This window comes from Staurois parvus, unplaced genomic scaffold (assembly GCF_062004578.1).
Source record: "Staurois parvus isolate SC_StPar_1 unplaced genomic scaffold, SC_StPar_1.0 ptg000283l, whole genome shotgun sequence".
NCBI classification, from domain to species: Eukaryota; Metazoa; Chordata; class Amphibia; order Anura; family Ranidae; genus Staurois; species Staurois parvus.
The window spans coordinates 6574091-6699688 of record NW_028318079.1 but is presented as its reverse complement, the minus strand read 5'-3'; the positions used below and the strand labels follow the sequence as shown (position 1 = coordinate 6699688).

The 125598-nt window shown below is 42.9% G+C and overlaps 1 protein-coding gene and 1 pseudogene across 2 annotated transcripts; both read left to right on the top strand.

The window, feature by feature from the left end:
• Nucleotides 1-3826: 3826 nt before the first annotated feature.
• Nucleotides 3827-47293, top strand: LOC149458578 (uncharacterized; annotated as a pseudogene). Its single transcript, XR_016313409.1, has 10 exons — nt 3827-3857; nt 8551-8724; nt 10409-10582; nt 14984-15157; nt 19671-19844; nt 24362-24535; nt 31992-32165; nt 35852-36025; nt 38314-38481; nt 47033-47293. The product of XR_016313409.1 is annotated as an uncharacterized LOC149458578 (transcript).
• A 3727-nt stretch (nt 47294-51020) lies between these two features.
• On the top strand, nt 51021-113351 carry LOC149458577 (uncharacterized). Its single transcript, XM_089682058.1, has 13 exons — nt 51021-51103; nt 56126-56296; nt 57449-57616; nt 72882-73055; nt 78388-78555; nt 80906-81079; nt 84350-84523; nt 91072-91245; nt 101723-101896; nt 103357-103530; nt 105301-105474; nt 106645-106818; nt 113070-113351. Coding segments are annotated over exons 1-13 (1974 nt in total). The 5' UTR covers nt 51021-51030; the 3' UTR covers nt 113072-113351.
• The last annotated feature ends 12247 nt before the right edge of the window (nt 113352-125598 follow it).

Here is a 125598-nt window from a genome sequence, read left to right as displayed (position 1 = left end):
ATGAATTAAATGCTACAAGGCTCTGTGGGTCACCAAAACCTGCTGTCCTTTACCCATTAAGATGCAGGAGTCCCCTGCCTGAGATAGGCCTGCTACTTGAAATGGCAATCTCCCTTCTTTGGCTCAACCACTTTCACAACATCATCCTCCTGGTCCTCCAAGTTCCGCAAGCAAAACTGGATTATTTTGTATTATAACATACAAGGTTTCAGTAGGCATATTAGGGACCTAAGCATAAGCAGTAGTGTCCCATTCGTTATGTGACTCCATGCCAGGGTATTTTCTTTCTTCCTTCTCAGATATATGGCAAACTAAATTAAACATTTAGTCCCTTTAACTAGAGATTGCAATGGAAAAACAGAATGGTTGGCCACACAAACAGCAATGTGGTGGATGGAGCTCCTGTCTTGGAGCTGTCATGTTCTTATCATATTGCATGTAAAGGATTCCAATAAACGATTTCATCCACCACATTGCTGTTTGTGCAGGCAACTATTCTGTTTTTCCATTGCATCTGTGATCACGGATCAGGCCAGCACCAGCACCTGCGTGTCTGTGGAGGGATTATGCAGATTCGGCACTCACCTCGAGCGGATCTTTTGCTCTTTCAACTAGAGATTGCAGTTTATGTCCTGTGATGTTTAAAGTTTCTGATATGATGGTATCTTTTATCATCTGCTAGCAATGGTGGGGGCCCATAACTATTAGTGAATACTGATAATTTAATAAAATTAAACAGACTGTGGTATTGCTCACAGCAAAGATTCCCTGGTACTGAGGTGTAAAGGTGTCTACATGCAGTGTCTCTAGAAAGATGACAGAGGTTGGGTATCTGTCTGCTCACCAATCCTATAGACAGCATGGCCTCCAAGGAACAGAGTTCTTGTTCAGGGTCTTGGATGGTTGCAGGAGTGTGCAGTACTATCGCCTGATGGTTTGTCAGCGCAGCAAGCAGAGAAGTCTGTGTGAAGACTGCACAATGACAGTCCCGATGCAGAGAACCTGGTGCGATGTTATACAGTATAAAGGGGAATTTCCAGGATGTAGGCACATAGAACTAGGCTGCATGACATTTTACACACAGGAGCTGCTTTATTTCACCCTGACAAATAACAGAGACTATTTGGCAAGTATTTCTATGTTCTAATAGTTTAACTACAGCCTCCCATAGCTTCTTGAGTGTGTATCTAAATCCTTGTAACAGACTTATCTTTGTCCTATTGTTTTTATCTCACATGCCCAGTGGCAGATAGCTAGGTCTGTTATCACGTACCTGGTGATGGAGGCCAATGGAGAGAGGGCTTCCCTTGCGGCTAAGTTCCGGACTCCCCTGAGAGTGGGACAGCGGGAGTCAGGCCCAAAGTTGCACAGGTCGCCTGTAGGAGTGCTGGTTGGTGGTTCACTCAGAAGCACAGCTGGTGCATGGAGATAGGTCTGCAGATAGGGGGCGACTGTGTGTGGTATGCAATCCCTTCCGGGATTTGGATGTTTACTAGATAGTCGGTTCAAGCCAAGGTCAGGTACCAGGTGGGAATCAGAGCGATCGTAGTCAGATGGGATAGCCGAGGTCATTCACAGAGGAGCGAGAGAGAGAGAGAGAGAGAGAGAGAGAGAGAGAGTATCCATAAGCCAATCCGAGGTCAGATCAGGGGTAAATCAGAGTAGACAGGTCCAGGAGCAAGCCGAGTCGGTAACAGGAAATCACAAGTCAGAATCACAGGAACCAGGAACAGGGCACGGGGAGTGATGAGCCTCCTTATAAAGGTCGTCTGGCACCAGACTGAGGCTGATGTGTACTTCTGCGGCCATGTAGAGTACTGGCAGAAATGCCAGATCTTCCAGAACTCCTGCTGTGGACAGGACCCTGACATCTGTGCTGCTGTATGTGTGTAGTGGTCACCTTGCAGTGTATTGCCAGGCTAGGCATTCGATGGCTACTTTTGGTAGTTAGTTAGAGGTCCAGTTGCATTACAGATTAGAAGCTACTAGGGACTAAAACGTTGTCCAGCTGGTTTGGTAGGTGTTAAAGCCATTCATTCCAACATGGTCAGTTTATATCGTTGAGCTGCAGTGAAATGCATTTTCAAAATTCCTGCATTCTGTAGGGATGATTTAGCTGGAGTGCAAAATCTGGTACAGCTCTGCATTGTAGCCAATCAGCTTCTAACTTTAGCTTGTTCAATTAAGCTGTCACAAAAAAAACCTGGATGCTGATTGGTTTCTATGCAGATCTGTGTCGGATTTTGCTCACTCCATTTGTAGCAAATCAAACCCTGTTTTTTGTGCATTTGCAACCATTCAAAAGTACAATACATCTTGCATCTTTTAATGCATGATAAGGCGGTTGGGCTCCTATGGGGGTACGGGGGGGGGGGGCGGTCTGCACCCAGGTGACACTTGCCAGAGGGTTGCCATCAGGGATTTTTCTCGGCTGGATGTCCCTGGACCCGCTGCTCACTGCTGTCACTTTCAGGTGATAGCGCTCTTCTACTATGTAGAGTTTGCATTTTTAGTGCAACATCTGCTTCAAGGATGTCAGTCATTTTGGGTTGGAGGCTGTATGCAGGGTCAAATGACAAGAATGTGTAATCACACTGTGTAATCACACTGAAAACAACTTTACAGAGAATATTGATAAAATACGTAACATATTAAGCCCTGTCAAGCATTGTAAACTGTTCTATGTCCTGTTTGTTTAACTTGGTATGAAATTAGAAACAGGCACTGAAGACCTCAGCAGCATTGCAGTCCAACAGACAAGATGAACAGGTACTTCGAGTTTGCACTGCTCCTGTGCTGTGCATGCAGTCTGTCCTATGCAACCAATGCAAGTGAGTATTACAATGATTACGATGTTAAAATTTGTATTTAAAATGTTTGTAAGGGCGGGTTCAATCAGATACGAGCTCCACTCGTTTATAAGACAGAATGGAGTACGAAATGGTTAAAAACCCTTGTGTCAGGTTTTATTTATGCTATCTGGGTCACACTCAAGACATTTTCTTTTACTTCCAGTTGTGACCAGAACAGTTGTCCCCTTTGGAAGATTTCTCCTCCATTCCTGTTTTGGTGACTCATAGTTTTGGGATTTAAATTACTTTCAGTTTGGGTGACAATGGGAATGTATCCTATATATATGCTTGTCCTGACACCACACTAGGCAGCAAAGCAATGGTGGGATGCTAAGCAGCTGAAAGCCAAAACTCTAAATGGCCTGTATATGCATAGTTGACAGCATGGAAAAGCTTAGTCCAAACCAACCTGAGCAATCCTGCCAGAAATCATTTCATGTTCAGAACAAGTGCTCCTGAATTCATCTCTATAGCTTTAGCTACAAACCACTAAAAGAAAGTGATTTGTAGTGTAACATCCTCCTAGCGTAGGGTGCTGGGCAAATTTTGTTTTTTGCTCCCCCTGTAGTCACGATAGCAGTAATTCTTTGTTCTGGTCTGTTCAGAGTTTCACAGGCTGGAAGTTTGATTGTTTACCTCTGGTAGAAGCTTCCAGGACATAGCGAGGGAGAGTCAAATGACCAGCCTGAAAATTTAGTATGCCCTGGCCAATCCCTGGAGAAGAATGTCCAGAAGGTGTCTGGGAAGGTAATACATAGTCTGAAGCCCTGGGGCGATTGTTCTTTCCTCGGTAAGGAGGGTTCTGAAGCCTCTAGGGCCGCTACCCTAGGAGACAGCCTGTGGATTTAGTTGCTGTTCTTTGAGGTCTCAGCAGTGACAGAGCTGGAAACCTGAAGTCATTTTCTGAGGAGCTGAATGTAGAAATTTACCACAAAGGAACTGGTCTGCAGACATATTGCCTTCCTTACTGGACCATGTCTGGAGGTGCAGCTATCCTGGGGACTTGTGAGTATTGACCATGAATTAATTCCTAATGACTGTGTGTTCTTTTGGGATATAAAGGCCAGAGGTAGCCTGGATTGAAACTGCTCTCAAAGGGTCTCAGAGTACTGGCCATTCCCCTGTCCTCAGCAGAATCCTGGAGTGTAAGCCTACATAAAAGTGTCTTCCTGTTACTGCGCACACATTTTGGAGTATCCCATGGCCTAACCCTCTCCTTTTTAATGTCAAGCAATAAATATAAAGAAAAAACATTCCCTAGACAGAGGTATTGGAGCTGGTGTGTACGGACTTGTGCTTGTGGGTATGGGCAGCCTCTGTACTACTTGGAAAGAACCAGCTATTACCAGCAGCTCCTATGAGGGGTAGCACTACAGTATCAATGCACACCAACTCAATGCTTTAGAACTTATTAATCACATATCCTAGAAGGCTGCAGGAGTAGGGGCACATAGTGGCCAGTGGGTGAAGTTGGTGCATGTCATCAGAGGCTGACTGACCAAACCCAGAAGAGAAAGCTGACTGAGGAGGGCCAAGATGGCAATGTGAGTCCAAGGCTGCTACACCTGATTAGCGGATCACTGCAGAACAATGCTGGATCCCCTTGGCAGGTGAGTATGCTGTATAACAGTTAAGTGGGAATAAAATAATCAGAGAAGTTAAATTTCTCTGTAAGAGGGAAAGAGCTGCCTCTAGGTAAACCTGCTTTTAGTTTGTGCATTGCTATACATGTCCCATTGCTGGCAACTCGGACCTTTGTAGGATACATATATTGTATGTAAAATATATACGTATATACAGTATATATATATATAAATAAATTATATGCATATATGTTTCTGAATGGACGTGAATAAACAGGTATCAGTCCTTTGTACACATTAAAAGGGAGAGCTTCAGGTCTAGTGGGAATAAAACTTGCTGTAGTAGTTTGTATACGGCAGGCAGGTTCAAGGCATTTCCCAGGTATGTTATTTAAAGTAATTTTGCATTTTAATGTTGCCCTTTATGCATTATTAAACTTGCTGCTCCCCAACAAACAGAATTTAACTTTTTCTTTTTTTTTTTGCTTTGATTCATGTTCCCATATTGCAGTGTCCAGTCAAGCCATTTGTTTAACACTCCTTTTCCTATTAGCCTAGAAAATGGCCAGTACTGTTTCTTAAGATTCAGCTCCCATTGACTTTGATGGGGTTGATTTGGCACCTGAACTTCAGTAAAGTTTGATGAACCTCCTACAAACCAAACCCAAGGACATGTGACTCAACACTATTCACAAATTACTGTTCATACGTTTTGTGATTGTATCTAGCTGCCCTGGATGCTGGCTGTCCTCTTCCTCATTTCCCTTTATCTTTTCCTAGCATAATTTTGTTTTTCAGTGAATTAGTTCTTCTTCTAATATGTCCAGAATAAGTCACCCTCAGTTTAGTCATTTTGGCTTCTAGTGAATGTTTGGGCCGGATTTGCTGAAGAGTCCTTTGTAAAGTTTATTGGTCCTGTTCTGCAAAAAAGCGAGACTTGTGCAGTGTCACCTTTAGCAACCTCCTATCCCTTAAGGCTAGCATGTCTAACAGTACTTGCATGGCCTTCAGAACCTGAGGTGTAATGCTATATTTGCAGGACCATGATGCTCCCCAGCAACCGTCAGAAGGATAGAGAGTTCACATACCATGTCAGATGGCTTCACAATGGTTCAAGGCAGGTATCGTATGCAGGAATAACCGAGTCTATTAACTGGCTGTATGCCAAGTGAGCAGTGGTCAGGCAGAGGTAGAATCCATTATCCAAACAAGGGTCTGGACAGGAGATAACCAATATAATATTCATTATCCAGGCTTTCAGGTCAGGTGGAAATCAGTATAATAGTCCATATCCTACTACGAGTAGTAGGTTTGTCTCTTTGCAGCTTTGCACATCTAGACAGTGAAATTTTAGTATATGGCCTGTAGCTGACCAACGCTAAGGCGAGGGCCAGCATGACTGGGGCTTGCAGAAAGAGGTGGAGATGTATGGTGGGGTGTTTAATTATGAATAAAAGAGGGTGGTTTACCTGATTGGAAGCTTAAGGAAAAGAGGGGTGGTCTCCAGGATGATGAGAGTAGGCTGGGCTTGTCAGGCTTCCGTTGGAGCTTGTGACAGCACTGGTGAGGTTTCTTGCACCCTCCCTCCCTGGATTTGTTAGTTTCTTTGTTTGTGTTGTACTTGGTTCTGTTCTTTGTGTTTGTCTTACCTTGTTTGTGTTTGTCGGGTTTTTGGGCTTTGAGTTTTTGCATTTTATGTTATGGCAGCCGGCAGGGATTGCTTGGTCTTTGAAGGCGGTGCTGGAGTAACATTTTGGAGGATTATGGGTTGGATCCATTGTAGGTATGGGTGTCACTTCCCAACAATAAGGTTATGTTGGTAATTTTGTATTTAGCGGGCTGTATCTGGGAATACATAGCTGTATCCTTGTCCCCGAGGCGGTGTAGAAGCGGCGGGGGGCCTTCTCACTGGGTGGCAGATACAGCCAAATTCTTTGCTGTGATTATCAGTGCCTTCGAAGTCCTTGGACCTGGTTAGTATCATTACTGTTCGGTTAATACATTCATTGTACTTGATGTATTGCTTATATATTAGTTGTATCTTAATTTCGTTATGTTAAATAAATGGGCTACTATGGCCATTTTGACATCATAAAAGTGGAGAGTTGTGTGGTTATTTCAGGTACTGGAATGCTGGGGGGGGGGGGGTTGTTTCCTTTATTTAGATGGGGGGACTAGGTCAGTGGTTAGATATTTTGCAGGTCCCTCAGTCATACCCATTCTTCTTTGCAAAATAGCTCAAACTCTGTCAGATTGGATGGAGAGCATCTATGAACAGCAATTGTTAAGTCTTGCCACAGATTCTCAATTGATTTAGGTCTGGACTTTGACTGCGCCATTCAGACACATGTATATGCTTTGATCTAAACCATTCCATTGTAGCTCTGGCTGTATGTTTAGGGTCGTTGTCCTGTTGGAACGTGAACCTCTGTCTCAAGTCTTTTGCAGATTCCAATAGGTTTTCTTCTAAGATTGCCCTGTATTTGGCTCCATCCATCTTCCCATCAACTCTGACCAGCTTCCCTGTCCCTGCTGAAGTAAAGCATCCTTACTGCTTAATGCTGCCACCACCATGTTTCATGGTCGGGATGGTGTGTTCAGGGTGATGTGCAGTGTTAGTATTCCACCACACACAGCATTTTGCTTTTAGGCCAAAAAGTAAAATTTTGGTCTCTTCTGACCAGAGCACCTTCTTCCACATGTTTGCTGTGCCCCTCCACATGGCTGCTCGCAAACTGCAAACAGGACGTCTTATGGCTTTCTTTCAACAATGGCTTTCTTCTTGCCACTCTTCCATAAAGGCCAGATTTGTTGAGTTCACAACTAATAGTTGTCCTGTGGACAGATTCTCCCTCCTGAGCTGTAGATCTCTGCAGATCTCTGCAGCTCCTCCAGAGTTACCATAGGCCTCTTCTCTTGGTAGGTTTGCAGTTGTGCCATACTCTTTCCATTTTCAGATGATGGATTGAACAATGCTCCATGAGATGTTCAAAGCTTGCTTTAAACTTCTCCACAACTTTATCCCTGGCCTGTCTGGTGTGTTCCTTGACCTCCATGGTGCTGTTTGATCACTAATGTTCTCTAACAAACCTCTGAGGGCTTCACAGAACAGCTGTATTTATACTGAGATTAAATTTCACACAGGTGGACTAATTAGGTGACTTCTGAAGGCACATTGTTCCACTAGATCACGGATGTCAAACAGGCGGCCCTCCAGCTGTTTCCAAACTACAAGTCCCATGAGGCATTGCAAGATTGACAGTTACAAGCATGACTCCCAAAGGCAGAGGCATGATGGGACTTGTAGTTTCGCAATATCTGGAGCGCCACCAGTTTGACACCCCTGCACTAGATTATAGTTAGGGGTATCAGAGTAAAGGGGGCTAAATAAAAATGCACTCCACACTTTTTAGATATTTATTTGTAAAACATTTTGAAAACTATTTATCATTTTCCTTTCTTTTCACAATTATGTGCCACTTTGTGTTGGTCTATTACATAAAATCCCAATAAAATACATTTCAGTTTTTGGTTGTAACATGACAAAATGTGAAAATTTCAAGTGGTATGAATACTTTTTCAAGTCACTGTATACTGTAAATGGTGAGCCCTATGTCCTCCTATTCAAGTATACCTTCAAGTGGTAATCAAACTGTACCAGTGATGGACTCTAAATATATGAAGAAAAATCATATATTTGCAAAATTTTATAACAAAAACTAAGCAAAAAATGATTTTTTTTCTAAATTTTCAGCGGTGATCAAATACCACCAAAAGAAAGCGCTATCTGTTTCAAAAAAAGATTAAAACTTCATGCGTACAGTGTTGCATGACTGAGTAATTGTCACTCAAAGTGTGATAGTGCTGAAAGCTGAAAATTGGCCTGGGCTAGAAGGGGGTGAAAGTGTCTGGACTTGAAGTGGTTAATATGTGATTCTTCACATTATTACTCTTTTTTCTCTTTCTTGATAAATGTTTGTATCCATTATTTGTATAGAGAAGGACTTCTGTATATTATTTTCTCTTGCTAGGTAACTCTGTTATTTCATAGAGATCTACAGTGCATTGAAAAAGTATTCATACCCCTTGAAATGTTCTTTTACTTTTTTCAACAGTGATCTATGCTGTAGGTGGAAATGCTAATGGTCAGCCCTGTGTCTTCCCATTTAACTATAAGTCCAAGTGGTATTCAGACTGTACCAGTGATGATGGCTCTGAAGGACGTCTCTGGTGCTCTATAACAGCGGATTATGATGAGGATAAGAAGTGGGGATACTGTACACCTAATTGTAAGTGTTGTGTTTGGTCTTGCTGATGATATGCTGTGAGTTTTCTAAAAGTAATGCATGAATTACTTCAGGTGTGACTTGCATAGACATTTGTCTTGCAAGCAGCAGAGGTCTTGCAAGTCGCACCTCAAGTCAGAATGACATCTGACTTTGAAGTCGTTTGACTTCACTGGAAGTTGCATGATTTCAAAGTAAAATTGTAAAACAGTGCAGCGCTATAAATACCCTATCCACATAACTTAATACAGGAAAATATAAACAACATGTGGTGCTGTGAGTCCTCCCAGTATATAGATCCTTCTTAATATGTGAAAAACACACACAACAATCTTCATGCAGGTGCTCCCAATTATAATGTGAATCCACAGTGAAAGGGGTGCCCCCTCACCTTCCTGCCCAGGCCCCACAGGACCACTGAGCCAGACAATTGCCTCTTTGTTATCCTCCCACAACACCTTGGGGGCCTCCTCAGCAGTAGTGGTGGTACTTCCTCCTCTGATGGGTAATATTTCCACTAGGTACCTCCAGATATTAGTGCGCACTCATTTCCATAAACATCCCACATAAGACAAAAAAGATCCACATAGTGTAAAACCGCATAGACCTTTTATTAAAAAGCCACACTACTAGTACTACTCACATTTGTGTGGTTAAACATGTACATTTGCACCACACCATGGGTGTACTGGCTTGTGTGGATCCTCACGAGAAGGTGGACCAAGATGGCACCGACGCCGGATATGACGTCACCGCACGGTCCGTTAGGCTCCTCTCACTGGCGTATCTACGCGTTACGTCACGGTTGGGGGGCGGTGTTTATAGCGCTGCACTGTTTTACAATTTTACTTTCCTACTGTGTTTGGTGCCAGGGTTGTGTCACCTTAGTGCTGGCAGCTTACTACTACTATATTTTATATATTTAATAGCGCAGGAGTAACATCTATATGCATAATTTCAAAGTCGGATCGGTGTGACTGGGGTGTTAAAGCAGAAATAAATACTTATTCTTCAAAAGGACCGATGCCAGTGAGGTCCCTTGCCAACACCAGCATCTTCTCTCCAGCTTCTTGCCTGTCTTCAGGCATCTTGATTGGCCAGTGCAGGATGACGTCACTCCTGCACCATGCATGGGAGTCATTCATCCCGGCACACTGTGCAAAAAATTTAAATAGAGCTGTACTTATGCAGCTCTAAGTACATTCATCAGGGGATATTATTTTATATGTTTAGTTCTGCTTTAAGGGTTCTGGCCTAAGGCCCTCTGAGGTTGGTAAGTTGGACACCTATCCTTTAGGAGATTAAACTTTCTTAACCAATATTGCGAATTTTGCAATTTTAGGTGCTCACAGTCTATGTTAATTTATGTTGGTTCATTAAATATTTTGTTTAATAAATATGCTGTTTTAACCCAAAAAAAGCTGTGGCTTTGCCCTTCCAATACACATGTTCTTGTGTATTACTTGGGAATTCTTTACATTTTATAAATAATTGGGTTACGGTCAACTAAGCCCATAGTCCTTCGCAGTCATGATTCTTCTATGCTGAAAAAAGTCTAATAGCTACTATGGGATTTCTCACAGTATCACTCTTCCTTGATACATTTTTATTTGTATTATGTTTATAGAGAATGATTTCTGTATAATATTTTCCTTTGGGAGGTAACTGTATTACTTTTTATTTACAGTGATCAATACTAAAGATGGAAATGCTAATGGTGAACTCTGTGTCTTCCCATTTAACTATAACTCCAATTGGTATTCAGACTGTACCAGTGATGGAACCTCTGATGGGCGTCTCTGGTGCGCTACAACAGCAGACTATGCTAAGGATGGCAAGTGGGGATATTGTATACATAATTGTAAGTGTTGTGTTTGGTCTCGCTGATGATATACTGTGGGTTGAGCCAGGGGCGGACTGATAACTCATGGGGCCCCCCAGGCAATAGGGGATCATGGGGCTCCTGTGTCCTTGCCCAAACTCAAAAAAGCCTATGAAAAAGGTACCAGGGGCATCTCATGGGGCCCCCTACTGACCCCGTGCCTTCGGGCAGTGCCCGTGTTTCCAAATGGTCAGTCCGCCCCTGGGTTGAGCAAAGTTCCATATTTATCTTTACATTGTAGGTCTTATGCATGAAGGAGCCACTTGATGTGCCAGGTCTTCTGTTCTTGTGCCCACGATTCTGCTCTGTACTCTCTAACACACCTGGTTGGGCTGAGGATATAGATGTAGACACCTGTGTGTATAATTACCCCAAACACAGCAACACATATGCACCAGAAAATTACACAGTCATGTATATTGCAAATGGTGTTAAGAGGTTATACTGGGGTATATTTGGAATGAAAGGTACTAAAATGGGTTTACCATCAAACATTAGCAAACAGTAATATTGTAGCGATTAACTGATATTGCAAGTTGCAAACAATGAACAGTTATTCTTTCATTTCTTTCCTTAACCTTCATGGGATGGCTTAGGTAAGGGGATGGAGAGGACCTATAGGTGGTTACTGTATCAACGGTCAGTAGTCCCCATGTGCTACACCTACTGCTGGTCAGCTCATTGGGGCCCAAAACATTGTACTGGAGAGCTCTAGGTAGTGTCCCTTTAAGAGTTGGTGCATCCAAAAGTCAAGTGTTCTTAGCCAATAAGTCTGCCCATCTGTAAGGTTTCAGTGTATGGTTGGCCAGAGGCCGCTTACCAGTCCTGTATAGGCAGATGCTTTCTGTTCCAGCACCAGGTACAAAGGGTTTCCCTCTTTCTCTCTGGTGGTATCCTCAGCATGTTGCTCTTTACAGGCTCCCCACAGTGCAGAAATAGATCCAAGCCTCAAGGATAGTATCTGCTCTGGTTCCCCTGCTTTCAGATAAGGATGTTCCACTCACTGCTCTCAGTGCACACAGGTGGATTATGGTCCATATAAGCACTGGTTTCCCTGCAGAAATAGAGCATTCTTCTTCCTTCAACCTGGGAAAATCACTCCTGTCCTTCCTCTTTAATGTCTCTCTCTTGTAATTGCAGTTTTCCAGCCAGCCTGTGGTAATCTCAGTCTCTACACTTCCCAAAAAACCCTCCATGGTTTTCCCGAGTATCTCTTGTAATCCATGTTCACCCTCTAGTGCAGGGGTCTCCAAACTTTTTAAACAATGGGCCAGTTGACTGTCCTTAAGGCTTTAGGGGGCCAACCTGTGGCCAGTGTGAGTAGAAAATGTCCCGGCATCAGTGGGAGTAAACACTGCTCCACCATTGGTTTTAACAGGAGGAATAGTGCCCTGTTCTTGGCTTTAGCTGGAGGAATAGTGAACCATGGTTGGTATCAATTGGAGGCATAGTGCCCCATTGATGGTGTCAGTAGGAGAAATAGTGCCCCATCATTGGTCTTAGCAGGAAGAATAGTGCCCCATTAATGGTATCAGTGGGAAGAAGAGTGTCCCATTAATGGTGAAAGTCGGATGAATGGTGCTTCATCATTGGTGTCAGTTGGAACAATAGTATCCCAAGGGCCGGATAGAGGCAAGCAAAGGGCCACATCTGGCCCCCGAGCCACAGTTTGGAGACCATTGCTCTAGTGGATGGAGGCAGAAATAACACTGGCTGTATCTGTGTAGAAGTCTTTTGTACATACATAGAGCAGTAACAGCCAGTGTGAAACTGCGTCTGCCCCTTTCCTGCCAGTTAAAGTGGAGCTCCACCCAAAAGGGGAAGTTCCACTTTAAGGACTGCTCCCCCGCTCCGCATTAAGGATTGGCACCTTTGGGGAGTGGGTACCCAAATTTCACAGGTACCCGCTCCCACTTCCAGTCCGATCGCCTAGGAGATCGGAAACGGAAGGTGTCCTCCCTCCCTCTCTCCCTGTAGTCTTTTGGGACACGTGACAGGTCCCAGATGAATACAGGACCATTCATGAAGCGCAGTGCTACTCGCGCATGCGCAGTGGGTACCTGGCTGGGAAGCCACAAGCTATCACAGCCGGGTGACCACACTGAAGATGCTGGCCTCCTGGAATACAGGATGGCCAGTGAAATGAGCTGTGGGGGACACACCGTGGGACCGAGGGACAGGTAAGTGGCTGTTTTTTCAAAGTCAGCAGCTACAGTTTTTTTTGATAGGTCGAGTGGAACTCTGCTTTAAATATCAGGCTACAACAGAACAGTTTTGTTGTATATGCTCTATATTTTCTGTTGTTCTGTTTAAAGGACAGGTATATGATTGCAACCATTAGCTCCTATAAATATCCCTGAACATAAAAATGTCTGTAAATATAGCTTTGCATATTTTATTTCTCCCTTGAAAGATTAAATGGTGTTCCCATTTTTTCTGTTACCTCACATTTTCCTATATCGCCTGATTAAAGGATAATCCTATCAATAGGGAAGAATCCCAGAAACCCTGTAGATGACCATGCTTCTAGGCATGGTTAGCAAATGCAGCCAGTAGAGGAATAGTTATGCCAGGAAAATTCACACAACCCCAGAAGTACAAGCTGTCTGTCCTGTCCCCTCCTTCCCAAAGGATACCATTTTGTTTAACCACTTCAAGACCAGACTTTTTATCTTCTTTCTGTCCAGGCCTTTTTCAGCTCTGTCACCCTTTGAATGGCAATTACTCAGTCAATTACAAGTACACATTGTAGAGGGACATGCTTTGTTCATATTTCATATCTGAGGTCTACAACCACTTTAAAATTTGCAGATGATACCACGATAGTTGGTATAATAAGTGATGGCGACGAGGCTGCATATTGACAGGATATAGAAAACTAGTGGATTGGTCACAATAATTTACAGCTAAATGTGGATACGACAAAGGAAACAACTGTAGAGAGACGAGAAGTGAGCCAGTTGTGATTCATGGGAAGGTCGAGAGGGTATGGGAGTTTCATTTTTTGGGAACAATAATTAGGGAGGATCTGCCAGGGACAGGACAGATATCCCATCTGGTGGGCAAAGCTCATCAGAGATTGTACTTCTTGAGGAAGCTGTGGGGGCCAGGCTTTTCAGAGTGGGTCCTCTTCAGCTTCTATAAGACAGCTATTGAGAGAGTGCTGGTTTATCACATCTCTCTGTGGGAAGGGATGTGCATGGTCAGCGACAGAAATGCATTACAGAGGGTTGTAAAAACAGCACAGAAGGTTATTAAAGGGACATATTGATCGAGTATTGAAGGACTGGAGGAGGGGAGGTGCCTTCGGAGAGCTATTAGTATCCCAAAGGATAACTCCCATTCTGCCAATGCCTTGTCCACAGTGTGAAAACCCCCGTACCAAATTACTATATAAGCTGCCAACCCGTAGTGACCAATACCAATCACCAACTAAGTGTATTCTCAATTATATGGACATGTTGTACTTTTATGGAAATTTTGTTCTCTTTTATGGACATCTTGCTCTTTTTTCAATCTCTGCTTTCTATAGCATATATCATTTTGATTCACCTTTATATGTTGGCATATTTGCACAGAACTATATGAGTTGTGCATAATAGTTGCATATATTTATATTGTAATTTGAGTGCTTTGTAATATCGCCCCCCCATTGGTAATAGCGCCCCCCCCCATTGAGAATACACTAGTCCACAGTGTTGCTTTCTGGCAGGTGATTTAGGAGTATTTCCTCTCATCCCACCAGCCTACAAAACAGATTCTTTCCACGATCCATACAGTTTTTGAATGCTAGAGGTTTTTTAAGAGTTAAATTAAATGTGCAATGAGATGTATACGTTGCTTTTTATGAAGAAAGCTTTTTATGTGAGGTATGTGATCTTTTATTGAGAGAGGGATGCATTGGCATTTCATTTTATGATTTTTATTGTAAGATGCTAATAAATTTTTCTGATTCTGATTCTGAAAATCAGTACCTCTTCTGCAGCCTTGCATGTAAACTGTCTTTTTGTCAAGTCCACTAGTGAAGCAATGTAAATAGTAAACTGACAATCAGGTCCCTGATGTTACTGCCAGGTGTGCAGACTGGGTTACACTAATAAAGCTTTGGTTTTTCACTTCCAATGCAAACTGTCTTGTGTATTACTTGGGCCGGGTTCACATTTCTATATGTATTTGGGTTGCGGTCAACTAAACCTATAGTTCTCAGTAGTCATGTTTGTCCTACACTATAAAAGGTCTGATGGTTAATATGGGATTCCTCACATTATTACTCTTTTTACTCTCTCTGATAAATTGTTGTACCCATTATGTTTATAGAAATGGACTTCTGTATATTTTTTTCCCTTGCTAGGTAACTCTCTTATATTTTTTTTCCCACAGCGATCTATGCTATAGGTGGAAATGCTAATGGTGTTCCCTGTGTCTTCCCATTTAAGTATAAGTCCAAGTAGTATTCTGACTGTACCAGTGATGACGGCTCTGAAGGACGTCTCTGGTGCGCTACAACATCGGATTATGATAAGGATGAGAAGTGGGGATACTGTACACGTAATTGTAAGTATTGTGTTTGGTCTTGCTGATCATACACTGTGGGTTTAGCGAAGTTCCATACTTATCTCATTAACAGAACAGTGGTGATGTATAGGTCCCAGAAGCGAATGCACATTATCAGTTGTTTCAGTTAAAGCATAGTTATATGTTACCTTATAAATATTATCCATGGTTCTGTTTAGGGGATAGGTACATATAGTACTTGCCACCATTAGATCCTATAATTTCCTATTTTGTTTCTACGTTGTCCAGCTTTCACATCCTTAGAGAGTGACAAATATACCATAACCCCAACAATTCAGATATTTGTACTTATAGACACATCAGTACTGTGGAAGATCTTTTCATCCTTGCTGTTGGCAGTGTGTGTGGTTTTCTTGGCTGATGGATCCTTTTTGTTAACAACTGACCCAAGAAAGCAGAAACTGTCTACTATTCCACCAGTCTCAACATCTCTAAAGTCATCTGTCTTCCTTGTTGTCATACACTTAGTTTTCATAATATTTTTTCTTTACAAAGTTTTCTTTACATTTTCAGCGTATGTGTGTCATTAGTGTATCCAAGATTGTTAAAGATTTCTTCCTTCATTACCCACACAGAAAATAACAGGATAGTTGAAAACTAAGTATTGTAAAGGAAATTTTGCTTATTTGTTTTCCATTGGCTGTCATGATAAATCTAATGGATAGTCTTAGTTTAAAAGAATGCAGAGGGACTTTTCTATACATCTGCAAATACATCCACTATTCTGTAATATAGTTTATCTGCAAGAGCTCTAAACCCTTAGCCAGCTTTAATTTATATTGAATGCAATGACTGACTACCTATGTGCAATTATTGCACATAATGTTGGCATTTAAAGTTATACAAGCCAAAAGCCAGTTAATATCACATTACTCTTGAAAAACAATCATCACTAATGTAATTTGAAAAGTAATTTTCAATATATTTAAATCTACAGATCTCATTAAAGTGGTATTAAACCCTCCAAATAAATAAATAAATAAATGTAGTCACTTCATGTCTATAACACATTCGGTAACTCACACAATGGTGGAATGCTCACTTCCAATTTGCAGTATGACGTCCAGAGGAACCGGTGACATCGTGCCACAAACTGGAAGTGAATATTCCACCAAGATAGGCACAGGCTGATGGTGGCTACTGCAGCTATTAGCTTGTGATTAATCTTTCACTCTTTGGATGTATGTAGTACGTACAAAGAGCTAAAGTGGTTAAAGGGATCCAGCCAAAAGCCCTCCGAGCGTTGGTTAGTGAAGACAGATTTCCAGCCAATGTGATAAGTATAATTGTTTTGGGTACTCACAGACTGTATCAAATTATGTTGGTTTATTAAAGATGTTTGCTAAAAAAAATGCTGTTTTATTCCAAAAAAAGCTGTGGTTTTGCCCTTCCATTGCAAATTGTCTTGTATATTAACTGAGGTGGACTCAAAATGTTATGTAATTGAGTTACGGACAGCTAGGCCCATAGTTCTCAGCAGTCATGGTTCTTCTACACTCAAAAAAGGTCTGATGGTTAATATGGGATTCCTCACATTATTATTATTATACAGTATTTATAAAGCACCAACAGTTCACTCAGCGCTGTACATTACAATGGGGGACAGAACATGTGACAGTACATAACAATACAATGCAAAACATGAGGGGTTCGAGGGCCCTGCTCTTTCAAGCTTACAATCTAGGAGGGAGGGGATGGTGGCACAGGAGGAGATAGCTGTGGGGGATGGAGTGGTAGGAAGAGTGAAGGAGTTCGGAAATTAGCAGGGGGTGGGGTAGGCTTCTCTGAAGAGGTGGGTTTTCAGGGTGGGCCTAAAGAAGAGGAGAGTAGTTGATAGTATGATGGGTTGGTTCAGGGAGTTCCAGAGGATGGGTGACACCCTGGAGAAATCCTGGAGGCGGGCATGGGAGTAGGAGACCAGGGAACTAGAGAGAAGGGGGTCTTGTAAGGAGCGGAGTGTGCGTTTTGGGTGGTACTTGGATATTAGGTCGGTGATGTAATTTGGGGCAGTATGGTGGACAGCTTTGTACATCAGTGTTAGGATTTTTAATTTGATCCGTTGTGCAAACGGAAGCCAGTGGAGGGAGGTGGCGTAAACGGAGCGGTTGGTAAGGTGAATGAGTCTGGCTGCCGTATTCAGGATCGACTGAAGCGGGGATAGCCTGTGGCGAGGCAGGCCAGTGAGGAGGGTGTTGCAGTAGTCGAGTCGTGATATGATGAGGGGGTGGATGAGCTGTTTAGTGGTTTCTGGGGTTAGGAACGTACGGATTTTGGTGATGTTGCGGAGGTGGAGTCTGCATGAGTTTGTTAATGATCGGACTTGGGGCTGGAAAGATAGGTTAGAGTCCAGAATGACACCAAGTACTCTGGCCTGCGGGGCGGGCCTGATAGTGTCATTGTTGGACGTGATGGAGGTTTGTGATTCGGGCGGAGACTGAGGGGGTGAGGTGGGGGGTTGAGAGATAGATTTGTGTGTTGTCAGCATAGAGGTGATAGTTGAAGCCGTGAGTGTATGAGTTGGACTCGGGAGGAGGTGTAGATGGAGAAGAGAAGTGGCCTGAGGACGGAGCCTTGAGGGACCCCAACAGAGAAGGGGAGTGAGGGGGAGGTGGTAGCATTATAAGTAACGCTGAAAGAGCATTGTGACAGGTAGGATGAGAGCCAGGAGAGAGCAAAGTCTCGGAGGCCGAGGGAGTGTAGTTTTTTGAGGAGGAAGGGGTGGTCGACTGTGTTGTAGGCTGCGGAGAGGTCAAGGAGTAGGAGCACTGAGTAGTGCCCATTAGCCTTGGCGGTTAGAAGGTCATTGGAGAGTTTGAGTAAGGCGGTTTTGGTGGAATGTAGGGGACGGAAGCCAGACTGTAGGGGATCGAGGAGGTTGTTGTCGTTGATGTGAGAGCTTAGGCGAGTGTAGACTAAGCACTCGAGGAGTTTGGATGTGAATAGGAGCAGGGAGATGGGTCTGAGGTTGTTCAGGTCATTGGGGTCCAGGGAGGGCTTTTTAAGTATGGGGGTGATGTGTGCATGCTTCAGAGGGGAGGGGAATGTGCAGGAAGAGAGGGAGAGATTAAAGATGTGGATGAGGGAGCGTAGGATGGAGGGGGAGGGAGGTCGTAGGAGTTGTGAGGGGACAGGGTCGAGGGGGCAGGTGGTGAGGCGGGCATCAGAGAAGACCATGGAGACCTCCTTAGTGGTAGTAAGGTCAAAGGTGTGTAGTGTTGAGGGGGCTTCAGTGTGAGGAATGTTGGGTGGGGTGGAGGTCAGAGCAGTGGTGAGGCCGAGGGAGAGGAGTGATGAGGGGGTAGCTGTGTGAGTGGGAACGGGGTTGGAGGGAGTCTGAGCAGCGACGAAGTCTCTGCGGATTGTGTCGAGGGAGAGAGGTGATGAGGGGGTAGTTGTGTGAGAGGGGCGGGTCTGGAGGGAGTGTGAGCTGATGTCCTTGCGAATTGTGTCAATCTTGTTTTTGAAGTGATTGGCAATCTCAAGGGCGGTGAGTGAGGTGCTGGGTGGAGGTGGGGGCGGAGAGAGTAGAGACTTAAAGGTGGAGAAGAGTCGGCGAGGATTGGAGGAGAGGGTCTTGATGAGGGTCAGGAAGTAGGCTTGTTTGGCGGCGTGGAGGGAGGAGGTGTAAGTGTGGAAGGCAGATTTATAGCGGGTGAAGGCTGGTTGGGATCTGGTTTTGCACCATAGTTGCTCCAGGGCATGACTGTGTCATTTGAGAGTATTGGTGTGATCAGTCTGCCAGGGCTGGAGCGGTTGAGGTCTGATGTTTCGTGTGGTTAAAGGCACTAGTGAGTCAAGGGCTGTTGACAGCGCGTTGTTATAGGCAGTCATAGCCAAGTCGGGGCAGGACAGGGGGAGGATGCTGTCATAGAGTTGATCAGCTGCAGAGTGGAGGGGGGCAGGGTTCAGGTTGCGGAGGTTACGGCTGGTAGTAGTATGACATTTGGAGGGGTAGGCATTAGAGGATGAGGAGATAGAGAAGGTAATCAGGTTGTGGTCAGAGAGAGGGAAGGGGGTGTTTGTGAGGTTGTGGGGAGCGCAGCGGTTGGAGAAGATAAAGTCCAGGATATTTCCGTCGGAATGAGTGGTGGATTGTATGCACTGTGCAAGTGCAAAGGAGGAGGTTAAGTGGAGCAGTTGGGATGTGGCCGGGTTGTCAATGTTGACAGGGATGTTGAAGTCCCCAAGGATGATGGTGGGTAGCTCGGAGGAGAGAAAAAAGGGTAACCAGGAGGAAAAGTCATCAAGGAAGCGGGATACGTGTCCAGGAGGTCGGTAGATTACGGCAATTTTCAGGGGGGTTGGGGAGAATAGTCGGATGCAGTGGGCTTCGAAGGAGGAGAAGCATAGGGAGGGGGGGTTAGGGAGGGCTCGGAAGGTGCTCTGTGGTGCCGTTATTATTATTCCTACACTTCCTTGATCATTTTTTGTATCTAATTATATTGATAGAGAAGGACTTTGCTAGGTAACTCTGTTATACTTTTTTCCACAGTGATCTATGCTGTTGATGAAAACACTAAAGGTCAGCCCTGTGTCTTCCCATTTAAGTATAAGTCCAAGTGGTATTTGGACTGTACCAGTGATGGAACCTCAGATGGGCGTCTTTGGTGCGCTACAACAGCCGATTATGATAAGGATCAGAAGTGGGGATCTTGTTCATGTAATTGTAAGTGTTGTGTTTTGTCTTGCTGGTAATATGCTGTGAGTTTAGCAAAACTCCATGTTCATCTTTCATAAGCAGAACAGTTGTGATGTATAGGTCCCAGAAGAGTACACATATTATCTGTTGTTCCAGTTAAAGAATAGTTATATGTTTGCCAACATTAGACCAAAATAAAGAAACAAAATAATAGGGAATTTTATAGATAATTACTAGGAAAATATAGATTAGACATTCTTCTCAAAGTTATATATAAAATCATTAATAATGCATTATTACAGATGTTTAAAAGTCTGTTTTTGATATAATAAAATCATTGGAGATGCAAATTCTGACCAAACACATACTAATTAAGATGCTAGTCTATGCATTTTGTGGATATTCACAAAAAAAAGTAAATCCATCTGAAACGGACCGCAGGCACCCACGACTGGGTTTTCTCCGTCAAGAAGCTGCTTCTCAGGCTCTGAAACATGAGACCAGTGACTCTGGCTATTGTTACCCCAAGATCCAGGCGACACTCGATTTGAAGTAAGCCAGAAGGTAGACTACTTTATTTGAACATGAATACAATATATATACACTCAGGGGACAGTCCCCCCTCCCTGCATAATGACACAGGGTGGGGCAATCTACATTTAGTAACAAGAGACACACAGGTATTCAAACTTCACACCAGCAGACAGTCCCGTCAGGAGGGAGGGCTGCTGGAGACACTCCCCCCCCCACTAAACTAATACACATAAACACATACATCCCATAATATTTTGCTCCCAAGCCAGACACACAATAGAACAATGGGATGCAACCACATAACAGCAAACAATCAACAACCCCCACGCCACCTATCTCCTAAACATGTCTACATAGTCTGAGACAAAGTCCACACAATATTAGGACAGATCACCCTGTACCCCTAACAGGCACAGGGTGACTTACACATAAGAGGGATATGGGGAGCTAAGACAGGGATCTCCCCACTTCTCCAAAGTGAGCTGGGTTCCATGGGCCCCCCACTTAAAGTGACTCCCGTCACACCATCTACAAGAAGGACAAAACTATAAAATTACATGTCAATAAACAAAGTAATCAATATAGTCAACAAACAACAAAATAAAAATCGAATGATACATCCATAAATGAGCATCAAGAGAAGATATACATAACTTTCCACCATAACGGAAAAAAAAACACTTTTATAACATTTATGTATAATAACATAAGCATACATTACATAAAGTATGTAGCCCCGCCTCTTCCCTCTGCTCTGCTCTGCACTGGTCTCTTCTGCTCTCTGCCTCTCCACCACCTTCCCTCTATCTTTCTCTTTTATTTTTTTTTATCCCCTCGTCCTCCGGGCCATGGATGGCTAATGGGAACAATAAAAAATTTAAAGGAGATTGCTCCCCTTGTTCTCCATCACGAGTTCTCCACATCCGTAAGATTCCAAATGAGGTCACAGAGTCTGAAATCATCTCATTAGGTCTGCCATTTGGAAAAGTAACTAATCTTTTGATGCTGAAAGGAAAAAGCCAGGGGAGTGCTTTAAACCCGCAGACCCACCATCCCAGGATGGGCTACCACCCCTTAAGGATATCTGAGGCGATGCATGACCACCCCCATAAGGAATAAGGGATACCCTGATACCTGAATTACGGTGCCCACATTTGATGACCCACTCCTTGGAGGGAAGACCATTCATCTCCAGGACTCATCAGATGACACCAGGATTTATACATAAAAGGCGCAATTAATATGCGCATTACCTACACCACTGTCTGCACCTTTTTTCTGACGGATCAGGATTCACCACAGTCACTTGATTGGAACTCTATATGTTTATTTTATCATCTGTATATATATTGAGATATATGTGAGGAGACACATCATCTTCTCGAACTCTATAATTATAATCTTCTCCTTAGCGCTGCACTATTTGATTTTATACATTACATAAAACCCATACACTGTGTGGGTGAACCATCTATGCCATCCTAGGCTGTGGGGAAGCATCAGGGGACCAGGAGGGTGAGAACGAATCCCCTGCCCCCTCCCCCCTATAAGTAGTTTATATTTTTTCTAAAAATATAGGTCATAGAACAAGATGGAGCAGCACTTTTCCAGTACATATACAAGGCTCAAAGTGTTAACATGCCCAATAAAAGTCTTCAGTGAACCAATAATATTATTATCTATTCTAATAAATCTCAAACGCAATTAACAATAAAAAGTGCGTATGTAACAAAATGAGTTAGGTGCTCCAAACAGTTCCATCACACAAATATTGCAATTAGTCCATAAAGGGACTGGTGCCAACACACAACTGTCGCAAAATAGTCCTTAAAGTGACTGGTGCTGAGTGTGTCCTCCAAGGTAACCTTCAGTATTTTCTTGTTCAATCTTTTTATTGTAAAATAGGAAAAATATAGAATATCCATATAGTATATTGCATATAGTATACATCTGCAATAGGTTAGCCACATATTAGTTACATAATAAAGCAGGCTAGCAGAACATTTTAAGTGACACAGAACTAATGAAAAGTCAGTAGCCTGGTACATTCGCAGGTAACCTTCAGTATTTTATATCTTGTCTTGTTATATTTTATGGTATAGCTCAGTGGTCACTAAATGGTGGACCGCGGTCTTGAACCGGACCGAGAAACAGTCCTGTCCGGACCGCAGCCATGCCACGGCTGGGTATCCTCTTCTGGGCCTCTCACTCAGCCACCAATGTCATCCTCACAGTGGGTGGGGTGTGAGGAGCTACAGATCAGGACTGAGGGACGTGAGCTGGTGATTACCCAGCTTGCTATGGAGGCACTCAGCGGGAAAGGGGGGGGGACCAGGAGAACAGGTGGGAGAGCTGAGAAGAGGAGGATCGAGGCTGCTCTGCGCAAATCCATTACACAGGGCATGTGAGTATAACATGTTTGTTATTTTAATTTAAAGTGTTACTAAACCCACAACAGTAAAATCAGTCTGTATATGCAGTAAAGCATGCTTGTTATACTAACTGTGGAACCTAAGGGGTTAATCATCTGCATTGTGTAAAAAGGCTTTTTGATCCTGACTTCTCTGATCCTTCCCTTCTTCCAGTGCCCCCCTTTTATCTCCTGATAAGACATATCATGTGGAGTCACTCTGCACATGCTCAGTTTAGTGTGTATTGCTAGAGAGGTTTTTTTTCTTTTCTTGGGAGAGTGCATGTGATCGGTACAGGGCCAATCAGCGCTGTCCAGACAGAGGTCAGGGGTTCTGCATCCTCCTACAGCAGAATGAAAACTCCTCCTACAAGATTAACCAGTGCTCGCTGGACACTGATAGAAGTCACAAGACTGCTTTAACTGCTGATGAGAAAAGGTATTTAGCAGTTTATATTTTGTAAAATAATTGCATTTGTACTGTGGGAGACCAGATAGAGTGGATGCAGGGTCCAGGGAGACCTGATATAGTGAATGCAGGGTCCGGGGAGAGCGGATATAGTGAATGCAGGGTCCGGGGAGACCAGATATAGTGAATGCGGGGTCCGGGGAGAGCAGATATAGTGAATGCAGGGACCAGGGAGACCAGATATAGTGAATGCAGGGTCCGGGGAGAGCAGATATAGTGGATGCAAGGACCGGGGAGACCAGATAGAGTGAATGCAGGGTCCGGGGGGACCAGATATAGTGGATGCAGGGTATTGAATCTACATTCTAATTTGAATGTATTCTATTCAAAATTTGCATTTCAGAAGACATTTATATTCTATTCTAATTTTTGTTTTCTATTTCAATCTATTCTCTATTCTTTAATTTTCTATTTTTTTTCTATTCTATTCAAATTTGAATTTATTCTATGCAAAATTTGCATTTTGGAAGACAGCTATATTATTTAAATATTATCATAACCTATTCTATTTTTTTTTTTCTTTTCTATTATTTTCTATTCTATTCTATTCAAATTATTCTATTTGAAATTTGATTTTCGGAAGATGGTTATATACTTTCTATTTTTATTCTATTCTACAGTTATAGTATTTAAATTGTATCATAATTGTTTTTGTTCTATTGTTTTTTCCTATTCTATTTTCTATTCAAATTTATTTTCTTTGAAATTCAATTTCAGAAGATGGTTATATACTTTCTATTTTTATACTATTCTATTGTTTTTTTTATTCTGTTCTATTCTTTTCTATTGTATTCTCTTCTATTTTTTTGAGTCTATTTTGTTCTATTCTTGTTTTTGAATTTGATTTCAAATTCATTTTCAAATTTGATTCAAATTCAATACGAATTCGAATTTTGTTATTTCAGATTCATTTAAATTTGTTACTATTGTAATTTGGAAATTCAGATACATACGAATGTCCGAATAATGAAAAATTCTGCTAAATTTTGATTTGGAATAAAACGAACTGCACATGTCTGTTACTCTTTTTACTCTTCCTTGATAAATTATTGTATTCATTATGTTTATAGAGAAGGACGTCTGTATATTATTTTCCTTTGCTAGGTAACTCTGTTATACTTTTTTCCACAGTGATCTATACTGTAGGTGGAAATGCTAATGGCCAGCCCTGTGCCTTGACATTTAAGTACAAGTCCAAGTGGTATTCAGGCTGTACTAGTGAGGGAACATCTGATGGTTGTCTCTGGTGTGCTACAACATCGGATTATGATGTGGACCAGAAATGGGGATATTGTTCATGTAATTGTAAGTGTTGCATTTGGTCTTGTTGAATATATGCTGTGGGTTCAGCAACGCTCTATACAGTGATACCTCGATTCAGGAACGCTTCTGTTCATGAACAACTTGGTTTGCGAACAGAAGCGTTCGCAAAAATTTGCTTCGGTTTGTGAACTCCGCTTTGGTTGACATGTGGTCGTGACTTCCTGTAGGCGAGATCGCGGTACGGACAGACACTGATAATGTATTGGGAAGACACTTACGATACTGCAAAGCTTTTTAGCACATACTGTACATCCCTGTGCACACTTGCTGTAAAGCTTTTTTGTGTGCTTTTTAGCACATACTGTACCGGACATCCAGTATGGCTCCAAAGAAAATTCATTACAAACATGGTGGTAAGAAGAAAGTGCGGAGCGTGTAATGAAGGTGACAAGAATGTGCAAGAGATTGTGTCCATGGGCAAGAGTATGGGTCTGGACGTCGATGGTGCAGACATAGAGGAGCTTGTTGAGGAACATAAGAAGGAGCTGACCATGGAAAAATCTTCTGAACTCCACAGTGAGCAGCAGAAGGCGCTTATTGAGGAGCATTCCACTGAGGATGAGGAAGACAGGGAAGAGGTTAGCAGTGACGCCATAAAATCCATTATGGAAAAATGGAATGAGTACCATGATTTGTTTGAGAAGCACCACCCCAACATAACTGTAACCAACAGAGTGTTGAATCTGATGAATGATGACGTGGTCTCTCATTTCTGGAGGGTTATGCAGGTCAGAAAAAGACAAATGACATTGGACAGATTTTTCACCAAAACTGAGCCTGCAGCTAAGAGAAAAAGAAGAGAGGAAACCCTCTCCAATATCCTTATGGAGGGGGATTCTCCCTCCAAACAATAACTGCCTCCCACCCGCCTTCCTGTCCTCCACACCAGAAGTCATCTCAAGCAAGGTTAGTGTACTCTCCCTTCATACTGTACTGTACTTTGTTTCATATTTTTCTGAAAAGTTCAGAACGAATTAACCTTACTTATATTGAACCTTATGAGAAAATTTGATGTGGTTGGTGACCAAATTCGGTTCAAGACCACGTTTGCAGGGGTCAGAACGGATTAACCTGATTTACATTGAACCCTATGAGAAACTTTGCCTCGGTTCGTGACCAATTCAGTTTGCGACCAGAGTCTTGGAGCGAATTAAGTTCGTGAACCGAGGTATCACTGTACTTATCTTTTCATAACCAGAACAGTTGTGATGCATAGTTTCCAGAAGCTTACACATATTATCTGTTGTTCTGTTTAAAGATTGAATATATGCTTGCCAGCATTAGCTCCTTTCAACACCCCAGAACAAAAAACACATCTGTAAATATAACTTTTCACATTTTTTCTATTTTGAGCAATTTATTGATATTGTCATTTATTCTGCCACCTCAAGAATCCAGGCCCCACTGAATCAGCCCTCATGATCAGTTCCTCACAAGGTTCAGTTCCAGGGCTCAGACTCTCATCAGTTCTCCCTTGCTGTAGGCACACACATGGCAACAGGTCCCTCCAGCTCAGGTCTCAGCAAGCAAAAGACCATTCAGTGACTCTGCCATCAGGCTCTCTTTTGTGGGCACAGACATCCCAGTGACAGGCCTGCACTCTCTGCTCCCCGCAATGCAAAAGCCCTGATCTGTAGCCCAAGGCCTTGGGAAAAGTCTGTTCCTCTTCTCCTCAGTACAAGGCTTTCTGGGTAACATATTCTGCAGCCCCCATTCACTGACTTGTATAGTGATCCTTGGGAATTCAATGCAGATGCATGCGCAAATCCCCTCCCCCATACGCACTGCTGCTGCACATTCTGCTCCAATCACAATGCAGTGATCAGAGGGGGGAGAAAAATGGGGGATGAAGGAGAGCACGCACAGGAACATACATGCAGCCCACTCCTCCAGCTGGCAGAGCACCCCACTACATTGGGTATGGGTGTAAGATAGCCTGGCCAGTTCAGTGGGCCTGTGGAACCTGTTGATACATGCTCAAGGAACTATTAAGTATCTGAGACCAGGGGCGGACTGACCAATTGGAAACTCGGGCACTGCCCGAGGGCCCGGGGTCAGTAGGGGGCCCCATGAGCTGCCCCTGGTACCTTTTTCATAAGCTTTTTTGAGTTTGGGCAAGGGCACAAGGGCCCCATGATCCCCTATTGCCCGGGGGCCCCATGAGTTGTCAGTCTGCCCCTGTCTGAGACACTTCTATTTTTTATCCTCCTTCCCACCCAAGCAGTCACCCACTACATCTGCATATATAGGATCAGTGGCAGCTTGTTCCCCTGGAACTTATGCTCTTTTCTTCAGTATCTAATGCCTTAAAGGCTTCCTCCCTGTAGGGTAGATCCTTCCTTCTTTCCATGGCTAGTCCCAAGGCCTAAGGCAGAAGAAACTTCTAAGATGGCATTCTTACAAGGCTTTGGGAGGATGCCAATTATGAAGTCCAGTCTCCCCTAAGCTTTTGGACTAGCCAGTGTACTGTACAAGGACTGGAAGAAACTGATACCAAGACAGATTTAGGTAGCCATACTGCTTGCTTTCCAAATAGTAAATTTTTTTTGCTTCAAAGCTGCCTTCTGTAAACTAGAAATATCACCCCCATTATCATTATGTAATAATGATGAATAGAGGAAGACCTATTCTATGTCTTAATCAGGAAAAGAGTTTTGGTGACAATCCATACATACAGTGGAGGAGTGAGTGTAGCCACCCTATAATGAGAACTGTGTTAGGCTCCATGTACACTGCAGCTGATAAACTCACGTTTAGGATCTGTTCAGCGTTTTTTTCAGCAGCCCCTGAACTCTCCCTAATGTATCCCTATGTGTCCATGTACACATCGTTGTTTACAGTCATTTACAGGCAGTTGAGTTTACAGTCGTTTTTTGTAACGCACCAAACTTGCGTTCAGGAGTAGATTTTATCAGCGTTTCAAACGCCAAATGCTTGTAAATGCGTGTGAATGCGGCTAACCACGTTTATAAGCATTTGCGTTTGGAATTTTTTTTTAACTCTTCCATTTCCAGATGCTGTCCAGAGTCTTTTTTTGATCATGAAAAATACGTGCAAAGCGTTTTCCCGGTACTCAAATGGACCCGGTACACCATACTTTGAGGTTTTGCATGAAAGAAAATATGTTAGACACTGCCGCAATAATTTCTGCACAGAAATGAGGTGGTACACATCCAAACACCACAAAAAAAAAAAAAAAAGACAGCTAATCTCAACACATAATACTACTCTCTCTGCTTCTGCTCTCTCTATTTCTCTCAAAATGTCTAAAATAGTAAGTTTTTTACTGTTTTTCAGTGCATTCTGGGCATTTTGGAAGGTCTCCTGAGGTTATCTTTAAAAAACGCTTCTAAACGCAAATGCTCCTAAACGCGCATAAACACGGTTTGCAAACGCAGCTAAACAGATGGTTTTTTACTAGGGGCGGACTGACAACTCATGGGGCCTCTGGGCAATAGGGGATCATGGGGCCCCTGTGTCCTTGCCCAAACTCAAAAAAGCCTATGAAGAAGGTACCAGGGGATTCTCATGGGGCCCCCTACTGACCCCGGGTTCTAGGGCAGTGCTTGAGTTTCCAATTGGTCAGTCCGCCCCTGTTTTTTACCTATGTTTTCCAGCAGTCAGTCAGTTTCCATTGTTCAGAAGTGTTTTCCAAACGTCCCGTGTACATGGAGCCTTACTGGCAGACTCGCCAGGTGAAAATAAAGGAAAGAAAGTCTGAAAAAGAAAATGAGTGCAGCCACCACATTTAAGGACTGATAACTGATAAAATATTACATTTTTGGTTTGGGTTTGAGACGTGCTGTAAGATATTAATGCACTCTTATACATTTGGACTAACAAATGAAGAGGCAGAATAAAATTTATTGAATTTAAAAGAAACACAGTTTATTTTCATTTTTAAAGGTGAAGTCTGGGCACAAAAGCTTTTATTTAAATACTGTATATTTCTCAACAATTGCAAATGATATAAAACCACTTTGTGTATACCAAATATGTTTACATGCCCAGATATTACCTTATAAATGTAGCAGTGACATTCCGACTAGACTGTGAGTAAAGCTTAGGGAAGGGCCCAGCAGATCACGCCTGCTACAGGCTTCCTGCAGAAAACTACAGGAAGGGGCGGAGACAAGACCAGTCACCCTGCACAAGGAGAGAGAGCTGCAGTGAGCGGTCTTTATTACAGGAAGCTCCTGCACAGAGATACAGTGTCACACTGGATTACTGCACAGATCTGGAAGAAACACTCCCCAAAACTCAAGTAAGAATGTATTATAATATTTTCTTAATCTGAAGTTCAGTTTAAAAGCCTCACTTCAGAATTAATGGTTTGGGATTGGCCCATTTCTGGACAGGGGAAGAGTTGGGGGGCACCTTAAAGTGTCTGGGGAGTGGGACAGCCTGACAAGTAATCAAGAACATCCACACCTGAGATTGTACACCCTCTTGGTCTATTGGTGTTTTTTCCATACCGGCTTTAATAGGTTTTGGTCTTAAGCCCTCACAGAGTTGTTTAGCTGGACATCTGTCCTTGTGGTGAAGACAAGTTTCTAACCAACTTTATGAATATAACAATTTTGGATGCTTACAGTCTATGTCAGTTTACGTTGGTTTATTGAAGATGTTCATCAATAAATATGTTGTTTTAACCTAATAAATCTGCAACCTTGTCCTTCCAATGCAAATCATCCTATGTAATAATTGAGCATTTCCCGAAAGGCACTGTAGGCATGTGCCTACAGGCACCCTTCCTAGAGAGCACCTATTTTTTTTTTTGTTTTGTTTTGTCAGCCGTCCCAACAAGTCCTGGAAATGAAGGTCTGGCACAGACAGCTGAGCTGCTTGCAGTGAACTTAGTGTAGATGGCGCCAAAACAGATGCTGCTGGGCAGGGCAAGTAACAGACATTACTTTTGGCACACAGATCCCTCCCTTTCTCCGGCTCCTGGTCCCCAGTAGATAATCAAGCGGCTTTGCTGGAGAATTAAGGCTTGCAGTGATTGGGTGGACTCGAGGGGGTGGGGACGCCTTGGAGGTGATCGCGCCGGCTCACCGTCTGGTACAAGTGTGACAGGCTCTGTGAATGGACCCACGCCTTTTCTAGTAGGTACAGGGGGAGGGAAGTGAGCGGAGGATCTCTAGGCGGATTGGAGAGGGCACAGGCAGTGAGTCCCCGCCAGTGATCAGAATGGAGGAGTCTCTTCACAGCTGCCCTGCACACAGAAGGGAGGGGGGTGGATAACACTGAACAGGTCACTGTGTACACAATTCAACATCACTCCCTTCATAGAGATGTGAGAGGGTTATGGCCACCAGAGCCCTCCTCCCCCCCCCCCACAGTGCAAGGGGATCTCTGCGGATCCTGATGTACAGTAAAGGGTGAACTCTGATGTAAGAGGGAACACTGCGGACTCTGATGTAAAGGGGAAGGCTGCTGATTGTGATATAAAGGGGTGGGGGGCTTTGGTGGCCAGAAACCACCTTACATTAGAGTTCCCCTTTACATCAGGGTCCACAGAGGTCCCCTTACACTGTCAGGGGGAACCCTGCAGATTCTGATGTAAAGGAGAACTCTTGGGACTCTTCTGTAAGGGGGGCTCTGGTAAACGACCCCTTTACACCACAGTCTGCAGTGTTCCCCTTTACATCACAGTCCACAGTGTTCCCCTTTACATCACAGTCTGCAATATTCCCCTTTACATCACAGTCCGCAGTGTTCCCCTTTACATCACAGTCCACAGTGTTCCCTTTTACATCACAGTCCGCAGTGTTCCCCTTTACATCACAGTCCACAGTGTTCCCTTTTACATCACAGTCCGCAGTGTTCCCTTTTACATCACAGTCCACAGTGTTCCCCTTTACATCACAGTCCACAGTGTTCCCCTTTACATCACAGTCTGCAATATTCCCCTTTATATCACAGTCTGCAGTGTTCCCCTTTTCATCACAGTCCACAGTGTTCCCCTTTACATCACAGTCCACAGTGTTCCCCTTTACATCACAGTCAGCAATATTCCCCTTTACATCACAGTCCACAGTGTTCCCCTTTACATCAGAGTCCGCAATATTCCCCTTTACATCACAGTCTGCAGTGTTCCCTTTTACATCACAGTCCGCAGTGTTCCCTTTTACATCACAGTCCACAGTGTTCCCCTTTACATCACAGTCCACAGTGTTCCCCTTTACATCACAGTCTGCAATATTCCTCTTTACATCACAGTCCGCAGTGTTCTCCTTTACATCACAGTCCGCAGTGTTCCCTTTTACATCACAGTCCACAGTGTTCCCCTTTACATCACAGTCCACAGTGTTCCCCTTTACATCACAGTCTGCAATATTCCTCTTTACATCACAGTCCGTAGTGTTCCCCTTTACATCATATCATAGTCCGCACTGTTCCCCTGTACATCACAGTCCACAGTGTTCCCCTTTTCATCACAGTCCACAGTGTTCCCCTTTACATCACAGTCCACAGTGTTCCCCTTTACATCACAGTCAGCAATATTCCCCTTTACATCACAGTCCCCAGTGTTCCCCTTTAAATCACAGTCCGCAATATTCCCCTTTACATCACAGTCTGCAGTGTTCCCCTTTACATCAGTCTGCAGTGTTCCCCTTTACATCACAGTCCACAGTGTTCCCCTTTACATCACAGTCCACAGTGTTCCCCTTTACATCACAGTCCACAGTGTTCCCCTTTACATCACAGTCCGCAATATTCCCCTTTACATCACAGTCTGCAGTGTTCCCCTTTACATCAAAGTCCACAGTGTTCCCCTTTACATCACAGTCTGCAATATTCCCCTTTACATCACATTCCGCAGTGTTCCCCTGTACATCACAGTCCACAGTGTTCCCCTTTACATCACAGTCTGCAATATTACCCTTTACATCACAGTCCGCAGTGTTCCCCTTTACATCACAGTCCACAGTGTTCCCCTTTACATCACAGTCCACAGTGTTCCCCTTTACATCACAGTCTGCAATATTACCCTTTACATCACAGTCCGCAGTCTTCCCCTTTACATCACAGTCCACAGTGTTCCCCTTTACATCACAGTCCACAATATTCCCCTTTGCATCAAAGTGTGCAGCACTTCTCTATACACACATACTGTAAAATATGTGTACCAAAATATTTTAACAAGAAAAAAAAAGTCTGTCTTACTGTTTTTTGAGGGGGGGCACTTCAGAATTCTCCGCCTATAGGCTCCTGAGATGAAAATCCAGCCCTCGGCAGCGTTTCTATATGTAATTGGGTTATGGTCTATAGTTCTCGGTAAGCCTATAGTTCTCAGTAGTCATGATTTCTCACATTATTACTTTTTTTTTTTTACTCTTCTTTCATAATTTTTTGTATCTATTATGTTCATAGAGAAGGACTTCTGTATATTGTTTTCCCTTGATAGGTAACTCTGTTATACTTTTTTTCACAGTGATGTATGCTATCGGTGGAAACGCTAATGGTGAGCCCTGTGTCTTCCCATTTATGTATAATTCCAAGTCATATTCGGACTGTACCAGCGATGACACCTCTGAAGGACGTCTTTGGTGCGCTATAACAGCGGACTACGATAAGGATCAGAAGTGGGGATACTGTACACGTAAATGTAAGTGTTGTGTTGGGTCTTACTGATGATATGATGTGGATTTAGCAAAGCTCCATACTTATCTCTACATTAATTTGAGGACCATAGGATTACCGTCATCAACTGGAACGCCAAAAGAAGCAATTGGTTTTTTTTAAAGTTCGTACACTTCAGTTGCTGTAACTAAGCCATTTCATGAAATAACTGGCAATTTGTTGATAAGAACTAATATTTTGACTCAAACCCAAAAAAAAAAGTATTTTAAGTTCTTGATCAGATGATACAGGCAATTAAAAACATGGGACAAATACGTCCCTTGGTCCTCAAAGGGTTAACAGAACAATTGTGGTGTACAGGTCCCATTATCTGTGGTTCTTGTGAAGGGACAGGTACAGCGTATGCTTGCCATCATTAACTCCTATCTTTTCCTATATTGCTTTTCATTGTTTAACTTTCACATCCTTAGGCCTCTTTCACACGGATGTTCCACAAAACGGGCAGGCGGACCCGAGCAGAACCTCCATTCTCCTCTGTGGAGCGGTTCCATAAACTTCAATGGGAACGCTGCAGAAAAGCATGTATTGTGTTTTTGTTGCATTTTTGCCGTGTTTTTGCGTTTAAAATCTGCCTAGCAACGAGAAAAGTGCAAAAACGCAAAATGCAACGCAGTAGAGCATCAAACGCAACCTACACAGGTGTTAACCTAGGGTCAGGGAGATTCACCCTCTCTATATGTCCTGTTTATTATTAATTTTGAAAGTGAAAGTAAAAGAAAATCCCAAATTTAGGGTTCTCCTCAGAAACGTAGAAGAGGGGAAAATCTTCCAATAGGGACACCGGTTCTGGTGACCTAGGGGGCTCCAAGGAATTCCCTTAATTTGCAGAGATTTTCTCTCACTTCCTGTTTTGGCGATGGGACAGGAAGTGAAGGGAAATCTCCCCAATGGGACACAAATGGGAATAAAAAACAAAAAAAACTGACGGGGTTATGACCCTCCCTTGCTCTATCCAAATTGGAAAAAAAAAGCTTTGACTATAGTTCTTCTTTAATTCTTTCACTGCAAGGTCCGTGCGGCATACAAACCTACAGCACTCCACCTCCAATTTTGTTTAATTAAACATTCCCCCCCACTCTGTTGTCCCCCCCCCCCAGCACCGATTCCTCTCTCATGATCTAGTCACCCCACTGGCAAACCCTGCAGCCACCATCTTCCCTCCTCTGTCTCTCCTGCCAGCTTGCTGCAGGGGCTTTGAAGCATAAAAAATGTCCCCACCCCCCGCCACTTCGACCCCCTCCTCGCCACTCTGCTCCCCTGCTGCTGGCCTGCTGCTCACCAATACCCTGCTGCTAGCGGGTGTTCCCTCCTCTCCCTCCCGCTGCCTGCAGCTGTTGCTCCGGCTCTAAGCTGCCAGGATGGAGAGCAGGGGGGCTTGTTAAATATGTCTTTACCAGCCCCCCCCCATCTATCAGTGGATACAGTTAGCGATCACTAATGGTTGCTCCTATATCCATTGATAACTGAGCATAGTAAACTGTGTTTGCTATGTCACTTCATGATTGAAAAGGAGTCTCTATGCACACTCATTTATTCATGTAATGTGCAGCTTAGTCTGCAGAGAAAGGGACAGTCTTTAGTTCCTTTCTCTGTCTCAAAAAAGAGACATCTGCAGTCAGTTTTGACCCCTGATATCTCACCAAAGCCCACCCCACCCAGAAAACCCCAGCAAAATATTTAAAAATAAAATTGTAAAAATAAATAAATAAAAATTAAATAAATAAAAAAATAATTAAAAACATGGTAAGTAGGGATGCACCAATACCAGGGGCGGACTGACAACTCATGGGGCCCCCGGGCAATAGGGGATCATGGGGCCCCTGTGTCCTTGCCCAAACTCAAAAAAGCCTATGAAAAAGGTACCAGGGGCATCTCATGGGGCCCCCTACTGACCCCAGGCCCTCGGGCAGTGCCCGAGTTTCCAAATGGTCAGTCCCCCCCTGACCAATACCCTTTTTTTTTTCAAATACGAGTACTGATACTTTGCCATTATCGAGTACTGATACTTTGCGTCGTGATTTGCGTCCATGCAAAATTAATGGGCACAAATCACACTGTAAAGAATGGCATGCAATTTGAAGAGAAATGCGATGTGATTTCTGACCAAATCGCATGTAGTTTCCCCACCACTCCTGTGGGAACCAAGGCTTGTCATAGTGAGTTCAGCCTGAGTTCACACAGGAATCACATGCGATTCAGATAGGAATCGCACCGTATTTCTCTTCCAATCACATGCCATTCTTTGCAGTGCAATTTGCGCCCAGTTATTTTGTATGGATGCAAATGGCCCCACAAAAAGTTTCGATTTCAGGTATCAGAAGCCTTTTCATGAGTATGAGTACTGGCAGCGAAAGAGTTAAACCACAGACTTGAGCGCTGCAGGCTGAGGATAGCGTTTTAGTTCAATGCAGTCAAATACATTTTACTGGTATGCACAGAGAAATGGTTAATCCCTTATGGAAATGAAAGGATTAATTAACATTACTCACTAGCCAGTAACGCAAGGGGTTAATGCAAGTGGTCTTTGCTGCATTCGTGTCCAGTGGCAATGCTTAATAACCATTTGCATTATTGGCAAATGGCAATGTTAATAAATCCCCTTACTCCTCAATGGGTTAGTCTTTTCTCTGTACATAGCTGCATTGGTGTCAATTGGCATTACATGGTTGGTTCTTCTACACCAGGGGTGTCAAACTGGCAGCCCTCCAGCTGTTGCAAAACTACAAGTCCCATCACAGGTAAAATTGCCTAAAGTCAACCTTAACCTAATGAATCATGATCTCTCCCGCATATCTTCTGTTAAATGTAATTAACTTCTTGTTTTTTATGTCTATCCTATTATGCCTAGATGAATATTTGATACCCATTATAACCTCTACAACTGTTTTGGATGTGTAGGCCAATTAAGATCTTTGCTCACCCTGTGAGCTTTCACATCCAGGGTGAGCCATTGAGACCCATATATATATATATCTGATTAAATGCTTTGTATTGGATATAATAACGTTGTTTGGTACTTGTATAATTTTTTTTTATATACCTTTAGACTGCCTCGGCGGTTGAAATCTCTTCAAAAATCTCCCCTGAAGAAGCCTGTGAGGGCGAAACATGTAGGGAGTAACTACAATTATATAATCAAGTTTGAATCTCAGTTCCACTGTTAGTACTGAAATTGTTTTTATGTTTCTGTATTTTTTCCTTTTTTTTTGTTTTTAAAAAATACGAAATAAAAATGATATAACTTTTTAATATGTTTGGTATTCATGTTCATGCACCCTGAAAGTCCCATCTTCTCTATTGAATATTTGCAATTTTAAGGGATGTGGTGCAATAATCATATCTGGTCGCTTGCTCTCCACTTCACTGTTACTACAAGTCCCATCATGCCTCTGCCTTTGGGAGTCATGCTTGTAACGGTCAATCTTGCAATGCCTCATGGGACTTGTAGTTTTGCAACAGCTGGAGGGCCATGAGTTTGACACCCGTGTTCTACACTATGGAAGGTCTGATAGTAAATATGGGATTCCCCACATCATTATTCTTTTTACTCTTCCTTGATACATTTTTGTACTCATTATTTTTATAGAGAAGGACTTCTGTATATTATTTTACCTTGCTAGGTAACTCTGTTATACTTTTTTTTTTTCACAGTGATGTATGCTGTAGGTGGAAACGCTAATGGTCAGCCCTGTGTCTTCCCATTTAATTATATGTCTAAGTCATATACGGACTGTACCAGCGATGACGGCTCTGAAGGACGCCTCTGGTGCGCTACAACAGCAGATTACGATAAGGATCAGAAGTGGGGATACTGTACACGTAATTGTAAGTGTTGTGTTTGGTCTTGCTTGGTCTTGGTCTTCATTGATTTATATTGAATGCAATCATTGACTACCTATTTTACAATGTAGCATTACAAAAGTCATGTTCATTTCTAAAATCTCTCTTCATTTAATCCGTGGCATGCGCTCTGAAAGAACGGCATACCCGTGCTGTTCATTCAGAGCTGTGCGGCACGGGGGTGACGTCATCGCGCCCCGGTCTGTCTGGCCAGAGCTCGCAAACCCAGAAAGAAGACAGGTTAAGATGGAAACCTCTACAGCAGTGACACCGTGCTGCTGGTGGGATTTATTTCAACCTCTTGGCGCAGGTCGAACGCAAATGTGCGGCCTCCCGGCCTCTGAGCCTAGATGCCGAGCGGCCGCACATTTTCACTCTATTAACAAAAACCATATGTGTTGAGAGTGTGTGCCCTGTGCGCTCCCAGCACACACATTCATACTCATGGAAAGGTCCTGATCTCCTCTTTCGATCGGGACCTTTCCCGATCATGTGACCGCCGTGACAGCGAATCACGACTGTCACATGACCCTAAAACCCCACCCCGCCTCCGGGCTTCTGGAACACTTAAAGGGCCGGGAGGCACCGGCGCCAAGGGGTTAAGGTAAGTTTTACATAATGCGCTAGTATGCAATGCATACATGAGACTTGTAGAACTCAGTGCTAACAACTGTCCAGTCCAGGTCCTATACAGACACAGGTGCACTAGGGGTTGCCCATGCGCAGCAGGGGATTCTATCTTTATAAAATCTGGCACTGTTAGCTTTGGGTGCTCACAGTCAATGTTTATTTATGTTGGTTTATTTACGATGTTGGCTAATAAATATGCTGTTCTGATCCAATAAAACTGTGGCTTGGGCCTTCCATTGTGAATTGACTTGCGTATTAATTCGAAAGGACTCCCAATGGTATATTGTGAAGTGAAGCAAAAAGAAAGGTGCACCAACCTTGCGCATTACCTCAGTAAACTATGAATTTATTAAATAAAATATACTGTATATATACTCACAAGCAAGGAAGTATAACGAGCATAAACAGATCCTCAAAGGAAAAATGAAGCTGACACGTTTCGAAGAGGGAACCCTTCTTCATCAGAGCTTCCATTGGGTCCCCCTTCGAAACGCGTCAGAGTCACTTTGAGAGTCTACCCTCATGATGTGACTCACACTGGCTCTACACTTCAATTTCCTTTCAGGATCTGTTTATGTTTGTTATACTTCCTTGCTTGTGAGTATATATATTTTTTATTAAACCAGTTGCCGACCGCAGGTAGCCGAATGACGGCTGCACTGTGGTCGGCCAGTTCTGGGAGGCCGTCATATGATGTCCTCCCAAAACTTGCTCTCCTGAGCACCCCTGGGGGTGCGCTCCCGGCAATCTCTGTGATCGCTGTCTCCTACGTACACAGCTGATCACTTGATGTGGTAAAAGGCCAATCACAGCGGTCTTTTACCACATGATCAGCCCTTTCCAATTCTCTTGTGACAAATCTATATAGTACACACTAATGTCTCCCTCTAATGGGAGAAAAAAATAGTGCAACCAAATGTATTTATGCTTTAGTGGTTCAACACACACTGTGAAGGAATCTATTATACCGTGCATATAATTAAAAATTCCAATATACAAAAAAAAAGTGAATAAATTAGTGAATAAAAAATTATATAGTATATCAATTATCCACATGAAGTAGTGCCTAATTCACACACACTTTATATACATCATAAGTGAAAAAAGAAAAATGTCCATGCATGTGACTCTGCTTTTTTTGAAAAACACACGTGATCTCCACTTCTAGGTGCAAATTAAATCCTCCAAATGGCAGCAATGCCTGCTCACCTCCTCTCCTTGACCCACACAGGGCCCCAAAGCAGTTTCCACCTCAGTGGTATATCTCCTCTGGCAGACTCCTTATTCCTTCTCCTCTCTTAATTCTCCACTCCAGACTCATAGAAAAACATAGAACTTTCCATAGTGTAGTATATTTATTTAGAAAGGGTAAAACACCATAAAATATTATACTCACATTATCCTCTTGGTTAACAGGCTTTTTTACCACAACCTATGGGTAAATCTGCATGCACTGGGGAATCCAATATGGCCGCGACGTCTGGACACCGAAAATGACGAACCGACGCATTGCGTCACGTGCGTCGTGACTTCATCAGGGTTCTTCCTTGATAAGTGTTTGTTTCAGTTGTGTTTATAAAGAAGGACTTCTGTATATTTTTCACTCTTGCAAAGTAACTCTGTTATACTTTTTTTTCCCGCAGTGATCTCTGCTGTAGGTGGAAATTCGAATGGTCAGCCCTGTGTCTTCCCATTTAAGTATAACTCCAAGTGGTATACAGACTGTACCGGGGATGGAGCCTCTGATAGTCGCTTCTGGTGCGCTACAACAGCGGATTATGCAAAGGATCAGAAGTGGGGATACTGTTGATGTAACTGTTGTGTTTGCTCTTGCTGATGATAGCTGATTTCCAGTTAAGGGTGGAGGTATGCATGTACACCTCCAACCAGAACTGAAATCCAGGGCACCTCAGCATCTCCGTATGGTCACAGTTTGCTACTCCCCAGATCGTTTGATGTAAGAAGGACATTGCTGAGTTCCACCCAATCAAAATATGAGCTTCACAGCAGACTCCTCTTCGGGGTTATTCTCACTACTGAGTTCTCAAGGGCTTGCCTGATTAGCAGTTATAGGAGGAGGTAGGGAGTGTCACGACCCGCGGCCACTGTCACCAACAGGCGACAATTGCACAGCCGCAACCAACAGTAATACGTCACGCCCACGGCGTCAGACCCCAGACCTTCTCACCAAACTCGTGACCGAAAGACCGGCCGATCCAAAACTGCGGTGTGACGCGCGTAACAAGGCCCCACCCAGCTGCACCCTACACAGCGATTGCCCAGCTAATGGACTACAATCGGTGCCTGCAGCCTGAATGCGCTTGTTACTGGGTCGGGTTAGTTATGCAACTAACCCTCTACTGCCACCACCACTTTTGTCGGAGACTGGGAAACTCCCGTTATCAAATATACACTATAATGATTGAAATATTGATCTATATAACACGGCCCGCGGACCTTGCTATACAGAGATATACAAACAGTAGCGTCTCTTCAAAGGCAGGGATTCGTGAATTGCAAGTAAGCGCTTAGAAACAGTTTAACACTTTCAGAAAGAAAGATTTATTTCTAACAGGGTCAAACAGATGCAAATAAATAGTTACAAAGATGTCACAAGAATATATATATATGTATATAAAGACACAGCAAACATAGAATAGCGAGGAAATTACAGGGTAAGTTACTTGCCTTGCCTGGTTTTAGCAAATTCAAGATGCATAGCAGAAAGGTTCTTTGATCTCCTCTGTTACAATGTTACCTCAGAGATCTTTTTGTGTGTCTCACTAACTCACTTAACTCTCTTAAAGGTCCCTCTCAGGGGAAGGGAGGGGGGCTCTGACTTGGGAGTGGTCATTGGGAAACTCTACGCTAAATTACCAGCTTCATATCCTGTGATATGAACCATACAGTTGACCTGAGGACTGTGCACTTATTCTGGTCAGTTTGATAATGAGTGGGCTTACATAGTTTTGGGTGATAAAAGTGACACCTCCACAGACTGGCTGGCTCCACTTCTCATGTCTTCCTGGTTGTTCCACACCATTTGCCAGGAGATAAAGTTTGCCTCTCAGGAAGGGAGGAGGGTAGGAATGAGGCTGAGGAATGCCTCAACTAAACAGACAGACACGAAAAAGAGGGTTGAGGGGGAACTCCGCTCCAATTCTGATGAGTTCTCTCCTGATGCAACCGACCTCTGTCCACAGGTTCCTTTTGGGACGTCCTGGTACCGCTGTACGGCGGGAGAACCGAATTCCGTCTGAACAGGAAGCCGTTCTCTCCAGCAGCACTGCTGGGCCGACCAAGTGAGTGGTCACGGGTGGGCACCAGTCAGCTGTGGCTATCCGAATCCCGTGCAACCGCCGGGGTGCCCACCTGTTCACAAAACACTTCGGCTCAGGGGTGTCCTTTGCTAACATATTAATATGTAGCTTCTTGTTGAGGTAGAGAAGAAGATTTCCCTCTCCTACCTTCTTCCTGAGGCTTAGGACTACATCTGGCCTGAAGGTAGTAGCGTCCGTGTGCACTGGAAACGGACAGGCGAATTCTGGGCCTTGCCTCTCAGTGGTGTCCACATGTACCTTCATCCAAGATGGATAGTCTTCGTTGCCTGCTAGCATCCAGGACACCAGTTCCTCCAGTTTCCTGTCTGCTAGGCCAGTCACAGGCCCAGCTGAGCCATGATCATCGCATCCAGGCGTCTTACCGTAGCCAGCTGTATCCGCGACTGACATAACCTGCTTTTTGGCCTGGGGAGCAGACCAGGCCTCAACTGCCTCAGTCTCCCCACGCCCAGACCTCTGGGGGTCTCTTTTTACTGATGGGTTCCTAAACTGAACCACTGACATGCCCCTCTGACAGTTACCCTTCTTGGCTGTCGGACTGGGCACAGGCGGTTTGTTCCAGCCTAGTGACAGGGGCCCAAGTGGCTCTTCCCAGACAGGGCCGAGCACCGCGAGGCCCCTATAGTGGACAACTGCAACCAGGTCCACTGCGCATTGCGGGCCACTCCTGACCGCGGGAGTGGCGGTCAGTGCCTCCTCAACCCCAACTAGCTTTCCCGTGGATTCAGGCAAGCCACATGGGGTAGTGAAGGCTGCCTCGTCTGGAGCTTGCTGGGTTAAAGATGGTGGTCCATGCTCCTTGCTCAAGTCCATGATGGCAAAACAGTAGGCACCTTCCGGATGCTCCATTGCCTCATGGCTCCTGGGCATGGGGTAGGCCACAAACCCAGGGCTAGTGTTCAGTTTCCCAAGGTTCTCAGAAAGCCTGGTCATCGTATCCTGCTGGAGGACCGCGACCACTAGGACTGCCCAGACTCTAGCTGATCCCTGGATTCCTGACTGTGCCATTCCCTTTGCCTCTGTGGCCCAATCAGCCGGCACCTTCTGAATCCAGACACCATCTATCAGAGGCCTGGGCAGCCGCTCTGGACCCCGAGTGCTAGGGAAGGGTGATTGGGTCTGGGCCCAGAGGCCCTCTCTCTGTAACCCAAGCATCAACCTTCCTTTCACTCGTAATCCAGGCCTGCTGCCTCTGACCTCTGTCTGTCTGCCTGTGAACACACCTTGACAAGTGAGATTAACTGTCAGGATTTCAGGCTCCCAGCCCCCAGTGACTATGCCAGTCTTTCTAGCCTCCTTGCTCTTTTGTTTACTCTCCCCAGCAGGGGGGCTCACACCTATCCCTGGAATAAAATTTCCATCTGAATGGCTTTCCAGAGCAGTCTTCCCTGTGGGACTACAAAGCTCAGTTAGCTTATCTCTGAAGGTCCTTTGAGACTCACTTTTCAGGGCTGCCTGAAGTGTGGAACTACAAGTATCAGCCAGCTTACCTCTGAAGGTCCTCTGGGACTCACTTTCCAGGGCTGCCTGAAGTGTGAAACTGCAAGTCCCAGCCAGCTTACCTCTGAAGGTCCTTTGGGACTCACTTTTCAGGGCTGCCTGAAGTGGGGAACTACAAGTCCCAGCCAGCTGTGGTGTGCCTTCCTTAGCAGGGCAACTCACAGTTAGCGGGCCTCTGAAGCTCCTTTGGGAAACACTTTTCAGTGCTGCCTGAGGCGTGAAACTACAAGTCCCAGCCAGCTGCCTAGTCCTATGCAAGGTCAACGGCTGGGCACTTATCAAGGCACAATCTTCTGAGCCTGGGCAAGGGACAGGCCTATCCAAGTCATCCCCTTGCTCAGCCCCCAGAGACTGTACCTCAGCCCCCAACACTGAAAAGGCATCCTTTGTTTCATCACAAATCTCATTGTTAGCATTACCAACATTGCCGTCAACAATACAAACATTATCAATGACATTACCATCAATGCTACTGATCTGATCCATGACATTCCTATCAATGCTACTGATATTATTACTGACATTCTGGACTGTATTCCCAATGTTACTAACATTAGTAAGATCACCCTCAGTGTCACCACAACGATCCTCAACAGTCATGTTCATAATATCAGTGACACATGAGTTCAATACCTCCCCAGGCAGGGGGATTTCTTCTTGTTCTCCAGCTAATGGAGACTCCTGCAGCCCCACACCATTCCCAGCCCCCTCCCTCTGTCCATCCACCGGTGGCCCAGACATTACCCCAATATCTGTCCACAGTACCTTGGCTGGTCCAGAGAGTTCCAGAGGGCCCTTCCGGGTCTTCTCGGCAGGAGCATAATACGAAAGAAAAGCGCCTAGGTCAGCACCCAACAAAACAGGGGTGGGCAGTTCATCCGAGACCCCCACCTCTCTCATCCCCCTCCTCGCACCCCAATCTAGGAATACCTTTGCACAGGGTATGCGTGAACGGGTCCCCCCAACTCCTGTGAGGGTCAGGAACTTTCCTGGGATGAGGTTCTGTGGCTCAGTCAGCTCTGGCCAGATCAAGGTGACTTCTGCCCCAGTGTCCCGGAAACCAGTTGCAGACCGGTTGCCCACGGTAACGGGCTGCAAGTTGTCGGGGGTTACCCGCATCTTCCTGCGAATGAACAGCACAGAGGAAGAGTTGCTGGCCGGCTGGCCAGGTGATGTCGTCTGCTTCTGCTCAGGACACTGCGTCCTGAGATGTCCGGCTTTCCCACAGGCGAAACATCTGCGGGTGTCAGGCAGGAATGCCTTGGCTCCAAGCGCTGCAGGGCTGGGCAGAGGTGAAGCTTGACTCACCGAAGTAGGAGAGGTTGCTAGGGACGATTTCCCCCCTTTCCAGCTGTTTGGAGGAGCCTTGCGAGGTTCAGGCACTCGCGTGTGGACAAAGGTATCTGCCAGGTCTGCTGCAGCTGTAGTAGATGCTGGCTCCCTCTCCAAGACGAACTGCCTGACGTCTGCTGGACAAATGTGCAAGAGTTGATCTCTGATCATGAGATCCTCCAAAGATTCAGAAGAATCAACTTTCAGTCCTTTAGTCCACTGTCGGAATGTGGTACGTAAGCGACTTGCCACATCCATGTAAGAGTCCCCAGGTCCTTTCTGCATGGACCTGAACCGCTTGCGGTACACTTCCGGGGTCATCTGGTACTTCCGGATAATGGCATCTTTTAAACGTTCATAGTCATCATCTTGCCCCTCTGGCAATTCAACAAACGCTTCCAGGGCCTTGCCTTGTAGCCCTGGTGTCAGGTACCGAACCCATTGAGCTTGGGGCACATGGTACTGACGGCACGTTTTTTCAAAGGACAGTAAGTATGTGTCAATGTCACTGTCCTTTTCCATCACTGGAAACTTGGCTGCGCCCATGGAAAGAGTGGCGTCCCTGTGATCTAAGGACCCGAGGTTCTGACTCGGTCGCTGCTGGAGCCTTGCCATCTCCATCTCGTGCCGACGATCAGCTTCCCTCTGCACCGCCTCTCTCTCAGCCGCCCTTTCAGCTTGGCGTTCCGCAGCTTCTCTGTTAGCCTGGCGTTCAAGGAACTGCAAGTATGCCATAGGATCCATATCCATAACACGTTTCAGGGCTTCCTGCATCTGAGGAGAGTCTCTGCTGGTTCCAGGCACCACGGTGTTAGCGCACTCAGGCGGTGGTGTGATGTTAACCTTTGGTGATCCTCCAGTGTCAGTCTCTGTATGCCCATCCTGTGAGGCCGTCTCTGAGCCACTGGCAATGTGGGTACCGGGAACCCCTCCATGTTCAAGTTCCCCCGAGTTCTGATTTGCTCGGATATCATACTCCACTAGATCACTAATCAAATCTTCACGAGTTTTGCGACCGACGTCCAATCCTCGTGAGGCACATTCAACTTTCAAATCACCTTTGCTCATTTTCTCGTAATCTGCTTCACCAGGCATAATTGCAAGCAAAGATAGAAGAGAAAAGTAGGAAAAGAAGGAGCTGTTGCTATGTGTCTCTCTATACACACATATATATAAAATAAAATATGCACCACTTGTTTCTAAGGACTGCTTCCACAAAGGTTACAATCCTTCAGTGCAGAGCCAACTTTTAACACTGCACTGAAGCTCTTACTGCAATTATCCCACGTACGCTGCCAACAATATGTCACGACCCGCGGCCGCCGCCACCAACAGGCGACAATCGCACAGCCACGACTAACAGTATTACGTCACGCCCACGGCGTCAGACCCCAGACCTTCTCACCAAACTCGTGACCGAAGGACCGGCCGATCCAAAACCGCGGTGTGACGCACGTAACAAGGCCCCACCCAGCTGCACCCTACACAGCGATTGCCCAGCTAATGGACTACAATCGGTGCCTGCAGCCTGAATGCGCTTGTTACTGGGTCGGGTTAGTTACGCAACTAACCCTCTACTGCCACCACCACTTTTGTCGGAGACTGGGAAACTCCCGTTATCAAATATACACTATAATGATTGAAATATTGATCTATATAACACGGCCCGCGGACCTTGCTATACAGAGATATACAAACAGTAGCGTCTCTTCAAAGGCAGGGATTCGTGAATTGCAAGTAAGCGCTTAGAAACAGTTTAACACTTTCAGAAAGAAAGATTTATTTCTAACAGGGTCAAACAGATGCAAATAAATAGTTACAAAGATGTCACAAGAATATATATATATATGTATATAAAGACACAGCAAACATAGAATAGCGAGGAAATTACAGGGTAAGTTACTTGCCTTGCCTGGTTTTAGCAAATTCAAGATGCATAGCAGAAAGGTTCTTTGATCTCCTCTGTTACGATGTTACCTCGGAGATCTTTTTGTGTGTCTCACTAACTCACTTAACTCTCTTAAAGGTCCCTCTCAGGGGAAGGGAGGGGGGCTCTGACTTGGGAGTGGTCATTGGGAAACTCTATGCTAAATTACCAGCTTCATATCCCGTGATATGAACCATACTGTACAGTTGACCTGAGGACTGTGCACTTATTCTGGTCGGTTTGATAATGAGTGGGCTTACATAGTTTTGGGTGATAAAAGTGACACCTCCACAGACTGGCTGGCTCCACTTCTCATGTCTTCCTGGTTGTTCCACACCATTTGCCAGGAGATAAAGTTTGCCTCTCAGGAAGGGAGGAGGGTAGGAATGAGGCTGAGGAATGCCTCAACTAAACAGACAGACACGAAAAAGAGGGTTGAGGGGGAACTCCGCTCCAATTCTGATGAGCAAGTTTGCCACAGGGAGCTCTGTTCACAGTATGTGTGCCCCGATGTGTCATCATTCTGCACTTGAGCCCCACACAATCAGTTGCTAGGGGAGGGGGGGGGATTTCTGTCTCCTCTGTGCCTCGATGCGAAACACACTGTCATTGCAGGCTGCGGCACACGCTGGTACTGTGGATTTCTGGGACGCAGCCTGGGACCGGGTCAATTGGGGACAGTGTTTAAAAATCCATGAGTGTCCCCGGGCATTTCGGGACTGTTGGCAACTGCAATGTACATGTGCTTCTACTATGGAGGCTCTCACAATTTATAGAGTTAGGACTGCAGATAATACCGGGGCTGGCCCAATCCCCAGTGTGTTGGAATGATGGCCTCCTGCACATGTGCAGTAGTGACGTCATCCCGCGCAGGCCATTGAAAATGGCCAAAAGCCGGCACACAGGAGAAGATGTTGAAACAGACTTAGAAGAAAGGTGAGTATAAAAGCTCCCTTTAGTTCCACTTTAACACAAAGCATCAGAGATGTTCAGGACGGGAACATTTGTTTAGTTTAGTATACGTTTGTTACGTTAATATTTTAGTTTCATCATATTCATTTTGTTAGAATGATTCATTTTCAGAATTTGTTTTGTACATTCAGTTTCGTTTCATATATTCGTTATTTTAGAATTGAATTCAAAAATTAATTTGAATTTGAAATTTTGAAGTTAATGTGAAATGGAAATTTATTTATCACAGGTACTTATATAGCGCCATCACTTTACGCAGTGCTTTACATATATATTGTACATTCACATCAGTCCCTAACCCTCAAGGGGCGTACAATCTAAAGTCCCTAACTTACATTCATACATACACATACTAGGGACAATTTAGACTGGAACCTACCAGCATGTCTTTGGAGTGTGGGAGAAACCAGAGTACTCGGAGGAAACCCACGCAGGCGCAGGGAGAACATGCAAACTCCAAGCAGGTGGTGCTGTGGTTGGGATTCGATCCAAAAACCCTAGTACTGCCATGCAGAAGTGCCAACCATTTAGCCACTGTGCTGCCCATATTGCCAAAAAATACAGCAAGTGAAATAAGATGATGATACCTATTTATGCTTCTTTAAAGAATTGAATATAATAGAATAGAATATAAAGCACTATAATAGAAAATAAAGGAATAGAATAGAATGGAATAGACTAGAAAAAAATAGAATAGAATATATTCAATTCTATTTTATTCTTTTGTATTCTACTCTCTATTCTTTTCTATTCTGTTTCTTCTATTCTGTTCTTTTCTTTTCTATTCTGTTCCATGTTATTCTATTTAAATTCTATCATATTCTTTTATTTTCTATTCCATTCTGTTCAATCTTTTAATTTTCTATTCTATTCTGTTCTATTTTATTCTCTTCTATTCTGTTTTACTCTATTCTATTAAGCAGCCTAAGTAGGAATGATCTTATTTCACTTTTATACCGTACTGTATTTATTGCAATATGTTTACATTTCGAATTCAAATTCATTTTCAAAATTTAAACATTTGTTTGATTATAAAATATTTTTTAAATTCATTACTATTGTGATTTGTAAATTTGGATATATCAGAATCTCCAAATATTGAAAAAAAGGTGTGGTCATGATGGCTTCCTTATCTCCTAAGCGCTTTGAGTTCCCAGTTATTAGAAATACTAATTACATTAATTAAACATAAAATGTGCAGCTCAGGATCCTTTAATTACAAGAAATATTTCTTCATTGTAATAATGGCCATGTGCAACAGAAATTACAAGTTCATCTTTATCAATATAGAGGCCGCCTGGACTACAGTAACCTGTAAACTCGACCACGAGGAGAAGACTGCTTGAGGACCAAATGAAAGTGCCAGCTGACAAACCTTTTCCTGAAACCACAGGCCATGATTTGCTACATACAGTGACAGATGACCAAAACCAAAAGCATATTTACTTTTGTCATTGTTTGTTATTTTCATGTTGTGTATACTGCTTTTTGTTGCTTTACCTATATTTGCTGTGTAATGTTACCAGTGGTAAATACATTATTGAAAAATTACTTTGCTTTAAGTAAGTCAATACACAGCACAGAAATTGTCACTGCCATACCAGCGCTTCAATGACTGCCATACCAGCGTCCCAATCACTGCCATACCAGCGTCCCAATCACCGCAATACTAGCATCCCAATCGCTGCCATACCAGCGCTCCAATCACTGCCATACCAGCGTCCCAATCACTGACATACCAGCGTCCCAATCACTGCCATACCAGCGTCCCAATCACTGCCATACCAGTGCTCCAATCACCGCCATACCAGCGTCCCAATCACTGCCATACCAGTGCTCCAATCACCGCCATACCAGCGTCCCAATCACCGCCATACCAGCATCCCAATCACTGCCATACCAGCGTCCCAATCACCGCCATACCAGCGTACCAATCACCGCCATACCAGCGCCCCAATCACTGCCATACCAGCGTCCCAATCACTGCCATACCAGCGTCCCAATCACTGCCATATCAGCGTCCAAATCACTGCCATACCAGGGTCTCAATCACCGCCATACTAGCATCCCAATCACTGCCATACCAGTGCTCCAATCACCGCCATACCAGCGTCCCAATCACCGCCATACCAGCGTCCCAATCACTGCCATACCAGCGTCCCAATCACTGCCATACCAGTGCTCCAATCACCGCCATACCAGCGTCCCAATCACTGCCATACCAGTGCTCCAATCACCGCCATACCAGCGTCCCAATCACCGCCATACCAGCATCCCAATCACTGCCATACCAGCGTCCCAATCACCGCCATACCAGCGTACCAATCGCCGCCATACCAGCGCCCCAATCACTGCCATACCAGCGTCCTAATCACTGCCATACCAGCGTCCCAATCACTGCCATATCAGCGTCCAAATCACTGCCATACCAGGGTCTCAATCACCGCCATACTAGCATCCCAATCACTGCCATACCAGTGCTCCAATCACCGCCATACCAGCGTCCCAATCACCGCCATACCAGCGTCCCAATCACTGCCATACCAGCATCCAAATCACTGCCATACCAGTGTCCCAATCACCGCCATACTAGCGTCCCAATCACTGCCATACAGTGCTCCAATCACCACCATACCAGCGTCCCAATCACTGCCATACCAGCGTCCCAATCACTGCCATACCAGCGTCCCAATCACCACCATACCAGCGTCCCAATCACCGCCATACCAGTGTCCCAATCACTGCAATACTAGCATCCCAATCACTGCCATACCAGTGCTCCAATCACCACCATACCAGCGTCCCAATCACTGCCATACCAGTGTCCCAATCACTGCAATACTAGCATCCCAATCACCGCCATACCAGTGCTTTAATCACCACCATACCAGCGTCCCAATCACCACCATACCAGCGTCCCAATCACTGCCATACCAGCGTCCCAATCACCGCAATACTAGCATCCCAATCACTGCCATACCAGTGCTCCAATCACCACCATACCAACGTCCCAATCACCACCATACCAGCGTTCCAATCACCGCAATACTAGCATCCCAATCACTGCCATAACAATGCTCCAATCACCACCATACCAGCATCCCAATGACCGCCATACTAGCATCCCAAACATTGCCATACCAGTGCTCCAATCACTGCCATACCAGCGTTCCAATCACTGCCATACCAGGGTCCCAATCACCGTCATACTAGCATCCCAATCACCATAATACTAGCATCCCAATCATTGCCATACCAATGCTCCAATCACCACCATACCAGGGTCCCAATCACCGCCATACTAGCATCCCAATCATTGCCATACCAGTGCTCCAATCACCACCATACCAGTGTCCCAATCACCGCCATACCAGCGTCCTAATCACTGCCATACCAGCATCCCTGGATCACCTGAAAGTGATCAGGGCGCTGGTATAGTGTATGGCGGCGATCAGGGTGCTGGTATGGTGTATGGCGGTGAACACCATGGGGGGAGGAGAGCTTGAGCTGCAATAAGGGAGACATCCAACAATACAAAGTCAGTAAAGCAGACAAGCAATGTGGGGGATCTGGATGGCATTGGAACTGACCTGGTTTGTTGAAATCTGGATCTTGACAGGGTGACCGCCGCTCCGCATGAGTGTGACACTGTGGGTTCCACCATTCTGGCAATTGAATGCAGCAGGATGGATGACCTGCATCAGCGTCCATCGATGTCACAGCCAGATCTGCCTGTTAGAGGAGTACCCACAGGGAAGACGCTGGGTGGGGTGCCGGCAATCCCAGCCAGCAACACACCTGGATGGATGGTCCTCCCTCCCAGCACCCTCCACATCACACAGCTTAGTCTCAGCTGCTCCCAGCCCAGGAGGGGAGGATGAACGATTCTTCAATTGTGCTGCCACGCTGCCTGGAGAGTTGTTTGTGCTGTCACTTCTAAATGCAGAAGCCGGGCTTCTGTATTTTCAGAAGTCACAGCACAGCAGCCAGTGAGAGGAGAGGAGAAAACAAAGAGCTATTGCCAAAGGTGGCAGAACTCTGTTTTGCTACTTTCCAGCTGAAAAAAAGCCCTGCAGGCCATAGCCACCCTCTGGATGGTGTCACCTGGGTGCAGTGCAAATCCCCAGCGACACCACTGCTGACAAAACATCACTACCATTTCAGACTGTTTCAGAGAAATACAGAGAGTAGAAGCAGAGACAGCAGTATGTGTGGAGATTAGTGTTTCATGTACAGGAATGCAGACAACACAAGATGCTGGTGTGAGGAATCATGTTGTACAACAGAACTACATCCAGGTCAGCATAGAACAGGAAACAGGAAGTATAAGGCAATGCAATATTACCATATGCAAGTAGGGTCACAGTATTTGCATAATAACTCTATAACAATTAGCTTAGGTGTGAGTTGCTCATTAACAATTCTTTTGTTTCCAAGGGTGGGAAAGGTGTCTGGTGGAGGGAGTCATTAAGGCCACCTGGCAGGGGGTCTTCATGAGGAATTTAAGGTGTGTATGGTCATTAACATATGTTTTGTTTCCAAGTGTGGGAGAGGTCTGAGGTGTGAATAGGTCATTACAATGTGTGTCAAGCTTGGTAGGAACATCCTGTGTTCAGTGTTTTGTCCATTTGAGTACCTTGAAAATGCTTTGCAAGCATTTTTCATGTTGAAAAAAGGCTCTGGATGGCATCGGGAACTGGAAGAGTTAAACAAATTCAAATGCGAACGCGATTTGCCGCGTTTGCAAGCGTTTACAAGCGTTTTGCGTTTGAAACACTGATAAAATCGACTGCTGAACGCAAGTTTTCTGCATTCAAAAAAAACCGACTGTAAACTCAAATGCCTGTAAATGACTGGACACCTAGGAAAACATTAGAGTGAGTTCAGGGGCTGCTGAAAAAAAACTCAGAACAGCTCCTAATCGTGAGTTTATCAGCTGCAGTGTACATGAGCCCTAATGCAGTATTTTTTTTTCACTTAATTTCTTAAAATGTAATGCAGTAATTTGCCCTTAGCAAGGGGGCCCATGGGAAATATGCAGAGCTTGTCTTTTTTAGTGCAATATCTTCTTCTTTTTTGGGGTTGGAGGTTGCAGGTTGGAGGTTGTATGAAGGGCTAAATGACAAGAATGTGTAATTACAGAGAATACAGATAAAATATGTAACTTATTAAGCCTATCAAGTATTGCTAAATGCTTGGCGTCCTACTTCCAGAGAAATGTTTATTTGATTAGGTAGGATTATATAAGCAGACACTGAAGACCTCCTTGGCATTGCAAACCAATAGACATGATGAACAGGTACTTTGGGCTTGCACTGCTCCTGTGCTATGGATGGAGTCTATCCCATGCAGACAACACAAGTGAGTATTACAACAATTACATGTTATTATTTGTATTATTAATGTTTTGTAGGGTCAGGGTCAATCAGATATGACTTCTATTCATTTATAGGACAGAATGGAGTAAGGAATGGGTAAAATACTTGTCAGTTTTTTTTCTCCATCTACGTCCCATTCAAGCAATTTGCACAACAGGTGTGCCCTTTGGAAGATTTCTATTCCTGTTTTTGTAACTCATAATGTTGGGTTTCTCATTACTTTCAAGTGAAAATGGGAATGTGTCCATTAGTTAAGTTAAAATTTAAACCCAGACAGTGATAGGGCATGTTTACTCTAACCCAACTCTACACAGCAACGGGACACCAAGAAGTTTAAGTGGCCTGACTATGCATAATTGAAGGAGAGTCCAGATCCCGGTCTGAACCCACCTGAGCGATTCCATCAGGAAGCTGTCACTGCATTTGACAAATCATAAGTGTCCGATGCTTTCTCTGTCAAACAGTTGAATGCATACATACAACTTGTATACGTGTAGCTCTGGGGAGCGAAAAGACATGCCTGGAGCTTTGAAAGAAGAGAATAAGCAGAGGGCATACATGACAGGGTGGAAGTAAAACCTGATAGGATAGGGTTAAGGTGCGGTTATGATATGAAATCCAAGTTCACTTACCGGATTGGTGGAGTGGACGGCGTGATGGGAGGAGCTGACAAGAGAACAATAGGTGGAGTGGAGTGAAGGGCGTCACTTGCAAGCTGGAACGTCCCTCCCTCTCGCCCTGGTGATTGGGTTGGTTTGGTTTGTAGGAGGTGGGGTGCGGTTGGGGTCCTTGACGGGGGTCTAGAACGTGGTATGTTGGTAAATGGTGGGACTCATCTCAGGTATGGAGTCCTCCGGATGGTCTGGTTCAGTTTAGACTGACCGGGGAGGTAAGGTTGGTTGGGTGTCTGTGGGGAGTTAGGATAGTCCCCAAGGCGGTGTTTAGCGGCTGGGAATAAAACCTAGCTTAATGGTACCACGAACTCCAAAATGGTGTGAGGAGATCATTGTCAAGGATCCACAACTGTTCTTGGAGCTGGATCGCTTTAACGGAGAATGTTTGTTTTGTTTGTTATTTAGGGTTTTGTTTAATAAAGGGACGATTCGGCCATTTAATCCATTTTGGGTGCTGGTGCCGTTATTTAAGGAAACAAGGGGGTGGAAATGGGGGGCGGCTTAGAGTGGGCAGAGGCAACAGGTGTATCTGAACTACCCTAGTCATGCCTCGGCCATTTATAATTAGCAAAATACACACGACAGCTTCTTGGTGGGATATCTCAGGTGGGTTCGAACTAGGAAACGCAATTTGTAGCTCAGTCACTAAGCAAATCAGTTTGAGCAGATCACTGTAGAGGGGCATGACAGATAGAGAAAAACAAAACAGAGGGCTTACCGGTCTTGTGCATTACCTTTAAAAGTATGTTTAGTAAATTTAAAAGAAGGTATTCTACTCACAAAAGTACATGAATATAAGCACATCATATGAGACCGCTGTCCAATTAACACTGCGTTTCTGAATGGTGATGAGAATGATGGATGTCCAAAATGGCCGACACGTTTCGAGGACTAGCCTCTTCTTCGGGGCTGATTAGAGAGCATGTGCAGGTGGATCATGTACAGGTGCTGAGAATGCTCAAACTGTTTGTCCCCTCTTATTTGTGAACACAATATACTTCAGTGCAATTACTCCGGTAAAGGGATCCCTCCTCCAAAATTTCACTGCTGCTGACACTATATGCGTTCCCACATATACAGATTAAAAACTTTATCAATCAGTGCCACGCAATACTCATGTGCTATAAACCGTGCTAAAGAGACAAAAATGAGACAAAGATAAATAATTTCCGAACTTTTTCACCTTTAATGTGACCTATAAACTGTACAACTCAATTGAAACACAAACTGAAATCTTTTTTTTTTGGGGGGGGGGGGGTTAAACATAAAAAAACTAAAATAATGTGGTTGCATAAGTTTGCACACCCTCTTATAACTGGGGATGGAGCTGTGTTCAGAATTAAGCAATCACATTCAAAATCATGTTAAATAGGAGTCAGTACACACCTGCCGTCATATAAGGGACCTCTGATTAACCCCAAATAAAGTTCAGCTGTTCTAGTGGGGTTTTCCTGACATTTTCTTAGTCACATCCTACAGCAAAAGCCATGGTCCACAGAGAGCTTCCAAAGCATCAGAGGGATCTCATTGTTAAAAGGTATCAGTCAGGAGAAGGGTACAAAAGAATTTCCAAGGCATTAGATATACCATGGTACTCAAATGGACCCGGTACACCATACTTTGACGTTTCGCATGAAAGAAAATATGTTAGACACTGCTGCAATAATTTCTGCACAGAAATGAGCCGGAACACATCCAAACACCACAAAAAAAAAAGAGCTAATCTCAACACATACTGCTCTCTCTGCTTCTGCTTCTCTCTATTTCTCTCAAAATGTCTGAAATAGTTAATTTTTTACTGTTTTTCAGTGCATTCTGGGCATTTTGGAAGGTCTCATGAGGTTATCTTAAAAAACGCTTCTAAACGCAAACGCTCATAAATGCGCATAAAACGCAGTATGCAAACGCAGCTAACCGTTTTCCAGCAGTCAGTTTCCATCGTTCAGAAGTGTCCCGTGTACATGGAGCCTAAACTCTACGCTCCACTATTTCTGGAACAAATATTCAGGTTGGGCTGAGTGCTGCTCAGCAAGTCACAGGAAACTCTGAATGAGTACAAGCCTTCTTTTGATTGGCTGAGACAAAGAGGCAGGTGGATGACGTCACAATCAGTTTCCATCATTCAGGAGTGTCCCGTGTACATGGAGCCTAAATATCTCAATTACAGTGGTGGTCAGTGTATATCTTCTCATTACATTGGGGCTTGGTGTAGAATCCTTTCATTCACACTAGTGGTCAGTGTAAATGTCCTCCTTAGACCTTTTGAAGAGTGAGAGCCACTTAAGTAATTTGGTAACCGGTTGTAGGCCACAATGAAATGAAATAGTTATTAGAATATTCAAGCTACATTCGTTGCTATGTTATTTTGGATGCTTCAAACATTAACAAAACTATTGCATCTTGTCATCCGAATGAAACAAATGAATGCGAATAAATTATTATTTTTTACTATTATTTATTCCAGATTAGTTGTAATTTTCTATTACTAATGTGATTCGGATACATACAAATTTCCGAATAATGAAAATTTTCATCCTAATTTCACTATATTTTATTTCAGATTTGTTGACATTCGTTACTATTGTGATTCAGAAATTTTGGATGTATCCAAAATAGAAATAGAAATGTGGCTACAGTTGAATCTCCAAATCAGAAAATGTTATCTCAATTTTGATTTGATATTTCCTTTACTAGGTGATACTTTTTTTTTTGAGACCTATACTGTAAATGGTGAGCCTTGTGTATTCCCATTCAGGCATAACTCCAAGTGGTATTTGAGCTGTGCCAATGATGGACTCCCTGATGGACTCTCTGATGGGCGTCTCTGGTGTGCTACAACAGCTCTTCCTATATGTAATTGAGTGATGGTCAACTAAGCCTGTAGTTCACCGCAATCATGGTTCTTCTTCACTCTAACAGGTCTGATGGTTAAAGTGGTTTTAAAGTCAAAAGGTTTTTCACCTTAATTCATTCTATGCATTAGGTAAAAAACCTTCCAGTTGAAGTTCCTCTTCTCTGCCTATATACCTACCTGAGTCTTACATCAATCCAGCGCTGTGCAGGCCTTCTCTCCCCTCTCACAGGCTCTCACAAGCTTGGCAAAGATCAGTGGGGGCCAATAGCTCCTGCTGCTGTCAGTCAAATCCTGGGAGGAGGGAGTGGGGGTGGGGCCAAGCCATGCTGTGCATGTCTATGGACACCCTCACAAACTTGGCAAAGAGCAGTGGGGGCCATTGCCTCCTGCTGCTGTCAATCAAATCCTGGGTGGAGGGTGTGGGTGTGGGGCCAAGCCATGCTGTGCGTGTCTATGGACACCCACAGTCTTGCTTAGGAGCACACCTGCACGTGTTCTACCATAGGAAGTGCCTGGAGAAGAGGCAGAGGAGAGAGTGGCAGTGGGGGACTCAGAAGAGGAGGAAAAAGGTTGTTTTGTGCATACTCCTTTGTCATGTCATGCTCCATTGCACAGATCATGTAAGCATAACATCTTTCTTATGTTAGTGAAAAAATTGCCTTTAGAGCCTTTTTAATATGGGATTCCTCACATTATCACTCTTTTTACTCTTCCTTGATACATTTGTATATCCATACCAGGGGCGGACTGACCATTTGGAAACTCGGGCACTGCCCAAGGGCCCGGGGTCAGTAGGGGGCCCCATGAGATGCCCCTGGTACCTTTTTCATAGGCTCTTTTGAGTTTGGGCAAGGACACAGGGGCCCCATGATCCCCTACTGCCCGGGGGCCCCATGAGTTGTCAGTCCACCCCTGATCCATACCAGCTATGGACTCTCTGCTGGGAATCTCTGTTACACTACAACAGCTATTTCTATATGTAATTGGTTTATGGTAAGCTGTGTCTACAGTTCTCAGCAGTCAAGATTCTTCTACACCAGTGGTCTCAAACTGCAGTCTGGGGGCTGGATATGGTGCTTTGCTCACCTTTATCTGGCCATTGGGGTGCTATTCCTCCTACTGACACCAATAATTGGACACCATTCCTCTCCTTGACACTATCAGTGGTGCACTATTCCTCCTACTGATTCCAGTTTGGGACACTATTCCTTCATTAAAATGATGGGGTATTGATGGCTCCCACTGACCACAGCCCAGCTGGCCCAAAACATGAAGGATCGTAAACTGGCCTGTTGCTTAGAAGGATCTGAGACCCCTGTTTTACACTATAAAAGGTCTGATGGTTAATATGTGATCCCTCACATTATTACTCTCTTTACTCTTCCTTGATACACCTGTGTAGCCATTATATTTTTAGAGGACTTCTGTATATTATTTTCCCTTGCTATCTAACTCTGTTATACTTTTTTTTCTACAGAGGTCTATGCTGTAAGTGGAAATGATTATAAGCCTTGCGTCTTCCCATTTATGTATAAGTCCAAGTGGTATTCAGACTGTATCACTGATGGCAGCTCTGTAGGACGTCTTTGGTGCTCTACAACAGGAGATTTTGATAAGGATCAGAAGTGGGGATATTGTGCACGGAACTGTAAGTGTTGTGTTGGGTCTTGCTGATGATATGCTGTAGGGTTAGCAAAGCTCCATACTTATCTCTACATAAGCAGTTGTGTTGTATAGGCCCCAAAAGCTTACAGATATTATCCGGAGTTCTGTTTAACAACTTCAAGTCCGGACACTTTCACCCTCTTCCTGTCCAGGCCAATTTTCAGCTTTCAGCGCTATCACACTTTGAATGACAATTGCGCGGTCATGCAACACTGTACCCATATGAATTTTTTAGCATTTGTTTGAGACAAATAAAACTTTATTTTGGTGGTATTTATTCACAACTGGGATTTTTTATTTTTTTGCTATATAAATGAAAAAGTCCAAACATTTTGAAAAAAAAAAAGTGTTAAAATAAAATTTTGCAAATAAATAATCTTTCTTCATAAATCTTGGCCAAAATGTATTCATCTATCTTTTTAGTGAAAACAAAAATAACCCAAATTAGTTTACAACCAAAAATTATAATTTTTCAAAAACTTTTTTTACATTTTTATTTTATTTTTTTATAATTAGGCAATAGGAGGCCCAGAGCTGGGGTCCTTTCGGGTCTGGGAAAGACTACAATTATAGCTTCAGACGTAGAGGAGGCAGGGACAGATATGTATGGCCAGTTTACGCCTGTAGTTCTCAGCAGTCATGATTCTTCTAAACTGAAAAAAAAGATAGTTAACATAGAATTCCTCATGGTAATACTCTTTTTACTCTACCTTAATAAATTGTTGCATTCATTATGTTTATAGAGAAGGACTTCTGTATATTATTTTCCCTCACTAGGTAACTCTGTTAAACTTTTTCCATCTATATTGTAAATGGTGAGCCCTGTGTCTTCCCACTCAGGTATAATTCCAAGTGGTATTCGGACTGTACCAGTGATGGTCTATCTGATGGGTGTCTCTGGTGCACTACAACAGCCATTTCTATATTTAATTGGGTTATAGTCAACTATGCCTAAAGTTCCCAGCAGTCATGCTTCTTATACACTATAAAGGCCTGATGGTTAACATGGGATTCCTAATATTATTACTCTTTTAACTCTTTCTTGATACATTTTTGTATCTATTATGTTTATAGAGAAGGACTTCAGTATTTTATTTTCTCTTGCTAGCTAACTCTGTTATACTTTTTTCCACAGCGATCTATGCTGTAGGTGTAAATGATGATGGTCAGTCCTGTATCTTCCCATTTAAGTATAAGTCCAAATGGTATTGGGACTGTACCAGCGTTGACAGGGGGCGTCTCTGGTGCGCTACAACTGCGGATTATGATGAAGATCAGAAGTGGGGATACTGTACACGTAATTGTAAGTGTTGTGTTGGGTCTTACTGATGATATGTTGTGAGTTTAGAAAAGTTCCATACTTATCTCTACATAAGCAGAGCAGTTGTGATGTATAGGCCCGAGAAGCTTACAGATATTATCTGGGGTTCTGTTTAAAAATCTTGAGTGGAAAATGCCAATTGGTGATAATCTTACCAAAAAAGAAAGAAAAGCTCTTAAAGAACTAAAAGAGACCAAAGATATTGTTATTAAGAGAAGTGATAAAGGGGGTAATGTAGTGATTTTGAATGAACAAAACTATGTCAGGGAGGTGAAGCGCTTATTGAGTGATTCATCCACATATAGGAAAGTGACTGCGAATCCTTTCCATATGGTGGTAAAAAAACTAAATTCCATCTTAATACTAGGAAAAGAAGTGGGTTTGTTAACTAAAAAAGAATATGACTATCTGAGAACTGAAGAATTTAATCACCCTACTTTTTACATTATCCCTAAAATACATAAAAATCAAGAAAATCCTCCAGGTAGACCTATTGTTTCAGCCATTAATGGTCCCCTAGATAAAACAGGGAAATATATAGATTTGTTCCTTAAAGATATGGTTCCTAATCTCCCCTCCTATGTAAGGGACACTAAAGATGTGTTGGCTAAGATTGAAAACATGATCATTAATGATAACTCCATTCTAGTGGGAATAGATGTGGAATCACTTTACACCTCTATCCCACATGAATGTGGTGTGAGATCAGTCTCCTATTTTCTTGATAAAACATATCCTACTTTGGGAGGACAGAACGAATTTATTAGTGAGTTATTGGAGTTTGCATTAAAACATAACTTTTTTCAATTTAACAATACCTTTTATCAACAAACTAGAGGTACTAGTATGGGAGCACCGTGGGCTCCAGCCTACGCATGTCTCCACTTGGGGTTTTGGGAGGAGCAGGTTGTCTTCAGATCATCAAGATTTCTTGCTAATGTCCAGATCTGGTTAAGATATATAGATGATGTGTTCCTTGTGTGGCGAGGAACATCTGAGGAATTAAAACTATTTTTGGGAGAGTTAAATCAGAACTCCTTCAACATTGGACTCACGTATATATTTGATGAAAGATGTATTTCTTTTCTGGATCTGGAGATTAGACTTGAGAATGGAAGACTCCTTACAAAGACATATAGAAAACCTACTGCTGCCAACACCCTACTAGAGGCAAGAAGCTATCATCCACGTTCACTGATTTCAGGGATTCCAGTGGGACAGTTTATGAGATGTCGGAGAAATTGCTCAAACATCAATGATTTTAGAATGGAGGCTCAGGACCTCTATAGAAGATTTAGAGAAAGGGGATATTCCCACTCCCAAATTAGAAATGCTCGGAGACGGGCATATCAAACTGACCGCGAGGACTTATTATCTCCTAAAAAGGATGTAAAGGCTAAACCGAGTGATCAACCTGTTAGAATGATAACCCAATTTGGAGCCCAATGGCAAGATGTAAAATTGATATTAGAAAAACATTGGAAGATTCTAACCCAATGCCCTAGGTTGAGTAAGATTGTAGGTGAGCGCCCCCAGATGGTAGCAAGAAGAGCACCAAATCTTGGTGACCTCCTTATTCATTCAGATTATCAACCATTAAAACAAACAACATGGTTAAAATCACGTACCAAGGGGATGTTTAAATGTGGAAAATGTCAAATCTGCAAATATGTGGATCGTACGGATTCCTTTTATGACTCAGGAAATAACACTCATTATAAGATTCAGAGTCTCATAAACTGCTCCACAGTGAGAGTATTATATATCTTAACCTGTCCCTGTAAAAAGATGTATGTTGGTAAGACTAAAAGACAACTTAAAGTACGAATAGGTGAACATCTTAGAGATATTAGATCAAATGACCCTGACAGTAATCTTGCCCAACATTACGCCAAATATCATGGAGGTAAACTGGACGGTACAAAAGTAAAAGGTTTCTATGCACTGCACTTCCCACAAAGGAGAGGTGATTTTGACAGAGAACTGCTTAAAAAGGAGAAACATTGGATATATAAACTTGATACACTGTACCCTAAGGGGTTAAATGTGGAATGTGACCTCCAAGTGTTTTTGGAAAAATAGGTTTATAGGACTATGTACCTGTTTATTGCCATGCGGTGGGCAATCTACGGCATTTTTTTGTCTTTATAAAGGGTTGGACTCTAGATTAAATAACCTCAAAATAAACCTATATATATTGGGAATATTAACAAAAGTATGGATGATCTTATGGTATGAGCTTCAATATAGCTCTAAAAAATGTAAAAGGATTGATTGTCTGGTTAATTGTCCCTTAGTACCTCCTCTTTTTGAATAATAACCACACCATAGGATGGTCGCCTGAGAATTGGGGTATTTTTGTTGTAATGACCCTTATGAGAACTCTCAGGTTATATTGCCATCTTGTGGTGTCTTTTGGTAATTTACATTGTCTCCTAAAAAACCTGATTCAATGAATAGAATTGTTGATTCTCTGATTTATATCGCCATCTTCTGGTTAAAATGTGATAAAAGCGTTAATTGACTGGTATATTTAATTCATGATCTTTTGATCAATATATGCATTGTTAAAATTGCTAAGCCTCTCCCCCCTCTGTTGTCTCCAGCCGTCTGTCTTTTTAATTATATTCAACAAAGACCAGCAGCTGTGCTAAGTATTTAGCCCCCCTTTTTTTCTTCCATTAGGAACAATTGCAGGTTAGCTTTTTTGCATAAATGGGTGGGTCTTTACCCACTATAAATAGGAAATTGAAATGCAGTTGTTTCATTGGTCCTGACGAAGCTGAGTGAGATACGCCCATCGGCGAAACGCGTTGACGTCATACGTCAGATACGTCACTTCCGGTCATGCGCATTAGGTGGAACGCACGCTGACCCATAAGGAGGAAGCCATCTTCACATGCCATGAGGCAAGTGTGAGCAGCACAAGCGCCAAGAAGGGGGTGGAACCCGCGGTATATCGGCGGATGTCAGCGGTGGTTCCTAGGCCTCTGTGGCCGTGTATGGCAGTATCCATGAAGGACATCTCTTTCATTCCTAATACCCACAGCACAGGTGGTGAGTGGACTGTTACAGGACATTAGATATATGGTCCTCTGTGATCTATATGACCTATATATCTTATTGAGTGTAAACTCTGTCAGTGACTTCCCACATATCATTTGTCTCACTACAGGATGGGGACATCATGGTGCTTTGTATAGGATACAGGATATACCACATATATCTCAACAGGCAGAAGATCTTTTGGGATATGTCCTGTTTTCCCTACGAAAGGTGGTGTGTAGTCCACATATAGTGGTGAAGATACCATTTCAAGCAGAGTGCTGCTTTTTGCATCTTTTCTTCCACCCTGGGAATAAATGGGGCATATTTTCATTTAAGAGCTCTAGGATACAGCTGTTTATATTACAGATGAATGGGCCCCAACCACTTGTGCCGGCACAGGAATGTATTGCATCATATATTTGACATTTATGTCTCCCTCCATACAGGCCTGAGGCTTGTTGTTCTCTTTTTTGACGCATATTGTGCTTGCTGCATTGCATACATGTGATACTTATATCCATAGTACAATTTTTGGATTCCCTGATTGGGATTCACCATAATGGTATCGTTTTATTTATAAAATTCAATATTATGGTATGCCTATGGTATAATTTTTGGATACACCTCTTTTGGGAAGTGTTCACCTATGTGTTTGTGCTACAGGGACATTAGACTCCTGCAGTCATTTTTTCTGTTGCACATGCATTTAGACCGGTCTTGGTGTCATTTTATATGGTTTTAGGTCTGTGTGTATTGTCTCATACTGAGGTGATGGTAAACCAGGGCGAACGCCCAAATGTCATATTTATATATGTGTAATAAAGCATAATTTTTGGAAATTTTTCTGAGTGTCACGTTCTGTTCATAATGTAGCCGCTTTTTCTGTGAATTTCTTTTCACAAATCCCCTTTTTTGAATGCCTCTTTTGGCTACTGAATGGAGACCAATATTGGGTGACATGACAATTCATTTGACAACCTCTTAATAACTACCTTTAATACATGCGTCTTTTGGGTTCTTATGGACCTGTTCTTATAGAGGTTATTTGACTTTGGTAATTTGGTTTGCCATCACCCCAGTTTATGAGTGTTTTATTTATTAGACGGTGGGAGCACATTGAGTGGAGAGACTTGTATTCATGGCATTTATACCGGGAGAGGAGGTAGAGTTGGAAATGCATCGAGCCTTTGTAGCAGAAGGCCCAAATCTATCCACTGAAGATGAGGATATTAAGATTAAGTTCAGGGAACATAAAAAGCTTGTTATTAAACGCCTTAATCGGAAATGGGATGTATGCTTCTTGGAAGCTTATATTAGACAGAGTATTATCCCACGTGGTTTGAGAAGTAAGGTAGTTCCAGCTGAACATTTACATAATGAAAGGTTTTTGGAGAAATGGAAAGTGCTGTGTATAGAACATGGGATTAATGGTATGAAACTCATTGTCGAGGAGGAAAAATTACAACTTGAAGAATTGGATCAGGCTATTAGTAAAAGTGCATTAGATTTAGATCCCTTCAAAAATCAGGAGAACTTTGAAAAATATAATGAACAACTGAAAAAGGAAGTTGAAAAAGTACAAAAAAATCTTAGAACTACTAAACAAACTAAATTTAGACGTGATCTAAAAGATTGGGAAACAGGTGAGATATTTGATCTCACTACAAAAAGAAGTAGAAGTCGATCTAAACGAAGAGTATTTCGTTCACATTCTAGATCAATGGGAGAAACCATGTCCAGTGAAAGTGATTCTGAAAATCTTGGAAAATCTGTCTCTTTTTTAGACCAACAAAATGGAGAACCTCCTCATATCCATCAATTACAGATGGGAAGAGGATCCAAAAAGAAAGTAGAGGAATCCTTAAAAAACAAACATCAGGAGGACAAGGGCAGAACAAGAAGTCAAAGGAGGTAGTAGAAGAGAATATCCATGACAATAAGGTAATCAATTTGGCTAATTTTCCACTCAGAAGGGAACATATTTCTTTATTGAACAAAGGTATGTCCTTCTCACCAGTGACCCCCATGGACGAGTTCGAGGTATTTAAAGATGTTAACTTATTTCTAAGAAAAGTTTTCTTGAGAATGATACATGGTAATCCCACTATTTTGGAGGATATGGCCTCTGACCCGTCCATTGAGGACCGCAAGATGCTAGATATGTTGATATCTCTCATAGAGGAGAATGAGGATGGTGATGAGAGTGTAATAGACCTGGACAATTCCAATAATATAATTAGGAAGGTTGATCTGAATATTAGATCGACAAAAATGCCGAAAATTCGCTCCAATATGAGGATCTCGACATTTCTAGATTTTGTTGCTGATGACCTTAAAAATCTTGAGTGGAAAATGCCAATTGGTGATAATCTTACCAAAAAAGAAAGAAAAGCTCTTAAAGAACTAAAAGAGACCAAAGATATTGTTATTAAGAGAAGTGATAAAGGGGGTAATGTAGTGATTTTGAATGAACAAAACTATGTCAGGGAGGTGAAGCGCTTATTGAGTGATTCATCCACATATAGGAAAGTGACTGCGAATCCTTTCCATATGGTGGTAAAAAAACTAAATTCCATCTTAATACTAGGAAAAGAAGTGGGTTTGTTAACTAAAAAAGAATATGACTATCTGAGAACTGAAGAATTTAATCACCCTACTTTTTACATTATCCCTAAAATACATAAAAATCAAGAAAATCCTCCAGGTAGACCTATTGTTTCAGCCATTAATGGTCCCCTAGATAAAACAGGGAAATATATAGATTTGTTCCTTAAAGATATGGTTCCTAATCTCCCCTCCTATGTAAGGGACACTAAAGATGTGTTGGCTAAGATTGAAAACATGATCATTAATGATAACTCCATTCTAGTGGGAATAGATGTGGAATCACTTTACACCTCTATCCCACATGAATGTGGTGTGAGATCAGTCTCCTATTTTCTTGATAAAACATATCCTACTTTGGGAGGACAGAACGAATTTATTAGTGAGTTATTGGAGTTTGCATTAAAACATAACTTTTTTCAATTTAACAATACCTTTTATCAACAAACTAGAGGTACTAGTATGGGAGCACCGTGGGCTCCAGCCTACGCATGTCTCCACTTGGGGTTTTGGGAGGAGCAGGTTGTCTTCAGATCATCAAGATTTCTTGCTAATGTCCAGATCTGGTTAAGATATATAGATGATGTGTTCCTTGTGTGGCGAGGAACATCTGAGGAATTAAAACTATTTTTGGGAGAGTTAAATCAGAACTCCTTCAACATTGGACTCACGTATATATTTGATGAAAGATGTATTTCTTTTCTGGATCTGGAGATTAGACTTGAGAATGGAAGACTCCTTACAAAGACATATAGAAAACCTACTGCTGCCAACACCCTACTAGAGGCAAGAAGCTATCATCCACGTTCACTGATTTCAGGGATTCCAGTGGGACAGTTTTTGAGATGTCGGAGAAATTGCTCAAACATCAATGATTTTAGAATGGAGGCTCAGGACCTCTATAGAAGATTTAGAGAAAGGGGATATTCCCACTCCCAAATTAGAAATGCTCGGAGACGGGCATATCAAACTGACCGCGAGGACTTATTATCTCCTAAAAAGGATGTAAAGGCTAAACCGAGTGATCAACCTGTTAGAATGATAACCCAATTTGGAGCCCAATGGCAAGATGTAAAATTGATATTAGAAAAACATTGGAAGATTCTAACCCAATGCCCTAGGTTGAGTAAGATTGTAGGTGAGCGCCCCCAGATGGTAGCAAGAAGAGCACCAAATCTTGGTGACCTCCTTATTCATTCAGATTATCAACCATTAAAACAAACAACATGGTTAAAATCACGTACCAAGGGGATGTTTAAATGTGGAAAATGTCAAATCTGCAAATATGTGGATCGTACTGATTGTCTGGTTAATTGTCCCTTAGTACCTCCTCTTTTTGAATAATAACCACACCATAGGATGGTCGCCTGAGAATTGGGGTATTTTTGTTGTAATGACCCTTATGAGAACTCTCAGGTTATATTGCCATCTTGTGGTGTCTTTTGGTAATTTACATTGTCTCCTAAAAAACCTGATTCAATGAATAGAATTGTTGATTCTCTGATTTATATCGCCATCTTCTGGTTAAAATGTGATAAAAGCGTTAATTGACTGGTATATTTAATTCATGATCTTTTGATCAATATATGCATTGTTAAAATTGCTAAGCCTCTCCCCCCTCTGTTGTCTCCAGCCGTCTGTCTTTTTAATTATATTCAACAAAGACCAGCAGCTGTGCTAAGTATTTAGCCCCCCTTTTTTTCTTCCATTAGGAACAATTGCAGGTTAGCTTTTTTGCATAAATGGGTGGGTCTTTACCCACTATAAATAGGAAATTGAAATGCAGTTGCTTCATTGGTCCTGACGAAGCTGAGTGAGATACGCCCATCGGCGAAACGCGTTGACGTCATACGTCAGATACGTCACTTCCGGTCATGCGCATTAGGTGGAACGCACGCTGACCCATAAGGAGGAAGCCATCTTCACATGCCATGAGGCAAGTGTGAGCAGCACAAGCGCCAAGAAGGGGGTGGAACCCGCGGTATATCGGCGGATGTCAGCGGTGGTTCCTAGGCCTCTGTGGCCGTGTATGGCAGTATCCATGAAGGACATCTCTTTCATTCCTAATACCCACAGCACAGGTGGTGAGTGGACTGTTACAGAACATTAGATATATGGTCCTCTGTGATCTATATGACCTATATATCTTATTGAGTGTAAACTCTGTCAGTGACTTCCCACATATCATTTGTCTCACTACAGGATGGGGACATCATGGTGCTTTGTATAGGATACAGCATATACCACATATATCTCAACAGGCAGAAGATCTTTTGGGATATGTCCTGTTTTCCCTACGAAAGGTGGTGTGTAGTCCACATATAGTGGTGAAGATACCATTTCAAGCAGAGTGCTGCTTTTTGCATCTTTTCTTCCACCCTGGGAATAAATGGGGCATATTTTCATTTAAGAGCTCTAGGATACAGCTGTTTATATTACAGATGAATGGGCCCCAACCACTTGTGCCGGTACAGGAATGTATTGTATCATGTATTTGACATTTATGTCTCCCTCCATACAGGCCTGAGGCTTGTTGTTCTCTTTTTTGACGCATATTGTGCTTGCTGCATTGCATACATGTGATACTTATATCCATAGTACAATTTTTGGATTCCCTGATTGGGATTCACCATAATGGCATCGTTTTATTTATAAAATTCAATATTATGGTATGCCTATGGTATAATTTTTGGATACACCTCTTTTGGGAAGTGTTCACCTATGTGTTTGTGCTACAGGGACATTAGACTCCTGCAGTCATTTTTTCTGTTGCACATGCATTTAGACTGGTCTTGGTGTCATTTTATATGGTTTTAGGTCTGTGTGTATTGTCTCATACTGAGGTGATGGTAAACCAGGGCGAACGCCCAAATGTCATATTTATATATGTGTAATAAAGCATAATTTTTGGAAATTTTTCTGAGTGTCACGTTCTGTTCATAATGTAGCCGCTTTTTCTGTGAATTTCTTTTCACAAATCCCCTTTTTTGAATGCCTCTTTTGGCTACTGAATGGAGACCAATATTGGGTGACATGACAATTCATTTGACAACCTCTTAATAACTACCTTTAATACATTCTGTTTAACCTCCCTGGAGGTATTCCCAAGTGTAGCTCGGGGTTAACTTTCAGTACAAGAAGCGGTAACCCTGAGCTACACTCGGGAATACACAGCAGTGTTGCTTCAGTGATCCCTGCAGCACTTACCTTGTCCTGCGCTCCCGCGATGTCCCCCCTGCAGCGTCCCCGGCCATCTCCTCCAGCTGATGCCGGTATCCGTCTTCCGGTTCCTTTTCCTGTGAGCGTCGGGACGTACGGGGACGGAACCGGTGGGAAATTTAAAAATGTAAAAATCTGACATTCACTAAATACACTAAAATCTGATAGTATTACATTACTGTATCAAACCATTTCACATACATTTTGTCCCGAGTGCTTTGTCCTGCGCCCTGCCTGCATTTTTACTGTTCTTTCTGCCTGGAAAATGAGAAATGTCCATGGCGTCCAAAAAGCGTCCCTTTGGGTCAAAAACGGTTTTCGACCAGCTAGAGAACAGCGATAGTAAATCAGAACCACTTGCAGAATTGAGTGATAATGATTCGTGGGGGAAATTCGTCATCAGACACTGAAAACGATTTTGCGGCTGAACTCAGCGATGTGCAAACTTGGCGCTATATTTCAAATTTCAGTGTTTTTGGTTTGATTACATTATTGAATTAAATGTATTATTATTATATTACTATTTTTATGATTTATTATAGTATAATTTATGATTTCGTGTTTCAAATTTTATCATGTTTACTAGACTCTTGTTCGGACAGATTTCAGTGAGTTATTGCTAAGAATTACAGGCCTATAATAAAAAAACAACATATTTCCATGCAAAAAATGTACCGCTTTGAGCACAAAAATACTGATATAATCAGACCGCTAGGGAGGTTACAGAATAATTACATGCTTGCTAGCATTAGATCCTATAAAATATCACAGAACATAAAACATTTAATCAAATATAACTTTTCACATTTTTTTCTCTTTCGAGAGATATATTGGTATTCTCATATATTCTGTCACCTCATATGTCTTAAAATTGCCTGATTTAAAAGTTAGTCATATCAACAAGTAAGCATCCCAGCATCCCAGAATCCCTGTAGATGACCATGCTCCCTCCCCTTCCCTCTCCTCCTGATATGAGAATGCAGCCAGTAGATTTGTAGGGATGCCAGGAATGTTCTTCACACAACACCAGAAATACGAATGGTCTGTCTTGTCCCCTCCTTCCCGAAGGATATCCTTTTTATTTATAGATATAGCTATTAGACAATGCTGATTTTAGACAACTTTCTGGATTTATACCAAATTAAAAAAGAAAAAAGCGCCACTTACAAAAAACAAAAATGTTTTTGGATGATGATATACACCTTTGTATAAGTTTGTTATTAGCGCATACCTTTTAATTAGGAGAACTTTCTGGATTTAAATTGTTCTTTTATGACAAACTGCAAATTTATTTGAATCATTTCCAGTTATCAAAAAACCAAAAAAACTTATTTTTTTCATTGTGTAACTAAGGTGTTTAACCACTTCAAGTCCGGACACATTCACCCCCTTCCTGCCCAGGTCAATTTTCAGCTTTCAGCGCTATCACACTTTGAATGACAATTGTGCGGTCATGCAACACTGTACCCATATTAATTTTTTAGCATTTTTTTTAGACAGATACAACTTTATTTTGGTGGTATTTATTTATTCACCACTGGGATTTTTATTTTTTTTGCTATATTAATGAAAAAGTCCAAACATTTTGAAAAAAAAATGTTTTTCTTATAAAATTTTGCAAAATAAATAATCTTTCTCCATAAATCGTGGCCAAAATGTATTCAGCTATCTTTTTAGTAAAAAAATAATAACCCAAATTAGTTTATAACCAAAAAATTATAATTTTTCAAAAATGTTTTGACATTTTTATTTTATTTTTTTATATTATTAGTTATGTTTTTTTTTTTAACATACTGTCACCCCAGCAGTACAGTGTCACCATAGTGACACTATACTACTTGTGGGGGGTGATAAAGATTTTTTTTCTTTTTTTACACTGACTGCTTTTACACCCATAAAGGCTGTAAAAGCAATAATTTCTCCTTGAGACAAGAAGTGTAGCGAGCGCTTACTGTGGTAAAGATATAATCAAATAAAAAAGCTGCTAGAACACCAAAAAGGCAACCAACATAACGTTCCAAGATAATATATAGGCAAAACGGTGCAGCGCTAATAAAAGTATCAACATTCATTCAGTATATGGAATAGAAAACAAGAAAAAAGGCATAGTCATAAAATCGATCATAAAAGTTCGATGTTCAATCCAGTGTCCATGAACATGCAAAAGGGGTATGGTGTGTCAGTACTACCCGGTCTCCTCTGCAGATCAGGGCGAGTGATCCAAATATGAGCAGGGAATATATTAATTAAATGCGCACTCACCAGAAGTGCGTCAAAAAAACGCATGTAAGCAGTATCCTCTCTTCAGATGCATCTAGGTTCTCCACACTCTCTGGTGAAGCCGCGTTCCCTAGTTCTCATTGGTCATCCCTCCTGGTCAGGTTCCATGGTACATAAGGCACTCATACATCTCTGGAGTCCCTCCTTAACCTTGGTGCTGTGAAGAGGTGGTGCTCATGAAGAGCCCAATAAGGGAGATCACATAGCGTGATACTGCATAAACACTTTATTCAAAAATTGCACAGGATAAAATGAAATGAAAGTACTGACCGCAAAAAGGGGTAAGATGTCCTGATGCTGTAGCCCCCCCCCTTAGGAACCTGACCAGGAACCTGACCAGGAGGGATGACCAATGAGAACTAGGGAACGCGGCTTCACCAGAGAGTGTGGAGAACCTAGATGCATCTGAAGAGAGGATACTGCTTACATGCGTTTTTTTGACGCACTTCTGGTGAGTGCGCATTTAATTAATATATTCCCTGCTCATATTTGGATCACTCGCCCTGATCTGCAGAGGAGACCGGGTAGTACTGACACACCGTACCCCTTTTGCATGTTCATGGACACTGGATTGAACATCAAACTTTTATGATCGATTTTATGACTTTATGCCTTTTTTCTTGTTTTCTATTCCATATACTGAATGAATGTTGATACTTTTATTAGCGCTGCACCTTTTTGCCTATATAATAATTTCTCCTTCTCTCTGGCTGCATTCTTGCAGCCATTGAGAAATATTGTGTGAGCTGTGATTGGTCACAGCTTGTCACATGGTAAAAGGCTGTTGTGAATAGTCTTGTACCATGTGACCTCTGTGATCATTCACATATTTTACTAGTAGTAAGCAATGATGCCAGGAAGTGACATCTTGCTTACTACTATTCATGTGATCACTGATTGGCCAATCGGTGATCAGATGATCGGGACTTCACACAGAGGTCCCGTACAGTGATCGGTGTTCCTCCGGACACAGCGGGAACCAGATCACGGTGCCGCACGCTCCCAGGGAGCGCGCACAGGCAGGGAGGATGTTTATAAACGGCCACCCACTCCTGCAATGCTCCTGTATGGCCGTTTATATACATGGGCCGGACAGGAAGTGGTTAAAAGATGTGAGCTGTGTGTGGGCATAGTACAAACAAACGGTAACTACCCCAGTCTATAGGTGGCCTTTGCAGCAAGGAGCACATGGAAGGGTAAAGTGTGCCAAACAACAAAAAAGAAAAATTCCCAGCTCAATTTACCATTGTCCTAACAGTTCATGTTAAAAACAGGGGTTTAGTTTGCACACATTTGCAAATACATGTGTAAACTGCAGAGCCTCTTCAGGGCACCCTAGTAATCTGCAGCTCTAACTCTATAAATTTTGAGAGCCTCCATAGTAGAAGCACATGTTTGAGCATAGCTCCCAACTTTAATTTTTTTTTTTAAACTTGATAATACAAAGCAAAGCCTTGGGACATACCCGGTTCAAGGTGCATACAATAAAGATATAAAACAATAAATATAAAGACAATTATTAACCTGAGATAACCACTTGCAAGGAGCGGGAAACTTTCTCAGAGGTAACAAGGTGCCGACGAGAAGATAAGCACAGGGACAATTCAGTCCTACACAACAATGTAGGAGGGGGATCCCCACTCAGCCTAACATACAGTTTAGTAATGAGGCAAAGATCACAAGTGTCAAATCAGGTACAATCGTACCATGAAAATAAATAGGAAAAGCAGCTCATGGAGCAGTTGTGTCTGATTCAATCCAAAGGTCCCAGACGTTATGAAACTTCTTGGGACAATTTATGGACTGATATGTAACTTTATAGAGAGGGATCAAAGAAATGATAAGAGATTTTCAGTAAGGGAAAGTGAGGGCTACAGCAGATTTCCACTTCATCACTATCGCTTTTCAAGCATAAAACAACAAGATACCAAGTAATGTCCTAACAGCCGTAGTGTGGGTCAAGGCCTCCACTAAAGTTAGGATGCAAACCTCTACCTGAACTGGAATCCATAAGTTAGTTAATTTAAAGATACAGTCCAATACATCACCCCCCTAGCTTTGGAGATTGAGGGCATAACCAAATTATATGCATAGGTAAGTCTTCCGAACAACATGGCGGACAATGAGGAGAAGTTTTTTGCAGCCTGTCGAGTGTAAGATAATTACAGTGAAGTAGCCAAAACTGTATTAGCCTATTTCTAGTGGAAACAAGCTGTGATTAAGGGTATTCACAAATTTTTTCCCAATCCTCCCATAGGTCAGGCACTTGTGTCAACCAGGATGCATGCAAATGATTCAAACCGTAGTGTGACAGACCCAACCAGGACGAGGTCTTTTGGATGGGACTACAGGATAGCTACTTATCTACTGACAATGGGCCCTGATATTTTAGGGGCTCTACTCTTTTGGAAGGTGTGTGTCAGGGGGACTTTTTCAGTAGTCTACACATAAATATAAAAATTCACTCATTTTTGGTAAGAGGTTTGTGTAACGGACCGCCTGACAGCACCTCTATCAGTCCCCCGGTAGAGCCTCCCCAGAGTGCGGAGTCTAAGCACCGGAGCACTTGTTCACCAGGGCCCCTGATGGTGGGGATGGACTTGGAGCACTCCGGTACCAGGTCGCAACTACCAGGTATCTCCAACAGGGGTAGAGGAGTCTGACAGGGGCTCCAGAGAGCTAGGAGTCTGATGTAAGGGAGTCTAGTGATCCCTGCAGGGTGGGTGGATGGATGAGCTAAATCAGAGTCATGCAGGCCGGGTCGGTAACTAGCGGATCGGTAAGGTACAAAACGGTAGGCAAAGGATAGTCGGGTCACTACCAGGAGGTCAGATCTAAACGGGAACATCCAGGAGCAGAGTCAGGCAAGCCAAGGGGTCAGGACGGGAGAAGGCAACAAGGTCAAAACAATCCAGATCAGAAGTACTCACACACAGGTAACAGGATACAAAGACCATTCGGCAACACGTGTCTGTGCAGGGCTAGTTTAAATAGCCCGCCCTGCACCTGACAGGCGTAGCCTGGGTCCCAGTGCCTGCCTAGTACTGTCCAGACGACGGGTGCGCCTAGGTCCTAGTGCCCTGCCACCTATACGTCTCGGCAGACACCTACGCATGTGTAGACCCATGTGTCGCGATGGTTCCTGACAGTTTGTGTCAGCAGCTTGTATAATAGAGCCCCATTCCTAGCGCAGGAAGTTCTTCCTTTCATTTTTTCAGTAGTTTTACTTTGAATTCAAGTCCCGTGTTTCCCCCGAAATGGGGGAATCCCCTTTCGTCACTACGGAGAGCGATCCAGTGATTTCATGTGAAAGCCAGTCATCTGCTGAACAAAACGGTTTCTTCAGCCATAACCCCGGTAAACCCTTTAGACTGTAAGCTCCACGGGCAGCGCCCTCCTATTCCTTCTGTACTGAAATGTATTGTAATTGTACTGTCTCCCTTATAATGTAAAGCACTGCGCAAACTGTTGGCGCTATATAAATCCTGTATAATAATAATAAACCACTTAAAAACCGCGTTGTTTATATACGTATTGCGTGCGTCAAGTGGTTCTGTTGTTTAGTTCTCTGAAAGTTGGCTAGTTAGACACCTGTCCTTGAGGTGACGACATATTTTTAACCAATGTTGTGAATATAACAATTGTAGGTACTCACAGTCTATGTCAATTACATAGTTAGTCTGGCTGAAAAAAGACAAAAGTCCATCCAGTTCAATCATTAAAAAAAAAAAGAAAAAAGTTATAATTCTATACCCACAGATGATCCAGAGGATAATTAATAATGTTTCCTTAAAATTGTTGGCTAACAAATATGCTGTTGTAACTGTGGATCTGCCCTTTGAATGAACATGCTCTTGCGTGTTACCTGGGAATGGTTTATATTTTTATATGATTGGGTTATTGTAAACTAAGCCCATCGTTCTTAGCAGTCGTGATTCTTCTATGCTGATAAAAGGTCTGATGATATGGGATTCCTCACATTCTTGTACTTTTTAATCTTCCTTGATATATTTTTGTATCTATTATATTTATAGAGAAGGACTTCTGTATATTATTTTCCCTTGCTAGGTAACGCTGTTATACTTTTTTTCCACAGTGATATTTACTGAAGGTGGAAACAGTGATGGTTTGCCTTGTGTCTTCCCATTTAACTTTAACTCCAATTGGTATTCGGACTGTACCAGAGATGGACGCTCTGATGGGCGTCCTTGGTGCCCTACAACAGCAGATTATGCCAGGGATGGCAAGTGGGGATACTGTAAACGTAAACGTAAGTGTTGTGTTTGGTCTTTGCTGATGATATTCTGTGGGTTTCGCAAACTTATCTTTACATTAACAGAACAATTTTGATGCACATGCCCCATATTATCTGTGGTCCAATTTAAGAGATAGGAATTTGTTTGCTACCATTAGTTTCTGTAAAAGAGAAGTGTGGGATTTCTTTTTAAATCATACTTACCTAAGTGGATGCAGCATCGGTCCCCCGCCGGCTCTAAGTGTGAGAACATGACCACTGATCACTGAGTTCTCACAGCTGCTCTGAGCAGAGAGCGGTAACTGTCACTGTCAGTCACCGCTCTCTGCTTAGCCCCTCACTGGTCTGTGGTGCATTTAGGTTTCGTGCTGCCCTAGGCAACACAATTATTGGCTCCCCCCCCACGGAGAGACCCTGACACCGACCAGCACCTCCCTCCCCCATGAAGAGAGCCTGATATTGACCAACAACTCCCCAGGCCCCCACCCAAGAGAGCCTTTCACTACCACCGCCCCCCATACACTGGCAACCTCCCACCCTGGGAAGAGATAAGACACTCACCTTCACAGCTCCGGACATTCCCTGGAACAAGTGTCAGGCTCTGCATACACCATCAAGCAGCCCACTGCCTCTCTCAGATCCCACCTGGTCCCCCATGCTGCGTGTGTCCCTTCTTCCATCCCTTCTTTCGGGGCGGTAGTGCTGCCCCCCTGAAAAATGTTGCTGCCCCCTGAAAAATGCCGCCCTAGGCAAATACCTTGTTTGCCTTGTGGTAAATACACTCCTGGGTCTGTGGAGGGGGAGGGAGTGGCTGGCTCAGGGTCTCAGCGTATTGCTGAGAGGCTGAGCCAAGTGCTGCTCCAGACTCTGGGTTGGATCCCGACTTTAAAGTCAGGATCTTTCCCCAGTCTAGACTGGCTGAGTGATGTCAGCCGACAGCGGACTTCAGTCCACTGTCAGCTGAAAATGGGTCACAGGAGTGCAGAGAGAACTGCATCCTGTGATCCATATGAGAAGCATAGCCAAAAGAGCTTTGGCTGTACTTCTCCTTTAAATATCCCAGAACATAAAATGTTTGTAAATATAACTTCACATTGTATATTTCTCCTTTGAGAAATTTAATGGTGTTCTCAATTGTTCTGACACCTCAAATGTCCTTGTATTGCCCGATTAAAGGGTAATCATATCAATAAGTAAGTATCCCAGAATTTCTGTAGATGATCATATCCCCAGGCCCTGATCTCCTTCTGGTATGGGCATACAAACAATTAATCAATAGTGTCAGAAACATTCTTCTTTCTGGTCCATTTCTTTCTTGTTCCTGGTCCCACAACACCAGAAAAACTAAATGTCTGACTCGTCCTTCTTTCCCAAAAGGCGTCCTTTTTTTAATGGTATAGCTGTTACCAAGTGGAGTTTTGTAGACAACTTTCTGAATTGAAATTTCTTTCATAAAGTGGAACTTTAGGCCAAAAATAAAAATGGAGGCAGGAATTTTAATGCAAAAGAGACATACTTTGTCTCTTCTACATTGAAGTTACTTACCTGCCTGTCCTCCCCTGTACAGTAAGCCTCGTATGTGAAGCTCACTGTACACATTTGGAAATGCTGAATCTGACTGAATTCCCGAACATGCATGGGAGTGATGTTATCTCCACCCAATGACAGAGGCCGGCAATCAAGACCCAGAAGCCAGCTGCCCGTAGATGTCAACAGCCAGGTGGGAAGCTCCGGGACACCACAGTGCTGGAGTTTAGTTGAGTATAATTTTCTTTAAGACAAACTGCAAATTTCTTTGAAACATTTCCAGTTATCAAAAACAGTCACTATTTTAAATTTTGCAATGTGCATATTAAAATATGATGTAGTTTAGAGGATGTGGGCTGCGTTAGGGCAAGGCTCCCAGATGACCCTCATTTGAAAAATCTGTCTCCATTTTCAATCCAAATCCTTCTGTCCATCTTTCCTCCTCAGCTATCCCTCATTTTAGCCTGATGACTACTATAACAATGTATTATTTAAAGTAGAAATTCAGGCTATTACTAACAAAGCTTAAACCTGCTCCCATCCTTCTAAATACTATTCTAACTACCCTGTAAAAGAAGATTATTTTTCTCATCTATTCACTCTGGTCCAGTTATGTGATCCCCTTTGGCTAGACTAGCCAGTCTCAGCAATTCAGAGCCATTTTCTTTACTGTCACTCCTCAGCAAACTTTTGAGGGGTCTGGCTATTTTGGCAAACCCATCTATGAATTGCCAATAGTAGGAGCAGAATCCCAGAAATGAACACAGTTTGGTCACATTTCTTGCTCTTGGTCAGGAGGTGACAACTTCCAACTTCATGGGGTCAGTAGCCACTCCTTGTGCAGAGATGTGTCTGAGATAACTGACAAAAGACTGGTAATACTGACACTTGTCAAGGGAAAGCTTCAACCCTCTCATCAAGAAGTCTATTCAAGTCCTTTTTAAAGCACTCTTTAAGTTCTTCAAGGATTCTTCCAAAGACATTGATGTCATCCAAGTACACCAGTACCTCTATCAGATACATGTCTCCAACTGTCTGCTCCATCAATTACCAGAAGTTCGCTGGAGCTCCTGACAGTTCTTGGGGAATCTTGTAAAAATCACTGAATCCCTGGCTTAACTTCACAATACCTTATCCAAATTTAATAAAATTTGGCATCCCTGACATCTCTTAGAATCATAATCCCATTGGTAGAGACATTTGTTCGGTGTCTTGTTCATCTGGGTACACATGGGATTGCCCAGTAGGGTCAGTCATATCCTCACTACCCCTCTCCCCTTCCATTTTCTCCTTCCTTCCTATTTTCTACTACTTTTCCCTCTTTTCTTCTACTGTTCTTTTCTTTCTCTTTTTTTTATACACACTGTAGTTGTACGATTTTTGCTGCAGAGGACGTTTCGTCCTACCCTCAAATACATGTATTAACAATGACAGTCAAGCTTTGACACTTTTGTATCTTCTCTTGATTTTGGAGTACTTTTGATATCCACTTCTTAGATCCAACATGCTGAACCACTTCACCCACAACAGGCACTGAAAGTTGTCTTCTATCCATGATGTGATGTATTGGTCAGGAATAGTCCTCCTATTGAGGATTCTGTTGTCAATGCACATCCTGAGGAATTTGTCTTCCAAACCACCAAAATGGGCAAGGCATTGGGATTCTGTGACTTGGAGATGATTCATGTCCCTTCAAGTCTGCCAAATGATCTCAGAGATCTTCCCAGATGCACAGTGGAACCTGTTGAGATCTTTCCCTAAAAGGCTTGTCTTTCTGAAGCTGTAGTTGGTGCTGGGCTCTCTTTGCAGATCCAACATCGAAATCATTCTTGGAGAATACCTCTCACCATCTTCTTGTTGAGCTTTGGCCTTCTTCATCCACTCAGGTAAAATTGGAGCATTTTTAGGGTAAAACTTCTCTATTGGGATCTCTTCTTATTCTCCCTAACCAAATCAGATGGTGAAACTGGTGTAGCTGGATTCACTTGCCCTATTGGGCTCGTAACTTCTCTGGAAAAGCAGTAACATTACTAACACTGACAGGAACTCATCCATGGTTTTGCTGTATGGCCCTGGTTGACACCACTTCATGGATTGGTTCTCCCCCAGCATCCTTTCCCTGTGGATCAACTTCAAGGACAACAAAGGGCCCTGGTTGATCCCAACTCCACTTGACTGAAGCTTGCAGGCATGCCACTTCTCCTGGCTGCATTATCTTCTCACCTTTTTTCCAGGATCCACAGCTTTCCCATTCCTTCCACTGGGGCTTTCTGTTTTTGCACCAAATGAAAGATGATGCACATGCCATAGCATGGGGTGTACATGGTCTGTTGCTAGGTTGCTTTCTGAGACAAGGTGAGTAAGAAATCTCTTGGCAAGATCAGTATTTCTCCTCACTATTATGGAGCTCCTGGTGGCTTCAGGGACCGAGGACACATGATGACTAGGGTGCTGATCACTGTAGGGTCAAAAGCCAACATGACCAGCAGATACTCATAATAAGTGAACTTCTCCCAATTCTCCAGATCTTCTAGCGTCCGTAAGGGGAGGTATTTTAGATGTTTGTCATAGAAGTGGCTATACGAGTACTTCTATACCTGAGCACCCAAATCAAGGAGGGCCTTTGTGTAGATACCGTCTACTTGAAATAGCACAAAAGAAGAATGCCTTCACTGGGTTTTAGGAGATTGAGTGCATTGTTCTCTCTGGGTGAAACACCTGAGGTCAAGTGGATTAAGTTGGAAAGTCTTTCAGAAACAGTGGAGATGCTTACTGAGGCTTTGGGTCTCCACTGTTGTTTACTTGCTTCTTTTGAAGCTAGCTGTAGTAGGTGGGTGTCCAGTTGGCTCCCTCACTAGGGTTCTCTGAAGTTTTCTGCTAGCTTCCTGGGTAGCAGCTTCTGCAGTGCTTCCAAGACTTCTGCTGCATTAAGAGGAGTTCTTCACATTGGGAATTGAACTCTGAAGTGTTCAACTTTCACGCAAATGTAGCATCTTTTTCCAGAAGGGAGCGGTACGATATCCGACTCAGCTTCCTCTGATACTTTCTTTTCTGATTTCAAGGCAACCACCACTTGTTGCTCAAATAGCTGCCACTGTGTCTCTCTCACCCTTAGGTGCACCAGTCAGCTCACAGCCCCAGTTCCTCCACAAGTCATCCCCTCTTCCTCTTCTCAGCCCAGGAAAATACAAGACAACTTCTACTCACTCTCCAAACCAGTGTCTCTGGGATTTGAAGTATTTTCCTTTTAGGGTCTGAAGCCAACTCAAACTGTGGAAGCAACATCTCCCACACTCCTCCACACTTCTTCCCAGAGTCTGTAGCAGTCCATGTCCTCAGTACATCCCCTAGTGGATGGAGGGAGGGCTTAACACTGGTTCCCCTATAATAGCAGCTTCTCCTGAAGCTGTGCTTGTAAACTGTCTGTCACTGATCAAACACAGAATCCTCTTACCTGATGTGAACAAGGGCAGCACTGTAAATGGAAAACTGACAGTCAGGTCCATGATGAACTGCCAGTTCTGAAGACAAGGCTACAATAATAAAGCTGTGGCTTTGTGCTTCCAATGCAAATTGTCTTGTGTATTACTTGGGCAGGGTTAAAATTTCTATATGTATTGAAGTTACGGTCAACTAAGTATATAATTCCCAGCAGTCATGGTTCTTCTACACTATAAAAGGTCTGCTGGGTAATATGGAACACTCACAGTATTAATATTTTTACTTCTTGATACATTTTTGTATTCATATCTATAGCAAATTACTTTTGTATATTATTTTCCTTTGCTAGGTAACTCTGTTATACTTTTTTTTTCCACAGCGATCTATGCTGTAGGTGGAAACGCTAATGGTCAGCCCTGTGTCTTCCCATTTAAGTATAAGTCCAATTGGTATTCGGACTGTACCAGTGAAGACAGCTCTGATGGGCGTCTCTGGTGCTCTACAACAGAAGATTATGATAGGGATCAGAAGAGAGGATACTGTTCAAGTAAGTGTTGTGTTTGGTCTTGCTGATGATATGCTGTGGGTTTAGCAAAGCTCCATACTTTACATTAATTGAACAGTTGTGATGTATAGGCCCCTTAAACTTATATTATTTGTGGCTCTGTTTAAGTGATAGGTATATGCTTGCCAGCATTAGATCCTATCTTTTCCTATCTTTCTTCATTATTGTCCAGCTTTCACATCCTTAGAGAGTGATAGAAAATATCATAGCCCCAACATTTCTGTTCTGTATCTATTGACATATCAGTACTGTGGAAGGGAAGATCTTTTCATCCTTGCTCTTCCACGTGGTAGTGTGTGTGGTTTTCCTGGCTGCCTGGATCCTTTTTTGTTAACAACTGATCCAAGGAGGCAGAAACTGTCTACTACTTCACCAGTCTTTTTAACTCTAAAGTGACCTGTCTGCCTTGTCCTCTTAACTTACTAATTTCATGATATTTTTTCTTTGCAAGGTTCTTCGGGTATTCTACATTTTCAGCTTATGTGTGTAGAGCATGGCTTTTCAACCTTTTCATCAAGGGTTCCTCCAAGGTAAAAAGGTTGAGAAACCCTGGTATAGAGTCATTAGCATTGCCTAGATTGTTGAAAGTTTCTTCCTTTGTTACTCAAACAGAAAACTACCTGGTTGAAAACTAAGCATTGAAAAGAAAATCTTGCTTATTAGTGTTCTATTGGCTGTCATGAGAAATCTATTGGATTGTATCAGCTTAAAAGATTACAAAAAGACTTTTCTCTAGGTCTGCAAACACATGCACTGTTCTTTAGTATAGTTCATCTGCAAGAGATGTAAACCCATAGCCAGTTTCTTTAATTTATATTGAATGCAATGACTGACTACCTATTTTTCAGTGTAGTGTAGTACCCTCCTAGTTAGTTAGGGGGACCTAGATTTGATTCTTTAGATAAAGGCTGAGTAGCAGCTCAGGTGTAACAGTCAGATCGAGGTCAAAATGTGGTCAGGGCTGAGAGGCTCTGTAGACCAGCTCTCTGAGACATCCCCCTGCATTAGAACTTCCTCCAAAGTTCTAGAAGCAGTGGGCGAAACGGAGGAGTGGCTAGTCTGCACTCTCATAGGGATCCTGTCCAACCCTCAACAGGAGGCTTAAGCGTGTGTGACCCTGCTCAGTAGCAGGGGAGAGTTCGGGTGGAAGATGGATAATGAGGCTGGAGAGTAGGAGCCTGGGAGGGAGCCCAGATGGGAAGGGGCTCACCTACAGACAGGGAAACTTGGAAGGAGGAAAGCTTTGGACTTCATTGCTCCCCCAGAGCGAAGACCACCTATGCAGCAGGGAAGGAGCGGCACAGCTAGAAGGCCTGGTAGCAGCCACCAACCCATCCGCTCATAAGTGAAGGACTGAGTGAGTTGATCTGCACACTTTGAGCCAGTAAGGGGAAGGAGCACTCTGGTGGGAAACTGGTTTAGCTGCTACCCTGAATTGACTTCTCCTACAGTGACAGGTACTGGGTCCCCTGCCCAGGGATTCACCCAGAACAGCCTGATAAGGAATATCTAGGGTCTGTGGTGGTACAACAGGAGATGCTGCCTAGCTCTATAAGAAGATGGATCTGTTCTTTGCTATTAAAAGAGATTTGTACAACAGTTCAGGAAGATTGTCCCCTGTTGCCGTTATCCTTGGGTGTCCCATACACCCTTTACCCCATCCAAGTTGCAATCCCTTAATAAAATCCAAAAACAAGCTCAAGAACTGGTTACTGTCTCCTGGGTGCAAGTCTGAATTAGAAATGTGTGTTGCCGTTTTGTGCAGGCCTATAGGGGGACCCAAATCTTCAGCGACTCCTGAGGGGGTAGTGCTACAGTAGCATTGTGAATTACCACACATCAAAAGTAATGTTGGCATTTAAAAGTCAGTTAGTACTCCATTAGCCTTGAAAATCAATAAAAAGTAATTTTCAATTTTTCTGCACATAATTGGGAGATATACTGTCTGGACATGTGAAAATTTCACTTAGTCACCTTTGGTAGATGGACATTTGAAATAATTACAAGGACACGGTTTGAAGGTTAAATATTTTGATTTAGGTTGGCACTTTGAAAGAAATTGATGTAAGTGATACATTGATTGTTCATTTAAAATTATTTGTTGGGCTTTTTTCATTTATATTTCATTTTTGTAGATGTGGAAACACATGACAATGTGTTAGCAGTAACATATCTAGTCTTTTTTTCGCACATTAATTGGTAGTGCAGAGTGTTGTTTTTTTGCTATTTCATTCTTCCTTGACACATTTGTGTATCCATTATGTTATAGAGAAGGACTTCTGTCTATTCTTTTCTCTTGCTAGGTAACCGTGCTGTACTTTTTTTTCCACAGAGATCTATGCTGTAGAGGGAAACACTAACAGTCAGCCCTGTGTCTTCCCATTTATGTATAACTCCAAGTGGTATACGGACTGTACCGGTGATGGAACCTCTGATGGGCGTCTTTGGTGCTCTACAACAGCGGATTATGCTAAGGATGGCAAATGGGGATACTGTTCACCTAATTGTAAGTGTTGCGTTGGGTCTTGCTAATGAAATGCTGTGGGTTTAGCAAAGTTCCATACTTATCCAAACAGTTGTGATATATAGGCCCCTAACGCTTATATTATCTGTGGCTCTGTTTAACCACTTCCCGTCTGGCCCATGTATATAAATGGCCAGCCGCTGGCAGTGCAGGGGCAGGTTGCCGTTCATAAACGGCACCCGCCATTTTCCTCGCTCCCTGGGAGCGTGCTGCACCGCGATCCAGTGCCCGGTGTTTCCGGAGGACACAGCAGAACACCAATCGCTGCACAGGACTTTTGTGTGAGGTCCCGATCATGTGATCACTGATTGGCCAATCAGTGATCACATGAATAGGTGTAAGCAAGATCTCACTTCTGACATCATTGCTTACTAAGTGTGAAATCTGTGAATGATCACAGAGATCACATGGTACAAGGCTATTCACAACAGCCTTGTACCATGTGACAAGCTGTGACCAATCACAGCTCACACAGTATTTCTCAATGGCTGCAAGAATGCAGTCAGGGAGGAGAAATTATTGCTTTTACAGCCTTTATGGGTGTAAATGCAATCAGTGTAAACAAAAAAAAATCTTCATCACCCCCCCCCCCCCCACAAGTAGTAGTGTCACTAGAAAAAAATCAAAAATTTTGAAAAAAAACAATATTTTTTACTTTCTGCTATAACACATATGCAATAAAAAATATGTAAAAATCTAGTCTACAAACTATGGTATACATACTGGAATTTGTAATAGTATTTTTTTTTATATTAGTAATGGCGTTGATCAGTGACTTATAATGGGACTGTGATAGTGCGATGAGCAATCTGACACTTACTGACACTTTGTGGGATCTAACTGCCACTGACATTTTCAGTGACACTAATACAGTGATCAGTGCTAACAATATACACTGACACTGTATTAATGACACTGGCTGGGAAGGGGTTAATATCTAGGGGCAATCAAAGGGTTAACTGTGTGCCTAACATTACTTGTGTTTACTGTGCGCTGCTTTTTAATAAGGGATGTGCCAGTTTTTATTCCCTGCTTCCTCCTCAGGACAGCTTCTCTGCTCTGTACTGTATCTTCTCTAACTCCCTTGATCCTCTATTGTAAGCCCTGTTCTTTGATATGCCATGCATGCAGGGCTGGTGCAAGGATTTTTGTCTACATAGGCAAAGGTGTATTTTGCCCCCCCCCCCCATATACCACACTGTATACTTCCATATACCAGGCATTATGCCCCCCCCCATATACCAGACTGTATACCCCTATATACCAGGCTCTGTTCCCCCCCCCATATATCAGACTGTATACCCCCATACACCAGGCTGCATGCCCCCCATACACCAGGCAGCATTTCCCCTGATGACCTAGGCTTCAGGCCCCCATACCCCAGTCAACATATCCCCTTATTAACCAAGCAGCATGTCCCCCCGCATACACCAGGCAACATATCCCTCTATTAACCAAGCAGCATGACCCTGCATTAACCAGACAGCATGGCTCCCCGTACACCAGGCAGCATGTCCCCCCATGCACAAGGCAGCATGTCCTCCCATACACCAGACAGCATACCCCCCCATTACCAGGCACCCCCATCCCTACAGTAAACCATTGCGCCCAGGGCAGTCGCCCTTCCCACCCTCCTCCATATACCAGACTGTATACTTCCATATACCAGGCTTTATGCCACCCCCCCATACACCAGGTTGTGTACCCCCATATGCCAGACTCTATGCCCCTCATATACCAGACTGTATACCCCTATATACCAGGCTCTGTTCCTCCCCCCCATGTACCAGACTGTATACCCCCATACACCAGGCTGCATTTCCCCCAATGCCCGAGGCTTCATTCCCCCATACCCCAGTCAACATATCCCCCCATTAGTCAAGCAGCATGTCCCCCAGCATACACCAGGCAACATATCCCTCCATTAACCAAGCAGCATGACCCCCGCATTAACCAGACAGTATGACTCCCTGTACACCAGGCAGCATGTCTCCCCATACACAAGGCATCATGTCCATCCATACACCAGAAAGCATGCCCCCCCATTACCAGGCACCCTCATCCCTACAGTAAACCATTGTGCCCAGGGCAGCCGCCCCTCCCACCCACCCCTTTTCCCAGCCCTGTACCCTAAAGTGTGTGAGAGGTCGGACACTGACTCCTTGCATCCTGACCAGCAATGGAGAACATCCACACCCGAGATCATGGCACTCTGTTGGCATTTTTTCCATACCAGCTTTAAGGGGTTTCAGCCTAAAGCCCTCTGAGAGCTGTTTAGCTGGACAATTGTCCTTGTGGTGAGGACAAGTTTCTAACCAATGTTATGAATATAACAATTTCGGGTGTTCACAGTCTACTGTATGTCAGTATATTTTGGTTTATTAAAGATGCTGATCAATATATAATCTGTTTTAACCAAATAAAGCTGTGGCTTTGCCCTTTCGATGCAAATTATGTGTATTACTTGGGCAGGGTTCAATGCAAATTGCTATGTGTATTACTTGGGCAGGGTTCCGATTTCCATATGTAATCGGGTATGGTCAACTAAGCCTACAGTTCTCAGCAGTCGTGGTTCTTCTACATTATAAAAGGTCTGATTAAAAAAAAAAATTACCGTAATAATAAGAAATGTATTCTAAAATTACAAATGCATACTCACAAACCAAAAAGGTCATAAAAACAGAGACAAGGAGTCAATGTTACCAGTCATGGGCCAGTCATGGGCAGCAGAGGTCCTCGGGTAAAAGTGCTAACGCATTTCGGGAGTCAACCTCCCTGCCTCAGAGCAATAGAGGAAGGGAGTTCTACTCCCGAAACGCGTTAGCACTTTTACCCGAGGACCTCTGCTGCCCATGACTGGCAACCTTGACCCCTTGTCTCTGTTTTTATGACCTCTTTGGTTTGTGAATATGCATTTGTAGTTTTATAATACATTTCTTATTATTGCAGTAATGCACAAAGAGAGTGCGTCCTGTTTAGTTTTTTTCTGCTAGTATCAAGATTCCCCTATCTATCAAGGGTGGCACCTCAGCGAGTGCTAGATTCTGTATTTTCAGTGCAGCAAGAAGATTTGAGAGCTGGTTTCTGGTTTCTGTTGGATAAAAGGTCCGATGATTTATATAGGATTCTTTGTATTATTACTCTTTTTACTCTTTCTTGATAATTTTTTGTATCTATTATGTTTATAGAGAAGAATGTCTGTATATTATTTTCCCTTGCTAGGTAACTCTGTTATATTTTCTCTTTCTCCAGTGATCCATGCTGTAGGTGGAAATGCTAACGGTGAGCCCTGTGTCTTCCCATTTAAGTATAATTCCAAGTGGTATTCGGACTGTACCAGTGCTGGAAGCTCTATAGGGCGTGTCTGGTGCTCTACAACATCGGATTATGATAATGATAGGAAGTGGGGATACTGTACATGTGATGGTAAGTGATGTCATTGGCCTTGCTAATGATATGCTATGGGTTTAGCAAAGCTCTATACCAGGGGCGGACTGACAACTCATGGGGCCCCCGGGCAATAGGAGAGCATGGGGCCCCGTGTCCTCACCCACACTCAAACCACACCCAAAAAAGCCTATGAAAAAAGCCTATGAAAGGTACCAAGGGCATCTCATGGGGCCCCCAGGCATTAGGGGATCATGGGGCCCCTGTGTCCTCACCCACACTCAAACCACACCCAAAAAAGACTATGAAAAAAGCCTATGAAAGGTACCAGGGGTATCTCATTGGGCTCCCAGGAAATAGGGGGTCATGGGGCCCATGTGTCCTCACCCGCACTCAAACCACACCCAAAAAAGCCTATGAAAAAAGCCTATGAAAGGTACCAGGGGTATCTCATTGGGCCCCCAGGCAATAGGGGATCATGGGGCCCCTGTGTCCTCACCCACACTCAAAGCACACCCAAAAAAGCCTATGAAAGGTACCAGGGGCATCTAATAGGGCCCCCTACTGACCCCGGGCCCTCGGGCAGTGCCCGAGTGCCCGAATGTTCAGTCCGCCCCTGCTCTATACCTATCTCTGTTTAAGGCAAATGAGTCAATTTTTTTGTTCAACCAGTGGGTTGAACGAAACAAAATGTCTCAATCTCCCCATCCACACACTCTATGAGTTGAGTAGGCTTCCCCACCATCAGAATACACAGCTCTGCACTGCTGGCTATAGCCGGCGGTGCCGATTTGTGGAAATTTTCGAACAGGCTGATTGACTTCTGTACAACAAGCCAGGGGTGTATTTACCACAAGGCAAACAAGGCATTTGCCTAGGGCGGCATTTTTCAGGGGGGCAGCACTGCCCCTCGGTAGAAGGAACAGAAGAAGGGACACACGCGGCATGGGGACCTGGTGGGTTCTGAGAGAGGCTGTGGGTTTCATGATGGTGTATGCACAGCCCGACTCTTGTTCCCGGGGGATGTGCGGAGCTGTGAAGGCGAACGTCTTTTTCTGTCTTGCCGTGGCGGCTGGTGTCTAGCATATGCGGGGCTGTGGTAGTGGAAGGCTCTCTCTGCAGGGGGGGTCACTGATTTTTGTGTTGCCTAGGGCAGCACAAAACCTAAATACAACACTGCAACCAGCCTGCCCATAAATGGATCGAAATTTGTCTGGTATCTGCTGAGCTGGCTCAAGTTCAATCCATGTATGGTCAGCTTAAGGGATAGGTAGATGCTTGCCACCATTAGATCTCTAGCTGTTGTGGAACTACATTTCCCATGAGGCATTGCAAAGATTACAAAACTGACAGTTACAGCTATGACTTACAGAGGCATGATGGAACTTGTACTCCTGCGGCTCTCAGGTTGCCTACCCCTGGTCTAGATAAACTGATTTGCCTCTGCTACAGTTATGAAAGACTTACAGATGTTGTTCCCTTCCCCTCCGCTTATTTTCCCTCTTGTGACTGGACAATGAAAGGAGAAGTAGCGAACCGATGAGATCATCTCTTTTTCACTCTCCTCTCTTCTCCTATCAGCATGTTCCTTGTTACCATATGGGCACTGAAACACAACTGATTGGTTCCTTGTACTGCCTCTCCCTCTCCCACTGTGCTATACAGAGATTGGAAGAGGCTACTACCAAGACAGATTTAGGTGGTTGTACCACTTACATTCCGAACAGGACATACTCTGACTTCCAGTCTGTAAACTGCAAACACCATATTCCCATTATTTCATGCAGATAAAACCAGAAATACCTATTTGAGTTAGAGGTGTGCACAACAGAAACATTCTTTGACCTTCATTTCAGATTTGTTCATTAAGTCCAATAATTTTGATTTCATCATATTTATGACACTGGAGTGGTTAGATTTCGGAATTTGTTCATCTTAAATTTGTCATATTAGTCATATACTTGGATTCATTTCATATATTTGTTATTTTCAAATCAATTCAAAATACAAATCTTTAAATTTTATTTGTTCTATTTTATTATATTCTGTTCAAAATGCAAATTTCCAAATTCAAATTTTGGAAGATTGTTATAGTCTTTCTTTTTTATTCTATTCTAATCTTTTAAAAATTTGAATTTCAAAATTCTAAATTCAAATTTCAGAAGACGGCTATATTCTTTCTATTTCATTCTATTCTAATCTGTTCTATTTGAAATTCGAATTTCAGAAGATGGCTATATTCTTTCTATTTTAGTCTATTTTAATTGAAATTTAAATTTCAGAAGATGGCTATGTTTTTTCTGTTTTATTGTATTCTATACGAAAGTTGAACTTTCAGAAGACGGCTATATTCTTTCTATTACATTCTTTTCTATTCTAATCTTTTCAAAATTTGAATTTCAAAATTCAAATTTCAGAAGACAGCTATATTCTTTCCATTTCATTCTATTCTATTCTACTTGAAATTAGAATTTCAGAAAATGGCTATATTCTTTCTTTTCTATTCTATTTGAAATTAGAATTTCGGAATATGGCTATATTCTTTCTATATTATTCTATTAAATTTGAAATTAAAATTTTGGAAGATGGCTATATTATTTCTATTTTATTCTATTCTATTCGAAATTTGAAATTCAAATTTCGGAAGACGAATATATTATTTCTATTTTATTAAATTCTATTTAAAATTCGATTTTCAAAATTAAATTTGAATTTCAGAAGATGACTATATTCTTTCTATTTTTTTCTATTCTATTCGACACTCAAATTTTAAGGTTTGAATTTTGTAAGTCAGCTATGTTCTTTCTATTTTATTCTATTCGTAAGTCAGCAATATTCTTTCTATTTTATTCTATTCTTTCATTTTCTAATCTGTTATTTTATATTCTATTCCTTTCTATTTTATTCTATTATATTTTATTCTTTTATATTCTATTGTATTCACTTCTCTTTTATTCTCTTCTATTGTATTCACTTCTGTTTTATTCTATTCTGTTCTATTCTATTTTACTGTATTCTATTATATCATTATATCCTTTTATTTGCTATTCTGTTCTTTTCTATTCCAGCCTAAGTAGGAATCATCATCTTATTTCACTTATTTATTGAATATGTTTCCATTTCGAATTCAATTTAGAATTCAAACTCATTTTAGAATTTGAATTAATTTTTAAATTTTATTTAGGATAATTTGTTTCGTTATAATTTAATTTGGATTTGTTGAAATTCATTACTATTATGATTTGGAAATTCGGATACATCCGAAAAACAAAAATGTCGTCTGATTCTTGATTCATAACTAAAGATTGAAATTTAAATTTAGGGAAGACGGCTATATTATTTCTATTTTATTCTATTCTTTTTTTCTAGTCTAGTATTTTATATTCTATTAATTTATATTGTATTCTATTCTTTCAAACAGAAATTACCCCCTTTGGGACTTTGATGCAGTGGACATACCATCACTCATGTATTCATAAGGAACTTTTTTTACTCATATACTTTATTGTACAGAATTGTTATTAAAAATACATTACAATTTAAAAACACACTGGCTCTGATAGCTATTTCAGGTATATATTCCCTTTGTGGGATTACAACAATACAACATTCCTAAGATAACTCCGACACGTTTCGATCATTTCACTTTTAGATCTTCAGGGGGCATAAGAGCAAGAGGGATCTCTGAATAAACACATATTTGAGATTAGTAATAAATGATGTATAAGGATGTCAATAACAATTGTACAATCTCCATTTCCATACTTAAAAAAAAGTTAAATGGTTAATGTTGATCAGAGCAGTGATAAAAATACTGGCGTTCAAGGTGGAACTGCATGGTCCAACATTCAATAGTGTAAACTATCAGGAGAACAAGAGTGATCACATACCCATCTCGTAATACTGGCGGCAGAGAGGGAAAGTCAAATCACCCTCCATATCCTTCTATAATTATCATAAGAAAACAAATATTAGTAAAAAAAGTTCCTTATGAATACATGTGTAATGGAATGTCTGCTGCATTAAAGTCCCAAAGGGGGTCTGTAACGAAACCGACCCCACTCTGCACTTGGGTACTTCCGTTAGACTACCGCTTCCCCATCCGAACACCGACCACAGACACCACAGCCGACCAAACAAGACTAGATGACACCAGTCTTGGAAGTAAACCAGGAAGTAGACTACATTATTTTAACACAGATACAAGATATATACACTCAAGGGAACAACCCCCCCTCCCTGCATAATGACACAGGGTGAGGCAATCTACATTTAGTAACAAGAGTCACACCAGCAGACAGTCCCATCAGGAGAGAGGGCTGCTGAAGACACCCCCTACCAAGCCAATACACATAAACACATACATCCCATAATAGTTTGCTCCCAAGCAAGACACACAATAGAACACTGGGATGCAACCACATGGCATTAAATAATCCACAAACCTCCACCCCAAAATTTAGGACAGATCACCCTGTACCCCTAACAGGCACAGGGTGACTTACACATAATAGGAATATGGGGGGCTGAGACAGGGGTCTCCCCACCTCTCTAAAGTGAGCTGTGTTTCATGGGCCCCCCACCCAAAGTGACTCCCGCCACAGGGTCATTTCTGTTTGCATTTATGCTGGGGATGAGCAGCTACTGTAGATACCTGATTTCTCCCTTTGATTCTATTCTATTCTTTTATATTCTCTTGTATTCACATCTCTTTTATTCTATACTATTCATTTCTATTTTATTCTATTCTAATCTATTATGTTTTACTGTATTCTATTCTTTTCTATCCTTTTATTTTCTATTCTATTCTATAAAGCAGCCTAGTAGGAATCATCAACTTTGACACCTTCCAGTATTTATTGCAATATGTTTCCATTTCAAATTCATTGCAGAAATCAAATTCAATTTTGAATTTGAATTAATTTTCAAACCATCCTAACATGAGAATTGTGTTACTAACAGAAAGATAGATAGATAGATAGATAGATAGATAGATAGATAGATAGATAGATAGATAGATAGATAGATAGATAGATAGAATGATAGAGATAGATAGATAGATAGATAGATAGATAGATAGATAGATAGATAGATAGATAGATAGATAGATAATAGATAGATAGATAGATAGATAGATAGATAGATAGATAGATAGATAGATAATAGATAGACAGATAGATAGATAGATAGATAGATAGATAGATAGATAGATAGATAGATAGATAGATAGATAGGTAGATAACACCCATTACAATCTGCCTGTAGAAAACTACTTGAAGGAGAGACAACTCCTGTCACCCTGCACAAGTAGTAGCAGCAGTGAGTGGTCTTTATTACAGGAAGCTCCTGCACAGAGGGAAAGTTTCACACTAGATTACTGCACAGATCTGGGAAGAATACACAAAGCACACCAAGTTTCATGGAAGAATACACAGGACACTTACATTCAAACAATAGTTCCTTCTCCTGAAGTTCCCCTTTAAAGCCCCACTTCAGGATTAATGGTTTGTCTCTGGTCAGGGGAGAAAAGTTGGCAACCTATAGTGTTTGAAGGGTGGGACACCAACCAGCCTGACCAGCAATGAAGAACATCCACACCTGAGATCATTGCACTCTATTTTCCCATACCGGCTTTAAGGGGTAGCAGCAGTGAGTGGTCTTTATTACAGGAAGTTCCTGCACAGATGGAAAGTTTCACACTGGATTACTGCACAGATCTGGAAGAAATACACAAAGCACACCAAGATTCATGGAAGAATACACAGGACTCTTACATTCTTACAAAGGACTCTTTACAATAGTTCATTCTGAAGTTTACCTTTAAAGCCCCACTTTGGGATTAATGGTTTGTCTCTGGTCAGGGGAGAAAAGTTGGCAACCTATAGTGTTTGAAGGGTGGGACCAGGGATGGACTGACCATTTGGAAACTCGGGCACTGCCCGAGGGCCCGGGGTCAGTAGGGGGCCCCATGAGATGCCCCTGGTACCCTTTTCATAGGCTTTATTGAGTTTGTGCAAGGACACAGGGGCCCCATGATCCCCTATTGCCCGGGGGCCCCATGAGTTGTCAGTCCGCCCCTGGGTGGGACACCAACCAGCCTGTCCAGCAATAAAGAACATCCACACCTGAGATTTGCATTTTTTCCCATACCGGCTTTAAGGGGTTCAGCCTTAAGCCCTTTGAGAGTTATTTAGCTGGGCACCTGTCCTTGTGGTGAAGTTACGTTTCTAACCAATGTTATGAATGTAACAATTTTGGGTGCTCAGTCTATGTCGACCCATGTTGGTTTATTAAAGACATTGGTCAATAAATGAGCTGTTTTAACGTAATAAAGCTGTGGCTTTGCCCTTCTGCTGCAAACTGTCTTGTATATTACTTGGGCCGGGTTCACATTTCTATAAGTAATTGAGTTACAATCAACTAAGCCTATAGTTCTCAGCAGTCATGGTTCTTCTACACTATAAAAGGTCTGATGGTTAGCATGGGATTCCTCGCAATATTACTCTTTACTCTTCCATGATGTTTATAGAGGATTTCTGTATAATATTTTCCTTTACTAGTCAACTCTGTTATACTTTTTTCCACAGTGATGTATGCTGTAGGTGGCAATGCTAAAGGTGAGCCCTGTGTCTTCCCATTTATGTATAAATCCAAGTGGTATTGGGACTGTACCGGAGATGACAGCTCTGAAGGACGCCAATGGTGCGCTACAACAGAAAATTATAATATGGATCAGAAGTGGGGATACTGTACACGTAATTGTAAGTGTTGTGTTTGGTCTTGCTGATGATATGCTGTAGGTTTAGCAAAACGCCACTCTTATTTTTACATTAACAGAACAATTGTGACATACACTCAGCGGCCAATTTATTAGGTCCACCTTGCTAGTGCCAAGAAAATCTCCCCACACCATGACACCACCACCACCACCACCAGCCTGAACCGTTGATACAAGGCAGGATGGATCCATGCTTTCATGTTGTTTACGTTAAATTCTGACCCTTCCATCTGAATGGCGCAGCTGAAATTGAATACCCATTCTCCTCCAACCTCTGACATTAGGAAGGCATTTTCCTCCACTCAACTGCCACTCGCTGGATATTTTCTTTTTTTTGGACCATTTTCTCTGTAAAACCTAGAGATGGTTGTGCGTGACAATCCCAGTAGATCAGCAGTTTTTGAATTACTCAGACCAGCCTGTCTGGCACCAACAACTATGTCATGTTCAAAGTCAATTAAACCCCCTTTCTTTCCCATTCTGATGCTACACACCACCTATGCTACCCACATAGCACCATCTGCTGGTGGACCTAGGCTATCTCCCTCTGGTACAGTCACCCCAAACATCTGGCATAAGACGTTTTACCTCTTCACCACTTGAGCCTGCTTTTAATTTCTAAGATGTAAGTTACTGCTTATCTTTTTATTAAATACTACTACAGTACACACTTAGAGATGCTGTGTTCCTTTGTTCACAATAGTGCTCTATACTGCTGATGAGAAAAGATATTTAGCAGTTTATATTTACTAAAATAATTGCATTTCCATGTTCTGTGTACTGTGGGAGACCAGATATAGTGAATGCAGGGTCTGGGGAGACCGGATATAGTGAATGCAGGGTCTGGGGAGACCGGATATAGTGAATGCAGGATTCGGGGAGACCAGATATAGTGAATGCAGGGTCCTGGGAGACCAGATATAGTGAATGCAGGGTCCGGGGAGACCAGATATAATGAATGCAGGGTCTGGAGAGACCAGATATAGTGAATGCAGGGTCCGGGGAGACCAGATATAGTGAATGCAGGGTCCGAAGAGACCAGATATAGTGAATGCAGGGTCCTGGGAGACCAGATATAGTGAATGCAGGCTCCGGAGAGACCAGCTATAGTGAATGCAGGGTCCTGGGATACCAGATATAGTGAATGCAGGGTCCGGGGAGAGAGGATATAGTGAATGCAGGGTACTGGGAGACCAGATATAGTGAATGCAGGGTCCGGGGAGACCAGATATAATGAATGCAGGGTCCGGAGAGACCAGATATAGTGAATGCAGGGTCCGGGTAGACCAGATATAGTGAATGCAGGGTCCGTAGAGACCAGATATAGTGAATGCAGGGTCCTGGGAGACCAGATATAGTGAATGCAGGCTCCGGAGAGACCAGCTATAGTGAATGCAGGGTCCTGGGATACCAGATATAGTGAATGCAGGGTCCGGGGAGAGAGGATATAGTGAATGCAGGGTACTAAGAGACCAGATATAGTGAATGCAGGGTCCGGGGAGACCAGATATAATGAATGCAGGGTCCGGAGAGACCAGATATAGTGAATGCAGGGTCCGGGTAGACCAGATATAGTGAATGCAGGGTCTGTAGAGACCAGATATAGTGAATGCAGGGTCCGGAGAGACCAGATATAGTGAATGCAGGGTCCTAGGATACCAGATATAGTGAATTCAGGGTCCAGGGAGACCATATATAGTGAATGCAGGGTCCGGGGAGAGCGGATATAGTGAATGCATGGTCCGGGGAGAGAGGATATAGTGAATGCAGGGTACTGGGAGACCAGATATAGTGAATGCAGGGTCCAGGGAGACCAGATATAGTGAATTCAGGGTCCTGAGAGACCAGATATAGTGAATGCAGGGTCCGGGGAGACCAGATATAATGAATGCAGGGTCCGGAGAGACCAGATATAGTGAATGCAGGGTCCGGGGAGACCAGATATAGTGAATGCAGGGTCCGAAGAGACCAGATATAGTGAATGCAGGGTCCTGGGAGACCAGATATAGTGAATGCAGGCTCCTGAGAGACCAGCTATAGTGAATGCAGGGTCCTGGGTTACCAGATATAGTGAATGCAGGGTCTGGGGAGAGAGGATATAGTGAATGCAGGGTACTGGGAGACCAGATATAGTGAATGCAGGGTCCGGAGAGATCAGATATAGTGAATGCAGGGTCCGGGTAGACCAGATATAGTGAATGCAGGGTCCGTAGAGACCAGATATAGTGAATGCAGGGTCCGGAGAGACCAGATATAGTGAATGCAGGGTCCTAGGATACCAGATATAGTGAATGCAGGGTCCAGGGAGACCATATATAGTGAATGCAGGGTCCGGGGAGACCAGATATAGTGAATTCAGGGTCCTGAGAGACCAGATATAGTGAATGCAGGGTTCGGGGAGACCAGATATAGTGAATGCAGGGTCCGGGGAGACCATATATAGTGAATGCAGGGTCCTAGGATACCAGATATAGTGAATGCAGGGTCCTAGGATACCAGATATAATGAATGCAGGGTCTGGGGAGAGCGGATATAGTGAATGCAGGGTCCGGGGAGAGAGGATATAGTGAATGCAGGGTACTGGGAAACCAGATATAGTGAATGCAGGGTCCAGGGAGACCAGATATAGTGAATGCAGGGTCCTGAGAGACCAGATATAGTGAATGCAGGGTCCTGGGATACCAGATATAGTGAATGCAGGGTCTGGGGAGAGAGGATATAGTGAATGCAGGGTACTGGGAGACCAGATATAGTGAATGCAGGGTCCGGAGAGATCAGATATAGTGAATGCAGGGTCCGGGTAGACCAGATATAGTGAATGCAGGGTCCGTAGAGACCAGATATAGTGAATGCAGGGTCCGGAGAGACCAGATATAGTGAATGCAGGGTCCTAGGATACCAGATATAGTGAATGCAGGGTCCAGGGAGACCATATATAGTGAATGCAGGGTCCGGGGAGACCAGATATAGTGAATTCAGGGTCCTGAGAGACCAGATATAGTGAATGCAGGGTTCGGGGAGACCAGATATAGTGAATGCAGGGTCCGGGGAGACCAGATATAGTGAATTCAGGGTCCTAGGATACCAGATATAGTGAATGCAGGGTCCTAGGATACCAGATATAGTGAATGCAGGGTCCTAGGATACCAGATATAGTGAATGCAGGGTCCTAGGATACCAGATATAGTGAATGCAGGGTCTGGGGAGAGCGGATATAGTGAATGCAGGGTCCGGGGAGAGAGGATATAGTGAATGCAGGGTACTGGGAAACCAGATATAGTGAATGCAGGGTCCAGGGAGACCAGATATAGTGAATGCAGGGTCCTGAGAGACCAGATATAGTGAATTCAGGGTCCTGAGAAACCAGATATAGTGAATGCAGGGTCCAGGGAGACCAGATATAGTGAATGCAGGGTCCTGAGAGACCAGATATAGTGAATGCAGGGTCCTGAGAGACCAGATATAGTGAATGCAGGGTCCAGGGAGACCAGATATAGTGAATGCAGGGTCCTGAGAGACCAGATATAGTGAATGCAGGGTCCGGGGAGACCAGATATAGTGAATGCAGGGTCCTGGGTTTAGTAACACTTTAACCTCTTCATGATTTTGTCCAGTGCCTCGAGAGGTCAAGTCTAATCTAACTGGACACAAAACTCTCAAGAGACTTCAGAAGCCATCTTGGGTGATGGAAACGTGAGAACCTACTTTGTTTTGGCATTCTTATCGCAAGTGAGTAGTAAGGACAGGAACCCACTTGTGAGAGATTTAGCACTGTCGTAGTCTCCAGAGGAGGAGGGATAGCTCAGGGAAGGCTTTTTCCTCACTTCATACACTTTGTTAAAGGATAAGTTCACCTTTTGGAAAAAAATAATAAATGCAAATTTTTTTGCAGATGAAAAAATGGGCATTTTATATTTTTGTCTACAGGAGCCTGGAAAGCATTGCACCAGTGATCAGTAGATTGCTGATGCCATGCAGGTCTCCTGCAGACCTGTCAGAATAAGATAATTAGCAGTTTATATTTACTAAAATAATTGCATTTCCATGTTCTGTGTACTGTGGGAGACCAGATATAGTGAATGCAGGGTCTGGGGAGACCGGATATAGTGAATGCAGGGTCTGGGGAGACCGGATATAGTGAATGCAGGGTCCGGGGAGACCAGATATAGTGAATGCAGGGTCCTGGGAGACCAGATATAGTGAATGCAGGGCCCGGGGAGACCAGATATAATGAATGCAGGGTCTGGAGAGACCAGATATAGTGAATGCAGGGTCCGGGGAGACCAGATATAGTGAATGCAGGGTCCGAAGAGACCAGATATAGTGAATGCAGGGTCCTGGGAGACCAGATATAGTGAATGCAGGCTCCGGAGAGACCAGCTATAGTGAATGCAGGGTCCTGGGATACCAGATATAGTGAATGCAGGGTCCGGGGAGAGAGGATATAGTGAATGCAGGGTACTGGGAGACCAGATATAGTGAATGCAGGGTCCGGGGAGACCAGATATAATGAATGCAGGGTTCGGAGAGACCAGATATAGTGAATGCAGGGTCCGGGTAGACCAGATATAGTGAATGCAGGGTCCGTAGAGACCAGATATAGTGAATGCAGGGTCCTGGGAGACCAGATATAGTGAATGCAGGCTCCGGAGAGACCAGCTATAGTGAATGCAGGGTCCTGGGATACCAGATATAGTGAATGCAGGGTCCGGGAGAGAGGATATAGTGAATGCAGGGTACTAAGAGACCAGATATAGTGAATGCAGGGTCCGGGGAGACCAGATATAATGAATGCAGGGTCCGGAGAGACCAGATATAGTGAATGCAGGGTCCGGGTAGACCAGATATAGTGAATGCAGGGTCCGTAGAGACCAGATATAGTGAATGCAGGGTCCGGAGAGACCAGATATAGTGAATGCAGGGTCCTAGGATACCAGATATAGTGAATGCAGGGTCCAGGGAGACCATATATAGTGAATGCAGGGTCCGGGGAGAGCAGATATAGTGAATGCATGGTCCGGGGAGAGAGGATATAGTGAATGCAGGGTACTGGGAGACCAGATATAGTGAATGCAGGGTCCGGGGAGACCAGATATAGTGAATTCAGGGTCCTGAGAGACCAGATATAGTGAATGCAGGGCCCGGGGAGACCAGATATAATGAATGCAGGGTCTGGAGAGACCAGATATAGTGAATGCAGGGTCCGGGGAGACCAGATATAGTGAATGCAGGGTCCGAAGAGACCAGATATAGTGAATGCAGGGTCCTGGGAGACCAGATATAGTGAATGCAGGCTCCTGAGAGACCAGCTATAGTGAATGCAGGGTCCTGGGATACCAGATATAGTGAATGCAGGGTCTGGGGAGAGAGGATATAGTGAATGCAGGGTACTGGGAGACCAGATATAGTGAATGCAGGGTCCGGGGAGACCAGATATAATGAATGCAGGGTCCGGAGAGATCAGATATAGTGAATGCAGGGTCCAGGTAGACCAGATATAGTGAATGCAGGGTCCGTAGAGACCAGATATAGTGAATGCAGGGTCCGGAGAGACCAGATATAGTGAATGCAGGGTCTTAGGATACCAGATATAGTGAATGCAGGGTCCAGGGAGACCATATATAGTGAATGCAGGGTCCGGGGAGACCAGATATAGTGAATTCAGGGTCCTGAGAGACCAGATATAGTGAATGCAGGGTTCGGGGAGACCAGATATAGTGAATGCAGGGTCCGGGGAGACCAGATATAGTGAATGCAGGGTCCTAGGATACCAGATATAGTGAATGCAGGGTCCTAGGATACCAGATATAGTGAATGCAGGGTCCTAGGATACCAGATATAGTGAATGCAGGGTCCTAGGATACCAGATATAGTGAATGCAGGGTCTGGGGAGAGCGGATATAGTGAATGCAGGGTCCGGGGAGAGAGGATATAGTGAATGCAGGGTACTGGGAAACCAGATATAGTGAATGCAGGGTCCAGGGAGACCAGATATAGTGAATGCAGGGTCCTGAGAGACCAGATATAGTGAATTCAGGGTCCTGAGAAACCAGATATAGTGAATGCAGGGTCCAGGGAGACCAGATATAGTGAATGCAGGGTCCTGAGAGACCAGATATAGTGAATGCAGGGTCCTGAGAGACCAGATATAGTGAATGCAGGGTCCAGGGAGACCAGATATAGTGAATGCAGGGTCCTGAGAGACCAGATATAGTGAATGCAGGGTCCGGGGAGACCAGATATAGTGAATGCAGGGTCCTGGGTTTAGTAACACTTTAACCTCTTCATGATTTTGTCTAGTGCCTCGAGAGGTCAAGTCTAATCTAACTGGACAGAAAACTCTCAAGAGACTTCAGAAGCCATCTTGGGTGATGGAAACGTGAGAACCTACTTTGTTTTGGCATTCTTATCGCAAGTGAGTTGTAAGGACAGGAACCCACTTGTGAGAGATTTAGCACTGTCGTAGTCTCCAGAGGAGGAGGGATAGCTCAGGGAAGGCTTTTTCCTCACTTCATACACTTTGTTAAAGGATAAGTTCACCTTTTGGAAAAAAATAATAAATGCAAATTTTTTTGCAGATGAAAAAATGGGCATTTTATATTTTTGTCTACAGGAGCCTGGAAAGCATTGCACCAGTGATCAGTAGATTGCTGATGCCATGCAGGTCTCCTGCAGACCTGTCAGAATATCTGCTTGCTGTACAGGATGTATGGTTAAGCAGATACAGTTGCAAGAAAAAGTATGTGAACCCCTTGGGATTACGTGGAGTTTTGCATGAATTGGGCATAAAATGTGCTCTGAACGTCATCTAAGTCACAACAATAGAAGAACACAGTCTGCTGAACATAATACTACACAAACATTAGATGTTGCCATGGCTTAATTGCACATAACATGTAAACATTCACAGTGTAGGGAGGAAAAAGTATGTGAACCTTTGGACTTAATAACTGGTTGACCCTCCTTTGGCAGCAATAACCTCAACCAAACATTTCCTGTAGTTGCAGATCAGACCTGCACAACGATCTGGAGTCATTTTGGACCACTCCTCTTCACAAAACTGTTTCAGTGTAGCAATATTCTTGGGATGTTTGGTGTGAATCGCTCTCTTAAGGTCATGCCACAGCATTTCAATCGGGATGAGGTCAGGACTCTGACTGGGCCACTCCAGAAGGCGTATTCTGTGTTGTTGCAGCCATTGTTTTGTTGAATTACTTGTATGCTTTGGGTCATTGTCCTGTTGCATCACCCATCCTCTGCGGAGCTTCAGTTGGCGGACAGATGGTCGTACGTTTTCCTGCAAAATGTCTTGATAAACTCTGGAATTCATTTTCCCATCAATGACAACAATTCGTCCAGGCCCTGAGGCAGCAGAGCAGCCCCAAACCATGATGCTCCCTCCACCATGTTTTACAATGGGGATGAGGTTTTGATGTTGGTGTGCTGTGCCTTTTTTTCTCCACACATAGTGTTGTGTGTTCTTCCCAAACAACTCAATCTTGGTTTCATCTGTCCACAGTATATTTTGCCAGTAGTGCTGTGGAACATCCAGGTGCTGCAATATTCTTTTTGGACAGCAATGGCTTCCTCCGTGGTGTCCTCCCATGTACTCCATTCTTGTTTAATGTTTTCCTTATTGTAGTTGTGTCAACAAAAATGTTAGCATGTGCCAGAGATTTCTGTAGGTCTTTAGCTGACACTTTGGGATTCTTCTTTACCTCATGCAGCATTCTGCGCTGTGCTCTTGCAGTCATTTTTACAGGACGACCATGCCTAGGGAGAGTAGCAACAGTGCTAAACTTTCTCCATTTGTAGACAGTCTGTCTTACCATGGACACATGAACATCAAGGCTTTTGGAGATACTTTTGTAACCCTTTCCAGCTTCATGCAAGTCAACAATTCTTGATCGTAGGTCTTCTGAGAGCTCTTTTCTGCGAGGCATGGTTCACATCAGACAGTGCTTCTTGAAACCAGTAAACCCAAAACAGGTGTGTGTTTTTTAAGGGCAGGACAGCTGTCAGCAACACATCCAATATCATCACACTGATTGGAGCCAGGAGTGAGCCAACTTTGACTCCAATTAGCTCTGGGAGAAGTCATTAAGCTAGGGCCTCACATACTTTTTCCTCCCTGCACTGTGAATGTTTACATGTTATGTGCAATTAAACCATGGCAACATCTAATGTTTGTGTAGTATTATTTTCAGCAGACTGTGTTCTTCTATTGTTGTGACTTAGATGACGTTCAGAGCACATTTTATGCCCAATTCATGCAAAACTCCATGTAATCCCAAGGGGTTCACATACTTTTTCTTGCAACTGTATACTCACAGGAGGCTTCAATGAATGAATGTTCCACAGCGCCGTGGTAGTTCATTGAGAACTACAAGCCTGCAGCCGCTAAGGCTGTTGGGACTTACAGTTCATTCATTCATGGAAGTCTGTGAATGAGTGACGCGGCCACGCTGTTTTCAAATTTGACAGATAGTATGAGGATACTTCTCTCCAAACTATCTGTCGGGGGGGGGGGGGGGAAGCAGCAGGCGCAGCTATGGGAACATGTTACATGTTCCACCCTAAAAATGGGTGGAACATGTAACATGTTCTAAAGGTGAACTTATCCTTTAAGTGGCATGGAGGAGTGGAGCCAGTACAGGCTGCAGAAAAATTCTTTGCCTTTTTTTGAGAAGAGACACAACCCCTAGTAACTGAAGTCATTCTCCGGTAACATATCCTGGTAAACACTGAGATTGCATATTCTCTGGATTGTTTTAATCAGTGCTAAAGATCAGTTCATTTGTTGCTGCAAACAAACTGTTCAAGATTTAAATAAAAGACATTAGACATCAGTACCTCAATATTGTGTGTAAGTGTTTCCTCCCAATATAAGGAACCTAATTCAGACCCGGCCTACGCAGGTTTCTTCCCAATGAATATAACAATTTTGGGTGATCATCATCTGAGAGCTGGTTAGTTGGACACACTGTCCTTATGATGAAGATGGGTTTGAATCAAAATTATAAGCTTGGGGTGCTCACAGTCTATGTTCATTTAGATTTTTGGCTAAAATAAATGTTTTTTAATCAAATAAAGCTGTGGCTTTACTCTCCCATTGTAGATTGTTTTGATATTAATTGAACAGGGCTCAAAATGTTATAAATTTGGGTTACAGACAACTTAGCTTATAGTTCTCAGCAGTCATGGTTCTTCTACGCCGCAAAAAGGTCCCATGGTTAAAGTGGTTGTAAATGTAAAAGGTTTTTTTAACCTTAAAGTGGAGCTTCCACCTTCTGCCTCCTCCCTCCCTCTGCTGCCACATTTGGCACCTTGTGGGGGGGAGCAGGCATCTAGTTTTGACAGGTACCTGCTCCCACTTCCAGCTCAGTTTGCCGCGGTGAGCTGAACTGGAGGTTTGGCACTCCCTGCAGCCCTCTGGAATACTTCCAAGGTCCCAGAGGACTTCAGCCCATTCACAAAGAGCAGCGCACTTCGCGCATGTGCAGTGGAAAGCCGGTGGTGAGGCTGCAAGGCTTCACTGCTGGTTTCCCTTAGTCAAGATGGTGGCACCAGTACCTGACAGCCGACTGAAGAATCGGCTCAGGGTGAGGACACTGCTGGATGCCTGGACAGGTAAGTGTCCTACTATTAAAAGTCAGCAGCCACAGTATTTGTAGCTGCTGACTTTTATTTTTTTTTATTGGGAGGTGGCGGGAGCCGGAACTCCGCTTTAGTGCATTAAGTAAAAACCTTTCAATAACAGCTCCCTCCAGACCCCCTCTAAACACTACTTGATTCCATTCTTCTTTCAGAGCTGTGCCCATCTGCTCCAGCTCTTCTCTCCTCTTCCTGGTCTACTAGAGGCTCTGAAGGCAGTGGGAGTTATTGTCTCCTGATACTGGCAGTCAAATCCAGTGGGGAGAGAGCAGGGGTTTGGACCAAGCCAAACTGTGCATGTCAATAGACACATAGGGGTTTATTTACTAAAGCTGGAGAGTCCAAAATCAGACTCCCTTCTGCATAGAAACCAATCAGCTTCCAGGTTTCATTGCCAAAGCTTCATTGAACAAGCTGAGGTTAGAAGCTGATTGGTTTCTATGCAGAAGGGAGTCTGATTTTGGACTCTCCAGCTTTAGTAAATAAACCCCATACAGTCCAACTGGGGATCATGTCCACGAGTGTCCCCATAGCACGGGGCTTGCTATGGGGGCACTCACAGAAGATGAGAATCAGGGAGCACCGTCAGGGGACCCCTGAAGAGAAAGTTCGGGGCTGCTCTGTCCAAAACCATTGCTCAGAGCAGGTAAGAATAACAACCTTTAGAATCATTTTAATATGGGATTCCTCACATTATTACTCTCATTACTCTTCCTTGATAATTTTTGTATTCATTGTGTTTATAGAGAAGGACTTCAGCATATTATTTTCCCTCACTAGGTAACTCTGTTATACTTTTTCCACAGTGATCTATGCTGTAGGTGGAAACGATAATGGCCAACTCTGTGTCTTCCCATTTAAGTATAAGTCCCAGTGGCATTCGGACTGTACCGGTGAAGATCGCTCTGCAGGGCGTCTCTGGTGCGCTACAACAGAGGACTTTGATAAGGATTGGAAGTGGGGATACTGTACACGTAGTTGTAAGTGTTGTGTTGGGTCTTACTGATGATATGCTGTGGGTTTCGTAAAGCTCCATACTTATCCCATTAACAGAACAGATGTTATGTATAGGCCCCAAGAGCTTATAGATATTATCCGTGATTCTGTTTAAGGGATAGGTATATGGTTGCCAGCATTAGATCCTATATTTTCCTATCTTGCTTCTTCCTTGTTCAGATTTTGCATCCATAGAGATTGACAGAAAATCCCATAGTCCAACAATTCTGATCTTTGAACTTATAGACACATCAGTACTGCTAAAGAGCTTTCCATCCTTGCTCTTCCAAGTGGCCATGTGTGTTGTTTTCTTGGCTGCTGAATCTGTTTGTTAACAGCCAATCCAAGGAGGCAGAAGCTTTCTACTATTCCTCCGGTTCACAGCTATAAAGTGACCCGTCATCCTTGTCATCATAACCTTCGTTTTCATGATGTTTTTTCTTTATGAGGTTCTTGAGGTATTCTACATTTTAACCTATAGTATCTGTGTGCAGTCATTAGCATATGCAAAATTTGTTGAAGATTTCTTCTTTCATTACCCAGACAGAAAATAACTGGTTGACTGAAAGCTAAGAATTGCGAAGGAAATCTTGCTTATTAGTTTTCCATTGGCTGTCATGAGAAATCTAATGGATTCTCTCAGTTTAATGATTGTTAAAGGCATTTTTCTCTAGTCAAACACATCCAATATTGTTTAGTATACTTCACGTGCAAGAGACGCAAACCCCTAGCCAGAAACCCCTAGCCAGTTTCATTAATGTATATATAATGCAAAGACTGACTACCTATTTTGGAATGTAGCATTATGAAGTATTGTACATCAAAGATATTGTTGGTATTTAAAATTACACAAGCCACTTAGCACCATGTTAGCCTTGAAAACCAATCATTGTTGAAGTAATTTTCAATACATTGAAAACTACACCTCTCATTAAAGTGATATTAAATCCTCCAACAAAAAATAAATGAATACATGGAACTGCATACCTAGTGTCACCAGTCATGCTTTTTCCGGGTTTGTGCAGTCTTTGTAGCATTACCGGCCTATAAAATTTCCTTTGTTGAGTTTCCCCCTTTAGGGTGTCACCTTTGTCTTCAGTGTCTTCCTGGTGATACTTTGATATGTGCTCTCCCGATTCCTGGTGCCTTGTGTGTTGGATGCATGAACACTAGGGACTGTCCATGCGTAGTAGGGAATGCTGTATTTGTAAAACCTGGTTCTGTAGCTGGTTCTGCTATATAGTTGGTTACAGTCAGCTAAGCCTATAGTTCTCAGCAATCATGATTCTTCTACAAAAGGTTGGATGGTCAAAATGGGATTTATTGCTTCATTACTCTTTTTAATCTTCCTTGATCATATTTTTGTATCCATTATATGTGTAAAGCAGGACTTCTGTATATTATTTCCCTCACTGGGTAACTATGTTATACTTTTTTCCCACAGTGATCTTTACTTTAAATGGAAAAGCTAATGATGAACCCTGTGTCTTCCCTTTTAAATTCAATTCCAAGTGGTATTCGGAATGTACCAGTGATGGAACAGTTGGTGGACATCTCTGGTGCGCTACAACAGCAGATTTTCCTAGGGATGGAAAGTGGGCGTACTGTCCATCTAGTTGTAAGTGTTGTTTTTGGTTTTGCTGATGATATGTTGTGGGTTTAGCAAAGCTCCATACTTGTTTCTACATAAGCAGGGCAGTTGTGATGCATAGGTTCTAGAAGGTTACACATAATATCTGTGGTTCTATAGTTTGATGGCATTAGATCCTATAAAAAACCTCAGAACATAAAAAAGTCTGTAAATAAAATTTCTAATTTTTTCTTTCTCCTTTTAAAGATTTAATGGTATTTCCAATTATTCTGCACCTCACATTTCCTTGTATCATCTGATTAACGAGTAGTCATGTCAATAAGTAAGCATCCCAGAAACCCTGTAGATGATCATACTCCAAGGTCCTGATCACTTGCTGGTATGAGAATGCAGCAAGTAGAACTGCAGGGATGCCAGGAATGTTCTTTTTCTCACAACACCAGAAATGCAAATTGTCTGCCTCGTCCAATCGTTCCCAAAGGATATCCTTTTGTTTAATGGTATAGCTGCTAGCCAATACTGTTTCTAGACAACTGTCTGGATTGCATTTGTTATTTTAATACAAAAGGCAAAGTTCTATGAATCATTTTCAGTTATAAAGAACAAAAAACATTACTTTTTTTTAGTTTTGTGAGCTGTGTCCCAACCGATCCTCATTTTATGTATTTAGTTATTCATTTATTTCAGGTGCTTATATAGCGCCCTCAATTTACACAGCGCTTTACATATATATTGAACATTCACATCAGTCCCTAACCCTCAAGGAGCATACAATCTAAGGTCCCTAACTCATATTCAGACATACACATACTAGGGACAATTTAGACAGGAGACAATTAACCTACCAGCATGTTTTAGAGTGTGGGAGGAATCCGGAGTACCCAGAAGAAAACCCACACAGGCACAGGGAGAATATACAAACTCCAGGCAGGTAGTGCCGTGGTTAGGGTTCAAATCAAAGACCCTAGTTTGAAGGAGAGTCTCATAAGGGAATTGATCCGTTTGTGAGTCTGTCCAGTGCCTCGAGAGGGGAAGTGGTCTTATTGGACACCAAACTCTTGAGAGACTTCAGTGGCCATCTTGGGTGAGGAAACCTTTTAAAATAGGGGATCCCATGTCATTTTGGTGCACTTCTGATGAGTGATTAGTAAGGACAGGAACCCAGCTGTGAGGGTCAGTGCTTGATGGACACGGAGGATATAAATCCACTTTGTGTGCGCCAAATTTCTTTGTGAACCCAGATAGTATTTCCTTGTATGGCAGTGTGACATCTGGCAGTGACATCACCACTAAAGTCTTTATTACAGGAAGCTCCTGCACAGGGGAAAAGTTTCCTCTGGATCATTGTACAGATGTAGAAGAAATACACAAAGTATACCAACATTCAAGGAAGAATACACATGACTCTGATATTCATACAATATATCCTTATCTCAAAGTCCAGTTTTAAGGTTTTGGATTTTTTGCACACAACAGTCTTGGTTCTTCTACACCAGGAGTGTCTAAACTATGGCCCTCCAAGTGTTGAGGAACTGCAAGTCCCATGACGCCTTGCAGGACTCTGACATCCACAGGCAAGACACCCAGAGGCAGAGGCATGATGGGACTTGTAATACTTCAACAGCTGGAGGGCCATAGTTTGGACACCCCTGTTCTACACTATAAAAGGTCTTATGGTTAATATTGGATTTCTCACATTATTACTCTTTTACTGTTCATTGAGAAGTGTTTATATTCATTATGTTTCTAGAGAAGGACTTCTGTCTATTATTTTATAATATACTTTTTTTTCCACAGTGACCTATGCTGTAGGTGATACTGCTAATGGTGAGCCCTGTGTCTTCCCATTTAAGTATAAGTCACATTGGTATTGGGACTGTACCAGTGATGACAGCTCTGGAGGACGTCTCTGGTGCTCTACAACATCGGATTATGATAGGGATCACAAGCGGGGATACTGTGCACGTAATTGTAAGTGTTTTGTTTGGTCTTATTGATGATGTGCTGTGGGTTTAGCAAAGTTCCGTACTTATCTCTACAGTAACAGAACAGTTGTGATGTATAGGCCCCTGAAGCTTACATTTCACTATATATGGTTCTGTTTAAAAGATCGGTGTATGCTTGCCAGCATTAGATCCTATCTTTTCCGATATTGCTTAGCTTTTGAACCCCTAGAAAATCCCAAAGCTCCAACAATTCTGATCTTTGAACTTATAGACACATCAGTACTGTTAAAGAGCTTTCCATCCTTGCTCTTCCAAGTGGCAATGTGTGTTGTTTTCTTGGCTGCTGATTCTGTTTGTTAACAGCCAATCCAGAAGCTTTCTACTATTCCTCCGATTCACAGCTATAAAGTGACCCGTCATCCTTGTCATCATAACCTTCATTTTCATGATATTTTTTCTTTATGAGGTTCTTGAGGTATTCTACATTTTAACCTACAGTATCTGTGTACAGTCATTAGCATATGCAAAATTTGTTGAAGATTTCTTCTTTCATTACCCAGACAGAAAATAACTGGTTGATTGAAAGCTAAGAATTGGGAAGGAAATCTTGCCTATTAGTTTTCCATTGGCTGTCATGAGAAATCAAATTAATTCTCTTTTCATCCTTGCTTTTCTAAATGGCACTGTGTGTGTGGGTTTTATTGGCTTCTGGATCCTTTATTTGGTAACAATTGATCCAAAAACTGATATATGCCCTCCCAACACCTGATGCCTTGTGTGTTGGACACATGCGCACTAGGGGCCAACCATGTGCAGTAGGGGATGCTATCTTTGTAAAATCTGGCACTGTACCTTTGGGTGCACACAGTCTATGGTAATTTATGTTAGTTTACTAAAGATGTTTTCTAATAAATATGCAATTTGATCCAATAAAGCTGTGGCTTTGTCCTTCCACTGTGTTTTAATTGGGCAGGGCTGAAAATGTTATGTAACTGTGGTATAGTCAACTAAGCCTATAGTTCTCAGCAGTCATGGTTCTACACTATAAAAGGTCTGATGGTTATTATGGGAATCCATGCATTATTACTCTTTTACTATTCCTTGATAAAATTGTGTAACCATTATATTTATAGAGAAGGACTTCTGTATATTATATTTCCCACTACGTAACTCTATTGTAATATTTTTTCCACAGTGATCTATACTGTAGGTGGCAACTCTGACAGTCAGCTCTGCGTCTTCCCATTTTACTTTAACTCCAAGTGGTATTCGGAATGTACCAGAGATGGACGCTCTGATGGGCGTCCTTGGTGCGCTACAACAGCAGATTATGCCAGGGATGGCAAGTGGGGATACTGTTCTCCTAAGTGTAAGTATTATGTTTGCTGATGATATGCTGTGGATTTAGCAAAGCTCTATACTTCTGCCATCCAGGGGCGGACTGACCATTTGGATACTCGGGCACTGCCCGAGGGCCCGGGGTCAGTAGGGGGCCCCATGAGATGCCCCTGGTACCTTTTTCATAGGCTTTTTTGAGTTTGGGCAAGGACACAGGGGCCCCCTGATCCCCTATTGCCCGGGGGCCCCATGAACTGTCAGTCCGCCCCTGCTGCCGTCTCAAACTTCCTCAAAATCTACTGATTGCTGATACAGGCTCCTGCAGAAAAATAATAAATGCACATTTTTTTACCTGCAAAAAAATGTGCATTTAATACTTTTATCAAAAAGGTGAATTTATCCTTTAATCTCTCCTTTTCTGTTTGTTTGGGTTAAATGATTTCAGTAGAAGAGCTCTGATTAAACTCTGAGTCCTGCAGGACAATTGGGTCTATTTAAAGTGGTACTGTGCTGTACACTGTTGTTTATTTCTCCCGTGTGGTTAATATTTTCTCATATCAGTGTGGTTAATATTTTCTCATATCAGTCTTTGATTCTTTGTCTGTATATTTCTACTAATCTGACTCTAAAATGATTTGCTGTTCATCCAACGCTGTGTGATTTTTGTGTGTTATAGCCAGGGGGAACACCTGGCCAAGGTATTACGTTAGTATCAGCAGGGGGCTCAGAAGTGAACGGGGAACCCAAAATACTCAGTGGCTTTTGAGCGGGTAGTGCTACATTTCTTTCAAGGATTTCCAGTTATCAAAAACACAAACCAGTTACTTATTTCGTTTTTTGTAAGGCATATTTAAAAAAATATGATGTCGTTTTGGGGATGTGAGCTGTGTTTAGGCATAGCTGCCAGGTGATCCTCATTTGAAGGAACTGTCCTTCTTTTCAAAACAAATCCATCTTTCTATTTTGCCTCCTCAATTATCCTCATTTTAGCTTGATGGATAGAAATGTATCGTTTAACTATTGTAACATACTGCACTAATACTGATTGCAGGATGTTAATTGACCACAAGATGACAGTGTTCTGCAGTTTAGATATTTAAACTTTTATGAAGCAAAGCCTTGTTGAACTTGTGTGCTGATAGCAGGACTTCTGTACTCATATAAAGAGTAAACAGACTACATTTTCCAGAAGAGCTGGCAAGGGGGCAGGAGCATACATATTCAGAAGCCCAGGAACTTGCCAGGATGGACGTAGATGGTGAAAAGCTGAGGATGTGTGTGGAGAAGGCAGTGCAGGACTCAGGGGATCCAGGCTGTATCGAGTCACATCTCAGAGAAGGAAAAAGGGACTGCAGGTCGCTGGTATCACTGACAAGTAAGACAGTCAACCCTGCAGGCAGGCGGATCGTAGTGCTGTCATTGGCTTTGCTTCTTCGACAGAGGGAACAAGAGAAAACAGGGGGAATCCCAACAGAGAGACCTTTGTTCACGGTGCAAAGACTACAGACCAAGTGAGAGAGTTCCATAACCCAGATCATCACAAGTTGCAAGTGACTCTGTTGTTTTCAACTGTTCCAGTTTAGTACACCTTACACTACAGCTTATAATACTGAGACACAGCCTTCTTAGCCCATTCAGTACTGCGGCCTACTGCTGTAGTGTCTCCCTACTATTCTGAAACCGCAGGACTTTTGCTGCAGCATGTGCTCCCTGCAGACAGGATTACACTTAGTATCTCATTTCAAGCCTCTTCCAGCTGTAAAGGAATTTGCTTCACCACCTATAGGGGTTCAAATTCAGCTTCCATCCCTTTCTTCAAATTTAGCAAATCCTTGCATTCATCTTCTGTGTTAAAGGGACCCAGTTTTCAACACCACTCTAAGGGGACTCTTTGGATCTCAACCTTGATATACACCAACTAGGGCCCCATCAAGTACGCAGAATATTTGTTGCTATTCTTTGTTGAGAAACTAAAGGAGACATTATTGTTTACAAAAATTCATCACTAAAGAAAATACTCAGCAGCTCATAAGGGGGTAGCACTACACTATTAAACGTGTTATAGTACGCTTACTATTTCATTAAAGTGTCACTAAACCCAAATCATAAAAAAAATTAATAAATGCTATATTACATGTTGTTTATACTCAGTCAGTCATTATGGGATTTGTTTTTTGTATTCTGCAAAAATCCTGGTTGATCCTGTTGTTCTCTATCTCCCCATTTCTGTCCATGTCCCCAATGCAGCTGGGGATTTTGCAGAGCAGTGTTGGAAGCTACTGCATATGCTCAATTTTCAGTGAGTTTGTATGTTGATCATTTCCTCCCTATCACATCTGAACCTCCCTTGTGACTGAACAGTCACACATGTGGGCGTATACACATTGGTAAATGACAGCCTACTCCCTCCCTCCTCCTCCACGCCCACTAACCAGCTAAACACAATAGGGGAGGGATATTAGTTGTAGATTAATGGAGGCTTTACCTCCCTGTTATTCGAAGACACAGGCATATAACACAGCCCGTGACTGGCATAAATCATCACACCATGTTATCATTAAAAAATAATAAAGATTTAATTTCACATATATATTTGTATGACAATTTAAAACAGTTTATTGATATTAATTATCAATTAGAAGCTCCTCCTGTCACTATTTCCCTGCAGACAGACTGGGAAATAGCTGAGTCAGGTGACAGCTGTATATCAATTAGAAAAAAGCTACTTAGATTTTAGATTTCTAAAATAATTGCAGTGCCATCCAGTGGTGAAGCTAGACATTCTTTCACCTGGCAATAAGTTCGGCATTGTGCCAGTGAACACAGTGAGTTATCAGTACCGAGGGGGGCACTGGTGTTCAGTGGGGGGACAAGGGGGCAGTAGTGCTCACTGGGGGGAGAGGGGGAAACTGGTGCTCAGTGAGGGGACAAGGGGGCAGTGGTGCTCACTGGGGGGAGAGTGGGGCACTGGTGCTCAGTGTGCGGACAAAGGGGCAGTGTTGCTCAGTGGAGGGGGTACTGGTCCTCAGTGGGGAGACAAGGGGAGTACTGGTGCACAGTGGGGGAGAGGTGGGCACTGGTGCTGATTGGGGAACAAGGGGCACTGGAGCTCAGTGGGTGGCAGTGGTGCTTAGTGGGGAGACAAGGGTGGCACTGGAGCTCATTGAGGGGCACTAGTGATCATTGGGGGGATGAGGGGGCATTTGTGCTCAGTGGGGAAACAAGGGGGGCACTGGGGCTCAGAGTGGGGACAAGGGGGGACTGGAGTTTAGTGGGAGGAGCAATGGTGCTTAGCAGGGAGACAAGAGGGGCACTGGAGCTCACTGAGGCGGCAAGGGGGGCACTGGTGCTCACTGGGGGGTGACAAGGCAGCACTGGTGCTTAGTGGTGGAGTGAAGGGGGCACTGGTGCTCAATGGGGGAAAATGAGGGCACTGGTGCTCAGTGGGGGACAAGATAAGGCATTGTCAGTCAGTGGGAGAGGGGGAACTGATGCTAAGTAGCTGACAGGGAAGGGAGCACTGGTGCTCAATAGCTGGCTGCTTGATACCATCTGGAATGCTGTAGAATAATCATCTCCTTCATCAACCCTCCCTCACTCTTCTTGTCTGATAAACTTTCTCCAGACAGATGCAGTGACAGTTCAAAGGACCATTTCTGCCTGGGCAGGCCTGGAGAAACGCCAAACTTGATTAGCTATTGTCCTGGGACTGTTCACCTTAAAGTGCTCAGTAGCAGGAGAGTTCAGGTGGAAGATGGAGTAGGAAGGCTGGGGTTCAGGAGCCTGGAAAGGGGCCTAGTTGGGAGAGGGCCTATCTCCAGGCAGTGTTGCTGGAAAGGAGGATTGCTCAGACCTCATTGGCCCCCAGAGCGAGGACCACCTGTGCAGCAGGGAAGGAGTGGACCAGCTGTATGCCTGAAAGCAGCTATTAACCCACCAGCTCACAGGAAAAGGACTGTGAGTAATCCTATACTCCCTGGGCCAGTTAAGGGGAAAAAAAAGCACTCTGGTGGGAAACCTGATTAGCTCCTTACCTGGGACTGCTCACCTTAAAGTGGCAGGCACTGGATCCCCTTGCCCAGGGATTCCTTCAGACAGCTTGTTAGAAGACGATTTTTCTGGAGTCTGGGGTGGTACACCAGGAGAGGCTGGTGAGCTCTCCAAGAAGAAGATTTTGCTGTGTAAAGACTTGTGTATGTTGTCCTCAGTTGCAGTTCCCTTGGGCAACCCTACATCTCTTACTCCATCCAATTTCAATACCTTTAATAAAACAAGCTCAAGGACTGTTTACTGTTTCCAGAATGCAAGTCTGTGAATGTGTATTGCCTGGCTGTGCAGGACTATAGGGGGAAGTCTTCAGCAACGGCTAAGGGGGCAGTGCTGCAAAAGGAAGAATGCACATGTCTCTTATAGATCCTTTCCTTATCTCAGTTTTAAGGTTTTTGATTTTTTTTTTTTGCACATTGCAAAGAGTAATAATAAACGTTTAAAACGGAATTCAAGTTGTACACAAGCGAGCAGGCAGGTTTTTTTTCTCTTTTTTTTGCAGGAGTCTCATGTAATGTCTCTTCTGTAATAAAATACACTTTCCTGCCTATTTGCAGCATCCCTCGGCATGTAAACTGAGCTGAAATTAACCGGTTGGTAAGCTGCAATAGATACATTTTTGGTTTTGGGTTTAATACTACTTTCAGGGGTTCCTCCTCGTAAGGTAGATTCCTGCTTTTTTCCATGGCTAAGCCCAGGGTCTAAGGGTCCTTTCAAATGGATGTCATCCGTTCAGTTCAGTTCAGTTGTATGAAAAATTGATGAAGGCTGAATCAGTTTATGTCACTTTGAATATACTTCTAAAGTTCAGTTCAGTTTACATCCATTTTTTTTATTTGATTACATTCCCACAATTTAATGCTCCCCCATAGTGTGAAATGTGATTTAAATGCTACTTTGCAATAGCAGTGAATGATATGGGGGGGTTTTTACAACTTGTTCCTACTGCTGTTTTTTGCATCTGATCTCATGGATTTATTCACATTTTCCCTGGCATATCATACTTTGTTATAGGAGAAAAAGAGGAGGAATAGTATACAGGAGAGGAGATATTCCAGGTATTGGACACCTCCAATGCTGCTGAAGAGGGCATTTGAGGGATTCTTTGCACTGCACAATGCAGATTTCAGATGGTATCCCGTGAAGTTTTATAACTAAGATTTCTTGTAACTAGACAGACATACACCTCTAAACCGCTATTTCCTAAATGGAATCACCACAATTTCTGGGATAGTGCTTGACAAAAGCAAAGCTACAGTACATGGAAGGAGCTGTATGCATCCACAATGCCAGTTCCAGAAGAGCACATATTTAAAGAAAGCTCAGGAGGGTTTTGGATAAAGACCAACTTTCCAAATTTTATGAGAGCCTTTGACACTAAACAGGGCAGCATGTTGTCTTAGCGGATAGCACTTCTGCATTGGTCCTCATTTCAAATCTAGACCAGGGCATTAACTGCATGGATCTCCATGTGCTTGTGTGGGTTACCTCCAGGTACTCTGGTTTCCTCAGTTAAATGTGGCCATGATGACTTCCTTACCTATGAAGCACCTTGACTTCCCAGGGAGAAAAAAAGATATAGAAATACAAGCTACATAAATTAAACATATACACTCACCGTCACTTTATTAGGTACACCTTGATAGTTCCAAGAAAATCTCCCCCACACCATTACACCACAACCACCAGCTTGAACCGTTGATACGAGGCAGGATGGATCCATGCATTTATGGTATTTACGCCAAATTCTGACACTACCATCTGAATGTCACAGCAACCAGTCTGCCCATTTTCCTCTGACCTCTGACATCATCAAGGCATTTTCCTCTACACAACTGCCACTCACTGGATATTTTTTATTTTTCGGACCACACCTTAGAGATGGTTGTGCATGAAAATCCCAGTAGATCAGCAGTTTTTGAAATACCCAGACCATCCTGTCTGGCACCATCAACCGTGCCAAGTTCAAAATCATTTAAATTCCCTTTCTTCCCCATTCTGATGCTCAGTTTAAATTTCAGCAAGTTGGCATCATCATGTTTAGATGCCTAAATGCATTGAGTTGCTTCCATGTGATTGGCTGATTACCAATTTGTGTTACCAAGCAATTGAACAGGTGTACCTAATAAAGTGTCTGGTGAGTGTACAGCTCAAGGTCCTTTAATTACAAGAAATATTTCTCTGTAATAATGGCCATAGATGACAGCAATTACAAGTTCATCTTTATCAATGCAGGAGCCAACGGGACTACAGCAAACTCTAGAGTTGACCACATGGAGAAGACTGCTGGAGGACTAAATGAAAATCCCGGTTGATAAATCATTTCCTACATACAGTGGCAGATGACCAATATTGAAAACAAATGTACTTTTGTCTACTTTTTATACCCTTGTCTACTAAGCTTCATGTTGTGTGTACTGTTTTTGTTGTTTTACCCATATTGCTGTATAATGTAACCAGTGGTAATCACATTTGGAAAAAAATACTTTGGTGAAGTAAACCGATATGTGACACAAAGATTGTTAGCCAAATATAATTTGTTTTTATTCACATTGTTTTAAGTATATTGTAAACCCAGAAATACTGGGAACAGAGTTCAAAGGAAGTAGGATAGGAGGACTGGGAGGGGATGCAAGGGGTTGGGATGCTATATTATTATTATTATACAGTATTTATAAAGCGCCAATTTTAAGTCCGCAAACGTGCAACTATAACGTAAAAACCCGTAAGTGTCCGCAAAAAAGTGCAAGTGCAGAAACACACACACGAAAAACGTGCACTTAGGGGTGTGTTTGTCCTACCCCCGAAAGGGTTGGACCGTTCACCCGATCCCCCGGGGCACGAAGCTCCTGACAGGGACAAGGTTCCCATTTGGTCCTCCTGGCCAAAAGGCCTGGTGGACCACCGTTCCTTATGCCCAGCCGAAGCCGGACATATTTATAAAGCGCCAATGGTTCGCTCAGCGCTGTACATTACAAAGGGGGACAGAACATGTGACAGAACATAACAAACAAGTAGGTAGCCTGGCATTGCTGTTGTAGGTGGTGGTTCTAGGGAGGATAATGTTGCAGTCCATGGGATGGAGATAGAGTTGGAGGAGAAAGCGGTTGGTCAGGGGAAAAAATGGCCAGTTAACCCCTGTACAGGATCCCCCACAATAACACAAAAAGCAGGTGTTCAACTTTTGCAGCTTTTGTACAAGGTGAAGAGAAAAAGAAAGGAGGCAGCTGAACAGCCATCATCCTGATGGGTGTCTCAGCCAGGACATATTACAAATTCCTGAGAATGGCTGAGGTTGGGTTACTTGGATCCAAAAATGGGTCCTCCTAACTGAAGCTTTCTTTCCAGAGTGCCCACATCTCCTCCCTAAAGTAAAGCATGGCCACACCCATAATTTCTTGGTTCACTTGCCCTTCTAGTTGATTGCAAAATTGTTGGTTGTGCAATTTAGGATCACTGAGAATGAGCCTGGGGAAATAAACACCAACTGACAGGGCAGTGAGAAAACCCATGAAATTACCCCTTTTTGAAAAAGTAGACACCCCAAGATGATCTAATTTTTTTCCACAATTTTTGGAAAATAAAGACACATGCTGGTATTGAGGTGATTTAAACATGAAGCCTGGTAAATGGTGCTCTAAATATAGTACATACAGGTAGTATACAGTGGGAGGATGAGTTGGAAAGCTTAAAGTAGAACTATAGACAACATTTTTATTTTCATTTTGGATAGAGCAAGGGAGGGTTATAACCTCTGTCCAGTTGCAGAGATTTCCCTTCACTTCCTGTCTCATAGCCAAACAGGGAGTGAGAGTAAATCCCTGCAAATTAAGGGAATTCCTTGGGGACTCCCAGCTCACCAGAACTAGTGTCCCCATTGGAAGATTTTCCCCCTATTACTTTTTTTGGGACAGCCAAAAATTTGGGATTTTCCCAGTAGAGCCCTCTACCTTAGATAGCTTGTTAAGTTATTTAGAGGATTGCTAGAGTTTACTTCAGGTCAGACTGGAGAGCTCGAGAGGTCAGTCTTCTGTTTCCTCCCCCTGCTCTAGAATTTTTGGGAAGCTTCTAGAAGTCAGTAGGCGGAGGTGAGGAGGGGGCTGATCTGCATATTTATGAGAGTCTGACCAATCCCAGGCAGAGGGCCTGGCCCATAAATATGAAAAAGCCTAGCCAGCAGAAGGGTCATGTGGAAGATAGTTGATTGGAGTTCAGCTGTGTAGCCTGAGAAGGGGCTGTGGAGAATTAGAGAGGAGAGTCCTGGGATAGGCTATCATGCACATTGCTGGATCGCAATAAGGCTCAGGTAAGTAGTGGGGGGCTGCTGCACACAGAAGATTTTTTACCTTCATGCCTAGAATGCATGATGGTAAAAAACCTTGAACCTTTAAAACCACTTTAAAGGAGAAATTTGGGGTGGTGATAAAAAAACAAACACATATACTCATCCCTATACTACAGGAATCACATGACCACTGTGATTTGAGCGATCACATGACCATTGGTCACTCAGTTCTGCTCCTCTAGCACTCACTGGAACTCTAACCTGGAAAGGGGACAACACAGATGGCTTCAGCTCTCAGCCACACCACACTGAGAGGTAGAATTAGCTATTCGGCTCCTTACAAGTGTCTCGAGATCCTTTCAGAGCCTGGAGCAGCTCTGTGATGATAGCTGACAGGGGCTTTAACCCGCTTTAAGACAAATCTGGGGCACAGTCATAGTGAGTCTTTCAAAAGATTACATTTTTTCAACCACAACCTTTGGAAAATAATATCATAAAATTAACATTTATTTTTTTACACACAGCTGTAAATTAATAAGACACTTCTACCACACAGCATGGGAATATTGGGTTGCCACCATATCCCTTTAAAACTGAACACATTAATTACACAGGTTCTGAGGCTGATTGAAGTGTTAATTAAACTCACTTAGAGCCTTATCGGCATTAAATTAGCCTCAGAACCTGTGTAGTTATTATATGTTCGATTTTAAAGGGATGAGGTGACAATCCTATGTACCACTCTGCATTAATACTGGTTGCAGGATGTTAAATGGACACAAGAGCACAGTGGCCTGCAGCTTAGTTATACAGACTCTGTTGAAGAAAAGCTTTGTTGGACTTGTAGGCTGATAGAAGGACTTCACTGTTTAATAACGAGCTAACAAACTACATTTCCCAGAGGACCTGCCTGATGGGTGGAGGCAAATAAATACAGAAACCTGGGAATTGTTGACCGCCGACACCACTGACAAGCCAGACTGACAAGACTGATGAGTGCTGTCATCTGGGGTGATCTTTGACGGAGGAATGAAGAGAACACGGGGGCCTACCTCTGCAGAGAGACTATCTGCTACCTGACCGAGGCCACAGATCAGTTGAGAGAGCTCCATACTCAAATCATTTAAGTTGCAAATGACATTGCTAAGTTCAGTTACTTTCTTCTCAGCTTAGCATCCTTTGTTTCACGAGATATTGTGCTAAGGCCTAGATTGTACACCTGAATGATGGGTTTAACGTGTAACATGCACTGAAAAGTGAACTTATCCTTTGAGTCTGTGAGTGTCCCTGTGCACATCAACATCTGTCATAGTGTTCCTAGTGCATATCAACATCTGTCACAGTGTCCCCAGCGCACTATCAAGTGTCCCCAGCAGTGCAGCATCAACATCTGAATGCCATGTCCAAAAAATTGTAGACCAGTGAGGAGGTATTCCAAACTGTGAGCATGACAAATGAGAGTAGTAGGGAACTCCCATTCTCAGACTCAGATTCTGAATAAGAATTATGAACCTGTTGAGAGCAATCTGTCAGTAACTGATTCAGAGGAGGAAGGGGTCCAGCACCAGCAACGTTGTACATCCAAGTGAAGTGGCGAGTATCAGCAGTGCAGTACACCCAGATGATAGACCAAGTACAAGCAGTACAGTGTCACATCAGCCGCAAAGAAATAGTGTCCCAGAAGTTCTTTTAAATCCTGTATGGCTTCCCTCTAATTCAGCAGCAAATACAATTCCCCAATTTACAGCATAGCCAGGACCTTGGAGAGTAACTGAAAATCTTACACAAATTAATTTTCTACATTTTTTTTTACCAATGATTTATTGAATTTAATTGTGGACCAGAGAAATCTTTATTCCATCCAACACATTGTCAACAATCAAATTCATCTGATGCCCATATATTTCCATGGACACTTGTCATGGTGGAACAATTTAACGTTTTTCTTAGACCTACACTTAAAATGGGACTGAAAAAAAAAATGAAGTCTGCTTCTATTGGTCCACACACCCCATTCATCACATGCCACTTCATTCTTCAATTATTCCCAGAACATGCTATGCAATGATCATGAGGTTTTTACACTTCAATAGCACAGTAAATCCCTGGGATCTCCTCCAAAATATCCTGCTTGCAGCAATCTGTACACATTTTAGCTGCTCATCTTTGTTTTTTTCCCATTGAGTTTTTCGAAATGTATACTCCTGTCAAAAAAATTTGTGCTGATGAGTCCCTCATTAATTTTACCGGTTGGGCATAAAACAATATATCCCCAGTAAATTGGCCTGTGGGACAGTGCAGCCAAACTGCAAGGGCTTCTCACAAAGATTGGTTGCAGAAAGCTGAAAAGGCTTAAGTCAGTCAGTTTGCAGAATAAAGAGATTTAGGTCCTAAAATGGAGAGATAAACAGGATGTGTATGTCCTTTCCCCCCATCCACGATGACACCTCAGTGGAAGAAGACACGGTCCTATCCAAAACCTTCAGTGCATACACGACTACAACCAGTGCATGGGAGGTCTGGATTATAATGAATAAATGTTACAGCCCTACTTAGCTACCAGAAGATCAATCCATTGGTACAAAAAAAGTATCCATATACCTGTTTCAGTTAGCTCTGTACAACTCCTATGCCATCTACTGTAAGTGATCCTAGCTAATGCAACAAGATGGCATTGCAACAGCGCTTATCTATCCAGAAGGACCTACCCCTGAACACCTTTTTATAAAGCATCTAGAAGACCGCAAGAAAGACTTCGCCAATGTTATCCCTCTTACCCAAACAGGTCTCAACCCCCCCCCAAAAAAAATGTTGTGTATGCGCCGGTAACAGAATTAGATGTGACACCTGATACTATTGTTCCCAATGTCCTTCCCGCCTGGACTCTGTATATAAGACTGCTTTTGTATCTGCCATACATCACTACGGTATTAGTGAAGGTATGGTGTCTGCTACCTGCCTGCTGCCTGAATTGACCCTGGCTTGTTAATCGACCATGTCTCTCCCTGCTGCCTGTTTATTGTCCACATGCCTTGCGTTTGACCTGGCCTCAGCCTGTTATTTGACCATGCTTTTTGCCTGCCGCCAGGACTGATCTGATCTGTAGTAGTGGGACTGAAGACTGCACAGGGGTCCCACATATGTGAAAGAGGGTCTCCAGAGTGTAGTTTCATAGCAGAGAATACTAAACCTTTAGCTTTCTCCAGGTTTCTACAGGATTCCCAGGTCAGAATAGTGGGGGGAAATTACCTCCCAATTTTTTTTTCTAATAAAACTCACTGTGCATCTTACTAAATATCTTGGATTGTCTACTTTCAAAAAAGGTGTCGTTTGGAGGGTATTTGTACTGTGTTGGCATTTTAGGGCCTCAAGAAATGAGATAGATAGTCAGTACATCAGTACTGATCAATTTCCAAATATAATACCATAGTTTGTATAATCTATAACAGGGGTATCCAACCCGTGGCCCACAGGCTGCATGCAGCCCCAGAGAGATTAGCATGGAGCCCAGGCATGTGTAGAGCGTTGCCAGGATGCGATGCAAGCACGGCAGCCGTGGCAGCGGACACAGGGACATTGGGGAAGAAGCATAGAATCCATGGCAGCCTGCATTGACAAGCCAAACAAAGGAGTGTCTAAAGGGATGCAGTGGCTGCCATTTTTGCAATAGCAGGGAATGTCAGGTAAGTAAATGCAGCATGGCCGGATCTAGGGGGGTGCTGGGGTGGGCTGTGCCCTGACAGATTTCAGTAGTGCTCCCCCTAAGCCCCCTGTTCACAATCCCCCCACCTCCTCAAACAGCACATACTGTACATAGGCTACATTGACACCGGCAATTAGAGCTGGTGCGAATTGTAGTGGCAGTTCCTCCTTCAACTCTCTATGGGTAGATGCGGCTGCTGGCAACATTCACTATATTGACAGGTCACCGGCAGCCACACCTATCCATGGCTATCTGCACAGCCAGCTATTACCTGTGGCGATTGCTGCTGGACGTGCAGGGGGAACGCTCATCATCTATCCTTTTTGTTGTTTATCAACAACAGTGTCAAATATTACACTGGTTTTATGCTGCCTTCTTTTACTGTTATAATAAAAAAATAATATACAAAAATGAACTTTTATTACTTAGATAGGTACATTATCATATCAGTGATTGTTAACTTGTGATCTGCCCAACTTTTTCTGCTCATCAGCTATTCCTATAGTTAATGTATTTTATATGTGTCCCAAAACAATTCCTCTTCTTCCAATGTGGCCCAGGAAGGTCAACATGGACATCCCTGGCTTATAGGAATAAGGACTGCTGTAGGTGACACTACTTTAAGTTATATTTCTTGACCACTCATAAAGAGACAACCATTGCCAGTAAACTGTTTTTGATACAATCGGTTGTTTTGTGCCACACAAGCTACAATGTCCAGTGTATGATCAGTTCAGACATTGAAAAAGTCTCACATATGTGATATCCCCATACTCAGAAGAAGTAGCAGAATTTGTTTTGGAAATTCTAAGCTTGTCCAAGCTTTGTGGGAGAAATATCTTATTAAACCGACAACTTTGTGTAAGAAAATAATTTTTATTTTCCAAATACTTGTGGCAAAAAAGAAATCTTCAAAAGGGCTCACCATGCATATTAAAAAATTCTGTGAGGTGTTTATTCTCCAAAATGTGATAATTTTGTGGGTGTTTCTCCTATTCTGGTACACCACGGCCTCCAAAAATGTGATAGGTAGTCAAGAAATCAAATGAATAATTTATGCCCCTTTATTTTCCAATCTCTTTATTGAAAAGACCCAACGCACAAACAGAAAGTACATAAAGATGAGAGATATTGGGGAGGGGGAGTTATTATAATAATAATATTAAAAAAGTAAAAAGTATCCTCATTTGTAATAGTTAAAAATCAGAGCGAGAGATGTCTGCCAACCAGTATGGTCAAAAAGTATCCTAATTGGTGCTAGCTAAAAATAAAAGAGAGAGATGCAAATAATTAGGGTGACCATGTTTTTTTTTGCAATTGGATCAGACCACTCTCCCTAAGTAACAGATTTGAGACTTTTCCTGAGTGTAGTACTTCATCTCATCCAATAGATGGCAGACTTTTCCTGAGTGTAGTACTCCTCACAGCCAATAGATGGCAGACTTTTCCTGAGTGTAGTACTTCATCTCATCCAATAGATGGCAGACTTTTCCTGAGTGTAGTACTCCTCACAGCCAATAGATGGCAGACTTTTCCTGAGTGTAGTACTTCATCTCATCCAATAGATGGCAGACTTTTCCAGAGTGTAGTACATCATCTCATCCAATAGATGGCAGACCTTTCCTGAGTGTAGTACTCCTCACAGCCAATAGATGGCAGACTTTTCCTGAGTGTAGTACTCCTCACAGCCTATAGATGGCAGACAAGAGGAGAGAGGGAGTGAGCAAATATGCAAATTAGACACATTGCTCTCCCTAAGTTGAACCTGAGTGTAGTACTCCTCACAGCCTATAGATGGCAGACTTTTCCAGAGTGTAGTGCTTCATCTCATCCAATAGATGGCAGACTTTTCCAGAGTGTAGTACTTCATCTCATCCAATAGATGGCAGAATTTTCCTGAGTGTAGTACTTCATCTCATCCAATAGATGGCAGATGGTTTCACAATGATTACTTCCAGCTGATCCTCCATATTGTAAAATAATAGATTAAGGAGACCAGCTTCAATAGAGTGACAGCTTTATTGTGTCCTTGTATAAGGGGAGTGAGATACAACTACTACTAAACCTTACAACTGGAGTCTGTAGGTGACCATATACAGGACAGTTTTCAGGAGGATTCGGCAAAGATTTGGAAAAAGCTTGATCAGTATTTTGTTATTGAAATGATCATAAATGAAGGATAATTGATTTTCATTGGACAGAACAATATTTCCATTATAAGGACAGGTGGGAAACTGTCTGTTCTCAGATAAGCTGCAGAATTGCCAAGACTTGTTACATTTTGTGGCCTACACCTATAGTATAGTGGCATGCACATGGAACTTTGACCTTTCACTCCCCTCCATGGAGGAGGGGGGATTGGGACCTGCTTTCAAAAAGATTTACCATCAAGCTGGAAAATTTCCTTCTGTAATATCTCAGATAGGGACAACGATGCATGTATAGTTTATAATCATTTTTAAATTGGTTACAAAATTTTTTTTTTTTTTTATATTTTTACTAAGGCTGGCCATACACTATTCAATTTTCTGCCCAATGCCCAATTTAGAGTTACCTTCTATGTAGTGTAAGGGCCTGCCTAATTGGATACAATTAAAAGGACTGTTTAGGTTTGACTTCATTATATGGTTTTTGGTAAATCTAAAGCAAAATTCTCAAGAAAATTGTATAATGTATGGCCAGCCTTTAGATCCACTTTAAAGCCGTCCATACACTAGTAAAACTTTTATTTCAAGAATGTTTGTTCGATTTTTTTTTTTAATTGGTAGTGGGGTCAAATCGACATTCATTAAAGTGATGAGAATATTCGAAAGGAGCAGGAATGGAAAAAAATTCTTAAACAAATTTCTAAAAGTGCATGTGGTTTTCTCCTGGGAAATTCCATTCACTTTAAAATCAAATGTCAAAACCAAACCATGTACTGATGAGAATTTGTATCCAAAAATCTGCTAGTGTATGGCCAGCTTCAGACGTGCTTGCTTAGATGCGCTGTTTGTTTTCATTAGAAGGTTGGCCAGCTGCCAGAGAAAATAGGGGAGGGGATCTGAGATGCCAGTGTCTGTTGTGAACATTGACGATGATTTTTTCTTCAGTGCCTGTAACTACAGAGGTCATTGTCATTTTGTTTTAAAGCTCTTATTTAGAATATGTAAATACAATAATGTCCATAATTGAGGCACCTGTGCGCGGTAATTAAAATTCGATAAACCCAAATCATAACACAACATTTTAAACTCTTGTCGGATCTTCTGGAAACTGACCTGTGGTCAGACTTAGAGATGTAAAAAGCTCAAAGGTGAGATGACTTTTATAAGTGTCCATCCAAAAGTAATGCTTCAATTGCGGACGGATGGATACTGGAGAGTCATATTACCAGTTGGGTGAGTTGGTTTTTAAAGAATATTTGATGGTACAACTCGATTTTTATACATGATCACCAAAGTTTTTTTAATATATAAAATAGTTATAATCTGCTGGTCAGGTATCAAGAATATCTTTGTTTATTGTTTTGCTTTAGAACAATTTTTGGAACAGGAATTCCTCACGTGGTAGGTACGGGTGGAAAGCTGAAAGTGTGAAAAAGCTGGACTGTAGACTTATTTTTTTTTTTTTGTTAAATATCTTTTTCCATGCTGATGTATACAATATAGTCTGAATTAATATTAAATTTTCTTATTTCATCACGTGTGTCTTTCATATTAATTTCTTTGGCTTTTTTTAGGGCTTGCTTACATGTACAACGAGGACTACTGCTGCTCTGAAAAAGAATCCATGCTCAAATCCCTTTTCAGAGGTGTTTAACAGGTGATGAGGAGACAATATGTTGCATCCTCACTGCCTGAGTTAACCCTATAATTGCAGTACTGCCAAACCGCAATCACGTGTATTGCATGCAGTTGCGGTGCAGCTCCATAGAACTGCATTAGCAGGCAGTACCACCTACCGAAGGCAAAATGCTGTTTAATTTTTGCCTTGACTGTATGTTAGTGTTTAGGTGGGCGTTCAGGGGGTGATAAAAACCATGGCTCAACTGCCTGGTTTTAATGCCCCCCAGCCACACGTGTGAATCAAACCCTTATGCTTGTCACTTTAAAATGTACAACAAACATCTTGTGTGAAATGTACATAAGACATAAAAAGCAGGGTAAAAAAGACACAAGATAGGCTCAAAAGAGGGATTAACCAGGGGAAGTACTGCATGTCTTTTTTGTGTGTAAACATCAAAATCAACAATGGCATAATGCAAGGGTTATTTATTTTTTTCAATAACAAACAAGTCTATACTTACCTGGTGTGTTCAGTGGTTTTGCACAGAGCAGCCCGGATCTTCCTCTTCTCAGTCCCCCATCGGCACTCCTGGTCCCTCCCTCCTGTCGGGTGCCCCCACAGCAAGCAGCTTGGCTATGGGGCACCCGCTGCTCTGTGTATCCATTCACACATGGCGCCATGGCTTGGCCCCGCCCCCTCTCTTCTCATTGGCTCACTGACAGTGATTGACAGCAGTGGGAGCCAATGAGAAGAGGTCAGAGTTCCTATTATAGACAGACACGTAGTGAGGATTGGACAGAGCTGTTCTTTCATGATGTGCTTTTGACTGTATTGTCATGTTGTGAGTACAGTACCTACTTTTATCATTTCATAAATACATTTTGTAAGGTAATGCAATAGGCCGGTGCGCCCTCTGTTTGTTTTTCTCTATTCAGTATATTTGGACTTCCCCGGTCATTTGAGGGCAGCAAGGTGTGCATATCCCAAGAAATTTGCGATGTGGTCCTATCCATACAGAGCCCATCCCTAAGCACAGGAGTATCTAGATTTGCCGTTTCTTTACTGTTGAGTCAGACCTATGGCTCTCCAATCAGCAAGGAGCATGAGCTTTGATGATGGAAGAGCTCTAGCTCTGACCCAGCAGGGGATGTGTAGGACCTTTGCAGAGAGACCACTGCTTACACAGGGCGGAATGGCCCTTCCTTGCAGCATGCTGGCAGGGGACAGGCATTTTTACTGTGGTTGCTCTCTAAAAACAAAAAAAAAAATAAAACAAAGTGCATGTTGCTGCAGCACACAGAATGGGCTGCCTTAATGCAGCTCTCAAAACAAACATAAACGCAACATAAATGCATTGCAACAGACCGGTGTGGCATAAATAGGTCCTAGGGCCTAGCACTTGGAATGTATTCATCTGATTTAAACTCAAAGATCAAAATATGGTCATCCTGCATCTCAAATGTACTTTTGTAAACACAGACCTCCCATCAGACTTCGCGTTCTCACTGCTCTCTTCTCTGTAACATCTTCATCCTCCCAGGAATATCAGCCTCAATTGTACTGTCATCAGCCGCAGAAAATACCAGCCAACCATCTCCTTGCATGAAGCAAACCTTTAGGCTTTCTTCACACCAATGTGTTGCAGTGACGCACAGCAGAACATACGTTTACCATGCATTCATGTAATGTAAGTTAACACACAGTACAGTTACTGAGGTGCATTTAGAATATTAGCCCAACAGATAAATGCAGTAGGTGGTATTGCAGAGACCTTTTTTGTCTGTGCCATACATTTGCAGCATGTAAATAGATGAAATGGCGAATTTTAAGGTGCTACAGCAGACTGGAAAGGTGTTAAAGGGCCATTAACCACTTGCCTACTGGGAACTTTTACCCCCTTCCTGCCCAGGCCAATTTTCAGCTTTCAGCGCTGTCGCACTTTGAATGACAATTGCACGGTCATGCAACACTGTGCCCAAACAAAATTTGTATCACTTTTTTGAGACAGATAGAGCTTTCTTTTGGTGGCATTTAATCAGCACTGGGGTTTTTATTTTTTCCTTAAACTAATAAAGACTGAAAAGTTTGGAAAAAAATTTTCCTTAGTTTCTGTTACAAAATTTTGTAAATAAATAATTTTTCTCCTTCACTGATGTGTGCAAATGAGGCTGCAGTGATGGGCAGTGATGAGGAGGCACTGACAGGCATTACTGCTAGGCACTGACAGACATCTCTGATGAGCACTGAAAGGCAGCACTCATATATGGCACTGACTGGAACTGTTAGGTGGCACTGACGAACTGATTGGCAGCACTAATAGGCATCACTGACTGCCACTGAAAGGCAGCTCTGATGAGCACTGAAAGGCAGCACTCATATATGGCACTGATTGGAACTGCTAGGTGGCACTGACGAACTGATTGGCAACACTGATAGGCATCACTGACTGCCACTGAAAGGCAGCTCTGATGGGCACTGGTATGTGGCATTGATATATACTGACAAGTGGCAATTATGGGCACTGACAGGTGGCACTGATGGGGCTACACTGACAATCACGACACTGATGATCAGTGTAGATGTCCCCTCTGAGGGGAATGCGGCTTACTGGCTCTCCTCTCCTCGCGCTGTCAGTGTGTGGAGAGGACTGCCGATAACTGTCATTTCCTATTTACATGCGTTCAGCTGTGATTGGACACAGCTGATCACATGAAAGAGCCTCTGTGATCAGCTTTTTACTGAATCAATGATCCACTGTAAGAGCCACTGCCCTCCCGTCATTTCCTTACATGGCGGGCAGGAGGTGGTTAAAGTAGTTAGAAAAGTATCGCCTTTTATCATTTTTTTTGCAGCCACTTCTCATCTACATGTTCTCCAATGATGGCCGCATGGTATTTCTCAGAGTGTGTTATCTGATGGTGACAATAGGACCATGCCGGTTTTATGTGTGTTGAAATGGCCACATACAAAGCAGGAGCACATTTGGAAGACAAGAGCAGAGCATTGTT

Coding starts and splice junctions, on each gene's coding strand:
- LOC149458577 (XM_089682058.1), top strand. CDS start 51,031: ATGATGAACAGGTACTTTGGGCTTGCACTGCTCCTGTGCTATGGATGG. Junction 73,056..78,387: donor GGGATACTGTAAACGTAAAC/GTAAGTGTTGTG, acceptor TTTTTTCCACAG/CGATCTATGCTGTAGGTGGA. Junction 101,897..103,356: donor GGGATACTGTACACGTAGTT/GTAAGTGTTGTG, acceptor TTTTTCCCACAG/TGATCTTTACTTTAAATGGA.